At 44.2% G+C, this 144,179-nt stretch overlaps 1 protein-coding gene and 1 long non-coding RNA gene across 7 annotated transcripts in view; one reads left to right on the plus strand and one right to left on the minus strand.

Moving 5' to 3' along the window:
* The first annotated feature begins 2,390 nt into the window (after nt 1-2,390).
* LOC102020684 lies at nt 2,391-61,305 on the plus strand. 3 transcript variants are annotated; one of them, XR_001234038.1, is made up of 5 exons: nt 2,391-4,143; nt 4,303-4,428; nt 40,066-40,179; nt 40,950-41,020; nt 61,190-61,305. It is a non-coding gene; the product is annotated as an uncharacterized LOC102020684 (long non-coding RNA). The 3 variants fall into 3 exon arrangements; XR_001234039.1 differs by lacking the exon at nt 61,190-61,305 and adding an exon at nt 51,317-52,810; XR_001234040.1 differs by lacking the exon at nt 61,190-61,305 and adding an exon at nt 44,431-44,508.
* Nucleotides 61,306-93,308: 32,003 nt separating this feature from the next.
* Pde4b (phosphodiesterase 4B, cAMP-specific) overlaps nt 93,309-144,179 on the minus strand; it is a 441,907-nt gene continuing 391,036 nt past the window's right edge. For 3 of the 4 annotated variants that reach the window (XM_005385294.2, XM_005385295.2, XM_005385297.2), the window contains 10 exons: nt 133,342-133,454; nt 110,905-110,998; nt 105,510-105,688; nt 104,300-104,398; nt 104,000-104,164; nt 102,150-102,249; nt 99,980-100,134; nt 99,759-99,881; nt 98,914-99,096; nt 93,309-95,584 (listed from right to left, as the gene is read on the minus strand). In XM_005385294.2, coding sequence (XP_005385351.1) covers nt 95,219-95,584; nt 98,914-99,096; nt 99,759-99,881; nt 99,980-100,134; nt 102,150-102,249; nt 104,000-104,164; nt 104,300-104,398; nt 105,510-105,688; nt 110,905-110,998; nt 133,342-133,454 — 1,577 coding nt within the window. In that variant the 3' untranslated portion in view covers nt 93,309-95,218. Of the gene's footprint in view, nt 95,585-98,913; nt 99,097-99,758; nt 99,882-99,979; nt 100,135-102,149; nt 102,250-103,999; nt 104,165-104,299; nt 104,399-105,509; nt 105,689-110,904; nt 110,999-111,622; nt 112,028-133,341; nt 133,455-144,179 lie in introns of those variants that run through there. The other variant, XM_005385298.2, reaches the window with a different exon arrangement.

The following is a 144,179-nucleotide window of genomic DNA, read 5'->3' on the forward strand; positions in this document are numbered from 1 at the left end:
GACTGAGGACTGAGGACACTGGACACTTCTGTTTTTGTTCCTTTCATTTTAATTTCTATCTTGGAAGACAAGATCAAGCACATTGGACAGTGAGCACAACACACAGCATGTTTGTGTTACCAGATTTTCAAAAGATTAATTCAAAATGCAGTAGAATTCTCAATTAATCCAAATGCTAGGAGAACAGGATTTTCATTAATTGAGAATAAAATCTTGAGGCCACTTTCCATTCTTTTTTCTCCAATTTTCTGTTAAGATTTTTTATTAGTGCTTGTTAGTTATATAGACTAGGGAGCTTCAGTTTGGTGTGTTTGTACACCTGTACAACATACATTCACCGTTTCCTCCCTGTTACCTCCTAGTTCTACTTTTAGTTTTTTGAAGTGTCTCTGTGCTACTTTCTACAGTGTCTGTACTACTAACTTATCTTCCCACCAGCACTGTACAAGAGTACCTTTCCCTGCATCTTTGTCAGCATTTTTAAATTTTTGTCTGTTTGATGATAGCTGGTCTAACTGGGGTTAGATACTAATTGTGGTTCCCATTTGCATGTTTCTGATGATTACTTAAATTACTTTTCATGTACGTGTTGGCCACTTCTAGGTCTTCTGTGGAGAAAGTGCCTGTTTTGATTTTAAGCCCATTTTCACATTGGATTGTTTTGTGTTGTTTAATTTTCTGAATTCCTTCCATATTATGGGTATCAACCCCTTTCTGGGTGAATAGCTTGCAAATATCTTCTTCCACTCTGCAGGCTGTCTTTTAACTTTCTTCATTACTTCCTTTGCTGTGCAGAGCATCTCAGCTTGACACAACCGCATTTATTTTTACTGTTGTTCAAGTGTCTTGGGAATCTAAACATCACTTGTGCACTCATGACTTAAGGTGTCTGTCTTCCTTCTGGTTTTCTTGTAGTAACTTCAGAGTTTTGTGTTTACCCTTTTGGTCTTGAAACCCTTTGGGGTTGGTTTTTGTGTATATTGAGAGAGAGGAACCTACTTTTTTTCTGCATATGCATATTCAAGTTTGCCACACCACTTATTGAAGAGATTCTCTTTTCTTCAGAATTTGTTCTTGGAGTCTTCAAAGAATGTCATTTGGCTGTATGGACGCAGATCAATTTCTAGTTCCTCTATTTTGTTGCAGTCATCTCTGTTCTACTTTCTTGCCAGGGCCATTGTAATTAAAATGGATTTCTTTTTAGGTACTATAGCTGTTTTAATTACTAAAGATTTGTGGAACATTTTGAAGTTGGGTATTGAGATGCCAACATTTTACTTTTGCTTAGGATAACTAGCTGCTCTGGCCATTTTTTGTAGTCTTATATGAATTTTAGAATAGCTCTTTGTACTTTTGTGAAGAAAATCATTGGTATCTTAATAGGATTTGCATTGAATTTATAGACCACACAGTTACTTCAACTATATTGATTCTTCCAATACACGAATATGGAATATCGCCCGTATTTTTGTGTCTTCTCTAATTTCTTTCACCCAATATTTAAAATTTTTTACTGTAGAGATGTTTCACTTCCTTGGTCAAATTTATTCTGATATTTCATTTTTTTAGCTATTGTGAATAGGATTGATACTTTAATATCTTTTTCAGTAAGTTCATTATTGGTGTATAAAAATGCTGCATTATTATGTGTTAATTTTGCATTGTGCAGCTTTACTGAATTCACATATAAGTTGTAAGGATTCTTTGAGTACTTAGATTTTCTATGTATAAAGCTATGTCACCTCAAACTTAAGTAATGTAACTTTGTTTCCTATTCAGTTATCCTCTATTTCTTTCTCTTGCCTAATTGCTCTTGCTAAGATCCCAGTACTGCATTCTGTGATAGTGGTGAAAGTGAACATCTCAGTACCTCCCGCCCCCATACCCCAAGACTAGGGCAGCTACTGCCACCAGCAGTACCACAGGGACTCCCCTCTGGAGCCTGATGACACACCTTGGAAGCCAGTGCCCACTAGAAACTCAAGAAAGGACCTTCAACCATGGCAGTCTGGGCTACTGGGGTTTTTAGAGCCTGCTGTCCTCAGTCAGCAAAGAAGAACTCACACAGGGACTGTGCTTTGACCTCCCCATATCTAAACCCAATGCACTATCCATCAACATCCATCCCCCTCTAAATGAAAAATACTTTACTGCAAAAGCTACTTCAGAAGATTAGAAGACGCAAATGTTGCAGCAAATGTGCAGACATCACAGTATGGGCAAAAGAAATAACACACACATCCCCTGTGGATGTTTCTCTAGTGCCTGCGCTAGTAGAAATTTCTAGATGCAGGGTTACAAAGGCAGAAGGTCAGGTTCTGCTCCCCGAGACTCTCAGTGTAGTGTTATGAACTGTAGAATTATAAGAAATGACTGGACACAGCTTCCAAGTGATTATTTTAATCAGCATTGTTATCATTTAACTATGGATACTTTCCTTTTTAAAATACGGACGAGGTCAGGCTCTAAAAGGCTACTTCTCAGTCTATTTGCTCTTAGCTCTAAAGTGTTGGAAGGGCTTTCACACAGTTCCAACCAACTTGAAGTGTGATCTGTCCTCTCCAAGTTTTAAAACGAAGTTCAAATCTTTTGTCTTATGGTGATGTTCTCTTAGGTAACGTCGTTTCCCACGGAGCGAGTGTTGTCTACATTGAAAATCCACAGAGGTGTTAACCCCTTCCCTCCCTCCAGCCCACACTCCAGGTGGCCACAGGATGTCTGGCGTCCGTCTGCCTCTCCCTCACTTCCGGTCGTCCTGCAGAGTTGTCCTGCCTGAGCCACTGTGTGTGCAAGAGCTGCACGAACAAGTTCACCAACAGTGTTGCTCACCTCGCTGGGTCTTTAACCGACTTTGACCCTGCTCCCAGCTGAGCCCCCGGTGAGCAGGCTTCCACCATGCCTGCGGCTCATACACAGCCTCTTGTCTTGCTGAGGCATTGTACTTATCTGCAGTGTGCTTAATTTTTTCCTTCGGAATCTTTCCTTACCACACTGTAATTCACCGACTTACAATACTCATAATTTTCTCACTGCTCTGACCTGAAAATCGTCTCCCCCATCATTGTCCACACATACAACCAGTTTCCACTGCCACACACGGCCACAGTAACTAAGGAAATATGGAATAAATGCCGGGCGGCATGAAGGGTCTGCTTGAGGGCCTTGTGCAGGAATTTAAGGTGACTTCTGCTGGCACGGTTGAATTTTCCCCCCTCAGCACCTTCAACGGAGAAGCAGACGTGGAACTGTGCACACGTGGGTTGAACCAGGCAGACTGTTTTGCCTCCAGGTAAAATGAAGAGAGCGGTGGGTGAGGAATGGAATATGTGCAACTAAGCAGCTATAAATATCGACTGTGGAATTTTTAAACCGAGCCGGAAGCAGGAGTGGGCACCGAAGCAGGGAGCGTGGACGGGAGAAAGGGTCCGTTCATCGGAGCGAGACTGCCGGAGAAAATGCGCGGGGCCGGTGGAAGCGGGCCAGTGACGGTGCAGTGGATGGGGTTACGGCTGGGCCGCAGGTGACACTCTTGACGAGGTCTACAGTGTGACCGGGAGCAAGCAGGGCGAGGCAGGGTGGACGGCGCGGTCACTGGGGGAGCGACATTGTGACATGAGCAGCCAGGCTGTGACGCTTCACTTCATCTCCGAAGTCACCGAGAGCGCACTCGTAGGTGCGTCTGGAGCGTGTGAGAGCGAACGAGGAGCCGACACTGCCTGCACATGTGGGGTGGGGTGAGGCCCGGGGGCCAGAGGTAACCCCGTTCAGTTAGCCCAGCCAGTCCCCCTCCAAAGACCTCGGAATTGAGATAAAAAGCAGCACGCTTTGGTCCAGAGTCAGCAAAGCTCCAATACTCTGAATTAAATCAAGCTCCTCGGTAGTGCACGAGTCCAGGTTTCTCTCTTCTCTTGGAAAATGAAAGCCTCGTCCACACTGAGCTCAACCAGACGTGCAGGAATAACAAACTGGTGCTGAGTGGCGACTGTCCGGTTACACAGCTCACACTCCACGCCACGCCCCCCGGCCCCTCCTGCTCACGCCCCCTTCTCCAGCTGTCCTGACTGCTGGTGTGTTTCCATCCTGTGTTAAGACTGCGTTTTGTCAAAGGACTGTAAAGACTGCTAAAGCTATCCACAGGAGGGAGTAAGTCATGTACTTTCCTTGTGGAATCTTAGCTTTGCTCACATTTGCCCAAGACCCTAAGCTAAATATTTAGAAATAGAGAAATGTAAAGTTTCTTGGTTGAAAATCGAAACAAGTTTTGAGTATTTGCAACAGCGATGTTTTGTTTTCTCCTTGCAGCGAAGTTGGATAAGAAAAATATTTTCATCCCTTCTCTTCAGTCGGACTTCGGGCTCACTGAGGTTTTACAACTTAGATCGCTCCGCCAATTCACAGTCACACACACTGAGTGAACAACCCTGAATTGTAAGTTAGCTCAAGTTATGTTCTAAACATGTTCTCTGTTTTACAGAAGTAGAACAACAGATCAAAAAAGACCTTGAAGATAATATGTTTGTCGCGCTCTCTACTTATAATCAAACGGATGGGCAGGGAGATAAACAAACATAGGGTGGCGCAGATGTATCGCACGGCAGAACTTGAATTCAAATTCTTACCATTCCTGAGAGTATACTCCAAGAGCGTAATTACTTCAGTTTAGGGTCTTTGAAGATATTTTTATTGTGAAATATTTCGAGCACAGAAGCTTACAGAATTTAAACATTAATATCGGTACTCCTACTATGCTGCTCTGCTGAACTTTAATATGCATTTAGATTTGGGAAGAGGGTAGAGTTGAAGCCCTTTCCTCCATGTTCTCATTCCAAATTCTAATCACTTTTTTTTTTTTTTGGCTTCAGGGCTAATCCTCACTATAACTTCGGTGTTTTTCAGAAGCTCCTCTAAGAACTGCTTTAAAAGGAAATAAATTCTAAAGGCGATTTCATTTGTGTAGGTTTAAAAGGTTCACGTGTGAACCTTTCACGCTAAGAGCAGAATGCAAAGGGAGTCTATTTGCAGACCCAGTTACCTAAGGCAGGGAAGCCGAGGCACTCCGTGCGCCTCTCCGTGAAGCCTCGCTTTGAAATTGAGCGCTGAACCAAGCTCTGCGAGAGCCTTTGCCTTCTGGAATAAGAGTCACATCTTTCCTCTAAGGGTGAAGGTGGGAAGAGCTTCTACGTCCAGCTCTATGGGCCAGTAACACAGAGCCTCATAGTCCAAAGGATCCCATGAGTGGGTTAAAGTTCTGTTATTGCCGCCTTAAAATCTGGAAAATGTTTGAGTAAGGAGCCCGATATCTTTATTCTGCTCCGGGCCTCGCCGGTTATGTAGGTGGTACCCGTGGTCCCGATGCAAGCCCGTTGCATTTGGTACATTCTAGGGACACTGACTGCTAGGCCCATTTTGTCCCCAGGAGGGCGCTCTTCCACCTTTAATACTGAGTCCTCATCCTAGAGGCTGACTTCCTGCCTGCCTTCCAGTACATACAGCTGCTATAAAGCCGGGATGCTTAGGTAGGATGTCAAAGGCTGGCTGCTTCCCCGGGGAAATGGACCCGGAAGCACACACGGATAAGAAAGACAGGCTTTCGCTGAGCTCTTAAAAGCAGTGTTTCTTTTCTCAGCAAAGCACCTTCTGGCATAGGCGGCGTTATCCCCACTTACAAAGAAACAAGTTACAAAGGTCAAATAGCGCGGAAGAAGTATTGGAATTTGAGCCCAGTACTGTTGGTCTTCAGAGGCCAGAATGGAAGTTTTTGTTTTAACCTAAGGATAGCATTTCTAGAAGCAACCATGAAGACAGTTGTGCAAGCAGGACTTCTGAGAGGGTACGCTTTACATCACGCACTCCAATAGCCTAAGAAAGGTTTTCCAAGGTGGACCATGTACTTCCTGAATTCAACCTACTAACCAGAGTGCTGGGTTGCTATTCAGTGACAGTAAACGGCATCTCCAGTTTCACTGAGAGGCTAGAGTTCCAATATGTTGTCCCATTTTCTTCTCAAATTTTCTTATGCTTCTCAGGTTATGAGCTTTGATTGGGGGCTCTGAAAACATAGGCACCGAAATTGAGACATAAGTTTAACTTGGTATATTTCACCTGAAACAACCAAATTACAGTAACACATGGAGGGTACTTTAGGCCACATATGCCTCTAAGCTACCCATAAATAATGCCCAACTGTAAGGTGGAAAATTTAACTATTTACTGTTATTTTTATTAGTGGTCTTTTTTTTTTTTTTTTAAGATAGGGTCTTAATATGTAGCTCAGGATAGCTTTGAACTCACTGTGCAGTTCAGGCTGACCTTGAACTCAAGTGATTCTCCTGCCTTAGCCTTCTGAACGCTGGGATTGCAGACATGTGCCACCACACCCGGCTTATTTACTGTTATTTAAAAATGCATACCGCCCACAGCAGACACATTCACCTTCTGTGAGGTTTCACATTATTGCAGCGTTAGCTTGTCCTTTTATAAAAGGGGGCATTTTGAGCATTGCATTGAGTATGGTATTGTCCTGTAGGATTGAAAAAGATAATCCATATCAGATTAAAGAAGTTCCCTTTCTTTCCTAGTTTACAAAGGATTGTTTTCAGGAATTTTTTATTTTTATCGACTGTACTTCCCCCATTTTTTCAGTTTCCTGTGTTTTCTCCCTCTTTTTAAAACATATTGTATCCAACTAAATTAACTGGCTAAGACTTAAAATCTGGAATAGCTGGGATAAATGTAACATACATATTACATATTTGTTTTGCTCCATATTACTGGATTTGTATTGTTGAACTTTATTATATCTTTGTTGCCTATTCAATGAATTTTCATTGTGTTTTTATAATCCTCTTCTTTCTGTTTTCTTTGGGCTGATTCTCCTGTGTGCATTCTACCTTTTGAAGTTTAAACCTTGTTTTGTGTATTTTATACCTCCCTTCTTTTTCTTTTCATTTTTTTCTTTTTATTTTCTAATATTACCATTTTCGACATGCTTCCTTCAAAAATATTGCTCTGGCTGAACTGCACCTATTTGTGTGATTTATTTTTGCATGCAATTTTAAGTATTCTCTGCTTTGCATGATGGGTTTTTGATCCATGAGTTACATATATATGCTGAAATCAAGAACAAAAACGTGACTAAAATTACAACAATCCTGCCTAATGCAACCTGTGAAATTTCTTTAGCTTCTGGTTTTGTAATTATCTTTCATTTTGTCTAATTGTCTATTTAGCCTGCTTGCTGAGTTCTAATTTCGATCATTATATTTCTCATTCTAGAAGTTTTGCTTTCTTTTTCATATCTTCCAAGCCATATTTCATGTTCTCATTGATACTTTCAGAATATTACACATTCTTTTACAATATATTATCTGTTAATTTCAGCTGTGGGTCTTTTTCTTTTTCTTTTTCTTTTTTTTGGATCTAAGTCTGCAGCTTATTGTTTTTGCCCAATCTTGCTTCAGAAGATTTCTTGCTATGAGCTCATGTGGGAAATGTACCTGTGTCATTTTTGTGGACATTGGCTTTCATGTGACTTCCGCTCAGAAGGACCCCTGGGTGCTCCATCAGATCCCTGTCTCAGATACTCCCAGGGTGGGGCTGTAGTCAACTGAAGTGTGGAACTTGAAATTCAGACAAGATCGGGTGTGTTCAGCGTGGTATGGCGCAGGCTCAACTTGAAGCTTAGAGGCTCCGTAGAAATGTGAATTTTGCCCAACGCCCTGTGACCATGGAGCTGTGTTTGAGAGCTTCTGGGAGATTTATTTCCTTGACCTCCCCACTGGCAGCCAGTGCCCGAGGGCAAACACCCCAGTGTCTCCCTCCCAGAGGCACTTCCCCCAATTGTCGCTGAGGATGACCTCCCTCAGGGCCTAGGCTGGAAAAGCAGCTTCCAGACCAGCGTCCCACTTGCTCAGATTCCGGTAACGGTCCGGGCTTCCCCACGGGAACCATGAAGGCCGGAAGACGCCCCCTGGTGAAAACTGCCCCAGGGCTCCGATTATCTTGCTGCTTTCTCACTTTCTTCTCTTTTCTGGCCTTGCTGGGCTCTGACTCAAGTACATCCTGACGAAGTGTTTCTTAAGCCCTTTCCAGTGGTTTCCTCTGGACCACTCAACAGTTTGCCTGAAGTAGAAATCTAGGAGGAATCTCTAATAAGGCAAGTGATGACAGGGACATAAAATATATATTTTTTTAATTCAGACATTTAACATGCTAACAAGAAAGAAAGCTCAGTCTAACAAGTCGTGAAGGAAACAAAAAGCATTGTTCAGTGGAAGAATCAACTAGAGAAAAGGTTTGTCCTACTGGAGCAGTGGGCACACCTGGAATCCCAGCACTCTAGGAGGCTGAGACAAGAGGATTTCAAATTCAAGCAAGCCCAGCCTAGGCAATTTAGTGGGAACCTGTCTCAAAATTAAAAACTAAAGAAAAGAAGCCACAGCTGGACGTGGTGCTGCATGCCTGTAATCCCAGGACTAAGGAGGCTGAGGCAGGAAGATCTTTGTGAGTTTGAGACAAACCTGGGCTACTTTCTGATTGGTTTCTTGCCCCGCTGTAATTCCTGCTGAGTTGCTATGGCACCCAAGCCAGTATGGGGCTGCAGGTCATGTGGTATGGTGCTGAGTCACCATGGCATCCAGCTAATATGGCGCTGGCCACTAAAGGCCATGTGCTAAGCCCCACCCTTCTTCCACTGAGTCTAATTACAACTTCCTACTTCCCTTTTTGTAATATCTTGTTCCCTTTTCCCCGTGCTCCCACCCAATCCCGGTGTGCCATGTCAGGCAGTGCGCCTCCTAAACCCCGCCTCCAGCCTGGGGCTATTTAACCTAGGACCCCACGAGAGATCGGCAGAGGCCACGTTTTTCTCTTTCCTGTGGCCTTTCCGCGTCCACAACAAAGGCATTTTATTCTGTTTTACTTCTCTCTGCTCTGGAAAAACCTATCACTTTCAAATTTATTAACTTTTGCCACTTTATTCTCACAACTGATTCTATCTAGGCTCTGTGCTACAAAAAATGTATACATGCTTTCCCATGCCCACACTGTCTGGCATTTGGCAGTATCAGACTTTCTTACATTTGTGTGTGTGCAGCATGACTTGGATTTTCATTTTCCTGGGATCGGGATTTTCCTCCTCTGAAACTTGCCTACTCATATTTTGCTCTTTTAGACATTGGTTTTTTGTTATATTTGTAAAACAATTTATAATTGTTATTTGTATTTTGAGAACAATTCTAGGGTTGGTTATATATCTTGTAAATATTTGTTCTGCTATGCAGCGACACAAGTGTGTTCAGTGTTAATGCACTTGTGTTTTTTGTGTTTTCTACATGCCTGTGACTTTTGTGTCATGTTTAATGAAACTTTTCCTGCCCTGAGTACATAAAGATCCTTCCCAGTAATAGATTCTGCCAGTCTGAATGTATTCTCCTATGCTGTAGGTGCCGATCCAGTGGGCCCTGGTTTTTGTGTGTTATGTGAGGGAGGAGTTTCATTTCATTTCTCTGCATAATGTCACTTGTCCCTGAGCCTTTTACTGAGGCTTTTTCCAACATCTGCCGTTGCTGAGCTTCCTCAAACCCCAGCTCTGTTCTGCACTCACCACTCACCTCTGGTAGCCTGTCTTCTCTGCTGTGGTTGGATTAACATCCCCAAAGGCCCCTGTGTTCAAGGCTTGGTGCCCTGGGTGGCACTAGCGGGAGGGTGCCTCCAGTAGTGGCACCTTATGGGCATTCTAGGTCACCGGGAGTGTGCCATTCAGGGGTTGGGGGATCCTGGCTTCTTTCTGTCTTTTGCTTTCTAGGTTTTCTCTGTCATGTGTTCCCCAACATTGCTGTCAGAGACCCAAGGCGAGAGACCACCCAGTGATCAGTGGGAACCTCCCAAACTGGGGCCACATAAACCTTCACTCTTGGAAGTCAGTTAACTCATTTTCTTAGTGATAGCAATGGCATGCTGCCTGGCACAGTGTCTGTACCAAACCTCCTGCCTCAGTTAACACAAGTTGTAATCAAAGTAATGTCTTCCACAGCACCCTGTTTCATTTTGTTGTGGTTTTTGAAAATGGTCTTACCAGCCCATGGTCTTTTGTTCCTCTAAAAAATTCTAGAAAAGCCCTCCCAAATGCGTTGGATTGCTAGGGCTGCCATAACAAGTACACACCGAGTGGCTTAGGCAAGTCCAAATCAAGAGGTGGTAAGGGCCGGCTCCTTTGGAGGGCTGTGAGATAAGAATCTGTTCCAGGCCACCTTCTCTGCAGAGAGTCTCCCTGTCATCTCTCCATCCCTGACTGTGTCAAATGTCCCCTTCCTGTAAGGACACTGGTCGCAGGGGGTCAGGGCCCACCCGGGGTCAGGGCCCACCCTGCTGACCTCATCTTAATTCAATCACCTCTTTAAAGCCCCTGTCTCCAAATACATTTAATGTTAAAACCTTCATATATTATATGATTTTGAGGAATGGACAAAGCAACCAGTTACATCAAGTGACACAAAAATCTTGGTTGAGGCTTTACTTTTCTTTTTTTTTTTATTTATTTTATAGACTGATTGGGGGAAGAGGTGATATACCACAAACCTTCTAACTTGTGAGCATTTATTTAGTCTTCTTTAAAGTCTTTCAATAAAATGCTATTAATTTTTCATGAAAATCTTACATTTTTATTAGATTTATTTTTAGGTTTCTCAAATTTTATGTGGACATCAAGTACAGCACTTAAAAATGTGTATTTTTATTTATTTCTGGTCTTAAATTTGTGTGTTGCGTTGTTGTTGTGGTGGATTGACAACTGGTGGTCGACTTGTAGCACCCAGCTGAACTGAATCAGCGTGGTGCTGGTGTGGAGGGCCCACCTGAGGGCTGTGGCCAGCAGCGTAAAAAGAGAACTAGAGGGGAAGAGGTGGTGAAAGCTTATGGTGCTGGCTTTCCTGACGTGAACTCAGCTGTTCTCATCTTTGGAGGAGCTTAGGACCTCACTGTTGCTGAGGATGGCTGTGATACTTTTCAGGGAAGCTCTGTTTCTTTGAGCGTTGCTTCCTGGCTCCAGTGCAGATCCCTCAGCCTGCTGGCACAGATCCTTCATCCCGCTGGCACAGATGGTCTAGCTTCCACCACTGACCTTTGGGCTTTCCAGCGCAGATCTATGAAACAGACTTGTGTGAGACATTGTGGTGGGCTCTTGACCTCTAGTTGTACTCATGGGAGGCATTGTCATGGGCTCCAGGTCTTCAGGGGAACTCATGCAGCCCCCAGCTGGATTCTTTGGGTCTTTAGAGTGTGGACAGATCTCCTGCACTCTTTTGTATTTTACACTTCGGGTGACTACTATAAAATAATCCTATAAATTATGTGTCCTATATTATATCTTTTCCCTTGCAAGCCCTGACTACAACATATGCATATGAGCGTTTTTCTTTCCCCACCAAAATCTAAGCTACTTATTCTGTGAAACTGTAAAAAAAACTCACTGCAATTTCATGTTTTTGAGATAATGGCTCTGTTGTTGTCTCCTCTCTTCTGTGGTTTAAATTTAAAGTGCCTCTGTCAGTCTCTAAACCAAAAACACAGTTTTGTTGCTTCGATGTGCCAGGTACTTTTCTGTTCGTGAGCTATGTAAGTGTATATTCCTACCATAAATCATTTCTTTTATCAAAAGTATCTCTAGATAAAAAAACCTCAGTTTACAACACAGATGCTCCCTGGTCAGATGGCTGCCCTCCGTTCATGGCCCCCAGCATCACTCCTGCAGGTCTTTATGCAAATGAACACCCCATGAAGATCCACATTGTTCCACATGAGAGGCCTTGAAAGCTACTCCCAAGCAATCTAAGTCAGGAATGTGGGAGTGCTGGTATTGTTCTTGTAATAACACTCACTTCAGTGAGTGTTTAAGATACTCTAGGCATCATTTTGAGTATTTTGAATCTAGTATCTTTTTTAATTCCCACAGACTGTTCTATGAAAGATGTACTATTATTGTCTCCATTTCACAGACTGAGAAACTGTGGCCCAGAAAGACATTTCCTCAAGAAAGAAGTAAAGTTGTCTTTTTTGTTTTCTTTTTCTTCCAGTACCAGGAATCAAACTCACGACCTTGCGCTTGCCAGGCAGGTGCTGTGCCACTGAGATAAATCCCCAGCCCCAAAGTTGTTCTGATAAGTTAGAAATGCCTGGGGTTGCTTCTTTTAACCCATTATATAAGATGTGTGGTTTTATATTGGAAGGAACTGAAAAGTTGAACAAGATTGTGTTGCTCCTTCTGATGAATAGGGTGTTCTTAGGACTTGCTTAAAAGAATATTTTTTCGAAATAGTCTTGGGCTGCTATATTGCCAGTCCCTTGTTAGTTTTGGCAGGAGACAATACAAGCAGTTACTAGCCAAGCTAGTAACTCTAATGGAGATGAGCTCTCCATTAGAAAGAGAGAAATGCTCCCTAACCAATTGTAAAGACCACCACGTGGTCCCTCTCCTTTGCCCCAGGACTTGACTTCTTTCCAAGATGGTAGACTATGGAAATCATCCTTCCATTTATAGGAAATCCCACTGTCACACAGCAGCGTGTCTCTTTCAGAATGTGATTTTAGTAACTACTTTTATTTATGAAAGCATTTAGTTGACCACTCCCTCTAGCTTCCTAAAAATATTTTTGACATTAAAGAAAATTTTGGAATCTTAGATCTTCAGTTTTCTTCTTGATAGAAATCAATGCAATTATCTTAGTAGCACCAGATTATTTCTCAATTCTTTATGTAAATACCAGAAATTCAAAGTGAATTTGAAACATGAAAATATTTTTCCAAATTAACGACGAACATATTTGGCTAGCAAACCTCTTTGGTTAGCCATAAATGTTTCAAAAAATATTAAGCATTACAATTTTATTGACACTGAATTTTTTAATACAAAGAATAATGTCTTTTAAAATGTGAGTTTAAAATCGATGGATGTGATCAATTTTTCATGCCTGTATCTTGTAATCTGAGCAACTACTTTGAAGATAACAATAAGCAGTGTACTAACCATTGTTACCCTCCTTCTGCCTTGGTTTGAAATTTTGTGTCATAGTTTTTAGTGTTTTCTTCTCTTAAAAAAATCCATGGATAAATATTAATTTTTTATTTGAATGGGTCAAGGATCAGCATTAATTTTATCCCTCTTTTTTATATTTAAAAATGTCATTCTGAGGAAACTAAAGTGGATGGAAATGACATTGTGTTATAGCAATGGCCCTCAGTTCTTGTTTTTGGAATTCATTATCAGTTATGTGTCTACAAACTACAGAGTGATCAATTCTCAAACTTTGCTTACTAGTTAGCATTTTGCGTTATTTTCTTTAATTTCTGCAAACAAGGAATGCACGACTTCCCAAATTTGTAATAGAATGTATGACCCACTCATAATAGATACTCACTTTCACCACTAATATCTCAAATTATTTCCTTTTTGGTACCCCACAGGAGTTTAAAAGAGAAATTTCCCAAAGCAATTCAGAATAAATGTGCTATTTGCTTGGTTTTCATTTTGTTTCATTTTTGTTTTTTAAGTAGAGAAAAGACAATTGCCGAGGATTCTTTGACTACAGGTACATCTCAAGTACAGTGGTTTTGGCAAAAAGTTTAAATAGAAGTTGCATATTTGGAAATCAATTATTTTAAAACTACTCTTGCTTGGGTTCTCCTTGAGAATATTTTTATAATCCACAAATGTACACATCCCTGGAGACTATTGGTACATACAGCGAGGATTTTGAAATCAGGTAGTGGTGCGTCCAAATCTGAGCTTTAGAAAGACATCACTGGTTAGAAAGGAGAGAGATTGATAGGCATAGGGTGAAGTGGAAGCATTGACGGCTGAGGTTAAAGGTGTAAAACCAAAGCCACTGAGATAGAGCCACAGAGGACACAGGGACAAGGAAGTGATTTGCAAGTTTCCTGGAGGCAGCTCAGAACCACAGACTGGAACTGTTACCTCGTGATCTCCTTGATGGTAAACAGTCACTCAGTCGCTAGGCACTAGGTGGGAAGAACCACAGGAAATGACGGATGGGAGACAGCGTCATTCACTGCTGAACAACAGATACACTTTCTGAGAATGTGTCCTTAGGTGACTTTGTCATGAGAACATCATAGAACATCTTTCTATGAACTGAGAAAACTACAGTGTCACTAGGTGATACAATCTGAGCGACCACCATCATAGACCTAGATATCATTATGCCATGTGTGTGACTGTATACACATGAGCTTACCTTGAAAGTATGATTTTTTTAAAAAAGGAGATTTTTTTTTGTAATCTCAATTCAAAAAGAATATACTAAGAAATGATGAATCATTTCCTGGAGTTGTGTACGTTTTGGAAACAAGTAAATCAACTTCCAATCCTATAAACAAATTCTTTGTGGCAAAGTAGTCCAGACAACCTATTGGGAACCCACTCTGCCCAAACACTGTGTATCCTTTAAAAGTTATCTCACATCTGGTCTGATTTCTGAAACCTTCTCAAATGAAATCAGCCGATACCTATCTCTATTTTGTATTAATTTGTTTACAATTCATTTCCACCGCTCTGTAGTTGGTTGCACCTCTCGTATTGGTTGAAATGCTTGGGGAGAGAGGTAGTAACTTGTTATCACTTCTGTAACTTGATGTTAGCTTTACATTTACTTTTTCCTATCCCCTCCATGAGCGTCATACAAAACAGCCTCAATCGATGTTTGCCAACAGATTCAATGCTCTTGGTACCTTCTTTGTCTTCATGACCACTCAAAGAAGCTGTCTTCTTTTTCCCAAGTTCTCCTTTAAGTAGTAGCAACTACACTGCAATAATCATTGAATTATCCAGTAAACATGAAGAGAAATACAGGTAAAAGTTGGAGCCTATTGATTGTTATAAGACTCTTTTCTAAGGTTCATCCCATCAACACCACTAAAAACAGGGTGTGTACATCACCCAAAACTCTACTTTTTCACCATAAAACAAATGGAGATTTAAAAGCCCAAGGGTAAACAAAGACACAGGAAGCAAGCACCTACTTAACTGCTGCCATGCTAAGTGTGGTGGATGTGTATTATCCTATCATACCAGCAGTCTCTTGTGAAGATTGGGGTGCTGAAACACTTGAGCTTCAATCTCTGTTCTCAGCAATCCTGTCTTGATAGTTCTTCTGAATCCAGGCACTATGAAATCCTTGATGTCTGCAAGGAACTCAGATCTGGGAGACTCCCCTAAGCTTTTGTATGAGGATGTTGTTATGGGAAAGAATCACTAAATTCAAAGCAGCAGAACGAATACCTTGCCTCCCTGAACTATGGATCATTTAAACGATCAGTTACCAGATTATTTCCAGCAGCGTGGAACAGGAGATTCATCAAGAGCAGAACATCAAAAACCTCTGGCTAAAGTCTTGGGTGTAGCTGAGGCTTCATCCTGCAGCACAGAACAAGACGACTTTAGCACCAGGGGCTCACAGCCAGGGAAAACAGCTTCTCGAGTACAGACTCCACTAAGGATGGCAACGTGAGTTTGGTCCTGGGTCCAGAGAGAGGGCACATGTAGACAAGGAGACTTGACCTTAGGAACTGTGGCGGCTGGAAGGTTCATCTTCGGAATCTGGTTGGAGGCAGTCTTAGCCCAAGATCTATGCTGGTAGAGAAGCAAGGAGAAGAGAAAAGAACACACTGGACGTTCTTAGTGAAGCTGAAATTACATCTTCATTCTGTAACTGGTTTGAGGTTAGGCATTTAATCTCTCTGAACCTGAACATCTCTTTCTGCAAAATGGGATAAGGACACTGACCTTGTCTACATCACAGAACATCCCGGGGATCAAATTTATCACACCAATTCTTTCAGCAGATGTTTACCACCCTCCTGCTCTGTGGTAGGCACTCTGCTAGTGCTGCAGCTGTGCTGGTGGGTGCAGACCTGTTCTTGGTCACATGAAGCTTTAGTTTAACACAGAATGCTCAGCCTTAGCTCTACTGCCATTTTGCATTGGGCCTTGCTTCTTGAGGGAAGTGCAATCTTGCACCAGTGTCCCTGCCCACTAGATGCCACTAATAGCCCTGCACCCAGTCAGGAAATACAAAACTGTCTATAGACCACCAAGTTTCTCTTGTGAGGTTGTGGTGGTTATAGTCCCACCTAGCTGAGAACCTCTTGTCTAAGCAGGTGGCCTCTGAGAAACAAAAGCAGGTTTTCTCTCTTTTGTGTAGTGGGTGTGGCTTTGGGAACATCACCAAAAAAGGAAGCAGCTGTTGCTGTAGGTGGTTGAATGGAAAAGTGGAAGTAAGGAGGGGCCTGGTGTTACTGGAAAGATGCTGCCGGGGAACTTGCCCTGACTGTGGACTTCTTGACTCCCTGTAGAGGTCGTGCATTTCCATGGTGTTCAAGAAAATGAGTTGAAGATGCTGGCAGCTAGAGTCATCCAGATTTGACCGATTTGAGCTTTCTCTTTCTTCACCTTTATCTCTGCTTTATAGTAAGGACATACTATCTGCAGTTTGCAACATTTGGGGAGGTGAGATAGAGGCTAGGGCAGCACTGACTCGTCTGTGTCTTCTAAAAGGCTGTAAATATTTAAGTCAACCAAACTTACAGCCCCGAGCTTAAAATGACCATCAGCATGAAAAAGGCAAGTTATAAGTTTTAGAGACAGAATGATTCGTATTTTGCAATAGATTTATATACCTGTGCATACAAAGCATAAAAGATTATACTGAAACACACAATATAGCAATCAGTTATTTCTGGGCAGTTGTGTTACTCTTTGATGTTTAATATTTTTCTTTAACTTTTTAAAAATTCTATTTAAACCAGATTTTAAAAAAAATTTCCCTTTAGTAATCTTTAAAAAGCCACCAAATAACTGTTACAATTACTTTTAAAAATAAAGAAAAGTACACTTTAAGCTAAAAGCTATGGTGTTTATGTGTGAAATAAGGGTGTGGGCTTTTTTTTTTTTTTTTTCTGGTACCGGGAATCGAACTCACGACCTCATGCTTGCCAGGCAGGCGCTGTGCCACTGAGCTAAATCCCTAGCCCAGGTATAGGCTTTGATTTATGGACTTTTTCTTATCCATACAGTCACACCTCTGACTGACAATTCAGGGGACTCGCCAAAGCCTCTAGTGAGGTGATAACACTTTGCCTACCCATCACCTGACCTCCTCTTCTCATTGCTCTATAGAAAGGAAAAACAAGGTAGAAGCTACAGTGTGGTTGATGTTGGAACTATTTATCACATTTTCATGGTTCATTTCATTAACTGACTGTTTACATACCCCCTATTGTGACTCATTTAAATCTTTGATTGGAACAATTATTTACAATTGCAGGCGTTAAATGAATGCTTTTGTGATAGAAAATGTGATGGGGGTATTATTTCTTATCCCCCACAGAATTATAATTGGATAACTCTCATTACGGCTCACCTCTGTTTTATTACTCCCTGGTTCCCAATTTACCTTGCAATTACCTTTCTGTTTGTTTGTTTTTCCCTTAAAATCTTCAGCTACCATTGAGTAGGATATATTTTACAATATATATATATAGCTCTAAGAATAAAGTATGTTTCTCTGATCTATTTTATTTCTCTCTTTCAAATAATACAGAAAGCTAGTCATGAAAGGGAGGCAATTTTTATAATAGAGCGAGGTGAATGAAAAGTCTGATCTACGGGCTTAGTGTGGGATATGAACATCGTCACAGGAGAGCAAGCCTGGAACCTGGCCCAAATCTGACAGTGTCACATCCTTGGCACATAGAACAGAACACTGTGCTGTCTATGTTCATGTCTTTTTTCATAGACTGAGTCTTAATGGCTTTGACTATGAGTGCTGCAGCCCTGGCTTGTCTGCTGCTAGCAGAGTTCCTAGCAGCAAAATGATCTGAGCAGTTACGGGAGAACCGCAGACCTAGACCGTGGGTGTCAGAGAGCCGGTGTGCCTGTGAGGTCTCCTGGATGGCTCGCTGGACTCCCAGACCAGCCAGAGGCCCTTCCAGATGCTGTGACCCTGAAGCAAATCGTTAAATGATACCTACACCTGACAGAACTTGAGCATCTCATCCTGGATCCTGCTGTCTCGCTAGAGCCCAACAGAAGTGGATGCGTATACTGCACTTTTGTACACAGTTGTGATTATTTTCGGAGTGAAATGCAAAAACAACATAATCAGGTCAAAGGGTATTAATGTTTTTAACTTTTGTTATTGGTTGTGAAATTTTGGTCAGGTAGATCTGTAACATCCTTCTGTTAGTTTGCAAGGATTGTTTAAAGAATTGTTAAAGGATTGTTTCCCCAATCCTGTGTCAGTATTAAAATCTTGATAAATTGTTATCCAAAAGAGACATTCCCTAGTGTCTTTATTTTTATTGCATAAATGTTGAATGCTTATGCCTAGTAAGTGGGTATGCGTTTAGCCATTTTTCCCTTTAACATGTTTTATTCATGGGCTTGTAAAATATCATCTTGCATTTATGGTGCTATTACCTTAACACTTTTTTTATGCATATGTTGCCTGTATTTTTCTTCATCTGCTGTTGTGTCCTTTAGTTTTGATTATGGAATTACTTGTCACATTTGGAAGTTTAAATTTTTATATAGGCAAACTTAACAAAATGGATATGATGTCAGCTAAATTTTCTTTTAGGCATTATGTACCACCTTTTATGTTTTAAGGTCTCATCTATATTTTGGAAATTCTTTTGAGAGTCTGGACTGTTGAAAATTTGCATTTATTTTTCTGTTTTATTAAAAACGTTTGCTGGCTAAGTTGAGCGTGGCATTACCACTGTTCTCTCCCCTATGGCTGAGGCAGCCCCATGTGCTCACACAATTATTTGGAAAAAGCAAAATGAAACTATTCTTTATCACCAGGTTCCTTTCATCAGAGTGAAAACTCTTCCTTTAAGGTCCCAAAATCCAGAAGCATCTTCTCCCTACTCTCTTGCCAGGGTCCTTAACATCCCAGTGAATAAACCAGTCCTTGGTAGAAGTGATGGAGTGATCAAGATTCTAGGAAAACCAGAATTAATATTCCCTTTGGGCGTGTGGAGTGTGTTAATCAGCTTTCTGTCACTATGATGAAGATCATTAACTGAGATCATTAACTTGTAAGAGAAAAGGATCCTTTGGTTCAGAGTTTTAAAGCTTCCTGTCTATGAGCAGGTGGCACATTATTTTAGGTGGGGGAGCCAGAGAGCAATGACAGGAGCTCATGGTGGAGGGAATGCTCACTTCATGGGCAGGAAGCAAAAGAGGAAAAGGGAAGAAGCAGGGCTTCCAGCTCACCTTGAAAGGCACGCCCTACCTGACAGAAGGACCCCTCAGGAGACCCCACCTCCTAAAGGCTCCACCCCTTTCGGTAGTGCCCCTCCAGGTACTTAGCAAAATGCTACTGTAAAATCGAGGACTGCAGTGATGACTTTGACCCTAAAATTTTGCCTGTGCACTCCCATGAGAATCCTCTTGCAAACTATGTTCTCCAAACAACTTGGAAGGTCTGAATCATACACCCGAGTCACATATAATCTCTCCTTAGGTAGAATATAGCTCTAATGGCAACTACAAGAAAGCAGTTTAATTCATAAATGAGAAGCTCTACTTTGACTCTAAAGCATAAATTTATAACATAGTCCATATTTAAGACAAAATAGGAATTTAAAATATAAATTCACTGCAATACTTCATTATGGTCATTGTTTCCTACTTGCAGGGCTCTGATACAGGTCCCCCTCTGCTACAGTCTGGACACGGGGTGTTCCCCAAAGTCCATGTGTTAGTGTTAGTCCCCAAGGAGGTACTGTGGGGAGGGGGGCAGTGGACCTTCAGGCAGAGCGGCCTTGTGGAAGTCCTGAGGTAATTGGTGCACACCCTTCAAGGAGTTTGGGGCTCTGCATCCTTCTCCTTTCTCGTTTGCGTCCTGGCTACCAATGAGCGATGCGCTCTGCTGTGTCCTTCCCACCACTGCCATGGACACCCCCCCAGATGTGGCTCCACGTGGTCAAGGCCTTGTCAGCCCCTCTCAGGCTGGTGAGGAGGAGAAATGGAGTAAAACGAAAAGTGGTTCAGAAGGGTTGGTGTGAGGGTAAGGGGTGGAGAAATACGGAAGGAAGGGATTAAACAGTCCTACGCCGGATTTCAAATACAAACTTGCTCCTTATCACTGTAGACTATCAATCATTTTACTAGAATCTTGCCAAGGTTTCCATTCTATCATGAGGAAGCTATTGATTAATCTCTTAAAATATTCAGAATTTCATTTCAGACACCACTTCTATGGACTTCTTCCCAGAGATCTCTCATGAGATGCTCTCATTCTCTTTCCTGCCTTTTCCCAAGTTGTTTTCTTTCTGATTTATTCTTTTCCCTTTTCTATACCTGGGGTAGACAATATATTTTAAAATTGCAGATGTTTTCTTATGTGGACCTTATAGTTCATGTGACATGCAACTGTTAGTGTTACTACTCTCATCCTAAAGATGAAAGAACCGTGGTCCAAGAGATTAAGCAAATCCATCACGGTAACCTCGCAAGCAGGGGGCAAATCTGAGCTGGGACGCGGTCTGTGCGGCCCAAGGAGCTGAGGACCTGCCCTCCGCCCAGTGTGCTCTGCCTGCTGTGTGCTTCCCTTCTCTGCTGAGGGACACCCCAGCCAAACGTGGCTCCACCTGGTCATGCTGGGGAACCATGGAGCAAGGGTTCAGGGCTACACAGAGAGGCTTTTGCCCCATTCTTTCCCAAAATTTTATAAATGCCAACCGTGAGGTAGAAAGAGGCAAGGACATGGAATAACAGCTGCATGAGCTGTAGCTTCTGCCTTCACAGTGCTGCGCGTGGTCTCATTAGAGGTCAAGCAGCTTAACTGTGTTGTATCGAGTGTGCCATGAGAAGGGAGACAGCAAGAAGGATGAGCTTGCCACAGGGAATGGCTGGTACTTGATCTCCATCCTGAAAACACGTGGGACAAATGATGGCAGTTAGTTGGGCAGATCAGGAGAAGGAGGGCCAGACAGAGGACAAGAAAGCAAGGATGGCAATTGTTTACACCTAACTTACTAAGGGCCCTGGATACAGGACTAAGGAGTTTGGATTTTACCCTGGAGATAACAAGCAGTTCTTAGAGGCCTGAAAACTGCTGCCTTTCTGTAACTTACTGAGATTCCAGGCATCTGCAAAATCACAGCTCAACTGAAAAAGACTCACCTTGTTTGAAAAAGAAAAACTAAAACTGTTGGGTCTCACATGTGTTTCTTGACTGGTCTCTCCTAGTTAAATACCTCGTATATGGGGTAAATCCTGGCTGTTCCTCTCAACTCGGTACATTCATCTGAGAGATAAACTTGACTTTAGAATAGCCCTGACCCATCTGAGCTCTGGGTCCATCTCAGCCTTGGGCCGCTATGAGGTGTGGTTCTTCTTGCCCCTTGGGGCTCCCTGAGACTGTGACTTCTAACCTCAGTAGTAAACAGGTAAATGGAGGTAAGCAGCAAGGCCCAAAAAGGCCACTTCCATTAAAATAGGCCATCTGTGCTGGTCATTACAGTGCTTATGCTTGGAGCTAGAGAAGTGAGTTTTTAATCTTACTTTGGTCCTCACATTATTTGTGAAATATAACTACTAGTCTTACTGTAAAAGCAAAAACCTGAGACCCGAGGGAGCGTTATGGTTGAGAGCCAATTCATGATGAACCAAGGCCTCCTTCGCTTGTTCAGCTGCTGTGCATGCTACACAAGTCTTGAGAATCCTGAAGAATAAATGCCACAGTCTGAATTAACATTTATTAACATTATCTTTCTTTTCATTTTTTCACTGTGGTACAATTGTTAACAGGATCCAGAGAAAAAAGAAAATAAGAGGAAAGAAAGGAGATGCAATAGGATAATCATATCTAAGAGCTAAGGAGGGTGCCACAGAGCAGCACAGAGGCACATCCAGAACCTGAGACTGTGAGTCTGGTTCTTAGGAGAAGCTCACTGTCTCCTGATGGTTAATGACCCATCATTGAGACTCTATCACATGGAATAGTAATACCCCTCGTGACATCTAAGTTTGAGACACACTCTTCTGCGTTTCTCCAAAGTCAAGTATTTTATAAGCATTATTGTGGACAGCCCATCCAATCTTATTCATTCCAATTTGTAAAAGGAAAGAAAAAAACCATGAAACTCAGTAAGATTACAGGTTTGGGGCAAGGTCATTGTTGGGGAAGATTGTAGTGAAAGGAGGTGTGATTTAACTAAATTTCAATCTGTTTCTAATGGCCCCAGTTGAAGGGGTCAGGCCAGGGGGGTGATAGTGGCTCCATGAGTGTAACGGCCTCAGTGGAAGTTAGGGAAGAGGGAAGAGGTCCTCGCAGTGGGTGGGTCCTCATTGTCCTAAGCTGGGTCTCTCTTGGGTTCCATGAGCCAATTTGGCAATAATTTGCCTATTTTCTCTCAGCTTCTGTATTCTCAAGGGTGCCTCTGCCACTGGGCTTGAGATTAGTTTACAGGAGTGCTTCAGTCAGCTTTTTGTTATTATAACATAGACCTGAAATCAACAATTTATGAAGCGGAAAAGTTTATCTTGGCTCACAGTTCTGGAGGCTTTGGTCCACAACCCATTGACTGTCTGCTTTTGGGCCCATTGCAAGACAGTGGATCACACTGGGGGATGCAATTGAACAAACTCATCTCATGCCCAGAAGTGGGGAGAGGGCTGCATCCCACAGTGCTCCACAGGGACATCTAGCCAATAACCCAAAGTCCTCCCACTAGGTCCCACCTCTTGGCGGTGCTCCCAATAACACCACCCACCAGAACAGGCCTTTATTTGGGCCTTTGGGGGACATCTGAAACCCAAATGAGAGCAGAGGACACTAAGAGGAGATAAAATGCCCAAGGACAGAAGAAGCGCCTGCCTTCTGGTTTTCAACTCTTATTGTCAACATTGTCCCTGCAGGGCAATTGCCTGCAGCTTCCAGCTTCTGTGGCACTCTTACCAGCAGGCTCAGTGGAGGCCCCAGAACAGCTAAGAGCAGCTAGGATGGGCACATCCTCAGAAGTCAGAACTTCAAGTGCAGAGAGACCATTCACACCAAGTGGACATTCAAGAATGTGTGTTGACTAATTCTTTTTAAAAAATCACGCTCAGTGAACTTAACCTGCTTTCTGTTTCCTTAGCAGGAACCTGGCTGCCAGGGCTTTGGGGGATGTGTGTGGAGCCGTGTGCAGTGAGAGCTCTTGGTTCTCCGTCCCTGCTTATTCAGATGAGCTCTGTTGCTTGGTGTCTTGCATGCTACGTTATCTGTTTTACACAAGACCCCATCTGAGGAAAAGATTTGTGCTACCAAGACAGCTGGAGGTTCTTGATTTAGAGAGGGATGTGTCAGCTTTAAAGATTTACTTGAAAACTGGACTTTTACATATGAATCCTTGTTGCTTAAAAACTTGCGGGGCCAAACCCTGAGGGATAGGTTGCTCCTATGGACACACTGAGGGGAAGAGAAAGATATGGGACCTTGTGGTGACAAAGAGGATGCCATACATGGCAGAACAGGAGTCACACTCCCCATGACATAGGAGAGTGTGAGTCAGGTCCTCAGCCTCAGAAGAACTTCACTGTCAAGGAAGGAACTGTTGCGATCAGCAGGACAGAAGTAGAGGGACCTGTTAGTGACACTGCTGGGTTTAGCTGGGGCCACATTCACCTCCCCACTTCACACTCTGGTCTCTGCTCACCTGTCACCCCCACAGAGGGCGCATCTCTGACACACTACCTAGGACAGCACTACCCGTTAGTCTCTGGCCCGTGGAATATTGAGTGACCTCTCTGGTTACAAAATAATAAGTCACCACGATAAACTGTATTTTAATAAAGTAGCACAGACAGGCTTAGCTTGATTTAGAACTTCATTATGGGTTTCAGAGACTGATGCTCGTGGAGATTGAGCAGTCAGGTGATAAATATTAACTTGGGCGACCAGTGCGCCAGACTAGAGTTTCAGTTCTCTCTCTTCCTCTGGTCCTCTATGCAGGTGGATAATTCTTTTCATAGTTTTGAATATTCTAAAATATAGAAAATTGGACGACAGGATGTTCTATCCTCAAGAACATTACTTGCTTATAGCATGTATCAAACCCACTTAAATTGTTTTGATTAGAAATTACTTACCTGGGTTTCTTTGATTTCATTGAAATCTACCAGATGATTTATTTCTACATCACCTCAAATTTTTATAAAACACTTGTTAGACTAGACATTGTGTTTCTGAGTACTTTGTGTGTATTTCTCCCTTCCTTATCTGTGTGCATTGTAGAATAGCATTTGGTTATACTTGCTCCTGCCTCATAGGGGAGAGGAGGAACTGAGAGAGAAAAGCCTTCTGGCCAGGCTTGGACAGGGTGTGAGGGGGACCGGCCAGCAAGGTGCTGTCACAGAAAGGCAGTTGCATGGTCCAAAAGGAGAGGTAACCTTTGGGGGCAGACTGAGCTGAATCACCAGCTGATTCTTCTTTTGTCTCCAACCTTAAAAGCTGTGAGTTTTGTGCTCACTAAGAAAAGCATCTCTTTATTTATGTATTATACCTTTATGGGTAACTTTTAGTGCTCCACACAAAATGATAATCCTGGTAAGATGGGAAGAAGTAGTTGTCTTACTCCTACACCTGCTTACGTCATACTGCCCATTACGTTAACTTGGAAAGTCAGTGTTTGGAACAGATCGACCTGTTCTAAAATATCAGCCCCCCTAGCTTTACTAAGGCATAATTGCCAAATAAAAATTATACACATTCAAAGTGTACAGAGAGACGACTAAATCCACATGTGTTTAAATGGAGTAATGACTGCCCGCTAGGCGTCGGGCTGGGAGTTGAAGCGCCCTGGCACTAAGGGTATGGAGGAGGGTGTCGGCCAGATGTTGCCCAGTAACTGCCGATTATGCCATGTGGATAGTGCTATGGTGGTGCTGGTGGGACAGAGCCCCTTTCCAAGCCATCTGCTCCTCTGTGATGCTCTTTAATCTACTATACAGTGGAAGGCTGTAATTTTAGGAAAGTCAGATGAGAAGTATCTCCTCCTCCTCCTGCGGCAGGAGCCCTGATAAGCTCTACTTGACCTAGTCCATTGAGGCTGCTATAACAACATACCTTAGACGGTGTGCTTTTTTGGTTTTGCTCTTTGCTTGCAGTGTTGTGGGCTAGAGATTCTGAGGTCAAGGCGCATCTGGTGTTTGGTGAGTATTCTCTGTCATATCACAGGGGGTGTTTTTCAGCTGCATCATCACATGGTGCAAAGGGCAAACATGCTCCCTCCACCTCTGCTGTAAGGGCACCAGTCCCATCTGTGATGGTGCAAGCTTCCCAGTCTCATCCTCTCCAGAAGATGCTGCCTCTGAAGACCATCATCATCACTGTCGTCGTCATCATCATCTTGGTGTTAGGACTTCGGCGTCTGAATTTCAGAGGGGACACAGTCCTATCCTTTGGAAAATTTCACCCCTCTATACATGAGAATTAAATCTCATTCCTGTCTTATCTAACATCCTTGGCTGACTGTAGAAGGATTTCCTTGGTCCAGGATTTGATACCTTATAAATGAAAAAAGAAAAAAAGATCTGTGTTCTCATGCCATGAGTAAGGAAGACCGACGGAGTGAGAGATTTCTGCTTTTAAAAAGCTTCTATTTCAGTAAGACCCACACTGAGTCCATCACAAATTGCCTCAGGGAGAGTGCTCCTTGCCAATCTGAATATTATTATTTTCTTCTTGGATAACTTAAATTTTTTATGTTATGAGGCTACTTGTCTTATCACATTAACTTTTTACTTTATACAAAATAACAGTCCTGGCAGGATATTGTTTAGAAGCACTTGTTCTACTCTCAAATCTTATGCTAAGAGACCCATTATATTAACTTAACAAATCGTTTGGGCCAGATCACCCTGACCTGAGAGGTTTGGCTTCCCCCCTAGCTTTACTGAGGTATAATAGACAAATAAAATTCATGTACATTTTAAATGTCCCATGTGATGATGACATACGTATACACTGAGTAATGATTACCACAATCAGGCTACTAACAACACCTATCACCTTACATACTTACCTGTTCCGTGTGTTGGTGGGAACACACTCCAGACCCTACTCATCTTAGGAAAGGAAGTTTGAACTCTCTGACCAACACGCCCACTAAAAGCCTCTCCCAATCACATCATCTCTTCTAAGATAGATGGATAAAATTGTCTGCATGGAGAACTTCCGTTCACTCAACGAATCCCACTAACTTATGAAATGGGAATCTTACTTCACGTGGGAGCAGAAGTTATGGGGATTGCTAATGGGAAATGACAGCAAACAAAAAAAAAAAGGAAAATCTAAAGACCTTCTCAAAAAAGGATCCAGATGCCTCTTCAGGAGACACCCAGAGTCCGTTACTCAGGCCAACTTCAACCACATACAGGTTTGATTCTAGTGATTCATTTAGTTATTCAGCCATATGTATTGCAATATTATCTGTGGCATGGAATAGGATGGTAAAGGTAGAAAGTTTCTCACTTTGTTTGCAATCTACTGGTCTTTTTATTTGCTGTAAATATACAGAAAGGCAGTGCTCACTGGCTGTGACATGCAAAACAGGAAGTTTTCTTTTATCACACACTGCTTTTGCACTAACAATAAGAGCAACCTGTGTTCTTCAGCGTTGGCTGGAAGGTTCTCTACTTCTCCTTATCTTTCCTGATTATCAAGGATGTAGAATAACATGAGTCTTTAGCTTGTTGCTGATTCTCCACTGAGTGGAAGAGAAAAGCTCAACCAATGCCCTGGGAACCTGCGAAAACAAAAACACATTCTGCTTTTACTACCAGGCAAAGGAATAAAGGGAATTTTTTAGTGTATGATCCAGTCTTGCATTTGTGGTCCTGTTACTTTTATGTACCACTGAGGGTTCCTAGAAATAGCAGCAGATGAAGGCCAGCACATATCTCAGCACAGATGGCTGGCGGAAATCCCATGGGCGTGGCGTGGCTCTGCAGCAAACTCAACAGGAGCAACTCGGAGCCGAGTGGCTTGTGATTTCCTATAAAAGTCTGTAATGAGCTGCATTTGACTGCATGTTAATTGTGCTCCCTTTTAACTGGGTGCTTCTAAAGTGCTGTTAGCTAAGTTTTAGAGAGTTTCTTGAGTGTCCTTAAGCTTGTAGAGTGGTGCTCAGAAAATCTGTCTTTAGTGTGCTTGGATCCTGATGGCAAAATCTAAAGCTAGGCTGCATTTATTTAGATCTAATTTCAAGTTGAAAACAGGCTACAGCTGGAGAACTGTGTCCTGTTCTGGGGGCTGTGTTTCAACAGTAACATTGGGGATACAATGCGGAAGAAATGCCACTCAGACAGGAATCTAGAAGGAAAATGTTATTAGTAATAATTGAAAGAACATTGGATGTTTTCACCAAAGAAATGAAGACCCAGGATGGGGAAGGATGGGAGACCTTGAAAGAAGTGGTTAGCAAGAATTAGCCTACCTAAGTTTGCTCTGAAGGGCTACATAAGGAAGTTTCTGAAAGGCAAATTTTAGGGATCTAAAATTAGAAAGACATTAGAAAGAAAGCACAGAATTCTTCTGTTCTGAGCTTCCTTTCAAAATGGAAATCTGCCCAAGACTGAGATGTTCTGGATGAAGCCAGAGATGACACTCAGTGTAGACTGTAGAACAAAATTCTGTGGTTGAGGAATTAATCTGATTTAGGCACAAAAGGTTAAGATGCCATGGACTGGACACACCTGAGTTATAGACCAACTCCAGAATTTCTTGGCAATAAATTTGAGGAAAATATTTACTTTATCAGAACCTGAATCTTATCTTTAAAAAACCAGAAGTAATGTTTCCTCAATGTGTTTGTGATTAATAAATAAATGAAACCTAGGAATGGCTGTATAGTGCAGTGCTAGAGTACATGCCTAACACAAATAAAGGTCTGGGTTCCATTCTAAGACAACAAGTCAATCAATCAATAAAAAGTAAGATGTACATCAATGGGCACGTGTCTAGTTGCAGCTACTCAGGAGGCTGTAGCAGGGCCAGGCTGTATCCCCAGTCTGGTCCACTTACCAAGATTCTGTCTCAAAACAACACCACATAATATCCAGAACAAAAGAGCACTCCTGGATTCAATCTTTAGTACTTACAAAAAAAATTTAACACAAACAAGGACCTCTAGTATAGTCCTTTTCTGTTTTAAGAATCCCAAAATCTGAGAGTAATGAAGAGAAGATATGTAACAGTTATTGCTGATATCTTGTTCCGTGCTGATTATCTCTTTTTTTCTATGTGTTACTGCAAACATGCCATTCACTGGCTTAGAGTATCCTGCATTTAAAGCTGTGGCCAGGGATTCAGAAATCAATGTGAAGATCACTCAGATGATGCTCAATATTTCCTCTATTGAATTGTCAATGAGCTCAATTTAAGATCTATTTTGCTTTGTTTTCTGTTGGGATAATGCAAAAACACTGCCCTGTCTCCTGAGCTTTCATGTCTCATGTCCTGGCTTACTATGAAATGGCTCTACAGATTTGGAGAAGACGTTTGACCTCTGTGATCTCAGGTTCCTTATCACTGAAACAAGGACAGTAATTATATCCTTCAAAAACGTTCCTGTCTTTAAAAACATAACAGGATCTTACCCTATGGGCAGCTCAGTTGATATCTTTCCAGCAGAGAGAGTCGATAGCACCCTAGAGGATACAATTTGAATTCCAAAGAACTTTTTTTTTTTTAAGACAAAAAAAGTAGAGAGAAAGCAATGAAAAAGCATTCATTAGAAATGAATGCAGGGAGATGTAAATGGTACTAAAATCAAGGCTAGAAAAGTATTAAACTCAGGTTAATAAGAGTACTTGGCTAAACGTGAGTCAGGGATTCAGTAAAGAATGAACAAGAAGAGATGCAGAAGATGGCATGATAGCCTTGGGGAAGGGTCAAGAAAGCCTTCACAATCTCTTTATTGTGGAGGAAAGGGGCCTTCTAGATAGACCAGGAGACAGAGCAGGCAGCGCAGGCACCAGTGTGTGGGATCCATGTCCAGGAGCTTCAGGGCGGCATGAAGAAAACACACCAAGTGAGGAGATGGAAGTCAAGTGTGGCTCTGAGCTACAGTGTAGTACAGAGCAGTACCGGAAGCCTGAGCATATTGCCTTTGTTCTCCTCGTCTTCCCCAAAGTGCATTTCTGAGTGTATGAGTGTAGCCAAGAACTAACCAACCAACTTCCCGTTTTCCTCCACAAATATTCATTGGGCATCTGCCCTAGGGCAGACCTCACAACAGCTGTGGTGGAGGTTCCTGTCCTCGCTGTAGGCTGCAGGGCATCTCTTGTCTGCACAGCTGCGAGATTTAGGAAGCCCCGCCTAAGTGGAGTGTAATCATTCCCGTCTTTCCCAGAAGAAAGACTGCTGGTCACTCAGATTCAGATGAAGGTCCCATACCTTCCTACGTGTCTTCCACAGAAATCGCGGGTCAGCTCAAGGCTGTTTCACTCCAAACTCTTTCTCAGAGCTGCTGCTTTCAGAACTGCCACCTTTCCCTGTCCAGGGGGTAAAAGCTCAAATGAATAAGTCAGTAACTGAGCAAATGTCCCTCTGGGGATAAATTCAAATCTCCCTTTTTTCAGGTACCTGTAGTCATTATAAGAGATTTTCCCACAGTCCTCTTGGTTAGGAGGCAGAAAAGCCACCAGCCCCCTCCCTGCACAGGTACTAGCAGAGGAAGAGACAGTCTCCTTGGGGAACACTGTTCTGTATTTTCCCTATGATTCTTGTACCGGCTGGAGACTGCGTAGCTTTGGCGCCTCTCACTAAGCCCTCCAGGTGAACCACTAGGGCTTATGAGTTGTAATGCCTTGTTTCAAAGCTTTGGACCTTAGAAGCCAGCTTGATTTCTTACATTGTTTTGAAACTTCATGGTGCCCAGCAGCACTCCATACCTTTAGACATGGGAGTTTAGAATAGCAGAAGAAAATTTGGAGACTTTGACCCAACTCCTCTATTGTTTGGTAAGAGAACTGAGACATGAAGACATAGAAGGGATTGTCCAAGGTCACATATTTGTTATTGGATACCAGAATTATATCAGTTGAGGGAGCTTCAGTCAGGAGAAACAGGAAGCGCTTACTCTAAACTACGTTAGGCAATGAAAGAATGCATTGCATCAGGGCACAGGAAGTCCAGAGGTGGGGCCGTCTAGAAGCCAGGCATGAGCAAGAGCTCTGACTCCCTCATCCCACAGCCTCAGTGCTCTGCCCTTCTACCAGGTGCCAGCTTGGGCTCAGGCTTGCATGCTGCACTCTTCCAGCAAACCCAGTCGCTGTCACCATGGTGAAATAATTGCTGGATCTCGTCTAACTATGAAATAGGACCTTTCCTCCAGCCATGGAACAGACATTCTTCTTGGAGTTCTGCTTGGGCCAAATTGTTCATGTGCTTAATCTTGGACTAAGTCCCCTGGGAAGTGCTGTGTGCTGATATCTTACACCCCTGGGTCTCTGAACAAATCCCTGGCCAGCAGGTGGGATTACTGTGGCTGTCTTAGTTATTTGGATTCTTTTCTGGAGTGCAGATGGCTTCAGCTATTGTGACTCACGAATATGACTGTCAAAGCGGTGAGGTATGGATACCTAAACAAAACTGGAAAAATTGAGGAGGGAGTTATAAACAGCACACAGTAAGAAAGTAGCAAGCAATACCCAGTAGGGGCCCCAGGAACCCAGGGGCGTGCTATAGTCCCATGCTGTGCTGATTGACAAGGAGGGACAGAAATCCTTTCTGGAGCAATCTAGTGATTAAAAGGGAATCACACTGACAACAGATATTGTGTGATCCTTTCTGTGAGTAACACTTCTAAGACAGTCCGCACAGCCAGTCCGGATAGCGACCATGTTATTCTGGTGCCAAGATAATGCCATCTGTTTTGGCAGCACAGGTGGGCACAGTGGTACATTTTATCTAGTGATGTTGCCAGGGCAACAGCAAAGTAGGGTAAAGTGGCAGCACAGAAACTGACATTTTTTTACTGTGAAAAGTAATTTATACAGAAACAGAATGAGTTGTTAGAGAATATTGTAGGTTTCAAGGAGCAGGGTAGGCAGAGGTAAGGTAATTAATGCCAGCTGATGAAACTTTTGAACATTCTTACGTCAGTCACTATGATCAATACATCTTTGTGTGTCAGAGCTTTCTATGCTGGATCTCAGATACTTTAATTCCTCTTCCCTAAACCTTTGTAAGTTTCTTTTCAATAAAGCACAGGTCTGTGCAGAGCTGAATTTTTCCTCCTTGACTTTTTTCTTCCTATCAAATTCTACCCAGATTTTCTGCAGCTATTTAATGAAACCCTTTCCAGTACTGTTTGATACCTACTCTCTCCATTGTCTGCCATGGAGCAGGATGAAAGGAAGTCATCAGTTACTCCTGCTTAGGGGACCAATATTTCTTCACACCTTCACCACCTTTCTAAGTTTAGTTTCTCATATTTGCTTCTTTTGGCTAGGGATATATCCAAAAGTAATAATAGATCAAAAATGTAGTTTATCAAACAACATGAATCTCATTTAAGAAGTAATTTATCACTACTTGATCATTAGCTGAGATGTAACTGGTGAGCCTATTTCAGGTTTTCCATTAAGGACTATTTCATGTTCCCCATTCAGCTTTATAACCAGCAGAAGGGCCACCCAATCTTTTTGAGGTTCCATCATTAATTGCAAAAGAAACACAGAGACTCTCTCATTTATATGTTTATTCATAAAACAGAATTATTATAGCACAACCACTCTGAGCTGGCACTGTTTCTGATGCTGGGGACACATCAGAGCAAGAGTACTAATTTCAGGTGAAGAGAGAGGACCAGGAAATCTGTGTTTCAAAGGTTGGTGCTCTGATGAAACCTGCCTGGTGTTATTAGTATGGATTTGACCTGCACTCTCAGGTTGGAAGCTGCTCCCCACAAGCACATGGTACCTTCTCACCTTCAGATTCTTCTCTGGGCTTTCATGGCAATCTCTTAGCTCATATTCACAACCCTGTTCTCCAAAGCTTGTAACTGAAACAGGAAAAATAAATGCTCAATGAGTTGCATGGGTGTGAAATGACTTCTAATTGATTTTATCTTTTAAAAAAGTAACTTTCATTAAGTTCTAAATATTTTGCAGTGATTATGCATTAAATTCATACACACACAAAAAAAAAAAGAAACCAAGAAAAGAAAAGAGAAATTTCACAATTTTAAGAAGATACATCCAGAGAAATCAAGATTCCATCTGGGTTATAGAAAGCTGAAGATAAAATTTCTTTTACTTCACAATAGAAGATTCCATGAAATCTGCAAAACCCTCACTTTTCTTATTGGCCTGGACAAAGGGGGAATACACTGTTATGAGGAAAAATGCAAAATGCTGCCCAGCTCCTTATCCTCTAAAGAGCGAAAGGCTTAAATTGTTGCCCACTTTTCTAAGCGTAGGTGGAGATCCGTCCACCAATGGGATGGATAAAAAGTAGAAAAGTAGAAGACAATTTTCTAAAACTGGAGGAAGGTAGGGGATGGAACTGAGCTCAGACTATGTGCGGTCTCTTGCTCCAGGGGAGAAGAAAGATCACCGTGGAAACCCAACTCCCAGGCCCTTGGACACAGGGCCCAAGCGAGGCAGAGGCAGGGACAGCATGGAGCACTGAGGGACAGTATACTGCCGGGAGACAGGCAAGAGGGCTGGACAGACAACTTCTCTGTTCTGGGAATGCACAGCAAAGGCCTACAGCTCAGAAGTTGGGACTCACTGAAGAAAGGCATCAAGCAAAGCAGTGTCCTCCTCTCGCACGGTGACTATTAGAGTCATTAACTGTCAAGTTCTGAAGAGACAACAAACTGAGACCCAGCTGGAGGGCTGATCGTGTTCACTCCAACTCCAGCCTCAGTGACTCGAAGGAAAGAGGGCTAGTCCTATTTGTAGGCTCAAATACTATTTACCTTTGTCTCTACTGTTTAACATACTGCATCCAACAGAACACGCAAGAAAAAGATTTATTCTTCACTGTCAAGAGTCAAAACAATCATCAGAATCAGACTTGGAGGTACCAGCAAATATCAAAAAAGAGTTTAAATTAACTCTGATAAAAATGTTATTCTATGAGAAAATATGGTGGGCCATAGAATGAATATAGATCTATGGGAAGGGGCCAGGGATGTAGCTCAATGGCAAGCACAAGGTCCTGAGTTTGATTCCCATTTAAAAAAAAAAAAAAAAAAACAGACTATATATATGGAAATATTGTCTTTGAGGTTTAAAGATAAAGAAGAGGGCAGAGAGAAAGGCTTGAATAAAAATCATGATGCCAAACATGAAAAGTAACTGACATGAACTTATTAGAAGAGTTGATACAGCTAAGGAAAGAATAGTGAACTCAGAGAAAATACCCAAACCCAGACACAGAAAAGAGAGTAAAAGAAGGACTGAAAAATAGAACAGACAAAGAATGCAGGGACTATCGAATAAATCAATGATCTAACACTCATGTAGTTGGGATGCTAGAGGAAAGAGAGAATAAGGGAGAAATGTGTATTTGAGATGATAATAGTCAATATTTTTCCCATGACAATGAAATATGTTAAAAGATAGATCCAAGAACATCAGAAATCCCCAAGCATAAAGATTACAAACACACACACACACACACACACACACACACAGCACGTTCAAACTGCTGGAAATAAAATATAAATAGAAAATTATAAAGTACATCTGAGAAAATAAGACACATAAGGAGAAAAAAGTTACAACAGACTGCATGTTGTGGTCCATGCAAGCTAGTGGACACTGGAGTGTTATCATTTGAGTGCTTAATCAAAGACAAAAATGCAAGTCTAGAATCCTACACCCACTGAAAATTCATTTGAATGCTGAAGGAGGCATAAAAACATTTTAGACATGAAAGCTGGAAGAATTGCATTATACGATATGTTAAAGACAGCTCTTCTGACAGAAGAAATATGTCACTAGCGAGATACTTGGATGCCTGCCAAGAATGAAGATGAAAATAAAGATGAATATAAAAATCATCTTTCTTATTTTTTTAATCACTGTAAATAATTGGCCATGTAAAGTAAAAATAAAAATGCTATGTTCTGGCAGACAGAAAAGTAAAATGTCTGACAGGAATAGTTTCAACTATGGGAGGAAAGATTGGGAAAAGTATTCTAAAAGCTTTTTACACCACACTTGAAATAGTGTAATATTCCTTTAGGAAATGTGCTTTATTATGTTTGCATTTATTTTTATTTAAATTTATTATAGTCAACACATAAAATTTGCACATATTAAAGGGGTTCTATGAATATTTTGATACACGTGTTCATCATGCAGTGTTTACATCAGGTTAAACATAGCAAGCTTCTCCAATATTTATCATTTACTTACAGTGAAAACTTTCAGAATCCTTTCTTTTTAGCTTTTTGGGAACTGTATTTTGTTAATAATAACTATTACAAGTGTTGGAAAAACCACTAAAAAGAAATATTTTTTAGAAGTACATGGATAACAGGCCTGAAGTGGAGAAAAGATTGATGTAAATTTGGTGGACTCAGCAACTTCGTTGAAGATAACAGTATGTAATGTAATAACCATTGTTAATTCCTATCATTTTGTTTTGAGGTCATGCATCTTTTTTGTTGTTTTTGTGTTGTTTTGATTTTGTTTCCATTGTTTTGTTAGATAATTCAAAATGAACACAAAAAAAGAATCAGGCCAGTGGAACAAATAGGGAGCAATTAAAGCAATGATAAGCTGTTTCGTTTCACTTCGTCTTTGTTTTTTGAAACAGGGTCTGTCTATGTAATCCAGGCTGGCTTTGAACTTGTGATCCTTCTGCCTTAGCCTCTTGAGTGCTGGGATTACAGGCATGTGCTATTGTATTCAGCTTAAAAATGATGAGTTTTAATAAAAATATGTCAATAGACATAAATTGTCTGAACATGACATAGAAATAGACATCATCCAATTGGATAAACTACACAATCAACTATATGTTGTGTACATGGGGTCAGAGATTCATTTTAAAGACATATTAAAATTTAAAGGATGTAAAAAGATCCAAAATGAAAATGCTGATGAAAGAAAGCTGGAGGGGCTGTGCACCAGACAAAGTGGACTTTACCGGGCATACTGAGGGACATCACAGGACGAGAGGAGATGTCACCATCCTGTACATGTGTGATCCTAACGATGGAACTACAAGATACCCGAAGCAAAACCTAACAGGACTCAAAGTGGCTCTGAAAACCCACAATTGCTGCTGCAGGCTCCAATATGCTTTCTTGGTAAGTGTCAAATATCAGATATCAACAACAGCAGAGAAGATATGAACTATGCTATCAACAAAATTGACAAAACTGACACCAGCGTGACATCCCACCCACAACATAAGAATATAAGTCATTTCCAAGGGTGGTTGGAGACAGGTTTTCCTTGGGCCATAAAGCAAACAACAACTTTAAGTGGCCTGAAATAATGAAAACCAAATTCTCTCATGGTATTGATCTAAAAATTGATAGCAAAACATCTAGAAAGTCCTGGAAAAATATTGGAAACCACACACACAATTTTAATCAACCCATGGCTCAAAGAACAAGACAGTGCATGTGAGAAAATGTTTTAAAGTAAGTGAAAATAAAAACAAAATATATTTAAATGTGTGTATTGCAGCTAGTGCAGTACTTGAAGGGAAATTTATAGCATGAGATGACTACTTCGGGGAGGAAGGAAAGTTTCTGGTCAGTAGTGATCCAAGCTCCTGTTCTAAGGCACTAGAGGGAGAGAAGAACATATTAAATTCAAAACAAGAGGAAAAAATGAAGATCAGTACAAAAACAAATAAAATGCAAAAAAAATAGCAACAGAAAATCATGAAAACCAAAGCTTATTCTTGGAGATCAATAAAGCTGATAAGTCTGTAGTTAGGTAGATAAGAGAGGAAGACCACAAATTAGCAGCCTTGGCAATGATAGCAGTAGCATCACTACATTTTCTACCAAAATTAAAGGATAAGGAGGGTTACGTGAGCAGTGTGTTGTAGTAGACCTGGCTGGGTGTTTAAGGAAACACATGGCTGAATGTCCAAAGTGGCAGAATTAAGGGAATTTTGTGGATGATGGAGGGTCTCCTGACTGGATTATTGATTGCAATCTACAGCTGCACAAGTGTACGTGTTTGTCAAAACTCATAAGACCATACACTACAAAAGTTAATTTTATTTGATGTGAACTAATTAGTTTGTGTTGTTTTACAATTATCTTTGACGCATGTAATAGTTATATCTAATCTCTGTGCTTTTTGTCATCTTGGGTATAATTTATGCAGAAAAAAAATAATATTAGATGTCAAAACAATTATTTAAAATTTTTATCATAAAGATTGAAGAAGAATCTAGAGAAATGGTGATCATATACTATGAGATCTTGACCTGAAACTTGAAAGAATTTTATTGATTAAACTGGTGGAGATCATTTACATCTTTATATTTATGTTAGTTCACTACTGAGGATTGAATCCAGGTCCTCTGCACTGAGCTAAATCCCCAGCCCTTTTTAAAATATCTTAAAATTTTGAGACAGGGTCTTATTGAGTTGCCCAAGTTGGGCTGGAGCCTGTGATCTTTCTAGCTTGATCTCCCAGAGATCTCGGGTTACCAACACATACCATCATGCCCAATTTAAATATATTTTAAAAACAAACGAATGTAAGAAATTCAGATAACAACAAGAAAAAAATAAAACTCCAAACTCCTGGAGCGGCTAAGAAGTCCCAGCAACACCGCTGGAGTCTCTCCAGTTGGCTTGTTTTATGCAGCATAGGATGTAAGTAAGACAAAGCAGATGCGCCAGCAGTGCAGGCAGCTTGTCCTTCGTGTTCACGATTCTGGGATGTGTGCGTTAAGAGACAAGGCACAGAGGCCCCCAGGCAGTGACAGGAAGTGAGAGGCCAAAGCTGCAAGGAAAGCTCCTTTGAAGAGGTCCAATGAAGCAACGCTGAAACCAGATCACACTCAGAAAAGCACAGTTTATAACCTACTTTTAAGTTTTGCTCATTATAATCCTAATGATCAAATGAAGCATTTCCTTGTTGAGCAACCACCCCTCACTCCCTGGCAGGTCCTTAACTGCTTCATAAGCCATGTCTTTGCCTCTCTCTTTGGAGATTACTTCACAATACCTCCTCAGCATTTGTATTTCAACTTTCGGCATGTCCTTAGCACACTCTCAATCTCCTGCAATGTCTACGTAATCAGGGGAATTTTAATCCATTCGCTACAGGAAGATGTAAGGCCAGTGTCCTTCAGCCCACTCTAGTGCATGAAATAAAAAGCAGTACATCACTAAACTGAAAAAAAGTAATGAACAGGCCCACATTTGCAAACCATATTTTGTAATGATTTTGATAATTCCTTGATATATTCTTCTAGGAAATTGTCTACTAGATTAGGACAACTTGCAGCTAGCTGAAGAAATTCCCTTACTCAACACATTTACATTACAATGGTTCCAACCATGATTCCTCCAAACTAATGTCACGTCTCGGGGTATATGCCTAGAACAGGGAAGAGGTTTCAAGCCACATGCTTAGGTATATAGATATATTTATTTTCTTTCTCCTAGAACTAAATAGTTTCTTCTTTAAACTGCTATTTCATTAAGAAAGAGCCAGAATGTCACCAATTTCAAGTAACCCTGGTTATCTTAAAAAGGGTGATAAAAAATATAAGAAATGTTTAAATTTTTAAAAATTGTTATGATAAGAGACACACTGCCAAGAACAAAAAGTACATTTGAAGCTAGGGGGAGCACTTTTAGGGGGATTATTTTAAAAAATTTAAATACTCACTGTATTTATCAATCACACCTCATTGACTGTTTATAGCAACTTCTGTCAAATTTCAGTGGATCTTATCCACCTCATTTACTAGATCTGGTGCTGTGTGACTTCCGGCTCTTCCCAAAGTCACAGCGACCATAAAAGGAATCCATTTTGGATTGGTTCTGGACCTGGAGGCAGTCGCAACAGCACACTAAAGACGCTCAAGAGAGAGGACTTCAAAGCCGCTGCAGGAAGTGTGAGAATGATCGGAGGGGTGTGTTTGATGCGGGAGGAAAGCTTCTGAGGGGAATTCATGGCGATGTGTTCTCATGGAATCATTTTCTAAAAGATTAAAGTATTTACCATAGTTTTTCCTCACATCGAGAGGTTTTCTTAATTTGTTGTGGTTAAAATCATACAACTTTGCAGTTCTCACAGTGTTTTCCTCCTTGGATATGGTATCTAGGTTTTGGGGAGCACTAGGTGCTTTTGCCAATGGCATGCTGGGAGACTTGTCCTGGCCCCAGGAACCCCCAGCTCCTCTTTCTTCTGATGTCACATCCATGATCCTCTTGGCTGTACTAGAAACACCGTCTGCTCAGAGCTGCCTCAGGAGACAAAGGAGCTGCGAACCTGTCGGGGCTCATCAGCTGGGGAATCCTACACAGCACCTCCTCTCCATATCCTTGGGGGTGTGGGACCTACGGAGGTCCACGTGGCAAGCAATGCAAAGGCCCCTGGTACTCCCCAAATCCCAAATTTCTCTGAGTGTAGGATTATCCCCTGAGTATATGAGTGCTTACTGAAAGTTTACTACTGCCTGGCACTATTCTAAAAAGCTTAGCAACTCTTCATTGAGGGTAAGACGCATCCTTTGTAAGATGCACTCATTATTATTTTATGAGCCACTAAGGAAGAAAAAAACCACTGCCAATTAAATACGAACAATGCTTCCTCATCACTTTGAATTTTCACTTTGTTCTTTTGGAAAGGTGACCCTGTTTGGACGTAGTTTTTAAAGTCAGAGCTCACACTTGTTCCCACATAAAAGGAAAATGCAAGTAGAATAAATTATTTAAACCATTTCTGAAACTCCTTTACATTTTTAAAGGCTGTTTTGACACACTTGTCTCCAAGCCCAAGTTATTCCACAAAATAAGAGTGTCAGAGTCATCAAGAGATTCGTTATAGTATACTTGTTAGGTTCTCTAGGATTCTGGTTCCAGAAATTTCTCCTCAGTTTTGTGTAATCGAGCTTCCTGGATCTTACTACAGAGTGTCACAGAGAACATTTTCCCACTATCAGGATTTGTGGTTTATTTCCTGCCTTGATCCTGGCATGGTTTGTAGCGTGAAGTGGCTGCAGGTGTCCTGTCTCCCTACCTTGAAGGGTGATGGTTCTGGCTCAGGAAAAGTCGGTGACAGTATCATCAAGCAGGACTGCTGCATAGCCACCATGCTGAATTAAGCCCCCTGTTCATTGTGAGACATTCTTGATTTTGAGATGTTAAAGTGTGGGGAAAACTGGTCTCTGTGTTGGGCTCTTCAGTTGCTTTGGTGGTTGAGACAAGGTTGGTTTCCAAAGGTTTGTATGCTGGAGGTTTAGTCTTCAGTGGGGTAGGGAGGGGGCAGAGACTTCAGAAGACTTGGCCTCATGGGAAGCAATGAGGTTGCTTGAACCACTACCCTAGGCAGTGGGTTGTGTGCTTATGGAAGGAGTTAGTGCCCATGAAGGTGAGTTGCTACAGAAGGGCAAGCCTGGCCCCAGAACCACACTCTGGCTCCTCTCTTGCCATGCATTCTCTGCTTCTCCCATGTGATTCCACCCTGGCACCATTGGTAATGCTGTGACATAGCCAAAGGGGCTCACTAGGGCTGCCAAACGCCAATGCCATGCTCTTAGATCTCCATAATGTCCAGCCAAATAAGGTTCTTCTTTATTGAGTATCTTGCTTAGAAAGAGTTTGTTACAGCAACGGAAAAGATTAACAAATAGGTAAATCATTTAATCCTAGTAATATTATGAAACAATTGCAAATATTTCACTTTATGGAGAAGGAACCCAAAGCACAGAAAGTTCCAGAAACTCAGCCAACTTCATAGAGAATCATGATTCTTACTCAAGAAGTCCGACTGTAGAGTACTTCATCACATGTCTCCCTCCTCATCTCTTGTGATGTCTGTGTTAAAAGGTCACCTCCCCAGGAGGCCCTCACTGACCACCTGAACTAAGCGGCTCCTTGTTACCCTCTGTCTTCCCACCTTGTTTTCTCCATGGCACATACCACAAGAGGACATTATAAGAGGTAAGCGTTGGTTTGTTCATCATCAACCTTCCTGTCTAGATTGAAAACTCCATGGGAACAGAAGTCCCTGTTGTCATATCCAACCATCGACAATACTACTTCACATATATTAACAAGGCCTTCAGTCATTTGTTGAATAAATGGAAAGGGTATAAATGTTACCTATTAATATTAATACCACCTACCTGCCCACTGTATGCTTTACTGAGAGACAGATTTCATTTTAAAGTTCTGTTAAAATATTACAATGTGGATTCAAAATTATTTATCAATATATGTATGCTGTGAGCATCTTTCCCCCAAATAGCCAGCACACTCTATTTTGTTTCTATGCATCCTAGAGAAAGGAAGGGGTTGATAATTAGGCCCAGGACGTATACAGATGCTGTCGCTTATATATAGATGTCTCCCCAAAGTCTCATGAACTCATAAGTGGAGCTTTGGGAGTGGTTGGATCTAGAGTGTATGAATATGCATAATGAGTGTGTGGTTCGGTCCACTGATTGGATTAGCACAGTTCTGGATGTGGCTGAATGAGTTTACTGAAGACAGAAGACTCAGCCTGGGTGAGATTCGCCTCACCAAAAGGCTTGTAGCCTGAATGGAATAAAGAGAAAGGGAAACTTGCTCTCTGCTTCCTGCCTGCCAGGGACTGTTTCTCCTCTGAGATGCCCCTCTGCCATACCGCCCTGCCTTGGAGCCAGCTGACTAGGGACTGAAATCTCTACAAACTGTGAGCTAAAATAAACCTTGTCTCTTTTAACTTCTAGGTTGTGCATCATGTCCCAGCAACAAAGAAGCCTCTAATACAGCAGATATAAACTCCAGTGGAGATATACAGGTACTTCCTCTTATTTTCTGTGGTCATCATGATAATAGCACAGTTTCAAAAAAGCATTCCAGGGAATCAAGCCATTCAAATTGCATTCACATCTGGTTCTCTCTCTTTCTCTCTGAGTCCTTGCTCTGTAAATCTAAGAACCTGTTATTATTTTTCAGTTGTTTGTTCTGTCTAGCCTATTGCTGAGAGCACAACAAATGTCACAATATACTTTCTCTTATGGCCAAACTCAACAGGTCTTGTCTGGTCTTGTTATTTACTATCGATGTAGAACACTGTGTTTCTGGGAGATTGCTCTTTGTTAATATCGAAGCAAAGGGTCTCTTGTAGAAAATGTGGTATCGGACTAGCCACTTTCAGTAAAGGCAGAGCTTGTTCCTACGCACACTGCTTGCCTTCCTCACTGGAAACAATAGGCTGCATACATAGCTCAGTGGTAGAGTGCTTGCCTAGCGGGAGTTGGTCCTTGGATTTCATCACCTGTACCACAAAACAAATAGAAAAAAACCCCCAAGAAACCAAAGTGTGTCTTTGAATGTTCCTCTTTTACTTTGATACCAGAAAAAACTATGTCCACCCCTGCTGTCACCATAGTCCTGATTTGTCAACATCACTGGATTAAGAGATGCCTAGTTGATTAGGAAAGCACGCCCCTGGGTGTGTTTGGTGGGTCATGCAGGTTGACTTGGGAAAGTCTTAGCCTGTTCCTCTCTGCACTGTTTCCCTACTTCTTGACCACCACAAGCTAGGCAGATTTGTTCAGCCTTCTGCCCCCTATTCTCATTATAAATCTGGCTAAAATAGGCACCCCATTGTCACACTCTGAATGCTGGGCTATCTTGAAATTTTCTCCTCCAAATCAATTTGTCCACTGCCCTTAATCTTAGTGTCCTGAATAGTCTTAGGACTTGGGAAAAAAAGTAGACTTTTTCTTTTGCCAGTGTAACACGCTTGGTATCTCATCCAAATGGCAATGGGGGTCTTTGTTCTCAACCAAAACCTCTTGAGCCATGACTTCACTGTCTGCATGGCAGTCAGCATTGGGCTCTCCTGAACTCACAGCTTATCACCATGTGCCCTCGACGCTGGGCACAGGAATACAGGAATTAATATCTGCCTGGCTAGATCCAACTTTTTCTGTCTCCTTTTTTCTTTTGGAAGGGGAATAGTCACTTTCTGCCACTGTACTCTGGGAATGTGTTCCTCGTTTTTTATCTTAATAGCATCACAGCTAAGAGGTTGCCTTGCGTCTCAGAAAAGCCTTAGACTTAGACTTCCAAAAATGTGAGAACTGTTGAGACACTGGAAAAGGAGTGATATATTTCCAGTTGAACAGGAATAGTTTTATGATGTTAGCTGGCATCATGAACTTGCTATTGTCTTTTATTTGGAGATTAGGTATAGTTTAAGGAGATGTGTTAGGGTATGAAGTTGATGAAGTGTGGATTAGGGCCATTAATCCTAATTTGTCAGCTTCACCAGATTAAGATACATCTGGTAGATTAATAAAGCATTATCCTAAGTGTGTCTGGGTGGCCCAAGGAAGTAAAACCTTGGGTGATGTGTGATCCCTAATCTATGTATCTTTCACACTCCTCCCCTGCTGTTTCCTTTCACAACCCTTCCACTGTGATGCTTCTTCTTTGGAGCCAGCAGACCACGGACTGAATCTCCTGGAAGTGTGCGCTAAGTGAAACCTTTCCTCCTTTAAATTGTGGTTGCTGGATATTGTGTCCTAGTAGCAGGAAAGCTGATTAAGACAGACAGTGTGTACTAGACATGGGGTCCAGTAATGGGATCATTGTTATACATGTATTTGACAATGTGGTTTACAAGTTCTTGGAACTGGTTTGCAGGAGAAATTTGCTGATGCGGGTGGAGAAGCCATAGAATGCTGTACGCAGAGCCAGTTCTGTTTTAGTAACTGGCTTATTGCCTAATGCTCTCTGCTAAGGTTTTACTCCTTAAACTTTCATAAAATTATGTTTATTACATTTATGTGATTAATCATCTAATTATATTTTATTTGGAAAGTCCTGTGGAGTAACTAGTATGTCATTTTGCTAGAAGTTGAAATACAAATATTGCTTTGATAAGTTAAAGCAGTTGAGTCAGGCTAACTTTGTGTAGTATAAATCTCCAAGGATTTTTGTGCTCATTTTGCAGAAGGGTGTATGCCCTTGACTACCATGTGCAGTTCTTCAAAACCCCATTTCTTCGAGGAGAGAAATAAAGGCAGTTTGATGAAACGACTTGCCAATCTCAGTACAGCAATTGAAAAAATGATTAGAACCTATCAGTAGAAACTGAGGAACTCTTAGCTGTATCAAGTAGTTCATGACTTAGAAAAAATCCAAAGACAATGACAAAGTAAGAGTTCTCTAGCAGCAGACTGCTTGGCCACACAAGACATTGAGGACATCCGGAAAAGATGACTCTCCACCCTCATTTTAGGTGCAAACGATAATTTTATCTAACTCAAAGTTACATCTACGAAGTAGAATTATGAAAAATTGAAAGGGAAGAAAATGTACCAATTGATTAGATGTTTTTGAGTCTTGGACAACATGGGTTATCTTCTTGAAGACATGATAGGATGTCCACTTTCATTATAGTCTCTGTGTGTCTGTCTGTTTCTGTCTCTTTCTCTTTGCCTCCTCCTCTTTCTCTCATGCTGGGGAAGAAACCCAAGGCCTCACACAAGTTAGGCAAGCACTCTGCCACTGAGTCCGGGGAACCTGTCTTCAGAAGTATATGGAGATGACCCAAATCTAGGTGCTTCACTTTCTAACACTCAAGGAAGCTTCACTTCTAACACTCAAGTTAAACATTTGTCTAACCTTTCAGATGGATAACAACAGAGTCATTAGTACCTGGAGAGATTTTACCAAAGCCTCCACTTCCCCAGAAAGGCCCATGCCAGCATCCTGGATTTTAAGGGCTCTATTTTCTAGGCCCTGAGCTAGACCTTAGATTGCAGAATGAGAGGAACCTGTCTTACAAGGCTGCTGCGGAGGTCTGGTAGTGAAGATGGCAGACTAGAGATGCCTGTGTGGATAAAGGATGGAGGGAGATCTTGGTGAAATCAGATTTTATAATCAACATTTGCTATGCTGGCTGTGCCTGGTGTGAGTCCTGACCACCCAGGGGCTCTTGAATGATCACTGGGAGATTGAAAAAACAGTGAGGAAGACCGAACGGCCTCAGCATCAGTGACAGTATCACTTTGTGCCACTGGATGGTGCTAGAAAACCACTCACACTCATTTGAAACCAGAGGTCAGGTGTGGCGGCCCTCTGAGTGCAGCGTCCTCTCTACGCCCGCCCGCCTTCCCCAGCCCTCTCGGGCTGGGTGTCACACAGCCTTTCCTTTCTGAGAAAAGCTGAAAACGTTTCTCTTCCACTGTCAAGGGTGATGACTGTTCCAGCAACACTTCTACTCAAACTGGACCCACACTGAGGAATTCCTGCAGCTCTGAATCCGGAAGGCGGAGGTGTCTGTGGGGAGCAGGGTGGGTGCCGTTTGAGGGGAGGTGGCAGAGGAGGTTAGTGGAAAGAATGGGAACCGGGAGCTCCGACCTGCTCCCTTCTCACGTCCCCGTGTGACTTTCTTAGGTATGAAAGATCCAGTCTGCCCAGTGGTTTTCAAGTTGCTCTTGTTCCTTTAGACCCAAGAAACCCTCAGAAACACATCCAGCTGCCGAGCAAGGTGTGCATGCATGCATGTGCATGTGTGTGTGTGCATGTGGGCTTGTGAGTATGTGTGTGTTTGCCACTTCAAATGGGTGTGAGAGGAGCATGGGATTGGGACGGTCCCTTCCAACCCTTTCAGCCAGAACAGCACCATGTTGGAATGGGTTTGTGTGGTTTAGAAGAAAATTTGAAGCTCAGTTATCTCCAGGTCTCATCCAGCCCTCACCACCTGTGGCTCTAAATTCCTTGGTTTTGTGGGTGAATTCGTCACCCTGGCCTACTCATGTTCTTACTGAGAGGATGTGGGTTCTGGTCCAGCCCGAAAGCGGCACCCCATGGGCCTCTGCTTCCCATCCACACCCCCTCTTTCTCCTCCAGCTGCCATGTTCTTGCTGTCACTGTGAGCTCTGCCCCGTGGCCCAGACAAGTCACATCAAGTGAGAGGTATGTGGAGGAGAGCTGGACACTCACAGAGCTTGCATGGCAGTATGATTAATTGAAGAAGAACAGCTATGCACTTCTTGGAGTGAGCTGGAGGAAGAACATGAGCAGAGATTGAATGTCAAGGCCCCCAGCAGGAGAGCAGCAGCAGCCCAGGGCTGCACAGAGGCAGGGCAGGACCAAGACACACAGAGCAGGGCTGGGAGAAGACGACCTCGTGCTGGCCGGTCGCTGTGCTGTGAGCGCCTACTGTGCTCTGGCTCTGAGGCTACAGAGACAAACGTAGGGAGAGCTCAGGATACAGGAGGCAGAGGCGGGACTGGAGGGCTGCCAGGACACACTGAAGTGCTTTAAGAGCGGAAGGCGTAGGGCGCTAGGGCGACTCAGAGAAAAGGCGCCACACCTAGTGTTGCTGGGTCTGAGACTTCCTGGAGGAGCAAAGACCCAACTCACCCACAGTTGGCCAGAGACCACAGGCACAGCAGCGGTTAAGGGATTTCTGTCAGGTTTTTAAACTGAAGTTTGTAATCAGACTTTTTTAGTGTGCTGGAGTTGGAACCCAGTGTCCCGCCCAGGCACATACTGTACCACCGAGCAACGTCCCCGGCCCTCACCAGACGTCTTCCGTGTATCTGGTGGTCAGTTCCCTGCATGTGTGTAAGATCAGTGATCACTCTCCAGGCAGTTCTAAGTGTAGTACTGAACACGTTACACACCACTGCACCTTTAGTCTTCACAACAATCCTGTGAAGAGATTCTTTTTCCTTGGAAGTACGATTCACCAGTGTACCCGTCACACAGTAAGAACGATATAGGCACAGACTGAGCCCAGGTGGGCTTGATCAGTGTCTCCTCCGCCTTGGAATGTGAGGAGTTTGACATTGGAGATTATCTGTATCTAGATCCGTATGATACCCCAAGTAATAAAGCTACTTCAGAAAGTGTCCCCACAGATCTTATTGTAGGCAAGATGGAAGATCTTCCTGTCTGAAGCAACAGCAAAAGATGGAATACACGAAGCCATGTTCTGCAGGATTTGACATCAGTCGGGGAAGAACGGAGAGGCCAGAGAGGGGAGTTGAGTCCTTCGCTCGTTGGGCTGCCTCAAGACCCAGCTGTGGCACAGGGGAGGGAACAAAAGGAGCCCTGATGAGCATCCTGCTGATGAGCTTCTAACAGGACGCTGTGGAAATTGATAATGTGATCTAAAATTCAAAGGGGAATGCAAGTGACTCAGAGGAACTCAAGCAACTTTGAAAAGGAGGGGTGAAATTGGAAGAGTAGCACTACTTGATTTCAAGACTTATTTTAAAGTCACAGTAATTAAGACAGTGTTACACTGGCCTCAGGATGGGCAAAGAGCTCAGTGGATCAGAGCATGGGGTCCAGAAAAAGACTGCATGTATACAGCAACTGATTCTCTTGGGGATGGCACAAAAGAACATCTATGGACAAATGATGCTTTTTTGCTTATTGTGCTGGAACAGTTGAATATCCACAGCAAAGAAGAAATATATTAAAAAATATAAAGTTTCTTATATATATATATATAAGAATATATAAATAATATAATATATGAGGTATAATATATGAGTTTAAAAATTCAAGCCATGTAATTTTGAAAATATAAGAAGTGTCTGTGACTTTGGTGGTTAAGATTTATGTCTAGATGTGCTGCAAAGTCTTATGCACTCATAAGTGGGGCTTTCTGCAGGCGACTGGGTCATGGGGCTGTGCTACTTGTTTTAGTTACTTCTTTATTGCTGGAACACAATGCTGTACACCCACAAGTCAAAGGAGGAAAGGCTTATGGTTTGTTTTGGGTTACAGTTTGTAGAGGTTTCAATCCCTAGTTGGATGGCTCCAAGGCAGGGCAGTATCGCAGAGCAGCATCACAGAGGAGAAACAGTCCATGGCAGGGCAGGAAGCAGTGAAGCAGAAAGCCTCCTGGACTTGTATCCCATCCAGGCTACAAGCCTAGTGGCTGGTGCTATCCCACACTCAGGGTGCACCTTCCCATTATCCACACCCAAAACTCTGCTAAACCAATCAGTGGACTTATTGAGTGCAACATGCCCTTTAATCCCAGTATCAAACACTCTAGATCCAGGCACCTCCTAAAAGTCCCACCTATGAGCACATGAGACTTTGGGGGGACATCTAGATGCAAGCCATAGAAATGCTTATCAGTGGATTGGCCCATTGATGAGTTTATAGCTAAATGTGATGCTGGGAGGTGAAGCCTGGTTGGAGCAGTGGGTTCCTGGGATGTGATGTGGAAGGGTCTGTCTCCCTCCCTCTCCCCTTGATCTCTTTCTGTTTCCTGCTGTTCATCACTATTCCATGAGCTCTCTCTTCAGCCAGCCCTGTCTGCCATATTGCCCTGCCTTGGAGCCAACTGACTATGAACTGAACCTCTACAAACTGTGAGCCAGAATAAGCCTCTCTTCCTTTAATTTGTGGATGTCAGGCATTATGTTACAGCAATGAGAAACTCACTAGGGTATTGGGTGAGGCAAAGTCTTCTTAGGAAGGACATCAAAAGCATAATCCACAAAATAATAAAGATGGATAGCTTGAGTTGTGTCAAAATTTAAAAGTTGTGTTCTGTAGAAACTACTGTTAAAACAATGGAAAGATAATAGGTAAGCTAACAGGTGATATTTGCAAATAATTTATTTGATAAATGACTTGATTATACATATGTCTTGCATAGCTTAACAACCGAATATGTCCTGAGAAATGCATTCGTTGTTAGAGTATTTCCCTATTTTGAAACTATGTAGAGTGTACTAACACACAAATCTCTATGGTATATAGTCCTTTACTCTGGGGCTAATGGAATATACTGTCATATGCATGTCCATCACTGACCAAAAGACATCATTATATTATACATGTCTGCCTGTCTGTGTATGTATGTATCTTTCTATCTGTCTATTCATTTATCTATGTAGTTTATCAAAGAAGATATATTTATGGAAAAAAACTTGAAAAGATACTCAAAATCATTAACCATTAGGGAAATGCAAATTAAAATCACAGAGATCCCTACACACTTATTAGAATGGTTGAGAAAATGAAATGCTGACAAGGGTATTAAGCTTTAGCCACCAGAGTCTGGAGGCCGATCTCTAGACACCTCTCAGATTGCCTTCCTTTCTTCGTTATCACAACCAAAGTATCCCGACTAAACACCCACATATGTACTTGGTGAACCTAAGTACGGGGTAAATAGGATAAAAGGAGCCTGAGGATGTGGGCATCTGCCTTCCAGTCTGGAACTGCTGGACAATTAGGTATCCTAAGAGATTTGAGAGTTTTGAATTTCAGTGCACACTGAGCTTCCATTGGGTTTCAGACATAGACCAGGATTTGAGAATGATCCCTAAAACTGGAGACAGAAAGGGAAGCTTCACTATTGTGGGACAGATCAACAGAATATGTTTTCTTCCCCTAACTCTCAGCCCCCACTGTTAAAAATATTCACCATAAGTTGAAGCTTGGTACTGTAATCCAACTGTCTGTTAGAGAGAGAAAGGGAATTGAAAGAGTTGGTTTTGGCCTTTGAGAAACCACTGAATGTTGTCTGCCGGATGAGAATGACTTCAAAGTGTGAGGGAGAAAACCAAGTAGCATTTTCAAATAAACAGAACAATGAACTCAGCATTTCAAAAAGTAACATTAACAGGTCTCGTTGCTGATCAACAATTTAACACTACAATTCATAAGACCATAAAAATGAATGTTTGACTTCCTAAGCAGCTGCAGTTTTAGTCAGAGAAGCACACATTTGGGATTCAAATCATTAAGTTGAGAATGGGGAATTTTTATTGTTCTGGACTTAGTTCCTCTTCGGTCCTACTGCCCTTTGCCTCCCTCCTTGGTCAAAGCTGTCGGGTTGTCTTGACCTGGTGCCTCTGTTTCCTCCTCAGCAAAACAGAAACAAATATTATTTCACTTAAGAGCGTCAGACAGTCTAATTCATATTCTGTAAATGAATTAAAGACTTGGTTTCGCTAGCACCAATGTGCCATTGCCGGTCACATCGATGACCGTGATCTTCCAGGGGCTCTAAGCCCTACAGAGGATGTAAAGTATTTCCTGACTCCAACTGTAAAAACCAACTTCCTTGTTTCAATAGAAATGACACATTAACAATGAGTCAATACCATAGAAGCATGCATTTCCTAACACAGATACCTTTTTTAAAAATTTCCATGCTTTTTCTGTTTTTTAAAGCTGGAGGGAATTTAAGCAGCCTTTTAGGCATAACTGTTCCTTTACAGATAAGCAAAATAAAGTGATTTAAACTCACAAAGCCAAGGACCTACAAAATTGATCTTTCTTCTACCTGAAAGCAGATTTTAATCAAATTGTCCATGCCCCATGAAGTCCCTGGATAAGTGCAAGGACCCAGTGTTCCCTTAAACCTTCTCTTAGGGTTAGGTGGTGGGTGTGAATCTGTTATAAAAATTGGCTAAAGAATGGTCAAAGCCATATTGATAAAGGAGTATAATTGGCTGGACTGGGTTAGTCCCCAATCACTTGAAGCATCTTGAAGTGCAAAGAAAGAAAGAAAGAAAGAAAGAAAGAAAGAAAGAAAGAAAGAAAGAAAGAAAGAAAGAAAAAGAAAGAAAGAAGAGAGCCAGCCCACAAGCAAACACAACAGGGCTGGTGTGTCACAGAGAGAGAGAATGGGGACGGTGTGCTTGGTCTTGGAGGCAGAGCATTAGTGCCAAAAGACAAGGTGCCTTTGACTTTCAAGGACACTGTAGGGCAGGCAGAAGGAAGTGAGATGGCCAACTACGCCGGACAAGGGTTTGCCTGTTGGGAGACCGGTGCGAACCCAGCACTGGATCACAGTTCAGTATGGGGAGGTGGCTAAGGGCAAATGTTGCAAAATAACAAAAATCACAGCCCAGTGGAACAAAGATGCTATTTCCAGAACATGGAACTTTAAAACACATAACAGAAAGACGAACATACTGTCCGAGCTGTTGAGGGTGCAGCCATTGACCTTCCAAGTGCTGCTGAAATGCTCACCATCTCAGGCAAGTGTCCGTGGCCTGGTATCCAGCGGGCAGGAGGAAGATGAGGTAGGAGGTGAGAAGGGGCTGCTGCTGGCCGTGCCCTGACTGCTGGTTGTCCCCTCTGCGCTGCAGGAACACGTACAAGTCACGTTGGGACACTGGAAGAGAGGAGCCCCACGCCGAGGCGCTCCTGGGACTCCTGGCATCTGGGGAGTGAGAATTACCGCCACACGGCGTTTTCCTGCACATTGTAGGGTGCTCAGCAGCATTCCCGGCCCCCTTAGCAGGTGTCAGCAAGCAGCTCACCAAAGTCCCCAGACACTGTCAGCTGTGCCCCGTGAGGCAAATTCACCCACGGTGGAAACCACTGCCCTAAAGTACTAGGCCCAGCCACAGCCACATTCACATTTGTATACCTGTAGGACAAACAAGGCACAAAATACTTGGGAAACTCTCAAAGGTTAAATTTATGTAAAGGTTCCAAATGAAATCTCAAAATTGTATTTATTTTTTATTTTATGGAAAAACAGTAAAACAAAATTCATAACAAAATAATAGGAGAATAACAATAATACATTTAATATTGTTAACTTTAAAGTAATTATTCAGAGTACAAGATATGGGCATAAAAATTCCCCAATTGGCCTGGCCTGGTGGCCCACCCCTGTGATCCCAGCACTCGGGAGGCTGAGGCAGGAGGATCATTGGGAGTTCGAGGCCAGCCTGGGTTACAAAGTGAGCTCAAGGCCAGCCTGAACTGCATAGCAAGACCCTGTCTCCAAAAGACAAAAAAAATATTTTCCAATCAATATTAGCACAAACCTTCGTTTTCAAGGAGCTAAGAAATACTAATAGTATAACTGACTTGTTCTTTGTTCCCTTTTCCCTTCTGTCCTTCCCCCTTTCCCCTCATCTGAGACCCTTTTCCCTTCTGAACAATTTTTTTTTTTCCGGTACCGGGAATCAAACTCACTACCTTGCGCTTGTCAGGCAAGCACTGTGCCACTGAGCTAAATCCCCAGCCCCTCTTTGCTTTTCCTTCTGAACAATTTCTTCCCATTTCACAGTATCTATTATACATCTTAGACCTTATTTAACTTATTGCCGTTGACACGTCCTTTTCCTAACAGATACTGTGCTGAACCTGCCTACATCCAGTGATGACAGGGACATTCTAGTGATGGTCATTTCATGTTCCTGGTGGGTCAGTCAACAAGAACCTTCACCCAGAACATCACATCACTATGCACAACCATTCGAAGATTTGCATCTAAAGAACCTGCTTGTTTACCTTTTATTTTTTAAATACTGGAAATCAATGTTTAAGTTTCTATGAAAAAGCAAAGGCATTTCAAATTCAAACTTTAATATATTTTGTCTTTCAAAATGATTATCAGGGTCTAGTCTGGGTATTGCAAGTGCATTAGAAAGGCAGTTGCCCCAAAGCACCATGGAAACCACTGAATGGCCTCTCATCCGTCCTTCGGCTACAGAAAGACTGAAGCATCTGACCCACGCGAAGACAGAAATTCTAGGCTGACACCTATTGCTGGGAAGACCAGATGCCTGGCCATGTTTCTCCATAGCTCATCCTCTGGCTGTGTGTTGGGCTGAGCACCAAGCCCCTGGGCACTGGGCCAAACTCCCTCCTGGTGCTCAGACTGTGTCCAGGATGGCTGGTGGTAGCTTCCTCAGCTGGCTCCCTGGGTGTCCAGGCAGTTGGCTGGACTCAGAGGTTGTGGTGGCACAACGCATGGTGAATGTGGCCCATTGCACCCACTTCCACCTCTGAGGACTACAAGGGTGATCCTGGGACTCCTACACCACTCAGGCTCCCCTCTAAGAGGGCCCTAAGACTCATAGCACACTGGCGTCCATCAGTGGCATAATGCCGTGGCATGCCACATGGCATAAGAAGCTCTGCTGCAGCCAGCTCTGCCTTGTCCTGAGTATCTTGTGCCCTAGAAAGGGGTTTGGCTCACCTCAGGTCACACACTAAGTGAATGACAGAGCTGGGACCAGTGCCTAACTTTTCTGGCTCCAGGCGCCACACCCCTGTAGGCTTCACGTCTTGTCTTTATTTTCCCCGACTTCCTTCCTCCCATTGACGCATTGGCCTAGATTCGTCCTGCACACCACCTCCTGGTCAGAGACGCAGCTTGGGCGGCAGCAACCACAAGGAAGGCAATACACTTGGGCTGTGAAGAATACAACTTTAAAAATAGGTGGATTTTATTGCCGGGTGTTGGTGGAGAAAGTGGAACCTGGAAGAGAGAAGGGAATAATTTATGGCAGGAAGGAGACATGAGGCGGTATTTCTATGCCATCTACTCTCTTGGTTTGAGCTCTGTGCTGAGCACTATATACAGTGATCTTGAAAGCATGCTAGAGAGCAGAGCCTGCAAACATGGGAGACTTTGAATTCACAGGTTATTGGAAGTGTGAGGAGCATGCACGATTTCACATGCTAAGGCCCATGTAGTGGTTTCCAGATCCTAGTGTGTGTGACAATCTCACCGAGAGCTTGTTGAAGTTACTTATACAAGTCACTCTCAGCCAGTTGGTCTGAACGGAAGATCAGTGGGATTTGCATTCAGTAAGCACATGAGGATCACCTGGGTGATAAATTCTCTATACGACCTTCTAGATTGTGCTCCACAAGGTGGCTACTGCAAAAGACTGAGAAGAAAATAAATATTTTCAAGTAAAAAATTCCTGTCTCTAGAGAAAGTCTTCCTTCATGTGCTCATGTTGTAGCTATTTCCTAAAACCAAAACAAACAAACAAATAAACAAGTGAAATGATCCCTGTCCCTGTCCTCTGTGGTTTTTTCCATCACTTCTTTTAATCTGTTATGAAGCTGAGAGAAAGGTGTTGATTTTGTCCTTGAATGAATGCAGACCATTTATATAAAAACTCTGTTATGCATGGAGTAGCCACGTCACAGGCTTTCTTGGCCCTGGGAGACATTGATCCTTGCTGGGCACCCCAGGTCCAAAATACCAACTAAGGCTTCCCTTGGTTTGGGCCCCCTGACTGGACACGTTGTGCTGGATGTGCACCCTTTTCTCCCCAGAAAGGACAGGCAGAACATGGAAGACCAGGGTAGGGAGAGCATGCTGGTCACGGGGCTTTCTGAATTTTGGGTGTGGCAAAACTTGCCGGGCTCCTCACGAGCCACGGTGCAGCATGAGTCAGGACACGTGTGCTGAAGTCCTGGATGTGACCTGGGCTCACAAGTGCAGTCCTGTTTGGGTTAGACTTTTGCTTCTCAAGTTCCTTTAAAATAAATCTACTGTATGTTACGTTGTGTGTGTGTGTGTGCATGCATGTGTGCGTGTGTGTGTGTGTGTGTGCGCGCGTGAGATCATTTCACACATGTAGAAGGAGAAGATGATGGGTCCCTGACATCCACATCAAACACTGTGATGCATTTCCATGCCTACTTTCTTATTTGACTCACACAAAATTCTTTGTGAAGAAGGTGGAGGTGATGTGATTGTTCTTGTTTTGAGGAAATGGAGGTACAGAGATGTAACACGTTGTGTAACTTTGAACAAGTCATACTCATCTGAGCTTCTGAGTTTTTATTTTGTTTTGCTTTGGCTTGGTTTTATTTGTTTTGCTTTGTTTTTAACTTATAAAATAACTGTGCCAATCTCATGGTAACACTATGTCATAATTAACTTATCCAAAATAAGAAAGCTAGAAAAGGTTTTAACTGACATCTTTCTCCAAGTTCAATATATGGCCTTCTGAATAACGCTGCTTATCAAAGAGGGAGAAATTTAATTGGGGACCCACAAATCATGCCCTACCCAGGGTAATAAAATCACGAAATGCTCCCTGCACCGCCGTCCCTCAGAAGGGCCGGAGTAGTCAGCACGGATCAGCGCCTGCAGCAGTCATGGGTTAGGTGGTCCTGTCCAGGTCAGGCTGGTCAACGAGCCACATAGTTGGTGTGAGTCAGGATACGCTGAGAGACACTGGCCAGCAGCAGCAGCTCCCTATGGGAGTCTGAAGACAATCACATCTTAGCTAGGATACCTTGCCTCATTTTTTCCCACTTGACTGCTTTGAAAGTGAAAAGTCTTCTGCTTTCCTTGCTACATCCAGCTCTCAGAGATCAGCCTTGCACAGAGTAGTGGAATAAGTCAGCCTGTGGATCAGAAGCCCTCATACTCTTCCTAGAAAATCTATGTGACCTTGGGAGAGTCCTCAATCTCTTTGAACCCCAGTTTCCACATCTGTGAAACAAATACAGTTGATTAGATCACTTCTGGACAGGCCATCTCCACCTTTTAACAGGGCTTCACCATCACAAGGAGCCTGGTTAATCGTGTCCTGGTCCCAGCACTGCTGATCCAGGAGAGCACAGGGCTCTGGGTTGTTAGCAAGCGCCTAAACGGCTCTGCTGCAGGTGGTCTGCAGGTAGCGCTTCCAGAAGGGCAGAGTGTCCACCTGGCTTCAGCTGGTGAGTCACTGGGATCCACTGGTGATTCTGCCCCATTGTCTCCCATCACGGTGTGCTTATCTTCTTCCTAAAATCTCACCCAAACCAACCACAGGCTGTTCCTTGTCTGTAGGGTGAGTCACTCCTACCCATCTCCTTTCAAACATGCTCTCTTCCAGCTTTCTACCCATTGTCCACATTCCATTAAGGCTCAGTTTGCAAATTCACTTCCCTGTTGTTTCCGGGCCTGCTTTGCTCTTGTAACTCTAGTCTAGCACCACCAAGTGAACCTTTGCTCTTTCCCGCCTGTGAGTGAGCTGGTCTCCGTCTTCTCACTCATCCCTCGTGGCACCTGCGATGTTTCTTAGAGGCTGTGCATTTCTGTGTCCTCCATGAGGTTGCACATACAGTGGGCATCCGGTGTAGGTTTCCAGGCTTTTCTCACAGAAGGCCTGTACTGGTAAAAGCACACAACGTGTGTGCGCTTGGATGAGCTCATTAACTCCTCTGTTTGCAAAACAGAAGAATCAAAACAGGATACTCCTCATCCCGGGATGTTACAAAGAACAATTTGCAAAAGTGAATAATTGCTGACTAAGAGAATGAGCAAGTGCACCTGGCTGCTTGATTAAGAAGGCTTCCTTTAGGCTTTCTTCCCTCTGTGGAGGATTTCCTGACAGCCTCAGAAAGACTTGTTGTTCATAATATTTACAGAATGTCTCAAAGAATTGAGCAGTCTATTAAACATTTCATGTGCAGTGTTGTATCCAACATTCCTGAACATCCTATGGATTAGTCATTATTAATCTTACTTTATAGATGAGGAAGTTGATGCTTGTGAGATTAAGTAATTTAGCAAAATTCACCAGCTGCTGTGAGAGTTAGAACTGGCATCTAGGTGAATCCAGTTCCAAAGTCTGTGCACTGTCACGTGCTCAGCCTGCCTTGCTGTGTAGACAGACCACATCCCCAGGCCTTTGAGCTCCTGCTGCAGGCTGGGAGTCTGAGGAGACTGAATTCTTCGCAGGGAACTGCAGTGCCTTTTCAGCTGTGCGTCCTCCATGCCTGGATGTAGAAGGTGCTCAGTGAAAGTTGGATGAATGCAGACTGCAAGGGGAGTCGGGGAGATATAGGCTGGGTGACTGCAGATGTCCATGAGCATCGGCAACATCGAGGGAGAAGAGCAGGAGTGCTCTGGTTGCCCTTAGAAAGGCTGAGTGAACGAGAGTGCCTTGGAGGTGGCAATGACGCCTCACCCAGAGTGCCCTCCTCCACACCTGTGACCTGTACAAGCCCCTCACTAACCACGCAGGGCACACAGTGTAGGGCCCTAACCCCCTTACCAACCCACCTGCATGTCACCAGCCTGGTTATTCGTCGTGAACATGGGATCCACCTTCCCTTGTTTAAGGAGAAAGGAATTTGCTGAGGATTTTAGGGAGCTCACAGAATTTATAGGAGGGCTTTGGGGCCATTTGACCCAAAGTGACACCAAATCCCCCTTTGGATGAGGAGTTGACACTCTGCCACCTCCCCGCCAGATGCCTGCTATGGATGCTGCAGACCGAGGATGCTCAACCTGCTTTCCTCCTGATTAGGAAAACACATTGGTACAGCCAAGCTTTATATGTTGAGGAAGAGACCTCTGGCTTTGATGTGGCAGAGCAGAATTAAAATATAAGCCATTTGGAAGGTGGCTGTAATGATGCGGAGGAGAAGAACATGAAGTCAGTGTCTCATAACAGCAGCAGTGGGGAGTCACCGCACACCCACTCTCTGCTAAGCACACATCCCCCTTCCTTCCTCTCAACAGGTAACACCAGGCCCCCCACACACACAGGTGGGTCTGGGGAAGGTCACTGTCCTAAGGTCCTTAGAAGTCTCTGCTGCCTCCCGAACCTCCACCTCCACAGCACTCCCAATTGTGTTGCTATTACTATCTAGTGATGTCACTTTTGCAGAGCACCATTAGCATCTAAGTTTGTCCATCTGGTCTACCACCACGTTCCAGCCTTGGTGGCTTTTGTCCATTCAGTTACCAGGTACTCCGCTATCCCTGTGCATCAGGCTCCTTCAGCCGGGACTGGGCACTGCATTTGTCTTACATGCAGAGCATACCTCTGGGTGCTGAGGACACAGTGGGAACCAGTGGGCAAGGCCCCCAGCACCAAGTGTAAGTGGAGCTCACATTAACCCTGGGGGGAAACATCAACAAAAGCGTGTGGATTGTAACCCCCAGCGAGTGCTGGGAGGAGAAATAAAACAAAAGAGGGAGAGAGTGAATTACATCAGGGTGATCAAGAAAGCCTATTGGAGGAGACAGGGTGTGATGTACGAGAATGACGGATAGTCCCAATGGGGCTCCGGGATGACTGCAGTTTGGATCCAGGCTGTGCCCCAGAGGCTCACATATTAAAGGCTCGGCCCCTGGTAGCACTACTGAGACTTGGGGAGCACCAAAGAGGAACCGTAAAGGCAATTAGGTCATGGTGGTGGCGTGGAGGGAGACTGTGGGGCCCTGAACACTTTTGCTTCTTGGCCGCCACAAGCTGAACCATAAGGCTCTTTGCCTATGTGCTCCCACCACAATGGACCTCCTTGCCCTGGATGCAAGTGACCAGGGACTGGAGGCTCTGGAACCATAAGTCAGAAGAGACCTTTCCCCCTTGGAAGTTAATTGTCTCAGGTATTTTGTCACAGCAACACAAAGCTAACACAGGAACTCTACTTCAGGTACAGCGAACAGCAAGGGCAAAGGCCCCCAGGTAGGAGTGCAGTTGCCCCGTCCCAGGAACAAGAGGGCACATGGGTGAGAGTGCCATGGAAGAGAGATCATCTGGAAATGGGTTCAGAGGAATTGTCAGGGGCCTGGGTCACATACAGCCTTCAAGCCATGCCCTATTTAGGTTTTGTTCAATACAAGGGCAGTGTTGGAAAGTTTTAAGCTAGGCCCTCCATGATCTCATGTAGTTGCAATGAGATTGCTAAGACTCCTGGGTGGAGACTGGCCTGGGACTGAGACAAAATATGAAATATGGAAGTTGTACAGGAGGCTACATCAGCAGTAATGCTGGAGACTGAGAGCTGGGACTGAGACCATGACATAGGGAAGTGTCAGAAGTGCTGTGCTTGGGGTGCACCATGACAGCAGAGCAGATAGGTTTCCTGATGTACTCAGTGGGAGTGGGGACGATAAACTAAGTGACTGCATAAATGGAAATGCTATTTTCTCAGATGAGAGGTGGTCAAGAAAAGCTTTGGTAGAAGCACCCAAACTTCATGGCACACTAGCTATGGATGCCTGGAGGTGCTTGTTGGACCTCAGCGTGGACATGATTGGAGGCCCTGGAACAGGAGTTTGGATCTCAGGAGGGCAATCAGGGCCAGAAGCATAGTCTGGGGGCACGTGAGTGTACAGGTGTTTGTTCAAGTCTGGAGACCAGAGGGCATCTTCCTAGCTGGAACCCAGTGAACAGTTGAGTGAACTATGGAGTGAGTGTTTGGGGATAAAGATTGGGTGGAGACATGGTCTGACTGCAAGTCTAAAGTCAGGGAGGGTGCGCTACTCATCTGTTTTGACTTTTGGCAAAACTCTGTCCTTTCTCAACTTCAGGACAAGAAGTGGAAACAGTTTTACTGAGGGAAGTGGGATTGAACCAATGAGGAAAACATGCTGGAAAGGGTAGCGCGAATGAAGCAGGAACTAGAAGCAGGAGAGGCCGCCGGTGGTGGCAGAGGGATGGACAGACTGCACACGCAGCTGGCGGAGACACCTGGAGCCTCCACCCCTCTCTGCCACAGTGTGCGCTTCCCTTGGTTTTGTCAACCACGTTTTCTAGAATTACTCAGGAAGCACATGTTCCGTGGCCTCTTGGGAGACTCTTACTCCTATTTGTGTGAGCTATCTTTCTTGAGAAGTGTAAAACAAATTCCAAGAAATGTAAGACTCCCATGGCTTCCACTGGGCTTCTCAATGGTCAGTGCTGGAAAGGCCAGGGCCACACAGGTGACGGCTTTGCTTGAACCTCCTTCCAGCTCCGTCTTACGCTGTGGTAGTGTGTGTCTTTTTTGTTTATAGGTGTTTCTTGTTTGTTCCTCTTTGTCTTGAAATATCTCTAGCAGCTACCTGAACTCCTCCACGGAGTGAGGCAGGAAGCAAAGAAGAAATGCAGGATCTAAAAGAAACTTCATTCCAAATCATCTTGTCCCCCTGCCTGATAAGTTCACTCGTCAGATGTATGACTCAGCTTCTTATTGAGAAATGTCACCCAGGTGACGGTCCTTTAAAGACTGTGCCCCAGATTCTTCTTTCTTCTTTCTTCCAATGAGGTCTGTTCTCCCTCAGTCACCCTGGGAATAGGAGAGGGCTGAGCTTAACTACTGGTAGGAGGATAAAAAAGAGCCTCGAGTGCTGACAGCACATGCTTCACTACCTCTTGGTCAGATCTGAGTTGTTGCCGCTCCTGATGCGAAGCTGGTGAAGATGCTTGACCACTTTGGCTTGCAACAGGGGCTCCAGTTGCACTTCGTTGTGGGACACAGACAGCTCCAAGCATATCCGGAGCACAGGCATCTGGAATGCAGAGGTCACTACATTCCGGAAGCAAGAGCATAGTGTGGAGGCTTCGGCATTGACCATGAGAGAGGACGTCAGGGATACAACCCAGAAAAGGAAAAGAGGAAGTGGTAACCAAGTGCTCTCCTCAAGAGGAGGTGGCCCATTCCCTGCAGACTCCCTGAATTAGCAGGGGAGGAGCTGGAGGTGGCTGGGAATGCTGTAGCTGCTGCCAAGGAGACAGTCAGAAAGTACTGTTTTGTCGTGGAGTTATTGAGAACCAACGTGATCTGGCCCTGAGAAATGCCACTTAAGGACTGCTTTTTTAAAAATAGTTGAATCATTTAAAGCACAGAGAATGCTTGTTTAAATCTACTTCTGATAGTTTCCGGGAACACTGAATTTGCCCGGCAGCCCTGTGGAGGAACCCCATCACTGTCGGGAATGAGTGAGTCGTAGACAAGAGACAGGAGCTGCTTTTCCAGCCGCGGATCAACCATTCGAGAATATTTATTAGGAACTGATTCCAAGCTTTCATTGTGCTTGGGGCAGGTTTACTTAAAGAAAAAAAATGTGGTTGTCATGGAAACTGAAGACAACTCCAGTCCTCCCCGGATCTACAAGCCCTCTGGCCAAAGGACAGCCTCCAGACAAAGAGCCGTGGAGCTTCAGCACTATTCTAAGGCCAGATTTCTGGCTGTGGGTGTGACTGCCACCATCACATTCCGGTTCTGCCCTGTGCCGTGCAGTCAGGACCTTGCTGATGCAGAGGAAGATACGGGCTCCAGCAGGCGCCACCCCTCAAGGTCCACACACTGGCTTATCAGTGTGTGCAGACCCACCCCATCTTTCCATTTGTCCAAGGCTGGCTTAGTTGTCCATGGCAGAGACAGCAGGGGTGTAGGGCAGGAGATATCTGATATACCAGAATGAGCAGGGGAATTTGTTCTTACACATATTTCTCTGTGTGATTCATGCTAATGCTTTTAACAGAATCCCAAGGACAGATGGCATAGGCTAAGGACAATCAGCTCCACATGCCCTCTTCCCTCAAATTCCACCTCTACTGCTCAGAGGCAGCCCTCAGATACTGAGCAAATCCCTCAGTTGCCTCTGGTGCTGCATGGGGCTGTCAGTTGTATCACTGGGAGTTTCTGGGCGGTGCTATGAAGGGTCTTTCTTTTAATTTTTTCAAAAAGGAATTCATTCTACTTTTTACGTTCATAGAAAGAGGTTGGCCCCCAGTTCTGGTCTATTTGGCATTGCACTCAGCTTAGTGTCCTCAGATGTGGGCCTCGTGCTTGGCTGACTGAGGCTTAGTAAATGTTTAGCCATGGAGAAACGCAGAAGGTTGTCAGCTTTGCCTGGAATTTCTTTGATATTTGATTCCAGGAACTGAAAGTCAAGTCTGGGGGTCATCGGGTCCATGTCTCTACTCCTGGCCACACAGGGCAGCAGTTGGAGGAAGGACTGTTGCTTTGAGATCCGTGTGACCATGGATCACACAGCGGTCAATAGGGGATTGGGACAGAGCACGGCACGTCTGCCCTGCCTTCAGGCATGGTAGATTGCTGCTGTACAGGTGCCACGAGGGCCACCTCCTCTGAGCTGGCCGCACCGTCCCTGTCTTCTTGTTGGTTCAGGGGACAATGTCTCTAGAAGGCTTGCAATTAAAATAGGAGAAATATTTCGCAGGAATGGCAGCCTGCAGAGTCACACAAGCTCTTGGTGGGGACCATGGGTGGGTAAACTTCAAGGGAGAAGGAGGGAGAAGGGGAAAAGCAGACTTGGGCTCATTTCATCAGAAGTCTGACGTGATGGTGATGCCTCAGTAGGACTCAGATGAGCTGGGTCAACACAAGACCATGGGGGAGAAGCCAGCCCAGAAATTATGGCATGGGAATCTAGGAAAGCTGTGTCAGTCTCCATCACTGGGACTTATTTCTAAGGTAACTGAAAATTTCAGAATGCAGTGACCTTAATCTTTGGTTGTAGGTCCCAGGACCACTGTGAGAAGCAGTCAAAGAACATGGCTATCGTCACCCCACAGTTCCGGGTGAGGAAACTGAGGCCCAGACTGGTCAAGTGGCACTTTCAACCTCACTCACAGAACTGGGTAACCAAAAAGGGTTCTGGAGTTTACTTCCCCCAACTCCTCACTTAGTACGCGCTTTATGAAGTCCTGCTACCTCTCTGTGAGGGGCAGCAGAGAGGCTGTGGCAAGCTGGGCTTCTCCAGGAAGCTCCTATTCAGCCGCCACTGCTCACCCAGAAAAAACAAGCAAATTTCTGCAAAGTCTACACATTCCTAAAATGTTTGTTTGGATTTTGATGGGAATCTGGGGACTGGTTGGCCTGGGGATATTCTCCAGGGGCCAGGATCATCCTTGAAGAGCAGGAGACGTCCCATGTGAGTGGGAAGCCAGGCACTGGCCAGGGTGTCTGGGGTTAAATCTTTCCTAGCTAGCAGAACCCAAGGTCCTGGAGGCTCTAACTCCATCTCAACCTCGGCAGGCCTAAGGCCACACCCAGGGGATGCAAAGACCCCAGGCCGCCACACCCACGCCATCCCCCTCTTGGGTTGGCTCATCCCAAAGACAAAAGAGAAAATTGAGTTCAGTGCTCGTGATGGACAAGTGGGATACTCTTTGAGGCTTTTTCAAATCCTTATCTTTGTGAATAGTATTGCAGTCCAGGATCTCCTATACAGTAACATGAAAGCAATAAAACCTCTCCAGCAGGGCTCTTTCTGAGGATGAAATGAAACCACACAAAGCTTCCCAGAGAGGCAGGCATCAGATAGTTGATGAGGCTGTTTTATTTGCTAAATGACATGAGTGTCATGGTGCGGTCCAAATTTTTGCCTCAGTAAAACTAAAATCATGGCATGACACAACATAGGGAGGGTAGCTTGAAAATAACCAAATCATCAAGTGTAAAAGCCTTGCCTCCCAAGGTCTGCTGATGTCAAGCAGCGTGTTCAGTGTATCTTCCATAGTTTGAGGTCTTGCGCATCTGACGTTGTTTTGCACCTAAGAGATCGTCCGCAGTGATGGTGCCAGCTCATCCTATTCTCCTCTAAGAGGCCTAATTCTCCCTTCTACCAATTAATATCTGGGAGAACAGGCAACAGCTACTGGTTAGGTCTGCCCCTTCCCCCCTGTGCCTTCAGCTAGGCTACAGAAAGATGGCTGACTGCTGCTGGGACCAGAGATCAAAGCTGGGCTGTGTGCCAGGTTTGTGGCTAAGGTCATCTTGTTTTTATCTCCCAGGGGATTTGTGAGAGGCAAAAACGTCACTTGTTTGATTAGAGAATATCAATCTTAACAGCTGAGAGAATGAGTGAGATTGGTATCACACATACTCGAGGGAGTGATTGCTAGGCTGGTCCCAAACACACTGTGAGCGTCCTTGCGGGGAGCGGAACTCCAAGTTTCGCACTGGTGTGGTCTACGTGAGCCCTGCACTCCCACCATGATAGGTGATTGGCACTGATGTGACCAGCGAGGTCCTCCGGCCCTCTGAAGATAAGACAGAGGAAACAGTGACAGCCGGGGAGAGGGTGAAAAATTGCGTTCCCAAGATGGTCAGAAGGGATCACAGCACGGCTGGGGAATGTTGGGCTTTTTTCTTTTTTCTTTTTGCAGGAAAGCAGTGGCATTATCTCAGGACCATCTGGGGGCGGCAGGAATGAGGGGGAAAGGAGGTCGTGAGCGGTGGTCACGTAGCCTGGTCTCTCTGTTTGCGGACGCCCACAATCAAGCTGTTTCCTGACAGAAGAAGGTCAGCAAATAGCCTGCTCTCAGGAAAGAATAGCACTTCAAGGAACAGAGAAAGGCCCTGCAGGGGCTGCAGAGCTCTCCTTGAAGGAAAACTTGAGCCAGAACTTGGCGCTTCCTGCAACGTGGACAGTGTCTCTGGACTCAGAATGTAGGGCGCGCTTGATCTGTCCCTGTGATATTGACCTGGATTCGGGACTCTGATTCTCCAGGGTCCTGGGGCATCCATGATATCCCACATGATACCCCGCGGATATGTGGGCCCCAGTGAGGGGCCCACTGAACTTTCGTTCATTCCGCATGTATGACACAGAATGGTTAGATTCATCCCCCATTCTGAAATGGCAAGGTATGTCACACAAAATCCAGGTTTCTGGCTCCCCTTGCAGACGGGACGCAGTTCTGGGTCTGTGATCCCACACTGCATGCAGCATTTGGCTGGAGCTGAGTAGCTGCGGGCTGCAGAAGGAACTGCATTCAGCTCCTGAAACCTTGCGCATCCCTGCTGGCCCAGCAGCCTTTGCCCTTCGGCTCTGCCTAGGAGGCAGCAGCAATGTGGCAGCACTGAGAGCGCGTGGCCTGAGCAGAGCTCCGTGCGTGGCTCGGTGCTGGGCAGTGCTGGGCAGCACGTACACATCCAGTACTATTTGTTTAATAACAGAAGATGAATGAAAGAACTTTGTCAGAGCAAAGCAGATGTGCATGTGAATCCAGGCTGCGTGATCCTGGGTCAGTGATTGAATTACTTAAGCCTCTGTTTCCTTCACCCTTGAAGAAGGGGTAAAAAATCCTTCCCCATAAGGTAGTGGTGAGAACACATGCATCAGTCAACATGGTGCTGGCACGGAAGGCGCCCCCAGCATGTATTTGCTGAGTGCCCAAAAGGAAGAGTATTTCGTGATAGGGTGGTGATCCGTGTCGCCTCAGGGTGGATAAACCAGGCAAGCGAGGGCCTTGCGGTGGGCCAGAAAGAATCCCACAGAATGAGGAGGACGGCAGCCCTCTTGCAGTGAAAGATTGCTGGGCCGGAAATGGGACATCGTCACTTTCATTGCTGATGACGGAAACAGTAGTAGAGAGAAGGCCGCTGGGCACACTGTAGGGACAGAGGTGGGTCCTGAGCACAGGCTTTGGAAACAGACAGATGTTTTGTATGTGCCATGCACTGTGCTAGGCGGCCACACACTGTGCTAGGCGGCCAAGCACTCTGGAGACCTCAGTTTCCTCCCTTATGGAAGGAAGGTAATAACTTGTGCCCTGGGAGTTCCACATGATGAGTTAACGTCTGTCCCTGTAGCAGGTTGGACAGAATGGCTAGCACGCAGGAGGTGCTCTGCGAAGGGTGGACGCGTTGGTAGCAAAGGGAGCACACTGCCTTGAGGTCTGTAGTCCCGAGCTCTACTCCCTGTTCTGTCACTGTACTCTGTGGCCCCCACCCCCACTATCCTCGCCTAGGTCTCTGTGAGCTGCCCCACTTCCTCTTCTAAACGAGGCATTCTGTGTATCCCGGACCCAGCGTGCTGATGGCTGGTGGCCCAGGGCTCAGTCCCTCCCTGAGCACTGCTGTCTCTCTACCTAAGGTGCCTGCCTTGGCCCAAGTCACACACAACCTCTCCTCCCAGGCATGCCTGTGCAGAGGGACAAAGCAGGTTACACCAGGACACCCCAGAGGGCCACCCCAGCTTCGCAGCTCCCAGTGGGTTGGCTGAAGCCTCTGTTTCTTCCTAGTTCCAAGTCTCCCTCTGCCCAATCCTCTTCCCCTCTCCTTCACAGACATTGCCCCAGAGAGAGGTCTCTAACAGACTCGGGGGCCTGCCGCTCCAGCTCTGATCTTGGAGTAATTTCTCACTCAGTCACTCTGAGACTCAATAGATTCAGCTTGCTGGATGTGGATTGGATGAGAGGAAGATCCAGGATATTGGCCTGTGAAATCTTCAGGCTCTGTAATGGGGATCTTAACACAAAGTGATATCAAGGCAAGTATTTCCTGGAAGGAAGGATCCAAGGACTGAGGCAAGTGTCAGATGTCAGACCTCATGTCAAACAGCAGCTTGGAGCAGAGACCCAGGCAGCACAGCGCTGTAACATCTGTCCTTCAAGGGCCTTCTAGAAATGGAGTGTGGGGAGTCTTGTCTTGAGCCTGGAGCTCTGCCACCCACTGGAATCTCCCACCCAGCTTGGGGTGGCTTTAGCCAGGCCTGTCGGGGAGAACACCTTTGCCCACAGAGAGCCATGCAGGGTGCCCAGATGTTCTGTCAGACCCCTTTAGAAAGTGCAGCATGTGCTCAGTTCCTCCAGAGTGTGGGTCAAGGAGCCACAGCTGCAGCTGGTGTTTGCACATGCTGTCCCCTGGGACGGGACAGGCCGAGTCATGTGAGTCTTCTGTCTGGCTCAGAATCAAAGGTGCAGAGCCAGGAAGCTAAATTTGTCCTTCATGGGCTCTCATGAGAAGAGAAAAAGAACCCTGGGCTCCACCAGAAGAGCCCCGGATGTGGTGATGGCTTTTGGCCTGGGGAGAGGTGGCCCTTCTAGCAGGTGTGTGCCCAGTATGGCATCCAGACTGGGTCCTAGCCTTGCCCTTCAGGTCTGAGTGACTATCATTAGTAGAAAGAATGGTCCTTGGAGTCACAGATCCCAGTGGTTCCTCCCAGTGCCCCCTGCTGCCTGGGACATCTGGTTTACCAGGTGTCCTGTTTACCCCAGCAGACAGAGCCACAGAGTCGTTTTCAGTCATTATTGATGGCATTGTTACAACAGATCTTGGCATGTGCCACCTCACTTAATTCCATGCATAGGGTAGAAGATGCATGGGATGAGGTTGCTGCCAGACAAGGGGAAAGTGCAGAGGAGCAACGGGGTAGCCTGCAAAGCTGGCTCCTGAGTACTCTAGGGACCCAGCTGGGGATGGCTAGAAGTTACCAGGCCAGTCTAAGTGCACGGTAGAGCCAGAGCACACATCAGAGTGTTTCTGAGTTGAGCCTGCATCAAGAGTTTTGTGTTTTGCCATAAAACACCTTCATCTTCCTTCCTCTGTCTTTGGGCCAGGATCTCTCTACGCCAAAGAAGACAGAGGCCAACACTCAGGCCTTAACACCTTCCTGGGCACGGAGCTTGTCTCCTTCATCTTTTCGGCCACACATGGGGGAGGGAGCCACTCCCACCCCATGGCGGGCTCTGACTCGCTCAGGACAACTCCCCCTGCTCTTCAGAATCCTAAAGTCCTGGGGATTTCCCCCGTGATGCAGTCCCTCTGCAGAGCAAGCCAACAAGCTGGCACCTTCACTGTTTCCTTTGCTCTGGAAAGCCCCCTGAATGCAGGGATTGCTGCCCTCCTGCCCTTTTTCCTGCCTTCTTTCCTTTCCTTTTCTCTCCTCTCCTCTCCTCTCCTCTTCCTCTCTCTCTCCTCTTCCTGCCCTCCCTGTCCCTCCCTTCCTCCTTCCCTTCCTCCTCCTACTTTTTCCTCCCTCTGACTCCTAGCTTTCCCACCAACTAGGTGTATTTAAATGACTTATTCAATCACCCTGAGCCCCAGTTTCCCTCTCTAAAATATCTGCAGTGACTTCCAACAACATTCTCACCCTAAAATCAAAGTTAGCACAAACACCCCAGATAGTAAATAAAACCTGGGTCACTACATGTTTAGAAATCCACCCAAGACTTTGGTCCAAGCAAATGGTACAGGTTTACCATTTTGAAAACCAGATTTTTTTCTCTTTGGTCTTTCTGAGACAAGGTCTCCCTGTGCAGTTCAGGCTGGCCTTGAGCTCATTTTGTAGCCCAAGCTGGCCTCGAACTCACAACAATCCTCCTGCCTCAGCCTCCTGAGTACTGGGATTCCAGGTGTGCACCACCACACCTGGTTTTTTTCTTTTTTTTGAAAATGAAAACTGCTTATTTCCAGCCTTCTAGACTCTTACTACACACTCTTCAATGCTTATTTAAATAGGCTCCCCCGAATCCCAATGAGCTTCCACAGCCCTATATATTATAATTCACGTGTATTTGCTGGCTCCCTGGTGGGTAAAGAATCTTCATGCTCTTTTCTATTTTTTACCTGTTTCAGGTTAGATTCATTAGTCATTCATTCCATCTGTCCTCCAGTAAATGCTTGTGGAATGTTAACCCTGTGCCTGGCTGTCTGTCAGAAAAACAATGCTATGTCCTGTGCTGTGGGGTTCCTGGCTCTGTCTGAGGAAACCGCCCCAATCCTCCACGTCCCGACGCAGCCCCAGGCCTTCTTGAGGTGCACAGGAAACAGTGGGGCTCTGCCGGGAAAGGGGAGAGTGCTGGCTGCTCCGGTTCTTCTTCCTGCTCCCTGCAGGGTTTTCCATCTTGACAGATTGTGAGTGTGCTCTGCATCCTCTCCTGCGCGGAGAAAGTTGGTTATCACAGACATCATCGGGTGGGCTAGTGAGACAGATGAACTCCTAATGATAGGGCAAGAGAGACTCCATTTTTCTATTTTTCACTCCATAGTAAGAGAAGTCACTTGAAGTTCATTTTAGCTATAGTTCACCTCAGTCGCCTTGGCTAGTTATCAACTTAGAGAAGAGCAGAGTCATAAAATGGGAACAGAACAAACAGGACATATTGGGCTAAAAGTTAAACGGCAGTGGTCATTTGGAATTCAGTTGTCTGACCTTCTGAGAGAAGCAAACTTTGTGATAATTGTGTGACATTCTTGTAAGGTTCCCAAAAATGAGGTAATGGTTACTATGGAAACCTAAAATCTACCTAAACGGAACATGAGACGCAAATCAGGGCGGACATGTTCTCCTGGTTAGAGACTGTCCGCCAGCCAGCTCCAGTAAAGTTCTGTTCCTTCCTGCCTTGTTGGTTTTCTTATGAGTACCTTTCTCTATGGACTTGCTTGCAGTATCACTAGACCCCAAGCGGCAGAGTCATGACCCAAACCTGAGCTGTGGCCCTGCAGGTAGGCTGCAGCCTGCACCAGGCCTCCCTCATCCATGGATAATGGTGCCCACTCCTGGGATCCAGAGAGACCCAAGCGTCCTCCCTCATTATTCCTGTAGCCACTAGCTGTCATTCAGAGCTGGTCAGCAAGTTAGATTGCTGTCCCTTTGCATATAATGGCCCCTACTGTGTGCACCATAACCTAAACAGACTTACTGAAAGCCTTACAGCTTCTGATCTGAATACCTCTCCACCCCCGAGAACAAAGGCCAAATCCGTGTTCTCTCCTTTGATCCGCTCGCCCTGCCCCTGCTGCCCTTTCCAGCCTCCTCCTTAACGTGTTGCTGCCTCTGTCTCTGTGCTCTGGACACTGAGGCTCATTTGGCTGCTCACATCGTCCACACTCCTTCTCTCTAAGGCCCTTGCATGAGCTGTCCTCTCTGTGACTTCCTTTAGCTCCCTGCAAGCTGTCTCTGGAGCCCCCAGGTCAAGATTAGAACTCCATCTGCCCCTTTACATACTTAGGGCTGTGTTGAATGCTCTCCGTCATTGTGAACATGTGTTCATATTTCATCCATCCCATCATCCCCACGCTTACTTTCCTAGCCCCGGAACTGACGCACAGTAGAGACACAATAAGCAAACAAATAAACGCAGACCAGTGAGCTCGTGCCTGGAAGCACGAACAACCACCTGGCGTTGAGCGCTGGAAGCAGTGACTACAGCTCAATGCAGAGGCTCTGCTCAGGAAATCACACAACTGCCGAGGAAGGAGACACCCATCAGAGGCCGGGCTCCCCTTGATGTGGGCCCCTTGTCACAGGTCTCTGTGGCTGGGTGGCTGTGAGTCGGCCTTGAAGTGACGGACAGTGAGATGGACAGAAAGGAAGTGTTAATGCCAGGTTTGAGGCTCCAGCACCAAACTTCGGTAGTAGCTCAACATCAGTCGCCTACGTGGCTGTTTCTCAGTTTCCTCATCTGTGAAATGCCTCCTCCTAGGAGCGTTTCCCCATGGGGCTGAGTTTTGGATTTCTCTTCCTTCTTTGGGCTACTCTCCTGTCTGGTAAAGAGGTGGCGCACTTCTCAAATCAAGCCCTCTCGTTAATCGAGTCAGCCCATTGTTCAAAGCATTTCCCTCGTGTGAACCCATTTCAAACTCACAGGACCCTGTGCTGTGAAGCAACTCCTCGTCTCCCAGCCGTCTTCCATGCACAAGGAAACTGAGATTTACAGAGGTTGAGAGCCCTCCAGAGCTACACAGTGGAGTCCTTCATGGGGTCGGGATTTAATCCCAAACAGCCTGTTTTCAGAGGGGGGTGCCCGTCCACCACTACATAGTCCATCTCTCAGCTGCCCAAGGAGCCAGGAAACACAGTGGAGAGAGCAGATTTTCTCAGCTCTGGCTTGCAGGGTGACACTGGCCAACTGACGTTTTTCTTCTCCACAATGGAGGTAATGTGTCCTGCTTCCAGGATGAGAGCCAAGCGGGGTGACAGTCAAAGCCCTGCAGACACTGGGCTTGTGACGAACACGGCCCTTCCCTCTTCCCTCGTGCCAGCCTCAGCTCGCAAGACAATCGGGCAGAGGTGATTTCTCCTCCTTTCATAAAAGTGTCACCTTGGTGCTTTCTCACCGACAACCTGGGAAGGGTACAGAGAGCGTGGGCCTCTGGCCAGCTCGAAAACTTCTCCAACAAATACACTGACACTGAGACGGGCTGGAAACTCCCAGAGGGAAAGCAGCTCGGGCTCTGACCCAGCAAAGATTTCCCCTGAATTCTACAGAGTTTCAACACAGCCCAGGCTCTGAGGGTGCAAAGCCAGAGGTTCCGGAAGCAGAGTCACTGGGGGGAGAAGCCAGACTGAGGCTAAGTTTAGCCAAGTGGCTCTGGCCACACAGCCCACTCCTCTTCAGAACTGTCCTGAGTGTCCCCTGGGGCCACCAACCCGACAGCATTGTCCAGAGAGATGCTTCTCTAAAGAAACAACTCTGAGGTGGTCTTTGGATTCTCAGCATTGCCGTGTTCTGTAAAGGAAATGCATCTGCCTGAGTCCCCTGTCCAAGTGAGGACCCCGGTGTCTGAGCACCCTGAGCTTGCCCAGGGCCCTCCAGCCCTTGAAAGACCAACCACGAGGGTTCCTGTGTCCTGTGGGCATTGTGAAGACACAGCGCCTCAGCCAGGGCACAGCCTGGCACCCTCTGTCAGCGGGGGGCATAGATGTCAGGGTTGTATCACTCCAAGGCCTAGACCACTTGCCAAAGATTGCACAGCAAAGTCAATAAACAGAGCAGGGAAAAAGACCTCGTGTGCTCATTCATGTCAGGTGTCTTTTTACTTTGAGAAGCCGCCTCTCTGGTGTTCCTGAGCCTCAGTTTCCGGCTCTGCGCAGAAAGAGGCTAAGCCATGGCAGGGAGCATTGTGGGAGCTGCAGCTTGACGACCCCTCCCCCATTGCCATCTCTCTCTCCCCTGACGCTCTTCTCCCTCTCTGGGTCTCAGGGCCCCAAGGGCTTCCTGCAGCCCCCGAACTTCCCAGTAGGATCCGGGCCTCGGTGCGCTTTTCCCATCAGGGGCTCCTGTGTCCTCGTCTCAGAGGTGCTTGTATCCCACAGGGGTCCTGAGCCCAGGGTGTGCATCTGCTGACATTGCAGCCCAGGTCAGCCTGGCCAGTGGGAGAGGATGTGGGAGGGTGGAGCCGTGTTGCCATGGCAACAAGTGAGGAAGCTGGGGGCGCTTTGCTGGGCAAGGCTGGTCCTGGAAGCAAGAATTTGAGGGAACAGGGTTCTCCTTTGGCATCATCTTTGTTAGAGACCTTACCCAAAGAATGGAGCTCCTGACTCTCAACTTCTCCAGGAAGAAGGAAGGGGGAGATTCAAGAAAAGAGATTTAAAAAGTGACCACTCACTTAGCCCTTCACCTTTTTTAAAAAAATAAACATAATAGGTCTGGCTGTCCAGAAGATGAAAACTTTCAAAGTTAGTAATCATTCAAGGCAGGCACGGTGGCTCACTCTTGTAATTCCAGCATTGGAGGCTGAGACAGGAAGATGACAGCGAGTTCCAGGCCAGGCTAGGCAACAGAAAACAAAGTGTATCTCAGAAAACAAGGGATAACTGAGTATTCGCACCTTACGCTCTTCCCAAAAGCCCAAGAGAATGGCTCGGCCTGTTACTGTCCACTCTGTATGCATGAGGAAGCCAAGTCTGGGGCAGGCGAGGTGACTAGCCCGACGCTGCCTTCCGCGTCCCCTGCAGCCCCGCACCTCTGCATCCTCAAGTTGAGCTGGGCCGCACGGCTGGTCCCCGGCCTCCTTCCAGCACTTCTGCAGATTTCTCACCCAGCTGCAGCCCCGGCTGAGCAGACAGCCACTTCCTCTCTAGGTTTGCCTCAACCTCATCCTCTTCTTTCAAAACCATCTGAGCCAGGAGGGAGGACGCACAGCCAGGGCAGGAAGTGTGTGTGGCCCCAGAGCCCCTCGGGCAGCGAGTGGCCCACCCTGGCTTGGCTATTTGGCTGTGGCCTCGCAGAGCCTGCTTCCTGCTTCTGCTGGGCCCGGCTGTCCCCTCTCCATGGTTGGGGCACATGCCCTGCTCTGCCCACTGCCCCCCTCACTCACTGCCCAGCACTGCCCTTGACCCCAGGGGCTCCCACGGATAGCCTTCGAGCTGTGGCCCCAACCCTGGCTAACAGGGCCCCCTCCCACTGAGCACTGCCACCTCTCTGCGGGCCACACTGGTGCTCAGGGCTACTCGCCGTCTCCTGCCTGTCAATGACGAAGCTGTGCAAGTTCAGGGTTCCCATATGGCAAAGGTTTGTCTTTCCCCAGTGGAATGAGCTGCCACTGCCACCACCACCAACTGCCCTAAGTCCAGGAGGGAAGGGACCACCATGTGCACCTGGAAATCAAGGTGTCCATATCAGGGGTCCAGCTTGCTGATGCCCCCAGCTTCCTTTACCTCTAGGATAAGTGACCCCTTTCCGATCCTGGACAGAGGGCTCAGAACCTGCAGAAGGGTCGGCCAGGGGAGGCTGGTCTCGGGAAGCAGGATGAAGGCCTGGTCAGATGAGCCACTTTCTGGTCTGCAGGAGGCCAGCAGTGAAGTGGAAAATTGCCGTTGGTCTCGTGCCCGAGGAGCACCAGGCCAGCGGCCTCCTTTGAGAAGCTCCCCCGACACCCTCTGGAAGGGACTGGGTCCTGGGCATGGTGGTGGCAGCACTTGGCCCTTGTCAACTGTGGAGCTTCCTGAGGCTGGTTTAAGGGGGAAATGCGAGAGGCGGGTAAGGTTCTTCTTAACATTCTTCATCTGATGTTATTTCGGGGCTGCATTTTTAATTTACTCATTGTTATCACGTGTGCAGTCAGAATGACCGTGCTCCTTGTGCAGGGCTGGTGCCTGGACACAATGCGTCTTCATTCCGTTTTCATGCCTTCCCTCCCTCCGTCTCTCAGTCCCTTCCCATCTGGGACAGAGCTCTCTCGCTGCTCCCATGACGCATCTTTTATTTTGCTCCTAATTTATACTCGGGTGTCTCTTACAAGAGAAACCACGCGATAGCTATGCTGGTGTTTCTAATTTATTTCACTTAGCATTAAGTGTCCAACGAGCTGGTGGTCAAGCTTTTTACGAATATTTTTATTCCTTTTTTCTGACGATAAAGTAAATATATTCTCACCATAAAAAAAATCTAAAGCCTGAAAAAAAAGAGCCAATCAAAAGTTTATACTTAAGAAAAGCCAATATTAGCACATCAGTGTCAATCTTTCTTTCTTCTTATAATGTGTATTTGTATGCTTACGTGTGTCCATTTTCTTTTCCAAAAATTAATTCTTCAGTTCCTTTTCTGCTTTGAACTTTTAGATGAATTTTAAAATCAGGTTGTTAAATCCCCCAAAGCTATCACTGATCCTTTTTTTGAAATTACACTAATTTTACATGTGGATTTGAGGTGCATTTATATCACCACTTGCAGTCTTCCCACACAGGTGTCCAGTGTGTGTTACCGCTTAGGAAATTCTTCCTTTATGCCTTTTGGGAAGATCATTGACCTTTATTCTTAGACTTGCAGCTTATTTCCTCTTAAGTAGGCTCCTAGGTACTATAATGTACTTTTGCCCCACTCCTGTGAAATCTCTTACAATATTCTTTCTCAATGGCCGTATCAGACTTGGTTTCAGTGCTTCTCCCGGTCCCCACTTATTGCTCTGTCTCATTAATTTAGCTTCATGTGGTAGCGCACTAGTCACATATAGACAGCATTTCTTCTCTCTCTGCGCTGCTTGGAGGCAGGTGTTCTGCTTCACTCCTGTTCCTCAGCCCTGTCCACCCACCAGGGTCAGGTATTCACTCGTGCACATATCTAGTGTCTTTTGTTGGCCTCCAAGCACTGGGGCTCAGCAGCTCCCACCCCCTTGCCCCTTTTGGGTGCAGTGCAGGTTGGGTGTGGCACTAATAACTCTCTGGCAGCCTCTCAAGGCTCACTTGCAGGCTTCCTGGATTTGGTAGCACTGATTCCATTTTAATTAGCTTCTCAGGAGGTGTTTGCACGATTCGAGCGATAAGCCTGCGTAAGGGGGAGAATTCCAGCTCAGCGCCCCTCCGGGTCCTGAGCACAGCTCCCTGGAGCAGCATTCTGAGAAGGGTGACCTACATGACACCATGGAAGGTGGGGGCCTGGGCTGAGCCCACACTCTCCCTGAGCAAGAAACTTGGGCTGTTGCTGGAACTTAGGAAAAGCTGAACCGTATTGGGGACCAGAAAGAAAATAAGCAATAGTACTGCTTCTGTTTTTCAAATTTTTACATTTTATTTGCCATTGACTTTTTGCATTAATTTTGATTTTAAAAGTGCTGCATCCCACAACTCTCTTGATTACTGAATTTGAGGGAGTCCCCTTAAATTTTGCACCTAATACTGAGGGAATCGCTCTTCTCCCTGTGGTTCTGACCTTGTTGGACACATTGTGGGTTGAGCTGTGGCCCCCAAAATATATACCCAAGTGCTAGTCCCTAAGATCTGTGAAGGTAATCTTAATTTTTGGTGAACAGGTATGGATACCACGAAAACATAAAGACAAAAGCAGATGCGCAAATAGATGATATACCTGGGCCCCGCTATCCAGTACGATGCACCTAACAGCCAAACAGGAATGGAGACTTTAACCACACACAGATCTACACCATCCATATAATGTGGTGCCACAAAGATGCAGAGCTACGGGCTGAGGATTTAGCTCAGTGGCACAGTGCCTGCCTGGCAAGTGCAAGGTCGTGAGTTCCATTCCTGGTACCAGAAAAAAGCCAAAAAAAAAAAAAAAAAAGAATGCTGAACTGGTAAAACAACTTGGTTAAAGAAAGAAATGAGTGAAGAGCAGTGCCGTCTCGACCTCCCACCAACAGGTAGATGAGGAAAAGGCTTGGGGAAGATGGGGTGGGGCTGAGGTGCTAGGTTTGTACTTGTTTTCTTCAAGAAATATGAAAATACCCTCTTCCTGTTGCTTTGGAATGATTTTTAAAACATTGACACTGTTCTTTTCTCTTCTTTCCCTCAGTTATAAACATTATTGCGTGTTGGTAATTCAGAGTAGTGAAGCCTGTTTTGGTAAATCGATACCTACATTTTAGATGTTTTGGCCTCTTCGTATCCCACATCCACCTTCTCCTTCCCCTCCCCTCTGATTGACTCCCTGTTTCCAAAAGTCTACAGCCTCCTTTCCTGCAAACTCCTATTTATTTACTTGGTTTCCTATATAAGAGAAATCACACTGTAACTTTTCTGCATCTGGCTTATTTCATTTAACATGATGCTCTTTGGTTCTATTTCCTTTCCAATGACATGATTTCATTTTTCTTTATGGCTGCATAACATATACATATATATACACACACACACACACATATATATACACACACACATACACATATGTATTTAGGGCCACATTTTTATCCATTCATCTTTGGCAAGCATGAGGCTGTTTGTACAGCTAGTTATTGTGAATTGTGAAGCTCTAAACACAACACATGTGTCATTGTAGTATGGCTGACTTTAGTTCTTTTGGGAACATATCCACAAGTAGAATAGCTGGCTTCAATGGTTTTCTGTGCTGAGTTTTTGAGGACTCTCCACACTGATTTCCAAAGTAGTTATACTACTTTACAATCCCCCCAAGAGTGACTATTCTCAAGAGTGTAGGAGGGTTCCTTTCTTCCTGTACCCTGGCCAGCACTCATTCTATTTTTCTTTTCAGTAGTAGTAGACATTGTACATGTTTATGGTCATACCTATTCTGCCCGGGTGAAATAAAACCTCAGTGTAGCTCTGATTTGAATTTCTCTAATGGCTAAAAATGTTGAACATTTTCTCATACACTTATTGCCCATTTGACCTTCTTTCAAGAAGTGTCAACTTGGTTCATTTTCCCACTATTTGAGTATGTTATTTGTTCAGGTATTTAATTATTTGAGATCTTTATATAGTCTAGGTACCAATCCTCTATAAGAACAGTAGCTAGCAAAGTTTTCCTTTCATTCAGTGAGATGTTTCTCATTCCTGTTAATTGCTTCTTTACCGTGGAGGAGCTTTTTAATTTGATGTAGTTCTGCTCATTTGTTGATTCTTGGTATGCATTCCTATGTGGTATTATTCAGGAAGTCTTACAGCTTCAAGTGTTCCCCCTACATTGTCTTCCAGTAGCTTCAAAGTTTCTGGTCTTATATCTAGGCCATCAATTCATTTGGTTTTGATTTTTTTATTATTATTTTAAAGAGTAAAAGAAGGATAACGTAGTAATAGGGGGGCTTACCGAATTACAGACAAAGTCGTAGGAAATTATCAATGTTTGTTTTACATATTGTTATCTATAAGATAGTTTCTCAGGAAAACAAGTAGACAAATAATAGTGAGTTACAGACAAAAGTGGTAGGTTATTATCAATGGTTGTTATACTATACTTTGGTATCTTCAAAGTGGTTTCTAAAGAAAATAAATAGAGCTACACATGAGTGACCAACTGAATATTCATTGACTATTCTCAACAGTTGTTGTAGGAAACACATAGTAATAGACATATATCCATTTATGAAATAGCATAGGAACAATACAAACATTACAGAGTTATGGACAGATTAGTAGGAAAATATCAATGGCTGCTATAATACATGGTGGTACCTTCAAAGTGGTCTCTCAGGAAGACAGAGATATGCAAGAAAGACCTAACAAGTAGTTACAGCCTAAGGGTTGTGAAAAATAGCATAATACCGCCTCACCAGTGACTCCTTTCACTGAGGTGTGACGGCTGCAAGGAAGGCCAGAATTGAAAGGAATGACTGAGAGACTTGCACCTGTGTCTAGCAACAGGCTGTTTTCTTGTTCCTCTATAGTCATGATTACCTGGAGCTCCTCCATGGAGATGACAGTCTGGCCAGAGGAAGAAGGCAGAGTATGCCCTGGGCCCCCTCATTCCCGGTAGACTAACTGTAGGATGGGTCTGAATTCTGGGGCCTCCACTTCAGAGGGCAGACTGATCTCCAGTGGTCACCTTCGTATTCAGGGCATGGCCCAGGGGACTTCTTAGGGCAGTTCCTCTTGAGGTGGCCTGGCTTTTAACAGTGGTAGCAGATGAATGTAGTCATCAAGTTCTTCTTGGGACCCTAAGAATCAGACTTAGGGTCTGTTTCTCTTAGTGCTGCAGCAAAGCAGCTGCTTTTTCTTGGTCTCTTAGTTTTCTCTCCTTGGCCTCCTCCTCATCACAGCTATAGAATACTGAGGAGGCAATTCTTACTAACATCTCAAGTGAGCCATCTAGGGCAAAAGCCATTTTTTGTAGCTTTTTCTCTCCAGCCTCCCAGTGCAATGGGACCCCACAACCACTTAATGTCCTCTCCCCAGCCATCAGCACAGGCAGCAGAAATCTCGGTGCAGACCTCTCCAGAGCTCCACATGCTTCTCCACCGCAACCTATACTTTCAGGGAAAGAATGGCTTCAAGGGGGTCTCCCCAGGTATTGCGCAAGGTCCTCCTGGTTTCCAGCTTCCAAATGGCTCTTGTGACCCCAGTCAACTAGACCTCTGAGTCTTCAGGTGTAGTCTGTGTTCTCATATTCTCCAAGTCCTAGTTCAGCAGCTGCTCCTCCTCTGATTCTGGACCTTTCTGGTTTTCACTGGCAGGGGTAAGAGTGACCTGTTGTATGGCATGTATTCCCAGGGGTTTCTCCATGTTGGGATGATTCACTCATGTCCTCGGGCAGGCCTCCACGGCCAGTGCATGGAGGGCCAATTGTGTCATTGCTTCTCTGTGCCATGATAGTTCTTGACCGTGCAGTGGTGGCTGGCCTTCCAGGTGCCTGTGGTGCTAGGCGCCAGCCCAATGGCTGGCGCTCCCTGCCACGAAGCTTCCTGGGAGCCGGCTGCTTTTGCCTCCCAGGCACCTGCCCTGCTAGGGGCCAGCCCAAAGGCCAGCACTCTCAGCTGCGCTGTTTCCTGGGTGCTGGCTGCCCTCCTACCAGGCACCTGCATGGCTAAGGGTGAGCCCAAAAGCCGGATTTGCTTTTAGTACAGAATGAGAGACTGGGATCACATTTCAATCTTCTGCACATGGATATCCAGTTTCCCCAGCACCTTTTGTTGGAGGCTCTCTTTTTGTTTTTTTCCAGTATATATTTTTGGCCCCTTTGACAATGCCTTTATGTTAAGAAAGAGGTTTTGCACATGTGATTGTAGATTTTTAAGATTAGTTCACCCTGGATAATTAATGGGCCCTCAGTCCAATAACAAGTACTCTTGTAACAGGACAGGAAAAGCCATAGGCACACATGGGACAAGGCCCATGAAGACAGATGCAGAGATGGGGGCCATGCAGCTACAAGCAAGGCAATGCCTGAGGCCAGAAGTTGGAAGAAGCAGGAAGCATCTGAAGCATTTTCTTCTGCAGCATTCTGAGAATGCTGGGCCTACCAGCACCTTGATTTTGGACATCTGGCTTCAGGAACTCCAAGCAATTAAATTTCTGTTGTTGTAAATCATCATTGTTGGGGTCACTTGATACTGAATCTCAAGTCACCCAACACAGTTTCAAGGGCAAGTGTCTTGGTATGAGATCTGTGAGGTACACTGAGGAGAAATTTCTACCCTAAAGGCCAAACTAGGCAGCTGTAGGTGTTCAGTGGGTTAATTGCATGTGCATGTGTGTGTGTGTGTGTGTGTGTGTGTGTGTGTGTGTGTTGCACTGCTGGCACAGGGGCTGGCAAATGGAAAATGTTCAATCAATATTTGATAAATCAACAAAAATTTATGGCACACACGCACACACATAGGCAGGCACACACATGCGCATGCACACACACACACACACACACACACACACACACACACACTTCTATCACTGTCCAAGAACAGATGTGTATGATTTAAATCAAATATTCAAAGATCAAACTAAATTGGGACTAAAGTTCAACTACAGAATTTAAATCAGATTTTCTCAGGGCTCTAGCATATCCCTTTCTGCTCTTTAAACAGACCTAGCAAAACCTATTTGCTGTGATTTCTAGAACCATCTGCTTACCATCAGCATGTTTCCTCTACTGAGTTATAATGGAAAGTTCTACCTTGCCTTTCTCCCCATAAAGTAAGCTAAGTGAAACTCAGTGAAATCAATGACTGTCTCCTAAAATCTCTATTTCCCCAGCACTAGCTATATATGTGTTGGAAGAATAAATTAACCTACATTTTTTTGGAGACAGGATCTTGTTATATAGGCTGGCCTTGAACTCATTGTATGGCTCCGGCTGCCCTTGAAGTTAAGGTGTCTGGGGAGCTCCTGGAATCTTCTACCTGTGCAGTTCTCTCTTTCATGAAGCATTCTGTCCTTCCACTCAGCCAGTCATAGCTGGCTGTTGCTTGTTTTATCACTCTCTCTGTCATGGTTTAGAATCTCTCTCAAGGCAACAAACGGGGCAATTATAAGGCTTATCTCATATATTTCTTGTCACTCAGGAATCACTGTCCTTTGTTGACTAAAGTTTAATGATTTGCAAATCATCAGGTTTGATTCTTTTAGTTGCTTCAGGTAAAAGGTAAATCGAGTACCTGTTATTTCATACTGACTGGAAACGGAAGTCTGAGGCTGCCTTTTCGCGTTTCCTGTGTGCTGGCCCTGTGGGAAGAATTTGATTCAGCCTATATTCTGCAAAAGAAGGAAATCTGATGGCTACTGAATAGATCCTTGTTCTTCAAAGTGTTGTCTAGGTGCCAGCAGCGGCAACCCCAAGGAGCTTGCCAAAATGCAAGCTCTCAGATGTCTCCCAGACCTGCTGTGACAGTCACTGAACTTTGACAAGAACCTCAGGTGATCTGTAAACACATTCAAGTTTAAGAAGTGCCATATTGGCTAATTTTAAACTTTTTTTTCAATTCAAAGTCCTGTCCGGTAGGAGATTAGGGCATGACAAAGCAGAAGGACAAGTGGGCATGACCTGTCAATCACGGCGATCCAGGACATGCGCAGAAGAGCAGTTCCCCAAGCCCTGCACCCCCGAACCAATCAGAGAATTTGCTGTAATAACTCAAGCAGGTTTCTGATAGGACTGCCTAGACCTGACCTCATCCTGAGGAGTGGAGGCTGCAAAAGATGGCCATGCTGAGGCTCTGGCTCAGTGTGCTCGCACTTTCACGTGGGTCCGCTCTTATCTTGTGCAGTGCACTTCTTTTCCTCCTTTTAGCCTGCACTTGTTCTGCAGAACATGTTTCTTTTCCTGCGTTTAATAAATACAATACCTTGCTACCTTTGCACTTGTCTCCACCAGTTCTTTGTAGAGGATAGAAAGAACCTAGAAAACACCTCTAGAAAGTGCTGTGGATTGGGCAAAGGGGGTTCCTAGGAGAACAAGGCACATTGTGGCAAAGTCATAGTATGCTAAAGACTTAAGTGTCTAGCGGTGGGTTTGTCAAATAAGCTGTAAAAGATTAACAAAGGGAAAAATAAAATAACAAAGAGGGTGAAAAAAAAAGACAACTACATATTCCTATGATTACTTTTGTAATTATTTGGTTAATGTCTGTCTGGATAGTCTATGCATCTCTTCTTGTTTATCACCTTTGTATTCTACGGGTAGAGACAGTCCTTGGGAGGTATCAGACAAATAATAAATCATTTCCAATGGACTAAATGATCACGGGTATTAGACGACTGTCAGGGGTAGAAGTTATAGGTCTGGGGTGGAGAGTTTAGACACAGAGTTCTCTAAAGGGGCAGAAAAATTTACTCAGCAAATGGCTGAGAGCATCTAAGAAACATCAGTGTTCAAGAGAATTTAATAAAGGAGGGACCCAGAAATTTCTAAGCCTTCCTTATATTTGGGGAATGAACTAAAGGAACTGTAGCTCCATGTCATCACAAAGAGGAAGAGTTTGATGAGGAAATCATAGACAACTTTGGAAAAAGTGGCCTTGCAAGTTCCATATGGACTTAGCCCGATAGCTTGGGGCAGCAGCTTTGCAAATGGAAAGAGTCTCCCAAGGCCTGAAGGTCCTGCAGTTCCCAGCTTGAGTCTCTCCTTTCCGCTGCTCCGCTGGGATGACTGGAGGCCAATCTTCACTGCTTCCGGCCTTTAACAGTGAACTGGTAGGGGTAACTATAGCTGTGGCAGTGGCAGTGGAGGTGCTGATGGAGCTGGTGGTGCCTACCTTGCGTTTGTGGAGTCTGTGATGATCATGTGTGGTGATGTCTCTGAATGGAGACTGCAGAGCCGGGAAAGTGCCGAGTGGATGACCAGTATGCCCGGATGTTCATTAATGGCGCATGATGAAACACCGGAAACTGAGGCTGTGGGAAAGAGGGTTTAATTCCATCTACTTGCAAGTAGGCTGAAGTCAGAGTGATATCAGCAGGTGGCATAGAAGCAGGCTCAGGAATTTATGGGGTTTGGGAAAAGGGTTTATAGACTCAAGAAATCTGGGTGGAATGCTGGGGTCAAAGTCCCAAGGACAGTCAGTACAGCTGTGTGGACACTGGTGGGCATCTGGCACCCAGGGGACTGCAGGTCCAGTCCTAAATTTCTTTATGGCCACTGACTCTTGTTTGCTGAGAGCAACGTGGATTCCTGTTTGTACAGGGAAGCATGAAGGTCTTTCTCAGGTCAGGCCTGACACTGGGCTTTTGGAAGAAAATGAGAAAAACTTCGATGACAGCACAAGAATGGTCTCTCCAAAGATCAGGGTATAAAACAGCTGATATAAAAGTATGAAGAGGAGGAATAAATATTCCAAAATGAACACAAAAGACTGGGAGCAGAAGAAGGAGTCACATAGGCCACTTGGGGAACATGAATATGTGCAGAATCACTGCAAGCAAAGAAGTGAATCAACAAAGAAGTGACAATACACCAAGTGAAAAATTGCTGAGGACGATAACGAGGGCATTCAAAGCTCTGGTGAAAACCCAGGCAAACTGCACCGCCCTCTCCCCACCAAACACACACACACAGAGCACTATTTCAGCTTGGGCCAATAATGTAGAGGTAATAAAATTCAAGCCTGGTAACGTTACCGGTTAATGTGTCTTGCTGAAATTCTTTCCAGGCTCTTGCTGTCCTGAACAAAGAATTGGACCAGACATACGGAAAAGGTAGGAGGGAGGTACATTTATAGAAGGTGGAGAAGAAGTATGATCTGCAGAGTGAGAGCGGGCTGAGGAGCAGACTCTTGGTTGTGAGGAGAAGGGAAAGGAGTCTTTTGTATCTGGAACTGGCTCTCCCTCCTGCAAATAAGCCATTGATTGGGGGGTAGCTGTCCTATCAAAAGCTCACTTGGCCCTGGGCACCAGACTTAAACTGACCTATGGAAGACTTGCTTGGTTTTCTGCCAGATGTAAATAAGGGATTGAAAAGAGCGCTCTTCTGATTGGTTCCCCCTGCAGTACTCAGGAGGGGCAGAGTCATCCTGGATCCTGTATTCCACACACATGCCCTTGCGTCTCCATGGCTTTGACAGATTTGCCCAGTGGATGGATGGTGTCCTAGACCTAATCTCCTACCTCAGTAACTCTTACTTCTCTCTCAGCTTGCGTCTACCAGGGAGAGTGAAGTTCATGCTGAAGAGGGCAGAACACCTGATCTTTATAGTTTAAAGAGGAGAAAGCCACTCAAAGACCTAAAATCCAGACTGCATATCCGGTTTGAATCTCTCCCTTTGCACTTGCCCTAAAAAGAAAAAGTCTTCCTAAACAACCACTAGCATCTAAAGATTCACCATATCTTAAGCAAAACTACTCTTTTTGGGGAAAGAAGAATAGTTCCAAAATCTAGTTTGTTTTCTTCTGAGTCCAATCAAACTGTCTCATAAATTCTATTGGCCTGGGTGTTAGTGCTATTAAGAAGAAATTAATTTTCCTTTTATACACAAACTCCTTACATATTCTAAGATCGCTGCAGAGTAGTTTTTCACATGCACATGTTCAACATCCTCATTTTCCTTCAACAATGTGAGAGTGAGCCTCCTTAACATCCTCGGACTGTGCTTTAAATAGATTTTAACTGTGTCCTCTGCTTGGTTAAAACAAACTACTCGTGAGAAGAAGCCAGTGCCCTTTCCCTAGAAGAAAGTATGTCAGATTTCCTTCCAGTGAATCCCTAACCCCGCCCATGCTTGTGTCCAGCAGCGAAAGTGTCCCAGTGTCCCAGAAAAAGTGACATTTCTCCCTTCTAAGAGTGCTTTCTCCACTCTTACTGCAGTGATTCGATCTCTCTTCTGTTTTTTGTTCCCTTCTCTTAGCAGAATGCTCGCATTTTCATTATAACGTACTCAAGTGACTCGTAGAAGTTTCCCTTACCTGTCACCCTCTAGACATCACCATCTCTCTCTCTTCCTCTTCAAAGCTGAGCTTCTTATCTGTTGCTACCTTAATTTTTTTTTTTCTTTTCATTTTTGCCTCCCTTTTGCACTTTACTCACTGAAAATTAACTTCTGGGCCACGACTCCTCTGAAAACACCCCATGTTCGCCAGTGGTGTACATATTTCTAAATAAATATAGTAGATATTTTTCTTTTTTTTTAAAAAAAAAAAAAAAACACCTTCATTTCTCAGGAGGGTTAAATACTGTGGATCATTTCCATCTTCATTCTCTTCCTTTAGCTCTTTTGGACACCCAATTCTCTTGGTACAGATTCTCTTTTTGTGATTTCTCTTTCTCAGTCTCATTAACAGGCCTTCCATCTCTATTTGTTCATGAAATACCAGAGTATCTCAAAAGTTACCCTTTCTATCACTACACGCTCTCTCCCTGGGATAGCGCCTGACTTCAGGTACCTGTACATGGTCTGTATGATTAATTCCCAGCCTAGACTTTTTCGTTGAGTTCCAGACTGCCATATTTAATTGTCTGCTTTACATACACTGGGATGTCACTGAGACATCCCCTAATAATCATTCCTGAACTAGATCATGCCTCCCTGCCAACTAACTTCCCTAATGTTTCTTGTTTCAGAGAAAGCCTTTGACACCTCTCTAGTCACATAAGCCAAAACTCTTGATGTTTATTCTTGCATCTCCTCCTTACTAGCATAATCTATCACCAAGTTGTGTAACCACGGGATCTAAATAACCCACATGTACCCGCTTCTCGCCCCCACAGCCCTGGGCTGGTCTGAGATCCTGTGCTGTCTTGTCTGCACTTCTGCAATCATCCGTTAGCTCATCTCTGCATTTCTATCATTCTCTCAGGATTTGTTCCCCACTATAATTATGACTATATCACTGCCCTACTTAAAATTTGGGGTGGATTCCCATTGTATTTATTTATTTGGTGATGCTGGGGATCAAACTCAGGGCATTGTGCGTACGAGGCAAGAACTCTACCACTGAGCCACACCGTCAGCCTCCCACTGTGTTTAAAGAACAGCAATATGATAATAGCCCTGTGCGAATGGCCTGTATCACAGCACTACCACTTCTTATCACTCCACACCTCAAGTCACACCAAGCTATTTGAGGTCCTCCTTGGGGCTCCACTGCCTCTGACCGCAGAATTGTTTTTATACCCCTATAGTACTTCTGTCCCCCTTTCCTTACAACCTGGCCATGATGGTGTCTTTTAATAACTTTCTTATGAGTGTATTTTCATTCTTTGGAGACTTTGTGTATGTTCCTAATGATATATTCACTTTTTAAAAGTTTCATTAATATGAGGGATGATTGAAATATACAATGAATGTTTACATTTTAGAAATTATTAAAGTAAAAAACACATTGCCATAAACCCCCCTGACACATTCCTAGCTGCTTTGAACAGTTATCTCTCCATTTTTGTCACTTCTTGAAGCAGTTCTGGAGTCCCCTTTCATGAATGTCTCTAAGAGGTGTAATAAAAAAAATGGTGGCTCCTGCCACTGAGCGCCATCCAACAGAAAGGCAGGCTTGTAAAAACATTACAGTGTGTCCTCATCCACCTTATCCACTGGATCTGGCACTGTGGAGCTACTGGCTCCTCCTCCAAGTCAGAATGACCATGAAACGGAAATGTTTTGAATTTATTCAGGACATCATGGAAACGACACAGCAGAAATAAAGATACTCATGGAAGAGACTCGTAGAACTGGCTCACAAAGTGGCAAGAATGATAGGATAAGTGTGAAATGAAGGGGGAGTTCTCAGTATTTTGTCTTTAACTTTAATAAATTATTTTAAATTTTAAGCATTGATGACACTTTTTGATCACTGCAGCTGATTTAAGGACAGTAGGGACTTTCTCTGTTTGTGAACTTCTGAATCCCCAGTGTTTGGCAAAGCCCTAGGTTCATACCATATGTACAATAAATATTTTTGGAAAGAATATATATATACATGGATCTCAGAAACATTCTTATACTTTTCACCTGAAATTCAGGGCTTCCTGCCTCTTTCCTCCAGATCCATTTGGTCTGTTGACTGCTTCCCACTTGTGGGAAATGCTCCCTGATTGCCCGCCCCACCAGGAGAGTTACGTGCTGTCATACTCGTGTTCTTCGTGTGCTTCTACTTTACCACTTCTTGCAATGTTATTGAGTTTATTATTTGCACATCTATTTTTCTATATCCTCCAATACCCAAGGAGCAAGAATATATCTTCGAACCATGCCTGAAAGATGTTAGGGACTTGTTGGAACTCAGACAGTGAAGGCCACAGGAGATGCAGAAGCTAACTTCCTCTCTGATCTTCTCCTGTCCACTGTTCCTCACCTCTGATTCTCTCGTGAGGTAAGCCATAAAAACTAAATTCCTCTTCCCTAAGCCAGATTATAGAAACCACAACCCTTTGCTCCAAAGCTAGCAAAAGAAAAACCCACAGGAAAAATATCATTTTAACTGTTTTTCTACATTTTTGTATAACAATTTTCCACTAAAAACTTCTCTGGCCCACTTTGCTCTACTTTAGTTCACACACACACCCTCCCATTCCAGAAGAATCTGTATTATGAAGTTTTCCTATTGCTGGGACAAAATACCAACACCCAAAACTTAAAGGAAGAGAGGTTTATTTTGACTCACAGTTTCTAGTGAGTTTAGTATACATTTGGTTTGCTGCAAGGAAGAAAATGTATGGTGGACAACATCAGAAAACTGTTCAACCCATGGCAGCCAGAGAGAAAGGAGGAGTTGGGACATTAATACACCCTCTCAGGTCACATGATAGTCACCCATCTCTAGCTATGCTCTATGTCCTAACCACACACTCAGCTACTGAATGCATTACTGAACAAATACCCTGATGAGTATAGTACCCCAAGGACCTAATCACCTTCCAAACACATGAGACTTTTGAGGGACATTCCAGTTCTAAATGATGTCATGCAAAATGTATTTATTCCATCTCTGAGAGCCACCAAAGTCTTAGGAGTTCTAGTATTGCTGAAAAGTCCAAGACCAAACTCTCCTCTGAAACTCAAGGCAAGCTCTTATCTGTAATCCTCCGTAAAAACCTAAAAGTAAATTAAATACTTGCAAGATGAAATGGCATAGATTAGAATTCCCATTCCAAAAGGGAGGAGTAGGGGGATGAAAAGGAATAAGACAAAAACAAGATCAACATCCAGCAGGGTAAACAGTAAATCTTCAGCTCCATGTCTAGCAGCCAGAGCTGGCTGTGGTGAGACATGAGCTCCAAAGGGTTTGGGCAGCCCCATCCATATGGCCTTGCTAGTTGTAGCTCATGTGGATTCTCTCTTGAGTTGATGCTACGCACTTCATACAGCTTTCTTCAGCAGACATCCCACATCCCATCTCCAACTTCTTGGGATCTCCACTGCACTTTCAGCTTCACTCTCATCACCTCATTCATTGGTCTCTCCAGAGCATACTATCTGGTCTTGCAATCCTTCTTCTGACATCTGGATACAATCCTCCATGGCTTCACAACACTTGCATTCTGTGTGCCAAAAAAAAGGTAGCACCACATGATTGATAGCAAGATTTGTTTTCTGTCAGCTTAAACAGTAGTCTGGCCCCCTGGGATAATGGCCATAGTGGCCTCTGAGTGCCTGGATATTTGAGCTGAAATGAATACTGGAGAGCCAATTTCTTTTTTGAGTGGGGGACCTACAGGTACTGTTCTCAAATGAAAGGATAAACCTTTCAAGTATAAAACTTTTGGATTCTTGAGACTGTGATGAGTATGGCCTTGTTGATTCCTGATATATCTTCAATCCATCTTTCTTATTGCTCTGGTGCAAAATATGTGGCTTTTGAAAAATGCTAATCTTGTCAACAGCCACAATTTCCTTTGCTTCAACTTTACAAGTACTTCCTTTCTAGCCAAGCATCACATAATTTAACTCTGCTTTTCATTTCTGATTCTCACTATAAATCTTCCTGAGAGCAGCAGCAACTTTTACGCTATAGCCTGAACATTGGGCTGCCTTGAAATTTCTTCAGGTAAAGCAATTTTCCACCACCTTTAAATTCAGTCTCACACAGTCTTAGGGCATAGGCTACTTGTAGACAAGTTTATTTCCAAAATGAAACATGTGTGGCCTTTAGTCCAGTTTCCAGTAGAGTCTCCCTTCGCAAGTGAAACTTCTTGAGCTTGTCTTTTACTCTCTGCATTCATACTAGCATTCTGGTCTTCTGAGCTATAACCGAACCACCCATCTGGCTCTTTTTACAGCATTCTAAGACTTCTCTAGCCTCTGTGTCTAAACCTTTCAAAACACTTCCTACAAACAGATTCAGATGCTTCTAAAGCACACTGTCAGATACAGTCACAACAGTGACCTCACTTACCAGTTTTCTATGTTAGCCTTTCCATCACTGGGAGAGAGTACTCAACACCTGAAACTTAAAGGAGGAGAAGTTTGTTTTGACTCATAGTTTCCAGTGGGTTCAGCCCATGGCCAACTAGTTCCAAGACATAAACAGTACAATAAAAGGCATGGGTGAGGAAAGCTGCCCTTCCTATGATAACAAGGATGTAGAAAGAGAGAGAAAGGAAGCTCCAGGGATGAGAATACACCCTTGCAGTTCATGCCCCAGTGACAATCCTGCAACCATTCCCGTTCTCCTAATAGCACAGTCATCTACTGAATTTGTCACTGGACTAATCCACTAATGAGTGCCATGACTCAATCACCCTCAAGACGCATGAGACTTTTGGGAGACATTTTAGATCTAAACCATAACAGGGTCCCACACCACATTCAGAAGAATAAATGCTACCCAGAGAGATCAGGAAGAATCTGAACAGGTAGACCTTGCTGGGTTTTCTTTCTCAGTCTACCTCTATTAAATCATATCCTTTTCTGTTCAATCACATTTCTACAGTTGTCCATGCCTCATCAAACCTAAGCATAAAAAATGGACAGTCCACCCTGAATCTTTGGATCTTCAATCTGCAGGCTCTTGTGTCATGTAAACCTATCTTTTGTTCTAAGCATGTTGATTATGACCTTTTATGAGCGGCAGGAAAGAGCTCACCCCCTCTCCTGGTCCTACAGATATCAGTATTTATTTATTGATTTCTTCCATGGTAGGTGCTAACATAACGACAGGAATTAGTGGATTGGCTACAATGTCCTTCTTTATCACTGCCCAAGCATCTTATCTGAAACTGTGGAGTTGGTGTGAGAGGACAGTTTCCCTCAGTTAGAAGGAGGCAAGTCCTTATCTAACAGTGGGTAAGTACCATACTCTTCTGTTGGACTGGCCAAGTAAAGCAAAGAAGTGTTTAGATAGCATCTCTGTTCTTTATGTGGCTTCATGTCTGTAGGCACATGATTTCCTGAGATATCTAAAGGACTTTCCCATGCATTTTTGGCTTGTAATGGATGATATTTTAGAAATCAGAAAGAACACAAAATTGGTCATATTTCTAGGAATGTGTGATAGGCAAATATTATTTCCCTCTTCAGAAAGAAAGAGTCCAGCACTATAGATTGTGAAGCATAATATCAATTGTGTGAACAGATTATTAACATATGTTCATGAACCATCTGTGAGGGAAGTAGTTAGCATTAGTTTTCCAAAGACAGGTCATGATACCATAGTTAGTAGTTAGGATTAATAGGTTCTACCAAGGACAGAAATGTTGTTGGAAACATTTTTGCTTTGTGTGAGTTTTATAAAAAGATTCAAACACATTTTTCTTGATGTGAAGCATATCTAGGGTGCCCAAGAAGATGGTGTACATGGATGGATTTATGCTGGACTCCAGATGATAGAGCAATGACTGGGGGGTCAATGCTGATGCTCCATCCTTTTTTGTACCTAACAAGGTAAATTGAAATACAAAATACATCACTATCAAAGAGGTAGAACAAAAATGCTGGAGGGGAGGTAGTCAGTGAGTTACCAGAATGAGAATTCAAAACATTTTAGGTGAAAAATACTAACAACCAATGATATGAGTATTTTTCCATGTCCAAATTATCCCATGTAGGGGCTGGGGATTTAGCTCAGCGGCAAAGCACCTGCCTGGCAAGTGCAAGGTCGTGAGTTCGGTTCCTGGTACCGGAGAAAAACCAAAAAAAAAAACAACAAAAAAAACAAAAAACAAAAAACAAATTATCCCATGTAATTGTCATAGTGGATATCAATGTTACTAATAAGTCTCATTTTCTGCATGCTTGCCATGTGCCAGACTCTGCATAAGCAGTTTCCGTCTTTCTAAATAACCTTTGGCTGTAGACATCTTTTCTCCCTTTTTCAGAAAAGGAAACTGAAGACAAACAAGCAGCTTCTGGAGACGGAATTTACACATAAGTCAACCTGACATCCAGTACTCTGTTTCTGTTTACATAAAATGTTACGGGAAAGTATAATTCTGCTTTAAGATTCAAGACGGAGATCAGTGCTTCTGGGGAAGGTTTTGTTTGCGTGTAAGCAGCTTGTGCATCATCCAGGTGAGTCACTGCCATTCCCTGAAGGAATAGCATCTTGGAGTATGGACCACTGCTCAGGACAAAGGAAGGCAAGAGTCACACTGTGCCCCACAATGAACGCAGTGCAGTGCGTGGCTCTGAGACACTGATCGTATGACGGCATTGTCAGCTTAGGCAAGCCCTGGGTAATTGGAACTGTGTGGTCGTGGAAAAAGTTGCTGAAGAAACTGCAAGTTGTGATCACATAATATGACAAATGTTTCAATTTTTTTTTTTTTGGTTTTTCTCCGGTACCGGGAACTGAACTCACGACCTTGTGCTTGCCAGGCAAGTGCTTTGCCGCTGAGCTAAATCCCCAGCCCCCAAATGTTTCAATTTAAAAAGAATTAATTTTAGTGAAAGATACATTGCCACTAAAACACTCCCCACTTCAGTCAGACACACCTATCCCATCTTTTTGGCCACTCTATGGACCAGGTGTGGAAGTCCTCTTTCTGGAGTGTCTTTAGTTGTTTTCTCCAGTAAGTTTTTTTTTGTTTGTTTGTTTTGTTTTTTTGTTTTGTTTTGTTTTTCTCCGGTACCAGGAACCGAACTCACGACCTTGCGCTTGCCAGGCAAGCGCCTTTGCCGCTGAGCTAAATCCCCAGCCCCTTTAGTTGTTTGCTTGTAGCTGCCTCGGTGTTCTGAATCCACTCCCAAAGTTTACGCTGTACGATCATCTTGACTTTGGAGCAGAGTCAGAAACCCCGTGGCATTCCACGCTGTGAGGTGGATGAAGTCCATCCACAATGTTTCTGTTTGACAGGAATTGCCGTAAATGTTTTGAATGGATTCAGGACATCAAGCAGCCATGACAGCACAACTAAAGACACTGAGGAAAGAGGAGTCCCAGAACTGCTTCAGAAAGTGACAAGAATGATGGGAGAAGTGTGTTCAAAGCAGGAGTATTATAAGGGGGGTTGTTGACAATGTGTCTTTTACTGTAATAATGTTTTTTGTTTTTTTTTTTAATTCAAACATACATTGTATTTTTGGTCAGTCCTTGTAAAAAACAAGCTAACTCTAGCTGTGTGTTAATATTTGCTAATGCATACTACAGGCCAGATACTAGTCTCACTATTTCTCGGCATTAATATGTTTGGTTTTCATGATAATCTTAGGACATAAGTGGTATTATTGCTACCTGTATTTCACAGGAAGAGTAAACTGAAGTGAACAGAGATCATATGTCCCTTCCCAAGGTCACAGCCAGAATCTGTGAAAGTTTGGCTATTATTTTCAGTGGAAACAGGAAATTACAAGAGCAATTATACACATTATTAGGCTACCGACAGAAAAGAACAAACCAGTGAAGGTATTATAACAAAGTGCAATTTGATTCCCTCACAAACATCTAACAATTTACATTATTTCAAAAGGACACTGCTGAATGTTTTCAATCACGCATGTTTTCAGAGGGACTCTGTGGAGGATCACTTAGGCAGCTCTCCTTGAAAGAAGAGTGATTGTCTCCATTTTGGCTGAGCCTGACCCTACTTCCATGTATTGATGTGTACAGAGCTGGGTAGGACCTTTTCTTTATCTCTTCAACTGGCTTTAAGGAAGGCATATTGGTCTAGCCAAGGTGCTGATGGTGATCTTTGGAGATGGCAAACGTGTTTCCCCTGGACCCCCGTTGTTCCTAAGAGTGAGCTGGGATGAGGCAGGATGTGTGAGCCAATGCTCCATGCTCTCAGCTGGGAGGGAGCCTTGAGATAGAGGCTATAACTTCCTGGGGCTTCAGAGATTATACATCAGAATGGAAGCACCGACCCCAAAACATTAGATACTCTCTCAATTGTGTTATGCAGATTACTCTCTCTGCATATCCTTCTTTCTGCCTTTGCAGAGGTGATTTCAGGCCTCCTACCCAGCCCAGCTCACAGCACTCACCCACTTCCCATGGTTCTCACAGTCACTCATCCTCAGGCCACTCCCTTCTTCATGAATGAATAAAACCTGGGTTCAGCCTTGGGTCGAGGCCTTTGTTCCAGATGGCCATCATCGTGGCTGGACTGAGGACCCTCTGGCTCCCCGTAACTACAAATGTGTCTTAGAGCCTTCATTCTCACTATGGCTTGCGCTGGACATGGTAGATTTGAACTGACTCACTAGAATTCCAAGAACTTTTCATCGGATCACAAATATAAACTCCTGGGCTGCGATGAGGACTGGGAAGGGCTCTCTATAGGTCCTATAACATCTGAAGAGGACAGATAATATGTTTCCATGTTTTCTCCCAATTCCACAAGCCTATCAATGTCAACATAGCTGCCTCCTGGTAGATAGATCTGGTAGTATTTATCCTCCTGGAATCTCGAAATGTATGTACGAAAATCTGTGTTAACTGGAACTTGGTTTCAAGAACACTACATCAAAATGTGTTGCTGAATCATGCTTTTTCAAAGTCAGAGGGCAATTTTTCAAAGTTATTTAATATTCATGGGTCTCTCTACTCTTGAGTACATACATCCAGTCAACAAAGATTTACCCATCACCCACTGTACATTGTGCTATATTTGATACCCAGCTCTCTATAGTTTGCTCATTTAATGATGACAAATTTCCAATCAAAAGTTTAAGTGATTTTCTCACATTCGCAGGGCTTGGAAGAGACTAGGAAAAACCTGGAGCCCAGGCCTGTCAACCACGCTGTCTTCAGTCCCTTACTCTCTAGTCCTTTCCCAAGAAAGCCACGTAGGTGGACATATATCACAAACGATTTCTATAAAAAGGGTCTCTACCTGTCTTCTTGAGCCATCCCTCTGCAGACATCATGGGGCACACTTTCACTTAGAGCCAGCAAGGTGGTTGTTGGTGAGATATAAGAGTTAAAAAAGAACAAACGAAAATCATTGTTTTCATTCTTGGAGGGCTGTATCAAAGACCTCCAATCAGAAATCTGGGGAGGAGAATGGGACTAAAACATCAGTGTTTTTTTAAAAAAATACTAATTTTTCATTTGATTCTCATTTGCAGCAAAGGTTAAAGACCACTTTCAGTAGAAAACATCCCTGCAAATATTTATAAATACTTATAGCTGCAGTCCTGATGAAAGTGGTGCCTGTAGCTATGATAACCCACTCATTTTTATCAACCAGCAGGGCTCAGAGATGGTGAGATCCACAGATGGGGGGGTCTGGTCAGAAACCAGCACGGGAGAGAATTCTGGGAGTGTCACCTCTGTCACCAACAGGCAGCTTCTTCTGCAGCATTGGCTCACTGTCACTTGTCTTTACAGAGAAGGAGCAATTTCAACTCACTGAGTGGAATTCTGCTAACACAGGCCCTTGCTGGTGCACAGATCAATTCCCTGTGATTAATTTACTAAGAACCACCCACTAATCCTTGTTTGGAACCTTCTCCTCTCCCCCACAGACACACACAGACACACACAGACACACACACACACACACACACACACACTCAAGCACTTCTAAGGATAACATTTTTTTAAAAATTGCCAGTTTGAATATTTCAACAAAATATTTAGGTATTTTACTTATGATACTTAAACAGTTCTTTCTAGAAAGAAAAGCATAACCCTATAGTCAGCAACAGACCCTGCAAATCACTGAGAAGAATGGGGCCTCCTCAGTGCTGTGCGGACTGTGGTGTAGGAGGACGCTGTGGACCTCAGATTCTCCGTGTGTCAAATGCTTCAGCGGCTCCCTCACTGCCCTAGCACGCGATGATGCTGATTCATCTCCTAGGGGACCCAGCCAAGACGAAGATGCCTTCTCAAGGAGTTAGCCTCTTTGGACTCTTAATGAGGTACAAGAAAATGATCCAGGACGAACAAAATGGTTTTGTTTATTTTCCTGCATTATCTCCTCTCCTGGCACCATGGAGCAGCCTTCACTATTGCTAAGGAAAAAAAATGAAATGTTCCAAGCATCGGGACATTCTGGGCAGATTCTGAAACCTCATTTGTGATGTCGGCTGGGCACAGTGGTTGATTTTCTTTGTAGGGTGTAGCAGGGGAACAGAGAAAAAAAATCTTCATTAATATGCCAGAACTAAATGCAAAATAACTGGGCCTACAGTCTAATCTAATCATGCTTTCGTTTATTCACCTCATATAAAATCTCTTAAGAATGCATTTGAGCACAATATATAATAATAGTACTATAACATACATTGTGAGGAACTTTCGAAAACAAGAAAATGTCCACCTAGAACAATGCAGTGCTGATAGACATACAACCCATTGGTCATGCACGCCTGTGCCATTTCTTTAGCTATTGAGTCACAACGCTGAACCGAAGCATGAAACATATTTTACAAACTGAAACGACACCAGGAAGAGGCCTAGCAAGAGTTATCAGAAGAAGCTTCACATTTGCATAATTTACAACATCAGTTCACATTTTATTATAAAAATTCACATTGTTTTATTGTTTTCTTTCATAATGAATTGGAACATGACATTCCCGCAGTATAGCAGGCAGGAAGGAGGCTAGCTCTTCGGAAGTCAGTAGTTTGGGGGCACTCAGAAGAATCTTTTGTGAGCAAATGTAGTGTTGCTTTTGGAACTGAACCCACAATTAGAGTAGAACCCAGTTATAACTCAACTCATGTGTACACAGATTTGGATAAAACATGGCTAAAAACTGCATCCCTTTGCCCCCTACCCCTATCAAACTATACAAAAGTAAAAGCTCAGTATAAACCATTTTGTATCTAATGTGAGAATCCTGTTCGCAAAACTAGTTTGTAAAGGGTTGCAGCAACTCAGACAGGGAGAGGGCCGGCCCCGGGGGCACCCAACCCCTTCCCGTCCTGACTGCACAGGGAGGGGCCCCTTGTCTCTCCGAAGCACTGTCTGGGTTATATAATACACAATACAAAACATGACAAGAAAAGGTCGCAACTCTTAGGCAGAGTCTTCTACACAAATTTAACACCACCATTGGCAGGCAATGTTAGATATATAAATTAATAACTTACAAAACATTACAGTATATACATTAAGTAATAAATACACGGTTACGAACAGGAATGGAGGTGTTAGCATGAAAGGCAGTGCGAGCGAAAAAGAGGCAGATCAACCTGCAAACAGTGCTGGGAGGGGGAGAGGGACAGGTCGGGGTCCTGCAAAAGGGGGTTCTCAGGGGGTCAGGACAAAACGGGCAGGCTGCCATGTTAGCCTGAGGCTATACCACAACTGCCCCTTCCTGCCCCATAGTGTTTTTGACGTTTTTCTGTTGATATCACAAACAGTGAGACCTCAGAGGAAAAGTACTGTTTGAAGCAAGCAAACAGAGCCAAGCGGCCAGGGCCACCGTGGAGCCGGATGGACCGTGGGGGAAGGAAGTAGAATGTGGTTAGAAGCATGTGTCTGCTGTCTGTTTGCAAAAGTTAACTGTAGGAAAGCGAAAGATATTGCCCAAGAAAGAAGGAAGACTGTTTTCTTTCTTTTCTTTCTCTCCCCCCAGAAAGAGTCAAGAAAAAAGTGTGTATCAACTTTGAATGCTTATCTGTGTAGAAGTCGGTACTAAACTCTAGGTGTTCAACAAGCATTTTCAAGACATGAAAATGTTTTACAAAAAGGCACACAGGTCGGCAGACAAGGGGACAGTGAGCAGATTCATCAGTGAACGTGTGAGTCAGTGAGTTCAGTCACTAGTCGGGCAGGGCCCCGAAACTTAGTGCGGAGAAATCTCTCAGTTTTGTGTCTTCCGTGTTCAAGCTTTTGGTTGTGACTGGAACCGGCCTGGGCCACCACGTAAACCTCAGCTGTCTACCAAGCTGCAAGCCAGGCAGGTCAACCAGTCAACCGCGGGTTTCCTGAGCTGCTGTTTGCTCCTCGGCCTTGCGTTCTGGCCCCAAACTTCAGTGAGCGGAAAGGCCAGTGGCCTCTGTCCCATGCAGGCCTCGCCCCATGGTGGGCGGGTCCTACCCACAGCTGGCATGCTCCTCAAGGGTGGGATGTCCTTCCCTCCCGAGAGGGAGATTAGGTGTCAACTGGGGACTTGTCTTCTGTCGCAGGGTCTACATCGGTCTCGCCCAGCAGATCCCGGTTCTCTGGGTCGATCACACAAAGTGTCTTCGTGCTGCTGAAGTAGCTGTGGCCCTCGCCTTCCTTCTCAGGCCCCTCGGAGTCCTCCTCCTCCAGGGTCAGTTCGAACTGAAACTTTTCCACCAGGCCTGGGCAGTCCCGGCTCCTCTCCTCCAGCGGCGGGGAGGGGCTCTGGGGAATCATGCTCTGGTACCAGTTCCTGTTATCCTCTAGCGTGTCTAGAATGTCCTGAGCATCGGGCTGGACCAGGTCAGCCCAGGTCTCCCACAGTGGATGGACAATGTAGTCGATGAAGCCAACCTGGAGAAAAACAAGATTATATTCCTGTTATTGCAATGGGTTGATGAATGCCAAGCCAGTGATCGAAGTTTCAGAAATCAATAATAAGTGATTCGTTTATTTGCGCACTTACTATATTGCCGGTCCTGTACTGGATACAATGTATACAGTACATTTCTTAATCCTGCAAATTGAGTATTGCTTTCTGTGGGGAACTGAGTCTCGCTTAAGTTACATTTATTTTTATTTTTTATTTTGTTTTGTTTTTTGGTTTTCTCCGGTACCGGGAACCGAACTCACGACCTTGCACTTGCCAGGCAGGCGCTTTTGCCGCTGAGCTAAATCCCCAGCCCCTAAGTTACATTTATTGAATTATTTACTTTTTCTCCTTTCTTTCTTTCTTTCTTTCATTCTTTCTCTTTGCAGCACTGGAGTCTGACTCAAGGGCTTTTGCTCTGAGCTACATCTCCAGACCTTTTTCAATTACGTATTTTATTTTGAGACAAAGCCTTGCTAATCACCAGTTCCAGACCAGTCTGAAACTTTTGATCCTCCTGCCTCAGCCTCCCAGAGCAGGGTACTGGAGGTGTGAGCCCTGTGCCCAGCTGAGATGAAATTTCTCCTAGAGGACACATCACCAGTGAGTCCGATTCCAAAGCCTGTGTTCATCTTGCTGACAACACACTGCTTTTCCTTTTATGTGCGCTGGGTAAGAGGTCTGGGTGCTACGCCGGCCGGGAACGGCTTGGTCAGACTCGTATCCGTGAGTCATTCTCTGAACAAGGAAGCCCCAGGTCTGAAGTGCTCTGACTCAACCTTCTCTCCCTGATAACTGTAAACTGTGCTACTGCATCAAAGTGACAGGAGCTGGCCCGTCTACTCTGGAATCTCTCAAGTTCTGGGGGATGCTGCGGCCTGTAGAGGAGTTTGATAAAACACTTGAAGAGAATTCAAGCCCTAAACAAACAAATATCCCCTCTGTGGACAGGCGTGCTATTGTTTGGGACCCATCAGGCACGCAGTCATTTCCATCCGAAGAAAGGAGGAAAATAAAAACAATTAAGCAGTTCCTTTTGCTGCCGTTCCTGCGAATAAGCCCGAGGTGTAGGGCTTTGTGACCATGTAGATGCGGCTGTGTATCCTGGTGTGGCCTTGTGCTGACCCCCACACCGTCAGACAAACAGGAAACCCACGCCGGCGGGGGCAGGTAGACAGGGAACGGCACCACCCGAGGGAGGGAATGGAATTCCCCGGTCCAGGCCAGGTCTTGGGCTGGAGAGATACTGGGCCAGGCGGGACTCGGGGCAGATGGGGAAGGCTCCCCCAGGACACTAGACATTAGGGCTCCCTTCCCGCTCCACTGGAAAAAATTCTTTATGGTCATTTTGGTATTCAGCCAGTCATTTAATATTGTCAAATTGTGTTATAGTCAAACACTTTGGTCACATGTGACTTTTTCATATAAAAATACATACGCAAACGTGTGTGTGTGTGTGTGTGTGTGTGAGACAGAGAGACAGAGAGAGAGAGAGAGACAGAGAAAGAGAGAGAAGAGGCAGGGAGGAGAGGGGAAAAGAGGGGAGGGGAAGGCAGGGGAGGAGAGGAGAGCAAGAGAGAAGAGAGCAGAGAGACAGAGGGAGACTGAGATTGATCCCTCCACCCGCTGTCCTTTTTTAGCCCTAAAAAACAAGATTCACACTGAAGTTGGGGCATCTCTGATCTACACTGGTCATAAGAACTTGACTGGATGATTCAGATATTTTTTTGTGTGTCCACCCCCTCCTTTTCTCTCCTTTCTACTTCTTTATGTGTGCTCAATGGATTTGGGGGAGCTATTTTCAAGGTATTTTCTAGGGATCAGAAATAATCTCAAGGTAACGGAGAAAACTGAATAAGCTGAACACAGTGCAGTCATTTCCTTTCTCCATTTTGCTTCTGCTAAGAAATGCATCGGACTTTTTTGGAAGGGTAGCCTTGCTTACTTCCTAAGTAATGGTTGAGAGAGCCCTACAAATCCTAAGAGCACCTAGAACAGGGCTTTATCGGCAGAGAAATCAGAGACAGTCCAACAGAGTCCATCTGTGGGAAACCCCAGATTCGGCAATGCCGCGTGGGCCTCGGGCAGACTTGTCCATTGAGACGGAGAGGAGAGGGGAGGTCTTGGGGCGGAGGACAGCTGGGTAACAGCAGCTGTTGAGCTGGACCAAGAGGACGATTTCTTTCCTGGACCCTGGCCAAACACCTGTGTTCTCTACCCTTGCATGACTGCTTGGGGGCTCACGTAGGAGAACGTATGGGACAGCGTGTAGAAAACCACACTAAACACCGTGTAAACATGAAGCACCACTGTTACTGAGCAAAGACGTGCCGCTCTTCATTCAGACTGTAGTCCAGTTAAACCCCTATGGCTTTTGAGATGGCCCGGGTTGATTTAGTGCTAGCACACATTTTTATAGCATTTAGGCTTTAGATAAATTTCACGGATATGAAACTCAGATCTTTAAGCAGCAACAAAAATGAATTACAAGGGAACTATACATTGATAGTACAAATATACACAAATTTGGGGTTTGCAGGTATTTGAGAAACGATAAACTCTAAGGAAAAAACGCTCCCAAGTGTTTTGAGTTAGAGACTGTGGAAGTCTTCTGATGGCATGCAATCATAGCACGTGGCTTGGACTATCTGTTACCTAAAAAGTACCATTTCAGGGGCCGCTGACACCTGAGTACAGGTGATGATGCCTTCGAGGGGTACATAGCCAGCAGTTGTTGGTGTCTGGGGCTTTTCTGCAACCCAAACTCCCCAGAGCATTCTTTCTTGTCTTCAGAAGACACAGAATTTGGACACAATCAGCGCATGTCAGAATGTTCCCGAAGGCATAGAGGCCACCTTGGAAGGGGACAGGGACAGGGCTTTAAATACCTCTGGGGATGGTGGTAGCATGCCTGGTAGTGGACAGAGGGCCACAGTGGAATGCTGGGGACAAGGGTGAGGTGCTGAGCTCCTGGATGGACACGGAGCTAGGAAAAAGGGATGCAGGAGACGGAGAGGCTCAAATGCTATTGGCCGACTCTGCCGAGTGAGGGATGACTATCTGAACAGTGTGCAGACCCGCAGTCCAAACACGGGTGGCCTTCTGATGACAGCTTAATCCCCACCCAGTGACGCTGAGTGCAGTGGAGAAGGCAGATAAGTCAGGCCCATAACGCTTAGTGTGCTGCTGCTGCTTTATCAGTTCACGCATACATATGTGCTCTGTTAAAAGGAAGGAACTAGATAGAACACTCCAGTTCCACAGTCAGTAGCGCTCGTAAGAATGTTGATAAATCATACTTGGGACACAGTACCTGGGATTTTTCCACAGAAGCAGTGTGCTTATCACACATCGGGCTAATCTCCATTCCTCTCTCCCGCTCTTTGTCTCCCTGTTGGAAAAACTCCTCCATGATGCGGTCTGTCCACTGCCGATACAGTTCCAAGGACTTGGTGGGGTTGCTCAGGTCTGCACAATGTACCATGTTGCGAAGGACCTGTAATCATAAAGTTTTGGAAATCCTGTAAAGATCAAGCATAAACACTACCAGAGAACATCTCGTCCCTCTCGTACTTTAGTACAAAACTCAGGGACATTTTAGTTGCCATTTAATTATGACACACACATCCCACAGAGCAGAATTACAGTGGTTTGGAGAGGGCTAGCCATTTACCATTCAAAGGTCCCCTAGGGGTGTATGGACAGCCTTTGACTTTAAATACTGGAGGGAATATCAGAGGTTAAGCGCTGCTATCAATTCCCTTCCTCCCTTTGAAAAGAATGAAGGAATTACTAAAAGTAGCTGGCTTCAGATTTTCCATTTATGGAAGAAAAGACCAGGTGATGGCAATTTGTAGAACCGAAACAGGCTTTACAAACTTCAGGTCCGAGGGATTTATATTCAACCACAGTGCCAGGGGCCAACAGTCACGTATAATTAGATTTTGCAATTTGCTTTTAGAACTAAGAAATTCAACAAATAGTTATTTTTTTTCCTCATAAATTAGAGAACAACTTGAATTTCCATCTTCCTAAGTTTGTTCTTAAAACAAGCCCAAAGCTGTTGCAGCAGCCTAGGACATTCAACTCACTGAATTTCTGCTTTCTTAAAATGTCATTTGGTTTGGTGCTGTGTTAGACCGAAGATTCATTAAATACCTGAATGCGGTCGGTATAGTTGTCCAAGAGAAGAACACCCGAGCTCGCGACTTTCTTCGTTTCCACCATGGTTTTCAGGTCTGCCAGCAGGCTCATATGTTTGGACATATCAGTTGCTAACACCTTGGGAACAAACAAAAATGAAAGCGTTCTAGTATATCCAATCTATAAGAGAGAACCGCACAAATTGAGCATAGAAGGCAGCAAGGCTGATGTCTTACCATGTCGATGACCATCTTCCTGAGCGTCTGGCGCTGCTTCTTGGTGAGATTCTGGAAGATGTCACAGTGCTCTTCTTGCAGCAGCTTGAAGCCCACGGCAAGGTGATGGTTCTCCAGCACAGATTCATCATTGTACATCAAAGCGAGTTCGGAATCTAATAAATGAGAAGACATGATGATACAGCATAAAAGCTACAGCAAGACTCAAAATACGTAGCTAGAACTGTCCACCTCAAACACCGGCATTACCCCAGTGTGAAATCAAATATAGACCTGCACAAGAAGCACCAGCCATAGGGCACTGCCTCTGAGAGAAGCAGAAATAGTTTTCAAGCACAAAATAAAAATGCTTCGAGCAGATATTGGTACTTCCACTTTCTCTTTGGCTAAAAGAATATTGCTTCTTATGTTTTCAAGCACAAAATAAAAATGCTCCGAGCAGATATTGGTACTTCCACTTTCTCTTTGGCTAAAAGAATATTGCTTCTTACAGTCCTTTCTCTCCTCTTACCCCTCAGGTGAAGAAACTGACATTAGATAAAACCACCCCAAAGCAACTAAGTCATATTTTTATCTCAGCTTATAATTTCCTTTATGTCTTCGTACAATTTATGCTTCAGAAAAGAATGAAATGAAAATACAACTGAACTTTATCTTGTGCATTAGGATTTTCAAACCGTATTCACTTTTACACATGCTCCCTGATGTCCGTCAATGGTGAATTTACAATTTGCAAAGAAGATAACGTGTAAAATTTTGTTTTACTCAAATAACGCAGCTTTTTGAAACTTTCTATAAATGTGACAACTGGACATGAATAATTTTTTGACATCGAACTTCTTGTCTCCTGCCTCTTTACACCAGATATTGTGATATAGGCAGGTAACTACAGGTACCTAGATGTCTTCTGCTAGATAGTGCTCTGTGCTTGGAAATACAGTTATCAAATTCATGAAATCACATTTTCTCTTAATCAAGAATGATAGCCAAGTGATGATAATGTGCTCCTACCTACAGTGCTATCACTTACATACCATCACTTTAAGGGTGTGCTTGGAGTTACACCCCTCAGGAAGGGTGGCACACTCTCTGAAACTACCTGAGGATTCTATTCTGCTCCCCTGTGCAGTTTGTATAACCACAGTTGTGTAAGCAGGCTTCTACTGTCCACAGTAGAAAGATTACTTTCCTGGATGAAGCCAACTGGTCTACATATGGGTCCATTCATGGCAGCACATTAAGTCGGCTGATATAACCCTTGCAGACAAATAGCTGCCCAAAGTTTATGTTCTTTTGGTAGAAGAATGACATTTTTTACAACAATGTACTCTCAATTTAAATGACTTGTATTCTGATGATAAAGCACAAGGACTGACAACAAGGATTCTCTTATAGCAAGTACCTCAAATATCATTTTAATACAACTGTCAGCACTTGTCACTCATGAACATAACAGGATAGCCACTATTCTCAGAGGAAAAAGTACTTAGATTTTCAGCACATAGACAATGGGGAGTGAATTTTATTAGTATAAAAACTATACATTATGAGTTTGACAAACCTTTGAGTGTGGCTGGGGATCCTAAGGCCATACCGTCCCTGGGGGCCACTAGGTCACCTTCCTGGCTATGGGCCAGTCCATAATCAAACCCAGGCAGTTGGGAGTGAGTGTGTGGAACCTTCAGTGGCTTCAGCTCCTAAACTGGGGAAATCCTATGCCAGTGCACGCGGGGCCAACTTACTGATGTTTGAAGGTTCCCTTGCAAAGGTACAACACCTGCAGCTGCTTCTCCAGCAGAGAGAGACACTAGCACATCCCTATGCTGTGTGAGAGAGCCCTGCATAAACCCAAAGTCATTGGCCTGTTATCGCCAGCACTGGCTCCCTGCCTTTCTACATAATTCCAAATCTGTTATTTTTTCCTTTCCTGTCATATTTTCCAAACTTTGAATACTTCTACTTCTCACTGACCCTCTTCAAATTCTCCATGCAGTTCAAACCTTGTGTTGCCAGACTGGACACAGTATCCAGGAAAGGCCTGAAGTGTTTCAGTGGAAAGGGAGGATTACCTCATTATTACCCTTGTTATTATCCACAGTGAAAACATTAGGAGAAAAAAATGCAATGAATCATGCAATTATCCGCATGACTGTTCCGCTGGTGAACTCACTTGTGTTGATGAGGAACTGGTTGGAGACTCCAGGATGATCAACGTCATGGATGGCAGCTGCAAAGATGGCGGCCAAGATTTCCAGATCCGTGAAGACCGCCTGTGGAGCAAGAGGAGTCCGTTTAAGTCCACATCCAGTTGCCTTTCTAGCATTTCCTTATTGCTGGGGAGGGGCAGATGGTTTGTATAATAGCTCAGCAGGACAAGTTAATTAAACATGGATTCCATTCACCACCATGGAGTCTCTGATGTGAAAAGGATGATGTCCAGAGCTGGTTATTACGTCAAGCTGAGGTTTGGAAAGTCAGTAGCACAATGCACTTGGTGTGTGTGTATGTGTGTGTGTGTGTGTGTGAACACCTGGTGTTTGTTTCTTGGACCAGTGGTGTGGCAGCACAATGATTATGTAACACAAGTAAACACAAGTAAACACAAGTTAAAGGAGCTTGTCAGACTGGCTCTGCTCTGAGATATGCTAACCTTCATATTCTGGCTGAGCAATTGAGAGAAAAAAAATCTAAATTCCAGACTTGTAAAATAAGCTATCAATTACTTCCCGAAGCTAAATTCATAGCGTGGTCAGTTTTCATATAGGCATTCATTCAGCACATATCCATAACATGTTTGCTATGGGCAGGATTTGAAGACATTTCCCAGCTCTTTGATGCCCTGTCATGAAGGCTTCTGGCTACCACCTGGGCACAGAGATTTCAACCTAGTATTTATTAGTGACAGAGTGCAGCTCATTCTAGGGCAGAAATTTCTTTTCTAATCCTCTGGTCCTTCAAGTGCCAACTACCTCTTCCCGGAAGAACAGTCCTAATATATTAGCATATGTTACAGTCTCCTTTGTCTACAGGTTGAAGGCATTCATGGCCAATTTCTGGCCGCAGGATGGTGATCAATAACACCAGACAATGATAAGTAGTGTTGCCCCACTGTGTGGAATTCATAAAGAGTGCAAAACCAATACTGTCTCTGTCCTTCAGAAGATCAAGCATTAGCTCTTCTCATTTTCCCGGTTTCTCCTCGATTTCTCTTAGAAATCAGGGAGGCCAAATCACAGAACTGTGCACAGTTTATAATCAATCTTTCTTCATCTCCTGAACTGAGTTTATACAGGTGCCAGCCCCTTGCTGCAGTGGGCCAGCACACTTGGGAACTACCTGGCAACCAACGACCCGTGCCCAGTGGGAGCACGGCTGGGCACACTGCTGAGTACACTGGTCCGTAACAGAGCATCCGTCTGCAGCGGAAGGGGACACGGCCACCTCCTCTGATCTTCACTGTCTCCATGGCACACTATTGCTCTTTGCAACACTATTAATTCTTCTGCTGTAGATTTTCAGTTACTTTTTCTTTAACCTAGAATATCCACCTGCCAAATTCCAAAGAGAACCAGCCTGTGGCTGCCTATTCCTAGCAGGAACAATGCAAAGAATTTTCTGGGATATGCCCGTGAGACCGCTCCCGGGGCCTGGGATGGTGTCAGCGAAGTCACAAAGTCCACGCATGTTGCGGATGCACCAGATACCAGGCGCCAGACACTCAGCAAGACACTTGTGTTCCTTATTAGGAATACAGTGAGAAATAAAGCACGGATGCTGCTAATTAATAATTAAGTAATTTGTCAATTGGAAGAGCTATAAAGGAAAAGTTATCCAGCTATCAGAAAGCAAAGCAAGTAGCTGTATCACCCATTTTCATAAATAACAGAACTGATGAGTACTACATGTAGTAAATAACAAACTAAATATCTGGGGACACGCAGTGACGTTATATATTGTAAACCACATAGTAGCTTTAAACGAGGACGGACAGGCAGGGAGAAATAGATTGTGACTACTCACATCCAGTGCTGGCGTGGAGAGGAGAACGTGGGTGGACTGGGCGACGTCGGCGGCATGCAGGCTGTTGTGGTACGCCACGTCAGAGTGGTAGTGGTCTTCCAAGGTCATCATGTAGGTCACAAATGTGTCAGATGAGATTTTAAATGTCTTTAGGAGGTCTCTTTCCTGAGTAGTAAAATGGATTAGGATACGAATAAGTGGGCGTTCAAAAGTGGACGAAAGCAAAATCACAGACATAGTCCGGGATGGAGAGAAAGAACTGTCCGTTGGGGTTCCCAAGCTCGGTCCGCAGAGACTCACCTGGAATATGGCATACATGATGCACGTCAGGGGCCGATTGTGTGAGTATCCTGCCACATTGAAGATGTTAAGCCCCCATTTGTTCAGGTCTTCTAGCTCCTGGGGTCAAAAGTAGAGGAATTCAGGCATAAGGATAGTTTTCACATTCACTTTTAAAACTTTTATGTCTTGGACACTGGTTGCCTAAGTCATCACAATATCTATTTAGATGTTTTCCTTGTATGAAAATCTGGAAGCGGAATGGCCTAGAAGGTGGGATACCCTCTTCATGATAACTACAAGTTTCTACACACTTCCTTCTGGTTGGAAGAGGGAAAGCAGGTATCTATTTATAAATGGAGTTGCTGACCTATATTTACCAGGCATCAGCGCCAGCCAGCTTTGCTTTCGAAGGCGGCATAAATGAATAGGGAGCACGACGGGTCCATTTCCCTGCCGCTCCCTGCCCATCAGTGACAGCTAGAAAGCAGGGTCAGAGAAAGTCCTCTTCCCTTTGGTTAGAGCACTGAAGCCAGGTTGGAGAGGCTCGGCTGTCTCCCTGTGCAGAAGTGAAGCCTGATTTCATGCGAAAGGTTGCAAAGAATGCCAGTCACGGATTATATCCTAAGGCCCTGGGCTACAGTCAGACCTGGAAGAAAACTCACTCAGGCCTGTGTTGTGGGATTACTTTAAGATTATCTGATCGGAGGTGTAATTTAACAACTGCCTAGAGGCTCAGCCCCTGGCTTAATCAACCTTGCTCTAAGGGCAGCTTTCAGAAGGCCTCCCCGAAGGTTCTTGCATCAGTGCAAACTCCTCTCTCCTCTGACCGGGCTGTGAGAGCCTCAGAAGGCACCATGTGCAGCCTCTTCAAGGACCCAGAAGGTGGCTCTCTGCCTTCCTCCACTACTGGGCTTCGGGCTCAGGAGACGGTGGTGCTGCCGTCTCTTCGTGTCTCCTCCAGCCCTCCCAACCACTGCAGATCTTCCCACTGGCCCTTGGCAGACAGTCCCCCAAATGTCCCCTGGGATAAATCAGAGCTGCCAACTAAGGACATGAAAGGGTCTTTTGGTAAGGAAGAAGGATCTTCAACTAGGAGCTCCAGCAATGGACAAAGAGGCTCTGACAGGTCCTTTGTTATAAAATGTAACGACAAAGCAAAGGGTCCCTGCTGCTGTTCTGTGGCTGGGAGGTGTCCCACTCCGAGCACACAACCCCAGCTCCCACGCACCTTGGCCAGGTGATCTTCATTTTCTGTGTTGACTCCGAAGCGGGAGATGCTCGTGTTGTTTAAGCTTGAGCTGTGCATCAGTTTCTTCACCCCACTTATCTGCGTCATCAGCTGCTGCTTCTTCTTCTTCTCCCTGTCTTTCTGGGTGGGGGAGGGGATCTCCACATCATTCTGCTTGTCTGCAACAGACAAAAGGGTGCACTTTTCAGCACGGATGTGTAGATGAGAGCACATGCAATATTCTAGACAACGCTCCCACGTGCAGTGAGTTTTTGATCTTATAGAAGACTTGCGGTATGCTCTTTCTGGACCTCCAGGCCAATGCTATAGAGTGGGCAGGAAAGGTATGTTTTATTGCTCATGTGATTGCTAATTACACGGAGGTCTGAAAGAGCTAAGCAACTTGTGTAAGAGGTGGCAAAGTGAAGACCCAAGCCCGATATTCTCTTCTCAGTAGAACTTAGAAGAGCTGTTATGTTCAAGATGCAACAGGAACACTTATACGTAATGTTTTTACTGAAGTGAGTAATCTATATGCTTGTGTAACAAGAAATATTCATCAGCCAGCTAACCCCAGGTTAACAGCAATAAGCTTCATGTTTTGCTCTTTTTATTATGTTTTCCACTATTTTTTTTAATTTTAAAAATTTGGATGACTTTAACTGGGTTAAGTTTAAGTAGGAATGATAAATGGTTTACATGCTCTTCAGATGAGTACCCTGAAACCTTGGTTTATTAGCATTTGAGGTTAAGAGAAAGATTATATTTTCAGTTTTACTTTATGCTTTATGTCTATCAATTCCCCGTTTGAACAATAAGGCCTCTCCTTTATAATAGGAATTATTTCTACTAACATATTTATGCTCATTAAATATTTATAGTCATTTCACTTCATATTTTTTAAAAATTTGCTACAAGGTCGCCACAAGGCTAGCAGTAGTGAAAGTGTCTTTCTGCTAGTAGCAGCTCTTTCTTTTACATGGCGCTGTGAAAAATACCAGCAATCACCTATCCTGTATCACTTCCCAGGAAGACGGATTATCCTGAGAACTTCTGAGACAAAATGCATTCACTTTTTCAGGCCTGGGGATGCTGGTGAACACACGGAGGTGATAACAGACTCCGTTGCTCCACCACGACTTCGCTGGCCTGAATGTCACCCTGTGGCAGCAGAGCTGAGGTGGCTTTCAAAAGCAGCCACATCCATCTCTGCTTGTTACAGTGCCGATCAGTCCAGAGACAACCTCTCCACTAGAAAATGCTGGGATAGAGACGATTAGACTCTTGTGGACGATGCCATAGTCACACGCTGTCCCCGGGGTCTTCTGCCTCCTGTGAATATTCATCCCCGAGAGATCACCCCAGCTTCCTGTACACCTTGTCACCTGGCTCGTGGGCTAGAGCAGGGTTATTCTGCATCCCTTGCAGCCCCGGATGGCTTTTCCATGCTCATCAGCCTCTAGACTGTGACTTTTGAGCGGGGAGGAATCTTAATCATCTCAATTAGTTTAGAGGTTTCCAACCTGGTCCTGCACCAGAAGTACCCAGGAAACTTCCATCTGCAGACTTACGGGCCCTACCCACCCTGTCCTCCTGAGCCGGAAATTTTGCCAAGATTCCCTTGTGATTTGGGTGATGAGAGCCGGGGCTAGGAACCAGTGATAATTCCATTCTCTCATTTTTCAGATGGAGTCGGCAACGTGCCCAACCTCAAAGGACAATGTATTGAACAAATATTTATTTCACAGTTACTTCGCTCCGGGCACAGCGATTTACCAGCACAGAACCTGGGCCCTGTGGTTTCCGTGAAAAGTCTCTCTCCTGCCATGTAATCTCTGGCATAGAAACTATATACTGTATCATTCTTGAAGCTACTTCTCGAGCACTTCCCTCCTAATAATTACTACAGTTTGCTCAAATGAAAGGGCACAAGAGCCCCTGCCTTTCCCGATCAGCACGGTTCACGTCTGGCTAAAGAGGCTGTTAGACGCCCCTGCACCTCTTCGGGGAGAATCATCTTGCCAGGGGCTCCCAGCCTCCCCAGGGAGTGAGGGAGCTGAGCCACGGAGGCAGGGACAGGGTTTCCCTGTGCAGGCTGGTAGGCTTCCTTGTTCTGAATTTCCTCTGTTCCATGCTTAGCCAGCGCATGTGGAAGCGGCCTGAGACAGGCTGTCACAAGGGCTCCTCAGCAAATTTACACTTAGAGAATCGTCAGAGTGCAGGGGGAAGTAGCGGGCCAGAATAAAGCACGCCAGCACAGACAGCAACAATCCCGTCTCAGGCACGCCCTGGTCCCGGCATTACTTAGAGCGCTTTCCTTGCTAGGTCCCAGCATCACGTCATCCTGAAAATTCCTAAACCCTTTTCCTCACATCTTGACAATCCTAAGTTCTAGTTTTTCAAATGCTTTTTTTTTCTGTCTGTAAAAATATTAGCTCAATTGCAATCTAAAATGTGAAAATCTTTTTTTAAAATGTTCTTTCCATCTACGTCCCTTTTTATTACCCTAATATTACATACTTTGATTTCCATTCACCCCAGCAATCTGGAAGCCATTGTCTGATTCACAACATCTGTCAAGGACCGGGATCAGTCAGTGGTGTATTGCCTTCTTTTGCACCTATCCAACTGCACACTATCTTTCTAGGTGGAACAACACAAGTTTCACAGATCCCCAGATTAAGGGATTTCCTTTCTCCCTGGGTGACACCCTTTAACCTGCAGTGACTTACTGAGTACTGCTTTTCAGATTAAACGGTAAGGTCAGCATCTCCACGTAAACTGCTCACTGGATGATTGCCATGCTCTGACCAAAGCCTTCCAGACTACTAAAAACTGTGGATCAACATCTTGTGTTTTAGGCTCAATGCTCTTGATACCTAAAGACCTGTTTCCTACCCAACCCCCAAATAATGTGCATGTTACTTAAATGCCTCTAAATCTGATTATCTTCTATATGTCCTGAACCCCTCATAGGAGTGGCAGGGTATCTAAGTTCAGAAATCAAGAAGGCTAAATCCTAGTTGTGGCTCAGAAATGCATTAGCCAAGTGACCTTGGTCAATTAATTTATTCTCCGAGTCCTCAATTTTCTTTCTTCTAAAGGAGAAATTTGTACCAACAGGACAGCACAGTCCTTCTGAGATCTGACAGTTTGTGTAGAAGCCTTGATAGTCCTTCAAGAGACTCAGCCACTCACAAGATAGAACTTAGAGTTCCAACTCCTGCCATTTGGAAGCAGCTTTATTTGTATGTTTATTAATTTGTTTATTAACATTGTCAAATTGCAAGCCCATGGCTCACCACAGAGGGTCCAGGTTGTCAAGTATGTCTTGGTGAAACTAAAAACTCAATCCATATCAGAATTTTGGAATCCAAACACAAATGCACCATGAGTTGCTTCATCTGTAAAATGGGAGGACTATTACATAGTTTTTTTCTGTATTTGCCTAAGAACTTAAAAAATTCTAATCTGCCTGGGTCGTCTGAACGATAAGGTTTACCACACGTGTGCACGTGCGTACATACACACAAGCACATACTACCCTCCAAATGCTAAGAGTTCACAAGAACTGGGATTCTAACAGCTCTAGATAATCTAATCTTCAGAGTAATAATAAGAAGCCAAACAATTGGTTTTCTTGAAGATATGTGCCTAAGTAGCAAACAGAATACTTGAGGGTAGACATCTGTCTGTCCCTGTGATAGGAAGTGTTCAGATTGACAGCTTATCTCTATTATCTTATCCGCCTTCCTCCTTGATAGCCAGTGCTGATAACAAAGATTAATTAGAACATGAAAGTATCCTTGTTGTCCTGGGTGAGTGGGTATTGGAAGAGACTGCAAGTAAGAGGTCCTGATTGCTTAAGGAAAGGCTTAGAGACTTCCAGTCTCTTCTGCAGAGACAGAAAAGCTCCAGTATTTTAAAAGGCAACGTTTATTAAAACAAAATGATTTCTTGCACTCACTGACTTTATTCTTCTCTACTGTAGTCAATAGCCTACACGTGTTCCTAACACAGCCCCCAGCTTATGAAATGCTCCCTGGAAGATGCCCGTGTTCAAACGGGCGAAGGGGGAAGTACGGAGAAGAAAAGGAGCAGTGCGGGATGTCTTCTGTCCCATTGGACGCTAGCCACTTCTGGGATATGGGATGCATAAAAAATTCCTCTTCTTTGTTCTCTGACAAAGGCTGTTGCAACTGCAGCTGGGGAAAAGCAAGTTGCGGCGCTCACACACAGAGCTGGTTAGGAAAGCACCTGATAATCACAGTCAGAGCCCACGAGCAGCCCAGGAACGTGGTGAGCTTTGTGCTAGGCTGCTCAGAGAGAACGCTGATTGATCTGCTGATAGCAGGAACTGCTTTGGTGTTGGAGAAACAGAATTGATTTTTAAGAATAAAACCAGAAGAGGTGTGTACTTCCACAGCGTCAAGGCAGACGCCATTGATTTAATGATATGGGCCTATGCCAAGAAGTGAGGGCGTGAGTCTCAGCTGAAGGATGGGTCATTTCCTTGGAAAATGGAATTTTATAAACAAGCATAATTTAGCGGTCCACAGAATCGGAATCTAAATGCTGCTCATCCACACTGAAGTACAGAGTTGTGGGATCTGTAGATCTTATTACATTGCAGTATCCAACTTGGTCCATTCTACAACTGAATTGCCTTTAAACCTGAGATCGGAAATCCCTAACAGTCACACAAGATTCGTGATAGTGACCGAGGAGGCTTCATGCAAACCTTTTTGTCAGGGTCCTGTGTTAATTATTAGCAATGTAAGAACAGAAGATACCAAAGGGCTATGTTGGGAGGACAAAGGTTTTGCTTAGTGAAGACCCAACCTTTTAAAGATGTGGAAATTCTCCCCTTCCTTCACTATTTGTCTTTAAGAAAAATAATTTGGCAAAGCAATCGTCTAATTACTTCCAAAGCTCATTCTCATGGACTCACTACAGTTACTGTTCCTTACAGAATATCCTAGAGGAAACCTGTTTCCCAAAGTCTGGTTATTGGAAGAGTGAAAGACTCAGTCACAGGAGCTAAGGCAGCCTAGCTAGTAGCGCTTTGGTGGTTGGCCCTGCCCCACTCCTTTGGAGGTCTTGGCAGAGAAGGAAGTGGGTGGGTAAATCACAGATACCTGTGGTCATACAAATACAATGAGCCTGTAATAACCTTCCGCCCTGAATAGGTTTTAAAATTCTTTTTTAAAAAGGAAACATCATCTTCCTGCTTACTTTTCCTTTTAAAGATTACCTTTAGTTCTTATTTTAAACAGATATGGGTTTCTATGACCTAAACCCATTCCAAACTGACATGGGATTCCTTTCACGGGTCAAAGAATTTCACTTTGAAAAACTCAGCCATGCGACAGGTTTTGACCAGTTCATGTCTTACCTAAGAAAGTATTTGAAATGTATTCTGACACCTGGTTCCCAGACCGGCTCATCTCTGAAAGGTGTGTCAGCTCCCGGTTCAGCATTCTTTTGAACTGTTTATGAAAAAAAAAAAAAATGCATTAGCTGTCTTTAAAAACAGAGAAAATGATCACTTTCAATGTTTCCAACTTTACTTTCTAGGAATCAGGAGACCAGACCAGCACATAGCATCAAATAAAAATGATTATCGATTCTACAGAACATAACACCCCTTAATTTGATGTTATTTCAACACCACTTTAGGAAACATTTTCTTAAGATGTCTTAGAATTGACACCTGATTTCTTCTGAAGATTCAAAGACAGGGTAAGGAATTTAAAGATCGTTCTACTTGAAAAATGTAACTATTTTAAAAAATGCATTTATTGAGATGACTTTAAAATTTAATTTGAGTTGGTAAGCTTTTCAGTGAGAGGTGAAGAAGTGAAAAGTTAAAGGAAAAAATGAAAGAAAAGAAAATCACCCTTTAAAAAACAGAGTTGCAGGAGAACAGGATGGAAACACCTCCCAGTATATTCAGACACAATGTAATACAACATGCCCTCGTTCAGAATAGGAACCCCAACGAGCTAGAGGAACCCACTAATCAAGTCATCATCATCCACATCCTCTGCTTCACAGAAAAGATGCTCGCATGCTATCCATCAAAGACACAGAGCGCAATCAAACGGACCCACCTTGATGTAGCCCCAAGATACAGATAACAAATAGTTTGCCTCAGGCATTTTGGATGCTCTTTTTGTCACAGTCCACAAATTCCTCTGAAAGAAATCGCTTTGGAGAGAGCAATCCCGAAATGATCAGGAATGCCCTGCAGAAGCAGTGGTGAAATAACCAAAATTTAGAAAAGATAAAGCCTCCATCATTGATGGCATTTCCTAATGGAAACAAAGCCCATCTTCCCACTCTCTTCTTGCAAGAAGCCTGTGCTCCCGCCTCTTTCCCGGCAGAGGAGAAGAGTGAGATCAGGTTGTGCGAGGAGGAGCTGCGCGCCTGTCCAAATGCATTCAGCTGCCCTCAGCTCTCATCAATTATGAGCGGTCCGAGCGGCCGGAGGGGCTTCCTCCCCAGCTCCATCCTGCTTGGCCACCTCTGCACACAGCAGCACTTCTGCTTCCAGCAGGGGAAACTCAGCCATCTTTTAAAAAGGAGAAGATTGAAATGGAGGAAGCCCCATGAATATTTAAGGGAATTTGAAGTCCTGCCCTCCCGCATTGCTGCGGGGTGCTCCTTAACCCTCTCTCTCCCTGCAGGTCTGTTCGCTGCAGATGCACCAACAGCCCAGCAGCTCCGGTGCTTTCAGAGTGAGGGTGCCTTGGATTTACTCCCCTTTTGAGCATTTTTTAAAAAGTGGCAGAGGTTAGTTAGCACTGAAACTGTTTTCGGGCGAGGCTGCAAGTGTCTTTTTATTTTAGCTATAGCTTTTTTGGAGGGTTCTTTGCCCACCAACAGGGGACAGGCCCTTTTCGCCTTCTTTTACAATGAAACAGACATGGGGGAGACTAACAGGTTTCATAAAGTTGTTCACTGGCAGTGTGCAACTTGCTGCACTCCATCAGTTCATTAATATGCATATTGGACTGCACTGGACAAATGGGTCAAACTCATTTAACCTTTCAACCTAGGATTTAATGTGGGTTAAGGAACACAAGCTGTCAATCACTGAATGAATGGTATTATGCTGTTATGGGTGGCTATGTCGATTTGGTATTTTAGGGTTACATCTTCTTATTCATGTTGGAAATATTTAGGAGTCAAATCCATTTTTATTTCATTTTTACAACCTAGGGTAACCTTTCCTGCATGCAGCCCCTGCTGCCTTTTCTCCTCACCAGCACTTCTGCACAGGCAAGAAACCATCTGTGAATGCCCCCTGCAGTGGGGTTCCCTGCTTGGCCCCCTCTCCTCCGTCCCCTCTGCACCTCAGCCCCGCCTCCCGGATTCCTTTACAGCCCCTACAGGGAAGAGCACTGAGCCAGAGTAACCGCAACAGCCTTCATGGGGGATTGCCCAGGCGTCCCCTTCCCACGGGCATCCTGCACCCAGCCAGACCTGGGCTGTCCACTTCCCAGAGACCCGGTCTTTCCAGGAGATGGCAATGCAAACCAGCATGGCTACCTGCAGGCGCCCTGTCTCATGCACGGTCCTCGCGAAAGCCCAGTTGCCCTTTTTCTGGGGAACCTTGCTTGCATACATGGATGTTTTCGCATGAGACAATGTGTTTGTAACCACAACCAGGCATCTCTATGTCAATCGTGTCAGCCAATGTACATTACTTATTGAGAACTTCTGTCTCACTGAGCGTTTTGCATAAATCTCATGTTAATAATTTCTTTTACAATTCAAGTGCTCTATTCCAACTACCTCTCCTCTCCACTTCCACTGAAAACTTAGGAGCAGAAAGATAGGTTTATATGCTCTGATTGACCTGCTGAATTTTAGCAAAGAAGCAAGCTTCTCTTAGACCACTGAAAAATATCTTATAGAAAGTATAGGGATAGATGATTTGTCCCATAATTTTTCTCTGCACTAGTCTGAACCAAAGGTAACACTCAAACAATTTCTTTCTTGTTTGGTTTCTTTCAGTATTGCTGAAATACTTAGGGGTATTTTGGATTCACTTTTGTAGTAGTTCAATAATGACATTTTATCATGTATTCAAAAAATATTTATTAAATACCTAAAATGGGCAGGCCAAGCAGTGAAGACACAGCAATTAAAGAATGAATGAGCCTTTAAAAACTCTTTGCATGCACTAAAACGACTGTCATTCTTGCCGAAACAAACATGTTAGGGCGCATGGGATAACTACAAGAGTTAACAGTCCGCAGAGGGTGGGGACAGTTCTATTAGCCATACTGGCATCTAAACTGAGAAGGTAGGGATAGGTGGAAATTGAAGCACTCTAGAAGAAGCAGTAATTTCCTTTTTCTTTTCGTTCTACAGGTTCCTATTGCAGGAGGACCCTCTGGGAGATGGTGCCAACCAGTCCCAACGTGGGAGCAGAGGGGTGACTCTCAGCCCTAAGGACTGAAAGCAAACCACTCCCCGTTCCTCTCTCCTTCTGAATCAAGAATGCAGAAGGCGTCCGTGTGCTCATGTAAGTAGTTAACCGATGAACATCGTCTTCCTTTTCCCATGCTTAAACAAATTCTTACGAGACTTTTGCCAAAGGCATGGCATTGCCATCAGAAAACAAAGTCATCTTCAGGCAACCCCAGGACATGCAGCATGAACAAGTACGCAAACAGAGGTCACTCAGGGTCAGCAACCAACCCAGCCTTTTCAATGTTGCTTAGCAACAACTCTTGGTTTTCCTCCTGTTTGTAACCGCACTGACTAAGGCAATCATTGCTCTCATCAAAAAACACTTATGAGGGGCCCACTTATGTTGGGCTCTGTGCAAAGTAAGAGGGGGCAGACATAGCCTTCAAGGGCCAGACAGGGAGTGTCTTTACATTCTAAGTGAGGTAGCATCCCATTAGTAAGAGGAGGGCTGGCCTGGGGGGGCAGACACATCAAAGGGTGGAACACACGGGACATACGTTTGAGGTTAAGGCTGAGGAGCCAGCTGGGAAGCTCAGCAGCACTGGCAGCATCTGAGTCCCATCTGGGGTCTTTAGTGGAGAGCCAGAGGCAGCCCTGCCGCCATGGACCAGCCACAACTTTCATTCTCATTTCTCACCAAGGGTCTTGTGAGCTCACTTCACCTCTCCTATGTGAAATGAAGAGGATGCGTGATCGTAGGGTCTCAGCCTCTCAGCCCTAACCTTTCATGATTCTACGATAAACTTTGTGTCGGCTTCCTACAGTTTGGGCACATTACTTACCAGCAGCCACTACTTCCCCCCAAATACAACTGCCTCTGTACTACTGAGAAAAAGAGCAAAATGTAAGAAGTGCTTCAGTCAGTAGGAATAAGTCACCAGCAAAGGAAGAGAGGATTTATCATGTTTCAGGACTTGATAGTCTCAGACTCGTGGAGTCTCCTTGTCTATTTATGCAGTTAAGGGTTTAATCCAGATAGGAATGTAAACTGGGTCCTGATGAAACTGTGTCCCAAGGAGTTATGAGATTGGAAGAGAATGGACACTATTTACTTCATCAGATGCACTAGAGAAATGCACAAACAAGAGCTTACTATTTCGAAGATAAATGGGTCTCCAATGTCTGATGTACACAGATCCTACTTTTCTTTAAGAATCTGTCTTCACAAGAAAACCCTGTTAGAGCTTACCTAGAAATAATGTCCCCAGAGGAAATGGCCAAAGCTCCTTTTCAACACAGACAAGCAGAGTTTGTGAATGAACCCTTATGACACAAATCTTGCAATGCCTCTCTAAGCTCCCCATGCTAGATTTGCAAATACTGTTTTAAAAAGGGCAGTTTTTGCAAAAAGAAGAAGGTGTCATTTTCCATGGAAATGACTGAGTGCTGTTTACCTGTAGTATATCTTTTCTATAAAATCATCTGCAATTTTTAAAACAGGTTTCCTTTACAAGTCAGAAATGATGGACTGTGTACGGTGGCTAGCAGCAGCTGAAAATTAGTTGCACTTGTATGACCATCTTGTTCTATGGCTCTGTGTTTTTCTTTAGTTTCAACGCTGTCTACGGAAATTAGTGTCTCCTGAGCTGATTTCTCTGAGGTGATAAAATGTTATCATTTGTCTATGCTTCTCTGCAGAGGACTAGTTATAGGCTGTACAAAGATCCACAGACAAGCCGGACATATCCTGATAATGAGAGCTTACACTGATCTCCCAGAGGGAATACTGCAATGATCTGAATCATTAAAAATCTGAAATTTGGTGTTTTTATATTTAACATCAAATACACAAAAGCGCTGCCCTTAAGACTAGTCTAGGTTTGTTAGGGGTGAGTCCTAAGTGATCAAATATAACCTATCAAAGATGAGGTAAAGCAGCAGGCAATGTCTTCTCAATGATAACCTCTTCATGAAGTCAGTGGGAGAAAATTGTAAGGACGGAAAAAAAAAAGGTGCCAAAGAGAGGAAGACAGCCCCATAGTGACTCTTGTGGGTGGCCGTCTACGTAGGAGCCCAGCTGTGAGACAGGCGCCTTATTGTGTGGGATCTTCCTGTTTTTGCAGTATGAAACAACTGCCGAAGTCATTAAAGTCACAATGACTTTATTAGGGACTAACTTTTGACTCACATTTTATACTTTGTTAGTCATAACTTTGTAAGAATTCCCGGGCAGCAGGAAAGCAAAGGGGTTGAAAATTACTCCCAAAATCACAAAATGCTGGTAGCGGCAGAAAGAAGTTGATACTGGTGGCGTAGGCCGTGAGACATGATTACAAGCAGAGCTTGTCTGTTTTCACTCTGCAGCTAACTGAATGTGTAATCTTGAGTGGGATGAATTACTTTCTTGGCACTCAATTTCTTTAGCTACAAGTTTGGTTTCTTTAGTTGTCAGATGGCTAATTTCTAAGGTCTCCTTTGATTAAAAAAATATTGCATCTTCCATGGGAAGATATGAAGTCCAGGGAAATGAACTTTAACTCATAAGAGCCTGCACTTTCTTTTGCAAATTTGATTTAAAATATGAAAGACCTGGGTAAAGCCATAGTGAGCTTAGCAAGACCCAGCCTCAAAATAAGAAATAAATAAATAAAAGCAGGGGAATGTAGCTCAGTGGTAGAGTATCCCTGGGTTTGACCCCCAGTACCACAATGAAAACAAAAACTAAAAGAGAAAATGGAACATAAAGCTTTCTCTAAAAGCTTTAACAAAACTCACAATTCCCAACAGGTCAGGTTACCTGGTACTGTGTATCTCATCTCTTCCTTCCTTTTCGTCTTCCCTGTAAGGTAAAGAAGGAATAATGGCCTTGCCATTGCTTACTAACACGGACTCCACCAGAGCCTACTGGTCCAAGAGGGGCTACCCTGGCAATCAAGTTCTGCTGAGGGCACCAGGGAACACGGATGGGCAACACCCACGGCCCGCATGCCAGCCCAGAAAGAAACTCTTCCAAATACGTCCGCACTGAGAGGCTGCTCCTCTCAGCAGCCCAGTGAGGCAGTGACCACAATAAACCAATATTTAATGAAAAACAACATGAGCGTCTCCACCATCATCTGCAGTAAACCACTGGCCTTCATGGCAAGGCAAAACTGGAATGAGTTCTATTTACCGAATGGAAGACAAGTATTTTTGCAAGGGCAGTATGTAAAGTCAAGTTAGAACAGATCTTCAGGGTTTTGGTTCAGAGAACTGAAACATAAGGTGAAGATAACTGTCTATAGCTTGAGATTAGGTCCTTACCAGCCCTCAGAACCTTTAGGTATTCCTTCCTCTCTAACCCCTTTGGTGCCCATTTTTCTTAGAACTTCTGAAATCATTTCAAAGGGAGACATAACACATATTAGCAGAGTTTTCTTCAGCAATGGAGTTTTTTTAAGCAATTCCCATAAGAATGTTGGCAGCAAATTCTCACAACCGCATGTTCCCTGAACTCTGGAAGTTGCGGCAGTGAAAAAATTGAATGAGCAAATGACACCTAACACTTAATGCCTAAAGCCTGATATATTTGCTGCATTTTACACTTTATAAATTATATATAATATTTATTACATATTTTATAAGTTATATGCTATGTATCATGTGTTATATTTAGTATATATTCTATATACTTTACAATATATAACATCATAACATATATATCATGAAATATATAGAACATCTACATAAATAGGGTTGTCAGATTTAGTAAATGAAAAATTAGGACACCCGGTTAGATTCAAAATTCAAATTAATTTTTTTTCATTATTCAGGATTGAACCTAGGGTTTTCACATTGAGCTACATCCACAGCCTATTTTTTATACTTTTATCATGAGACAGGGACTCACAAAGTTGTTAAATTGTCCAAGCTGGACTGAAACTTGTGATCCTCCTGCCTCAGCCTCTCATACTGCTGGGATTGCAGGGTTCTGTCACCACGCCCAACAAAAATTTTTTTTAAGTATACATATGTTACAGATACTATGCATCCAACTATCCCATGAAGAGATTCAAAGGTCTACACTCATCAGAATGTGTCAAGCTTAGAGGCATTACATAGTATTTTTAGATAATTAAAAATTTTCAAACTTATTTCAACAAAGGCTTTTCCTTCTGAGAAACTCAAGATTGACATCAATTCCTGGCACCTGACGAGATGATTTTGTTTTCTTTGCTATTCCCCTTTAAGTTGTATGTTAACAGAAAGTACAAAAAATGGTATTTTGGCAGATTTAAGTGCTGGCATGATAAATATAGGAGGGGGTCCATAATTGATGGTCAATGTCATTGTAGCAGCTGAGAAAAAGCAAATAATCAAGGAACGTCATTAATTGCTCATCTGTTTTCCCATTCGTGCCTCCCCGGTGTTTTCCATGAAGATGCAATGGCTAATGTTCACTGCAGGCTTCAGAGTGAGTACTGTGGCTGCAGGATACGCATGCTATTCCAGGGTAGATGGCCAAGGGCTTTCTGGAACTTTTCACCCCCTAATTGGATCTGACCCATGCATCTCCAGTCTGGCGTCCTCTCCCGACTAGGAGAAAACAAAGCCTGTGCTTCAGAACCTTCGCATCTGCTTTGAAGTCAATTACACGGGCAGGAAAACTTCACCCAAATGCACTTGCTTTATTTTTCATAGCCTATAAATATTGATCATGATTCTTTGTAAGAACTGATTTCCACTTTCAGTCTATAGCATCTCTTGAGAAAATCCTGCTTTATAAAAATTCCCGGTATTTTTTCACTTACAAAAGCCCACCATAGCTTGTATTTGAGATTACTCCACTACTCCACACCCTTAAGGGGAACATGTGGCCTGTAGGGTGTTTCATATTAATTGCATTGATTTGCATAGTGTTCAATATTAAGTATATTGACTTTAGCTGATGACTTTCACATACTTCTTAAGATACAGAGACAATCTCTCGGGGCTTGGATGACCCACTGCAGCGGCAATTTCCAAGGTCAAATCTGAGGCCTTTCACAAACATAAATGCAAGTGATCAGCTATACCTATTTGTCCTTTCCTTTTCTGAAAACACTATCTTCTCTGCTTTGGTATTTTGGTAACCTCCATGCTAGATGTATATACATGCAATTTGAGCAGAATCTGCCACAGGTCGAAGGTTTGAACGGATTTGTAAATCATAAAGGATGAAAACAGCAATCTCAAATAATTTCATTCTGTGAACAAAGATAGTGAAATTTGTTCTATAGTTTGGTTTTCCTTCTATAGGCCCGTAATTAAGAGGAGATAAATGCACGTGTTGAACAGCTCTGTACTCCATGAGCTGCAGGTTTCATGAGGTCCAGGGCAGCCACAGAGGCAATATCTGGTCTGCTGCAGAGGACAGGGCGTGCTCATTAGGTTGGTCTTAATGGGGCCGACCACACATCACAAAACCACGACACAGACAAACTGAGCCTCAATCCACCTGAGTCTGCTCTTAGCCCAAGAAACTGCTCGAGTCATGCAGCTCTCGGAGACTGCTTCCACCCTTACAATGGGAAAATTAGAAATTATATACATAGGGTTGGTCAGGTGTTCGAGACCTTGTGGGTGCTCTTTACTTCACAGGATTTGGCCTGGAAGTGAGATTTTGTCTCTGAATTTTAAAAGACTCTGAGCTCATGCATGGTACCTTTCTCACCTTGGATTTGCTTGTGGGTGGAGGTTCCGGTTGGTTCTTTGGCACTTAAACTCTTTTCGTGTTGACAGTAGCTTATATAATTAACTAGAGAATTCCCACAATACGCTACTGCAGGTGTGATGCAGGTCCGTGTCACAGATTATGTGACACATGAGTTACTCACAGGAATGCAGGCTTGATGGTTGACATTTAGATTATTCACCCGTCTAAGGAGTGTAAACCAGAATGGCCAGAAAGATAGATGAAACACGTCAAGTGAAAACCCTGACTTGAAAGGGCCTTACATTATTGGAGCCGTGGGAACTCTCTATTCTTACTTCCTTGGCTTAGCCAATTATTTCAGATCAGGAGATGTTAGGGCTCTTTAGATATTGGCCAAGGCCATGAATAACCACAGATCGCCTGGCACAAGGAGAACGGCACCAAGTAAGTGCTTTGGTCAGATTTGCATAGTGGGGATTAATCCTGGAACAGGTGTGGGCTCATGGAGGGTAAGGGGTGCACCCCCAGGAAGCTAGCAGTGGAGGACACAAACACACACTGCCTTCCACTTCGCCAACATGCGTCTCCCACTCTTTGGAGGACACTGGAGGAATTGCGGTGAACAAGGCAGGGGTGTTCTCATCCAATCTAAAATTTAAAAAGCTGGAGTGGGGTGTGGCAAGCACCTCTGTGTATAGAGTCTCACACCACAACAGGAAAGGGGATGCCTGGGCTCTGCTGGGTTTTTTTTACTCCCTCCTAACCTATTCGGTGCTAGACAAACTAGATTGTTTCTGAACCTCATGCAGTGTTTACACAAGTATTTATTTAATTGCCTACCATGTACCTAGAGCTAATCGCAAGGCCGAGGGTACAATGTGAACATGGTAGACACAGTCTAAAGTCCCCCACAACTTCATTTTCCCCCACAACTATATATTCGAACAGAAGCCAAGCTTTGCAACTGAAAACAAAATCCATAAACTGTTACACCAGCAAACTGCTGAGATGAGTCACTAGAGGCGATCCCCCCGAAAAGATAACATCTACACTGAAAAAAATGAGGAGTCTGAGCTGACATCTAGCTTCCAAATTCTATGATTACATGTTTTGTGAACAGCCTGTACAAGGATACAGCAAATTACCCTGTAAATTTCCCTTTAGTTTTAATTTTTAAATCATTGAACTTTGAGACAAAGAGAGGCGCATTCGACTCTAAGCCTCAAGATTTACCGAAGGATTTCATAAAATTTTTTTTTTCTTTTTCTTTTGGTGGTAGTGGGGATTGAGTGCTGGGGCTTTGCACTGAGGTGTTTATGTTGTATGTTATATTTTGAGACATGCTAAGTGGCCAAATTGCCTGGGCTGGGTTTGGATTTGCCGTCCTCCTGCCTCAGCCTTCTGGGGTGCTGGGATTCCAGGCATGCACCAGCCCAGCCGGTGCAGTTCTCTGTCTTGAATTTTGCATCTGAAAATGGGCTCTAACAAGACTTGCTCGTGGTGAGTACTCCTGGGAACACAAGTGAAAGCCCACGGATGCAGAAAGGGTTCTTCAGGTGCGTCTCACTGTTCTCAGGGTTCTCCCCATGCTATGCTGGACCTGGCCACAAGGGAACAACAAGAAGCTGCACATGTATGGGACAAATGGCTATTTAGCGCTGCACCTTGTCCTACAGGGAGCTTTGAGAGCAAATGAGTTTAAGTGAAGAAATCAGCCTTCAAATCAGCATTTCCTTGAAACCAAGGTTGCTTCAGGCAGATTTGGAGTTTTCTGGGAAATGTAGTCTGGATCATGTGATTAGATTTGAAAGGTGGTGATTGAAACAGAAAAAAAATCTTCCCTGAATATCTACTTATCAAAAAGAGCTTATATTTTACTCATTTAAACCCAACACATTCACCTTACTTTAAAAAAAAAAAAAACAGAGACTTTATTCTTGCCAGTGGTGTATATTTTTATTTTTGGCAAAGTTTATTTTTTAGCAAAGTGCTTAACTGAGGGTTCTAAGAAGTCTTTTCTTGAAAAATCAGCATATATAGTATATAACCAGTCTAGTTCGTGACTTTTAATATGTTACATGTATATAACATATTAGACAATAACCGTAGGATTTTCAACATACCAAAGAGGAATATTAGTGCAATAGGACTTTTAACTAATTCCAATAAAAATAAATTCCCTTGAGTTTAAGTGACAGTGACTTCTAAATTTACAGTCATACAAGTAAATCTAGAGATGTCCTCAAGGAAGCACCCAGGTAATATGTAAGAAAGATGCAAATCAGCTCAATGCAACTGGATCCTGAGTGTTAAAACACAGCAGGGAAAATTCAGTGGCAGCTCAGCCTGTCAAAAACAAAATAATGGAGTGGCTGGGCCAAGGGCAACATGCCCACTGCATCAGTAAACACAGATGTATCTAAATCATCTGACTCAGTCACAGAGGGAGCAGCGGCAGCAATCACAGGGGCAGGTGGGAGAGGCTGGAGGCAGAGGGGACCTGCACCCTTTCCAGCTGGATAAATGGGTGGCATCAGGCCAGTTCGTTCCACTGTGGCCTAGGAGTGGAATGGTCAGAGTTGGAGTCCATCTCATTAGTGCCCTGTCTGGATGTCTCCAACTCCTCCTCATCAGAAGGAACTTGTACCTCACTGTTTGATAGGCTAAGGTGTTACAAAATTTGAAACTTTTTGGAAATACTGAAAGAGTCTTCATCCTTAGCATTGTGTTGTGCTGATCCGTGGGGCTATCCCCATTGCCCATCCGAGCAATGGTTGGAAGCAGGATAATCTACCAAACATGTCTCTATCAGCAAACTTGCTAAATGGCCCAATTAGAATTGCACAACTTTCTAAAATAAAACAAATCAAAAATCAATTGTCATTAACAGACAAAAGCTTTACCTTGGTGTTCGTGTCCTTCCTTACAATGAGATGGAAACTGAGCCAAGCCTCCTTGACACTTATAGCCCTGATACTATCGAAGTCTCAAACATTCTGAGACATGAGTTCAATTCTTGAGAGCTTGCACTCAAGAGCAGACAAAATGAATATCACAGATAACTAAAATGTTAGCTGTGATGTCGATCGATAACGTGGGTAAGAGGATGGGCGGTGAGAATCTGATGAACACTACAGAGGAAGAGATTTCAGAAAAGCAAGCGAAGAAAGATTGCATACAAAAAGGCAGTGCATAGATTGGGCCTGATTGTGTGCGGGGGCCCGGGGGAAGTTTTCTAGGCACTGAAATTACAAAAGTGATGTAAAGACCTCTATTTCTTCATCCTCAAGTGATGATAAAACTCTTACTGAGTTTTAAACATTTGTTTTCTGTGGATTTTCTGACACTGGGGTAGAGAGGAGGTTGAAAGTCCCCTCTGTGATCAGTAGGAACTACTACAATTTTAGGCTATGTGCTTTTCATTGTTTCTCTTCCTCTCACACTGAAATCGTTATTCTGGCTGTTACATGTTTTTCTTTTTTTCTTTTTTTTTTTTTTTTTTGGTTTTTCCTCTGGTACTGGGAACCAAACTCACGACCTTGCGCATGCCAGGCAGGTGCTTTTGCCACTGAGCTAAATCCCCAGCCCCTGTTACACGTTTTTCTTTTCCCAAGTGGAATCTCCTTTTAAATATTTTAGCTTTTTAAACTCAAGTCTCATGTGTCTTATTCCAATAGCCAAACACCAAGGTTGCTTATTCAAAAACTAGGACTTTTCTTCTCATTCCAAGCCTATAGGCTGAGAAATTTTTCTGGCTTTGTCCTATTTCACAATATAAATAGTGACTAGAAATGAGGTGTCAGAATGTCAAGGATCTTTCAGGCATGAAATAGTTTCCTTTAAAAAGCATTCACCAACACAATCAATTCTCTCCAAGTCATTTTCTCTTTATGATTTTTCTGCATCTTCTCATTTTAAACAATTAGATTAATGGATCACTATTTATATTTTACAGCAAAATATTGATAGTACCTACCTAGCAGAGATCTAAATTCTAAACAAACACTACAACTCATCTTAAGTTGCCTAAATACAGCAAAGTATGTCTCTACAGACCACAAATGAGATTTACTTGTTTTAAAATCCTTACAAGGCATGAACTGCATTGATATGGTTTCTCAGCAGGTAGCTGCCAACACTACTGAATCTAACTCCTCTAGGGTGATGTGACTCCAGCATCAGGAAATCAGTTGTGTTGTGAGAACTTCACATAGAGCCTTTGGGCAGAAACAATGTAGAGTCTAGGTGAGGGTCAAACTGAGATGCCCGTCTCGATTTTGCAGTTTTCAAGCCATAGCTCTGATACATGGTAGAAAGAATTCAAAGGCTGGGTACTTTTACATCAGTAGGTAATAATCTCCCATCTCATCTTTAGATTCAGAGAGAGGAAAGGAGAAATAGAAACAAGGTAAGGGCAGTTACTCAAACAACAGGACATTTTTACTACTAAATCTCTGGCAGTGGGACCAGTGAGAAAGCAAATAGGGAATGGAGAGCTTTACAAATGTTCATAACCTTTCACTCAGCAATGCCATTTGTGAGGGAATCTCACCTAATTTAAGAAAATAACCAGCAATAGTATAAAGTGATAATGACAAAACACTGGAAACATGTAAATGGGTAAGTTATGAAGAGCAAATTTTTCATGGCTAATGTCACATAGACATTAGATATCAGTAATGGAAATTAATATGAAGAGAAAGTGTTTTTGACTGAGAACATGGAAAAAAGTTATTATAGGGCATCATTTTAATGAATGCTAAACATATTAATCTCAGTTGCTTTGTAAGTTAAGATTTTTTTCTAATAGTTTATAATTTTTTTTTTAAATTCAGAAACTAAAATAATAAAAAGTGAAGAAAATCAAGGAGAGCCATGGGCATTTAAAATAACTCATTTCAACTATTTCCTTGCATATTTTGATCAATAAATTTTAAGTAAAACTGTTCTCTCTACTTGAAATCATTAAGACATGGATAGCTTTGACTCAAGAAAGGTAAATGGAGAATTAGAAGCTTGAAAATCAACCGACTCTAACAAGCAACTGGACCATGGCTTTCTTAAACATAACTGGCCTTTTGCTGAAGATGGAATTATAATCAGACCTGGATCTTAGAGCCATAATCCCACGAATTATCCTGCTGACTCTGGAGAAGTCATGCCATAGTACAGCTGCTTTTCAGTGAGATGGTGCTTCCCATTTTACAAAGTTCTTTGGAGTGCATTAAATATTTAATCCCCACTTTTTATTAATGAGAAAACCCATACTCAGTTTTCTTATCCATAACATGACTTCTAATGGATAATACTTAAGGCTTCCTGAGTTTAGCATTCTAAGATTTTGCAGCTATGAAAAATGTACAACCATTAACTAGAAAAAATACTTATTTTTTGTTTGATTTACTGAATTTCACCATCCTCAGTGACCAAAATATTAATAGTTGCCAAATTAACATTCCACCTTATCTTGTCTGATCTAACAATTTCTCGCCTTATTGTTTCATTTCTTAAACAAACACTTATCATTTATTTTTTTCAGATGTCAGGAGGCAATATTTCTTAGCCTAAGTCTGCAGCTTTTGAGTTGATTTAATCATTTTTACTTCCTGGTATCTGCACTCCAATTAGTTTTATAATTCTTTAAAGTTGTAGTACCATGCAGAATACTTTGGAAAAAGAAAGTTGGAAATGTGACCAAGGTTTTTCACAATCCATTTAAAAGTTACTTATATTTTGAATATTTTTAATTATTTTTGAAAAGCCAAAGTAACTGTGCTATAAACACGAATTTATTTTAATACATTTTGCTAAACTTCAGTCTCTGAGGGCTTCAGATGTCAAATGCAGTCCATGTTAAGACCGCAGGTGCTTAGGGGAAGGGAAAATTCTGTGACTGATGAACAGAAGGGCTGGATTATAGCTTTAAAATCGACTCCACAAAGAGGAAAAGATTATCAGGCACTCCCCAAAACAGAGACAAAAGAAACAGCAGTTTTACTGTCTTCTTCATTGCAAAATAACTTAACAGTCCTTTCTTTGTGGAAGCACTTGGTCACTTTAAAGTAAATCAAACAAAGGAAGCTACAGTGAAATACCCAAGAGACTAAGCAGATTGCCACAGTTGAGGGAAACATCACGTACAAGTGGGCAAGTCGTGGGGGCTGGCATGGCCCTGAGAGGGCTCCTGGAAGGGTGCACAGGGGGCACATCAGTGACAGGGATGCTGCCTGCGAGAGCGTGGCACCTCTTGACCGTGCCAGGGGTTGTCCTGGGATCCTCCTTGTAGCACACCCTGGCTTCTGGACAGCAGAGCCTTTCTGCTTGCTGAGCCCACTGTTTCTCAGAAGTGAAATTCTTCAGAAGAATTATGTAAAACCCCTGGCTTTTCTTTCAAAGACAAGATCTCCTTCCCTGAATTCTGAGCATTTGGCCATTTCTTTCAATGGCACAGAACTTGGTGGGCTTTTAGATTCCTATAGATTGTAAAACATGCCCCTTCCCCCGCGAAAAAAGACAAGAAGGAAGTGTAAACAAAATGGAAACCAACGTTTGTTCCATTGATGTACTGCAATTCTATCTTTCAATACTAGTGCTTTAGATTTCTATTTGACAATCTGAGCATAATATCTGATTGTTTTTCCCATGTGGAGAGTGAGGCTCCCCTTAAAATGGCTTATTTATGAGATTTTGAGAACATGATGTTCCCTTATCTGCTCTCCAGAATTACAGCAACCAACAGTAACAACCCTCACTTAATCCAGGTTTGCCTTTTAGAGATTAGTCCACTTAGGAATTTTTGAGTGAATTACCAGACAGAATGGGCCAAATGCTCAGAATTCAGGGAAGGAGATCTTTCCATATGCCAATGTGGAAATCTTTGAGTCAAACGAAGTTGATTAGAAATCCAGTTTATTTCAAAGCACAAAATACCTTCCAAACTCTTTAATTTGCTAAATGGTGATAAGACTAGAAGTTGGAATGCTGAACTGCAATCAATAATCAACTCTGTTTTGTCATAAAAAGAGTAATTACAATAATGACAAAGAATAAACAATTTAATCTCTTTAATCCCAGGAGACAATGAACAAGGAAAACAGGTTACTTCAAGGAATTTTCCCTCTATATTATTGCTACTGAAGTGTAAGTTTTCATTTTATACTCAAATTACATGCCCTGATGAAGTTGCCCTGGACAGTAAAATGATCACAAAAAAATTTTTCTTAAATAAGAAAGCTCTTTCTCTTTTCTTTACTATATTGAGCAAAGAAAAAAAACGGAATTTGAGAATGGGCTAAGAGTTTTTCTAAATAGAACTCTACTATGTTAATAATCATATGAAAGAATTTAAATAGATCTTGAATTCAGTATACTGATCCACAAGAAGGTGATGTTTTTGATATTGTTATTTACATTTCTATGAGTGCTTTACAATAAATCTCCTTGGCAAAGATCACTCTTCCTTCTTATCTATGTTAGTACATTGTGTTTTCCAGCCAAGACCAGCCAGCCTACAACCCAGAAATATGGTAGAGATGGGTTAGAATTTTGAACAGGATTGAACCAGTGATGGCCAGAATTGGAAGAATACACTCTTCCATCAACCACTACAAAGCTTTCTTAGAAAATTATTAATTACATCTAAATGTTTGTCTAAATTTTTCTGTTTTGTTGGAATCATTGATGGTTAGTCAGATGACTTTGGGTATGAATGCTGACTCTCTGTCTCTGTCTCTTTGACTCTGTCTGTCTCTCTCAGTCTCTCAGTCTCTCTCTCTGCCCCTCTCTGTACATCCCTCATGTACGTTGCTAGGAAAGCATTGAACTATACTCCTTCTCTTATTTCCTTACCTTGAGTAAGTTATTTCTATTCTCTAAGCTTCTTTTCACCTGTCTGTAAACCAGGGAGAACAATAATACCTATTTTAAAGGGCTGTTGTGAACATTAACGAGGGAATCTAGGCAAAGAGCTTAGCACAAGGCCTGCGCAGAGTCTACACCTGTCCCGGTAGTTTGGTTGTTTACAATTATTATTCTATCAATAAATGCAAGACCCGAAGGAGCCCATGGAGATAATCTCCTCCAACAACCTTGATAAGCAAACCTACACAATCTAATGATTTAATTATCCTTACTAACACTGGCAAATAAAGGCATGGCTGGAACTCTAACCCGGGCTCATTTCCACATATATATTTTGCTTTACCTTGCTGCCCCCATACATGAATGGACACAAATCTGAGCAGTGAAGGGACAGAAGTTGGACCCAAAAGTGTGTGAATGCTCACCTGGCCATCAGAACTGACTTTCATTCTCTTCTGCCCGCTCATTCAAGGTCACCTCGCTCAGGCGTGAGGCTGTACATGTAAGCCTACGTACACAGACACAGACGAAGCTATCTCCTCAACTCCCTTCTGGAATCGCAGCCCAGAAGGGCAGACTAAAGTTAGGGCAAGTGAGCATCTTGGATATGGCAGCCCAGGGGGGCCTTGCTCATGCACCACAGCCTCTCTCTTCTATCCCCACTGGCAGGTGCCTTTGGTGGAAGCCAGCATGGACCTTCCGCCACCGCCTGTGCCTGAGCTCCTCCCGCACACTCTCCCCACCCCAAGTTACCACCTCCTGCCTATTCCTTGGCCTGAGGATGGTCCTTTCTACAGCATATTTAAGGGATGAGGTCTACACAGGCCCTGCAAGTAGGTTTAAAGTCATTTGGGCAAAGAATATGGGAGTCTAGCAGTTGCGTAGCGGGGCCTAGAAGAGTGTGCGGGAACGCCCCTTGGCCTGACGGGCTCACCTCCTGGGCTAGCAGGCAGGTGGAGGAAAATGAGGCTAAGGCTCTCTAAAACACAGAATTCAGAAAAGGGACTGTTCTTGTGCGAAGGGTGCTGAGGACAGCACTGCCCTAGTCATTATCATTGAAATTTAGACCAGTGTGGCATTAATCCCTTTCAACTGTTGGTCACCTGCCTTTCATCAGCCGATGATAGGGTGCCAAGGTAAATCTATTGGCCAGAAGCTCTGTTTCCCGTAGGTTCTGCTGGATCCAACATATCCCATAGCTTTTGATTGTTGTGTTATATACAGAACAACTCTCCCCACCCTGGGACATCTACCCATCCCGACCGCTGCTGTCCCGTGTCTGGCAGCCTGGCTTTCAGGTGGCTCCAGGCTGAGCTGGTGGGACTATGGGACTTTCTTCTGTGCCAACCAAGAGCACAGGCAAGGAGCTCCCTCTGTGCCAGGTGTTCAGCGCTCCTCAAACACTGGAGAACAAAACCTGCACAGCCAGGAGAACTAACTTCCCCAGCGAAGGCACCTGGGGCTGATTTCAGCAGGCCTTAGGGAAGACCAGCCTCCTCTCCCTGGCTTGTAGGTTTCCTTAGCAAATGTTTACAGAAGGGCTAAGTCCTGAGGCTTCACCCTTAAGAAAATGGTAAAAAGAGCACATTCACTGTCACCAAGCAGGCGCAGATCATCACCCTGGACATAAAATCGTCCTAGGGCACAGCTGGAGGGAAAGGAAAGTTCAGAGGAGGGCATTTGGGGGAAGTTAGGCCAGGCACGAGTGACCTAGCACAGCTTCTTATGGACTATCACAGTAGGTGCTTCTTTGGACAAACCTTCAACATGCAGAGTACTCGTGACAATTTTTTCATCCAAAACCCCCAGGAGGGGAGCTGTGCTTCTGCATAAAGGAGGCAGAAACACTCCCCTTCCCTGTCAGCCCCACCCACGCCGCCCCGGAGCTGTCCCGGGCCAGCCTCGCTCAGCTGCCTTTGCTGCGGCCATGTGCGTTCTGGCTGCCTCTGTCAGGAAGGGGACAGGAAATTCTATTCACCCTCACAGCAGCTGCGCCATTCCTCCTATCCTCCTCCAGTGACGTCGGTCGGCTTTGGCGACAGGAGGTCAGGCACAGAGCGGCAGCGGAGGTCAGAGGGATAGGTCACTGTTTCTGCGCCGCCGGCCAGGGGCCCTGCTGAGACTGTTTGCCTTCTTCCTTTCTATACCGTTTCTCTTTCCGTTCCTCTTTTTTATACTGCAGAGCCAAAGCATCCTGTTTTCAAAACATCGGACTATTTTGCCACAGAGCAATTCATGCTCCGGTGCCCTTTGCTGAAGTTAAGACAGGTCTTCTAATTCAGGAGGTGATGAAAGTTGATACACAGAAATTAACGAGCGAATATTAGGTGGGATCTGCCGTTAAGTAGAACCCTCTAACAGGTCCAGCCCAAGTCGGGCAGCTGGCAGAAGGCTCACAGACATCCCTTTCACGGTGCAAACAATGTCATTGTCTCGTAAAACTCTGCCTGACCTTGCTCCTCTTCTTGTCACATTCTGGAGAAAATGATCTGTAGCACGAATCCACCTGCCTGCAACTGTCTCTCAAGTTTTGCAATTCTGTTTGGCCTGGGCCCAGCACTGAGGGGTCAAGAAGAGTTGGGCCAAAGGAGAAGCCTACATTTTTGTAAGTCACAGAAACAGTTCTGCAACTCCCTGGGCCCTGAAGTACACTTGGGAAAGGCAATTACAATCTTTGAAGCCAGGCATTGTGGCACACGCCTCTAATCCCAGCACTCTGGGAGGCTGACACCGGACGGCTGCCGTAAGTTCAAGGCCAGCTTGGGCTATACAGTGAGACCCTGTCTTGGAAAAAATTACCATCTTTGAGCTACTCTATCTCCTTCTGACTACAAAAGAGTTAAGGGAAACAATCCCATAAATAAAAAATAAGGTAAAACACAGCCCTACCCAGACGAAGTGAACAGGAAAGAGCACTTCTTTTTCCTCCACCAGACCCAAAACAACTTCCTATCATCTGCATGTAGACTGGCACAGGTGACCTGTGCACACCATACCCCAGTGTGCGACGCTGGCTCCCCCCTCGACACTCTGAAGGCTCCTGTTAGAAGCAAAACTCAGCGGTCACTTAGCAGAAACAGGAGTAAGGACATAGAGATCTGGTGTGATTTTGTATTGTATTGTTTTCGCAAAACTTGTAGATGCTGTCAATAAGTGACTGAACTTACACTACTCTTTAAGTACCTTGCGAAGCACTGTAAGTTCATTATTTCCGTCCACACAGCACCCGGCGGGGTGGGTACTGCTCTTCTCCCTGTGTTATGAGTCTCACAGCACTTAAGTAGTTAAGTCAAGTGACCCACGTCAAAGGTACAGCCCTACTTAGAGCCCTCATTCTCTACTGCAAGCTCAGACCCTCCGTATTCTCCCTCGGTAAAACTCTTCACACTGCTTTCCAGCTCTGTAACTTACTTGCTGAGAGGATGACTTTTCAGATGGCAACTTGGGCGGAGCCTCCGACCATTTAGACAGCATTTAAAATGGCATGTGGATTATTCTTATCACAGGTCATGCTGTCACCCCCAAAATAGATTAAATTTTTTTTTTTGGTAACAATAAAAACATTCTCTATCACATTAGATCACACGAGCCATAGTTTACATTAGGCTTAAACTCTACCCAAAGCAATTATGGGAAAAGTTCAGATGAAAAGCAGAGAGGGAAGTAGAAAAAGAGCTCTCTTTTTGTGCATTGCAATTGACTTCAGCTGTTAGGTGGGCGCACCCCCATCATTGCTTTGCCCTGCAAAGGGTGAGCTCTACGCAACTTTCATTGCTTCGTGCCCATCGCTCCATCAAGGAGAAGCAGGAGCCCAAGGGACTGGAGAATCTCACAGGGACCCACGAGGTGCCAGGTGTCACAGCCTGCTCAGCTGTGACGCTGAGCATGAAACGATTTCAAATAAGACCACATCCCACGTCAGCATCTCGGGCACAGATGTGGTCAGAGTGCCACAACACCTCAACACTTAACGTGAAAAAGGATTTGCAACTTGTATTTTCTCTGGAAATGTTCTCTACCTCCTCCTGCAGGTGGTTGTCTGCTTTAGCTTGGTGACACCATTGGCTCACCACGTCTGCAGTAGAAAAACCTACTGAAAAATGACCTCCAAATATTGGATCTATGTGTTGCCTAGGTATTAGTGTCAGATCCTAGAGCCCAGAATACCTGCTAATGCTCCCTAGGAGGCCAAGCAAGTGTGAAAGTCCTTCTGCACGGAGTCCCAGTGTGATTTGGAGAAGTTACGCAGTTCAAGCCCCCTCATGGGGAAGCAGTTAGTTGAGTTTTACACCAGCCTGGAAAGTCCCTGAAGTTAGCCCTCAGCTGAGCGTTTCAGTGAAATCAGTGAATGATATTTAAACTTCTGTGTACCATTTCATATTTCCACCCACTAACTTGCGCTATGAGCTAAAATTTCACTAAGGGTCTTATTTTTGCCCATTCATTCATCAATAAACAAAGAGCTCCAGAGTGGAAAGATTCCCGCTACCCAGAGCACCACCTTCCAGAATCTTCTCAGGATGCTGTGCTTCCTCTGTCCAGACCCCTTGAACAGGGGCCACTGAGCCTGGATCCAGAGCTGACACTTTGAACCCAGGGGAGGAGGAGAGACTCGGGTTCCCCGGGGCCCTCGGGCTGGTCAGGGCTTTCATCCAGATGTGCTACGAACCCTTCCCTGGCCTCAGAGATCTAAGACAATCACACAGTGCTTCCTGCTGGAATGACCAGGGAGCCTGAAAATGTGCTCTTGGGAGAGTCTAGAGCAGTGATGGTGAATGCCCAAACTGCAACCCCAACCCTACTTCTCTATCACCAAGTGCCAACCCTGCAATTAAACCTGAATACTGAGGTTTTAGTTTAGAAAAAACAACTCGTACATTAACATCTTTTGTCTTAAAAGAAAAATAAATAACACACACGCCATAAGTTCGTCACCATCGGTAGAAGGTCAAGCCCTTTGTCAAATTATGTCTGCATATATATATATATGAAACTCCATAACTCTTACTACTATATATATATATATATATATATATATATATATATATATATATATTTCCTCCAAGGAAAAAGTACAAACAAGAAACAACAATAGACAACAACTCTCACTACATAACTTGCATAAATTAGAACTCCTAGCCTAGGTGTTAATTAAACAAATGATATGATAGATAATTAAAGCTCTGCAAGAATAAGTTTTGTCTGGATATTGCAAATAAAGCCCTTTTCTTGCAGTATGGGTGGAACTTGATTCCAATTTGAAAATCAGCAAACTTCAGAAAGAATAACTTTCTGTCTCTGGCAAGCATATTGTTTCTTTTTTATCTTAGGTCATGCCAACATCACAAAAGGAACAGTAGAAAATCCCCAAAGGTCCTCCTTCTCAGAAGGAGGAATTTATCAGACTTAAAGGCAAATCATGTTTTTCCTCATTGATATAAGCAGGTCAAATTATTTCCTTGTTTAAAATACATATGTACCGTAACACCTCATGGCAGTGTGACATGTTACACATTCTACCCCATCCAGATCTTAAGTTTTCCGGCAACTATAAAAAGAAACATTTAAAAAGAACCCATTATTTTCTTTGGTGGAGTGGTCGGGAGCTTTATAGAACTCTATCAGTTTCAACGTATGTGAACTTCATCAACTAAGGTAAGTTTGGTTTTAGCCATTAAAGCTTACTGAGGGTTTTAAACGGTGGCTGCAGCACCAAGACCCAAGCCAGTGTGGAATAGTCGTGTGAGACACAGCCACAAACACTCTCACAGCGGCTGGGGCCGCCCGGCCCAGGCTGCTGCACACAGGACCAGGACGGGACCAGGACCGGGACCGGGTCTCCCCTTCTGGGACGACGCGGAGACTGTCGCTTACCTTGTTGGAGGCCATCTCGCTGACAGAGCGGTAGGTCTGGATAGTCTCTAGCTGGTCCAAGCACCAGTCCAGCTCCTCCAGCGTTTCCATTGCTAACTTTTGATAAGGTTCTTCTGCAAACAAACACACGGGCATGTAGTCAGGCTGCAGCGGCTGCAGGCTGTCCATAACAGAGTCCACGCTGCCGCCGCCGATCCCAGCGCTACTGAAGGTGCCCCCTTGCTCCTTCATTATTTACTCGCGGCTCCTTCCTTCCAACTCGCTCCACCAGGAGGACAAATCACCGCGGTGCTCTGCCCGGAGGAGGACGGCCGGCCCGGCCAAGTCCACACTCCCCGCCTGGATGAGGTGTCAGTAAACTACCGAGAAACTTCCTGAGGAAGAAGGCGGGGACCAGCTCGCTAGGCTCATCTGCATAAATGTGCCCTACAACTAAGGGCAGAGGCAGCCGCGTTTTCTCTCTGCCTGAGTCATCCTGGGGCTCTTTAAGGTGTGTGATGTCATTTCTGAGTGTTCGCACCCGAGAGGAGAAGTGAGCACAGCTTCTCCTCGCCGTGCTTTTCTCCTAAATGAAGCCGGTGGTGGGAGTCGGGGAAACCGGCGATCGTTACGTTAAACACTAGCTCATTCATTCCCGCCGGGACGCCTTGGAATAACTTTGGATTCAGCAAAGCCGGGCCCGCAGGAGTCGGGACTGCAGGCTGTTCTTTCCTCTCCTCCAAATCTCTCTTTAATTAGAGGCAAATGAGGTCTCCCTGATAAGACTTCAGTCTAGGAGAAACTGTCTGGGCTTCTAGGTGAACACGTTTGTTGGCCCGGGAGTCTCCCAGCTCTTGTTATACTAAACAAAGCGAAAACCTCCCTTCTCTGCAGGGCCCGGATCACAGGGAAATTCTGAACCAGACTTTCAGGTGGAGCCACACGGGAACGCCGAAGACCTGTGTTTGGTCAGAGCTGGGGGTTCTGACAGGGCCCTCAACAAGCTGCCTCTGGAAATATTCTAAGGACACCCGACAAAAAATACTATTTTCAAGATCCTATTTTCGCTGGACAATTCAGACTCTTTTGGACTTATCCACAACATGCCATTGCATATTCAACAGTCTGTGGGTCTAAAGAAATACTTCAAGTTATTGACTTAAGAAACCTATGTTAATAAACACTGAATTAATTTTATAATGCTAGATGAATTAATGGAGTGGCAGACAGTTATATAAAGCAGCCAGACTCTCACACATAGTTGGCTGTTTGTCAAGGGGAGCAACACCCTTTAATTCGACCAAGCTGTCTGGAATGCAAGCGTACAATAAGCACTAATGACAAATTTAAAAAAAAAATCTCGTACAGAGTTCTAATATAACATTGCTGCCAGATTTAGAACACATTGTTATACGGTTATGCAAAAATCCTAGCAGGATCATATAACTTTTTATTATTGTATGAATTTTTTATGAGCATGTGGTCTTCAGATAGAAGCATGCTTCCCAATGAGTGGAACCCCTATTTCAGAGAATTGCTGCTCTGTTTGATCCTCAATATGTGGGACACTTCCTGATAAACAAGGGTTAACACTCAATATCCTGTATGTCATATTTGAAAACCCACAAAACCGCAAGAGGTAAATTCCTCCGTTCTTTTTTCACACTCCTCAAAAATGTGCAGACAAGAATTGGGGTGTTTTTAATAAAACTCTTTTCAAGCCAGACTTGCACACCTCCCTCTGTTTTCTTCTTCACTCCTGCAATTCTACCTCAAGACAGAGATTCCCCTCTCTCCCTAGTGTATCTGCTTCCTGGGTTTCTTTCCAGAAGAGACTTTCTGCCAAGGAAGCTTTTCCTGAAGGGACAGAGCCCTTCCATCCTTACTCCCTGCCCTCCTGGGAGAGAAAGTCTAACCACTCCCCTGGTGCCTCTACTTTACAACCTGTTGTTCTTTGAGGCCAGGGTCAGACATTCACCCCGACAGCAAAGAGTAAATAGTTTGCTCAGAGCTCTGGGAATCAGCAGATAGGCTAAACGACTGCAGGATGATAAGGCACGTTTCTTCTTAAGAAGAGGAAGAAGGAGATCTTATTTCCACTCCACCTGCACGTAGGAAATACAGTAATTATATAAGCAGAAGCGCGCAGAAAAAACAAAAGGACACTTCGAAGCTGTAATGATTAGGTATGGGTGCCACAGCCCACCCATTGTCCCTCTCAGGACAAGCAGGCAGCCGACTTCCTCCTAGCCTGGGTCCAGTCTGAGATGTGGGTGTCTGGCTGATTGAAGCGATAGTGCCTTGACCCATCACCTGCTTTTTTCAGGCCAACAACAATATTTTTTAAGCAAAAGTTATTCCATTTTGAAGTTACGTTCAACTCATCACTTCCCACATTCTTAATCTACAGCCAGGATTTTCCTCCCAGCGCATGTAGTGTGGTCACTAAAGCAGGGGGCACAGCGGGCACTGATACAAATGGGATAAGCATGGCGTGGGTCACCTGCCACTCCTTCCTGCTACCCAAGAAAAGCACCCGCGTGGCTCAGGGGAAACCTGCACATTGTGGCTTCACTTCTGGTATTGTTCCCCAGCAGACACCCAGGAAATCCTTGGACCAGCCAGTGCGCCTGCCCGAGCATCCCTGGCAAAATGGGTCGCACGCACCAGCTTTGGGGCAAGTCAGAAAGACTTTCTTTTCTTACACTCACTATGTGATCCTGGACCTCAGTCTCCCACGTATGTAAATTAAAAATAAAAACATTTGTCTCATGAGGTTATGAAGGGGGTAAAGTACATCAAGCACCTAGTGAACTTGCCAGTCCTTAGACAGCCGGTGCACAGGAGGGGTTAGTAACGGCACTCAGAAGCTCCATGGCCTGACGCAGTGGACAGAGGCGAGCGTGACATCCAGCCGGAAGGAAGGCTGCAGAACGGCACCTTCACCAGGGGATTTTACCATCGGCATCTGCAGCATCATCTGCTCCTTGCTCAGACAGCAAGAAAAAGTGTGCTGCTCTTAGAAGCTTCTAGAGTTCGAAGATTTTTTTCGCCTCTCTCTTGCATTCTCTCTCTCTGCCATGATATGTTTTTCTAAACTTCTTATTTCAAAATATTTTTAGATGACAGAAAAGTTGTGAGGATAACACAGAGTATCACATGCTCCACCTCCTGGTTTCACTAGGGTGAACGTCTTACATTATTCTGGTACATTTGTCACATGAACTAGTGGTTGGGTGAGTTTAGTTCATTTCCTATTCCTTCTGGCATAGGGACACCATGGGGAAAGAAAAGCCCCTCCTAGATGACCAAGAGACCCACATCTTATGACTTAGGGTGCACACATAGCTCAAAAGCTGCGGGGTCTCCCTTCCTGCCAGGGCCAGACTGATGTGCTCTACTACGGGCAGGGTTGACTCCCGGGAAGTAGAGTCGGGCGTTCCGTCTTCCCATGGCTGCAATGTAGTACTCCACCTCAGTCAGCCCTAGAGGGGTCCTTACATGGACCCCAAGAGTCCTACCACTTCTTCACTGGGTCATGCTGGGATCAGAGGTGATCCTAGGTACACTTCCTCCAAGACAAGGTCTCTGTCTATCACAGTGTGGCCAGCCCAGGCCAGGGGCAGCTCCTACCACATGCTGCTTAGATCCATCAGGCAGATGTGCTGAAGTCAAAACCTCCTTGTACCTGCATGCTGGCCCCCGCTGTGGTGCAGGGAAGTGGTGGTCATGGGTGGGGCAGAGGGAAGGAGGTGGGGTGATTCTTGGGGTGCTGGGGGATCAGAGGGAGAACACAGCTGTGACCCTAAGTTTGAAGATATAGCTCAGTGCTCTAGCGCTTGCCTAGCATACCCAGGAGCCTGGCTTTGATCCCCAGCACCACAAAAAAGAAAAGGTCAAATCGGTCAACCAATCAATCAATAAATAAATACAATAACCCTCCAAACTGTGAGACCCTGCCCGGGAGAGACAGAGAGGTGGCAAACAATGGAAGAGGGAACGAGGCAAGGCTCCAAGCTTTGCACACCAATTGTGCTGTCCTGGTAGACTCCACCTATCAAATAAAACAAATTCTGACTTTCAGCACAGCAAACCCGGAGCCCTGTGAGCACAGAGTCTCCGCTCCTGAGGTTCTCGGTTCAAAGGAGCAACGCTTCACAGCGCAGCAGCAAGTCTCATGCGAGTCCGGGCGGGCAATGCGACCAGGATGGTCATGCAGTCAATCCTACTTTGCAAGGTTTTCCGGGAGAAGGAGTAGGGAGAAGCAACTCCCTTCCCTTCCTTAACGTTTTCCCTCTTTCCCTCCACCAAAGGAGTCAAAGGAAAACTTTCTTCTCCAGTAGGTCTGGTAAGGATTGCAACTGACCCTGAGAAACAGGAAGAGCAAACAGATGAATAATTGCAATGAATATTAATCTGGTGGCACTGCTTGAAGACATCAAAGAGCTTCTCACAGGAGTTCCAAACACCCTGCTCACGAATCCTTGCGACATCTCTGGGTGACAGATGTGGAAGAGGTGTGACTGTCTGTAGTTCACCGTGAGGCACAAGCTCGGAAGTCAGAGGTTAAATTACTAAAGCAAATAGTCCCCTCTAGCTTCCTGGCAAGACTATATCTTGATCTACGAAATAGAGGGCTTAGTACAGCACTGTAAATCACACACATTCCTGAAAATGCTGCATTAAAGCTACGCTGTATCCTTTAGCCTGTCTTTTCTATTTAAAATTGCACAACTGCTTCTCTAAATGTTGTCAGTGCCCTAGTCTCCTCTTCTCTTTTCTGATACATCTAACAAAGCCTGCGCAGACACCTGCGCAATGTTTTCGCAGAAGCCTTGCTGCGGTGCTCAGCCTGCCCCAGGCTTCTGTGGGTGACCTCAAGCAGATTCAATTCTCTGCGACTAAATTTCCTTCTCTCTAAAATGAGGGAAGGAAAAATACCCTACTCTCGTGGGGAAGGCAGGTAGGAGAACACACACAAAAAGCAGGCAGTAAATCTTTGTGATATACCATTGCAAATCTCTTCTTTGTCATTGCAGATGGGATAGAGGCGCACTGTAGAAGTTAGGTAGTCACAGAGAAGCAAATCTTCAACAAGTCTCACATTTTTACCAAGTAGAGCTTCCCCACTGTTAAGTCCTCTGTGCACATGGCTTGGTGTGTGTGTGTGTATGCATGTACACACATATGTGTACAATAGAAATAGACTCACAATCACAAAGAACAAACTGTTTCTTTTTTCTGTTTAAATAATTTTTCAGGTCATCTCATATTTTGGTTTATAGTCCAATTTCCCTGGCCTTTCCATGGCAACCCTATAGCTCTGTGTGTGTGTGTGTGTGTGTGTGTGTGTGTGTGTCCAGAGGAGAACGACAACAGGAGAGGGTAATCAGAAATCTCTGCTGGTCACAGACAGTTATCTGTTCATAGTTAGAAAGCATAGACCAGGTCCTGGCAGGAGTGGGGTCCAGGGCCGAGCTGGTAACCCAGGCAGTTGTCTCTGTATCCTGTCTACCAGTGTGTGACCCAGTTTCCCCACTGATCTGGAAAAGTAGAGACAGAGGCCCTTTACTTCATATCATTTAACTCTGAAATTGTACATCTCTTCATTCTTAATGCAGACAAGGAAACAGGCAGGGAGAGCTGCGTGCTCTGTCCCCAGATACACACAACTGGGAAGAGAAAGTGTCGCTATACACACAATGCGTGCATTTCCTCCAAACCGCATCCAAATGTAGTTTTCCTATAGCCCTGCAAGTATCAGAAACGCATCTGTCAAATCTCTCCCCACTTTCGACTCAAAGCGCATAAAAGATGCAAATTGGTTTTTGCTCATGGGCCTCAGAGAGTTGGAGTTTTTCCTATTAGAGATGGTAGTGACTATTTACAAGGTTATACATATGGTTAAGTGAATCAGAATTATTGATGTTTGTGACAATGGGGGTGAATCTCCTAAACATAAGGGTGAAGAAAAAGAAACCACCTCCTAAAACATACATTTAAAAAGTATGGTTCAATTTATACACAGTTCAAAAGAGGTTAAAACTAATCCACAATATTAGAAGTCAAGACAGCGGCTGTCTTGTGGGTGGGTGACCAGGAGGGGCTTGAAGGGCTTTCTGTGGGGCTGGCAATGATCCACCCACTGGTCTCGATGCTGCTTAAGTGAGTGTGTCCATTTTCCCAAAAGTCACCGACTTCTGCACTTGTCACTGGGGCACTGTCTGTCTTTCTGGTTTTCTGTGCAGGTTTTCAATACAGTACCCTCCAAGAAAAGCTTAATTTATAAAAATAAGAGCAGGATTTCTTAGCATGCATTTCCTCTCCTTTGGCTGAGCTGTGGCAATGGGTGTCTGTAACAGATTTCTGAGTGAGTGTCACACTACTGATCCATAACCAAAAAAGAGGTTGGTTTCAATATGACACAGACCAGCACGCTCTTACGAACGGCAAAGGAAGTGAGGTATACTGGCATCTGATGAGTTTTAGCAATCCTGGCTCTGTCACGCGCTAGCAGCGTGACCCTGCAGAGGACAAGCAGCCCACCGTGCTACCACTCCTTCACCCACGAGACAGGAAGACAGGTTCAACGTGCTGTGAGGATTAGTTGAATTATCCTGTACTAAGCATCTGACACATTCAGGAAGTTTTTCCTCTCTTTTCACCTCCTTTCTCTCTTGTCCTAAATCATTTTCTGGAGGGTAGATTTACACATTTGATAGCTAAATCAGTGAAGCTTTGCTGTAACCCCAGGCACAAGAGTGTGTATGAGGTTGGCCGTGAACTTCTGCCCACTGTACGGCTTAGCAGAACCGTCTCCTTCGTGCTCCTCTTAGGTTAGAGTTTGCTGGTTTCCTCCAAATCCCTAACAGGCACACCAGTGCACCGGTACATCAGACATGGAGAGATGTCCAGGAAGCTTTTCATCTATTCATTCATTCATTACAAGAAAGCACACTGAACGTCTACTGCTGGCTGGGGTGCTGGGCTACGGCATGGAGGAAGTGGCCTAAGAAGTGGTACTATGACCACACCAAATGGGTGTATTAGAAAGCCCTAGCCCACTCTCCAAAGGGTGAGTCCATGGAGTTAGTTCCTTCCCCACTCTTCTGATCCTTGGATGTGAGATGTACGGATTCACAGATGCGTTGCACTCCACATAGGACTCCAGCCTTAGGCACAGCTTTCAGCTCACAGATGTCCTTCGTGTTTCCCAATGGGCCCTCGGTGTCTTAGCGCACTTACGTCTTTCTTAGATTCCTTTCCATAATGCAATGAATACTTGTTTAAATGTAAAATAGTTCCGTACATGAAGAGATCAGCCTCTCCTTATTCAATGCTCTGAGCCTGAGAATACTGGCCTGTTTACCTGATGGTCTCGGTTCTGACCTTTCTAAGCAGTAGTACTTTTGTCATAAGTTATGCTGAAACCTATATATTTTCTTTCAGTGAATGTTTCGTCAATGAAATACACTTGTGTTAGAGTGCACCATTTCAGAGAGGCCTGTTGTCCTAACCTGAAGTAACACATGCTTAGAGCAAATCACAGGAACTGCAGAATACTTATCAACCCTGCAGTGCAGTTCTTCTGAAGGAAATGTCTGTGAGCCCTGCATGGCCTTTATTTCAGCAGGACTTTGTTCATGTGTCTTTATGAATATGCAGCTTCACAACTGCAGATGACAGAGAGTTCGCTCTGGGTGGATTCGCTGAAGGACAGGTTCATAGCCCTCAAGGGAAGCAACAGGGAAAAGTAGGTCATTTCCATGGTCTTCGGCAAACTCCTCTAAGACTAGAAAAAAGGACTCCAATCATAACTAGCTTTTGTGTATATAATTTGACAGCTTGCCAGGCACTTTCACTTGCAGATCTCATTTTTTTCTTGAAAAAATAAATCCCACGAGATAGAAATTCGGATGATGATGACACACATTTTCCATTATGCGTGTGAGAAAACTGAGGCGTGGGCCTGTGTAACGATGCGCTCGTTCAGACTCCACAGATGAGAGGAGGAAGGCGGGGGCAGGGTGAAACGGAGGAGAAGGCAGACCAGGAGGGAAGGTGGGAAGGGGAGACAGACTCTAAATTCTGTGATTCTAAATTCTGCGTTCCTGGGTGGTTCAGCCGCGGGGCCAATTGTACCAGAGGTCTGAGCTGCTCCTTCTTTCACGGAGATGCACTCAGAGGAAGAACAGCTGGGTTCTTGCGTGTCTCCCTTTTGCCCTAATTCCCATTCTTTCAATGACTTTGCCCTTCTCAAAAAATGCTCTTCTGGCAGACTCATGCTGCGGTGCTTACTCCCTAATCAGAATCTGAACTCACTCGTTAAAAACAGGGACCTCCAGCCCGAAAGAGGAACGCCTGAGGAGCTTAAGTACCGCCTGCACCAGCGTTGAAGGTCAGTGACACAAGAAAGGGAGCAAGATGGCGGCAATCTGCATTCTGCTTACCTATCTGACAAATTAAGCATTTACAAGAAATATCTGTCAAGAGTACAGAGTAATAGTTACATACATGATCTTGGAATTGGACTGTGAAGGTTTGTTTGTATTCTAGCACCAACACTTGTTCTTATCTAAGCTTGGAGAAATTTTCATTTCTTCTCTTCCATCCTCCCTTCCTTCCTCCCTCCCTCCCTTCCTTCCTTCCTTCTTTCCTTCCTTCCTTCCTCCATCCTTTCTCCTTCTTCTTCCTCTTCCTGTTCTCCTTTTCCTCCTCCTCCTCCTCTTTCTCTGTGTCTCTGTCTCTGTCTCTCTCTGTCTCTCTGTCTGTCTGTCTGTCTGTCTCTCTCTGTGATGCTGGGGAATAAACCCAGGGCCTTTGAAGTGATTTACATCTCCATTCCTTCTGATTTCTATTTGAGACAGGATCTTACTAAGTTCCTAAATTGCTAAGGCAGGACTTAAACTTGCAATTTTCCTGCCTCAGCCTCCCAGAGTGCAGGGATTACAGGTGTGGGCTACCACATCTGGCTTGCAGAAGTTTATTACGCTGTCTACATCTGTTTTCTTGACCAAATAATGAGAATAATAACTGTACCCATCTGTATGTTAAATCTTAACTGGTGAGGTGTTAGTATTAAGAGTTGGGGATGTTAGGAAGAGAGCAAACCACAAAGGTGGGGCGCTCATGAATGCACTAGCAACCCTAGAACAGGATGGGAAAGACCTCCTGTAGCTAGGTCCTTGTGCCTTCCTGTCCCTACCTCCCTTAGAGGATACAACCTATATCTTCTAAGGATGCCTCAACAAGGGCCACCTTGAAGCAGACAGGGCAGCGTTCATCAGACCCTGAACCTGCAGGCACCTTCACCTTGTGCTTCTGGCCTCCCGAACTGTGAGAAATACATTTCTGTCCTTTGTGAACTGCCCAGGCTCAGACACTTTGTTCTAGACACTGGGATGGACTCAGAAACTTGTTTTGTAAATTGCCACAGGGAGACGAGGGAGGTCAGAACTGTGAAGCAGAGGTGGGGATGGAGAGAGGTCGCTGGATTTGAGGCATTCATGAGTTGAAACTATTTGGCCTCAGGGTAGTGGTTTAGTCGATGACCACATTCACAGGCACCTCAGCTTTTCAGGCCCAGCAGTGAGATTTTTATCTGTGTATTTTGAGTTCATTCAGCTCATACAAGCCCAACTTACAAGAATCTGGTAATGGACTAGAGGCCAATGTATTAGCAGAGAGAGAGAGAGAGAGAGAGAGAGAGAGAGAGAGAGGGAGGGAGAGAGAGAGAGATCAGTTATTTACACAAAAGACACTCCTGTCTTCTGGTCACCGCATGCTCCTCTCAATTAGAGATCAAATTATAATTACAGGATTGCTCTGTGAGCGAAACGTCAGAGCGGAGCAGTTAGTTGGATGGTGTAAATGGGCCCTTTCCTCTAGGCTGACGTTCTCAGCTGTGGGACAGAGACTGCGGTTGTCTCTGCTCACTTCTTCCAGTCTGCTGAAGTGGCTTCCCCAGTTTTGTTCACGGGCTAAATCTTGCTCATCTTTGGACACTGCAGCCTACGGTTATCTCCTACACACTGCCTTCAGAATATCCTGAGGGAAGATGCACGCCCATCCTCTAAGCTCTCATGGCACCATGTTTCCACATAATCGTATTTTATTGCAAAGGTTTCCCTCCCTTCTTAGATGTCCTCCTTGAGAGCAGGGATCAAATCTTTATGGCTGGTCTTTGATACAGAACAACATCTATTCCTTAGCAGTAGCTCAAAAAAATACATATGGACCCCTGACTTGCTCAACATATCAAAAGATGGGCTATCCATTAACAAAAGGAGAGGGGCTTGTTGAAGACATGATGTCAAAAATTCCTTTTCTTTGTCCTTGTTTATAGGTCTGCAAATAAGCCACTTTCGTCTGCTGATTTTGTCAATAAGCGTTGTGTGTCCTTTGCATTCCTGGTTAGATTTCCAGACTAGCTAGCTTTCACATAGGGAACATTCTCCCTTTTGGTGGGACTTCTACAAAGTCACCTATGGATTTTATTATTTAACTCTCACTGAGTAGCTGTATTTCAGAAAGTTCTTGCAGGTTTTTATGCACTTAGTATTACTGGCATGCCAAGTGGGCTTTTCAGCTGTTGTAAGGAAGATACAAGCAGAGTTCAGAGTTGGTGGAGGTAGAGTTTAAGAAAATGAGGGCGGGAAGACCGGGAGAGATGTAGAGGTCAGATGAGAAATGGGCGGAATTTTGAGCCATGGAAGAATGAGGAAAGCAATGGATCACGTTGAGAATGGCACGAAGTGAGAACTCTGTCTCGGCGATCAATCCTGTTTGGTTAGAACATTTGTTGTGGGTAGAGTGGGAGAAACTCTCAAAAGTAACACAGTTGGAGAACTTTTTATGCT

This window comes from Chinchilla lanigera, unplaced genomic scaffold, assembly GCF_000276665.1.
Source record: "Chinchilla lanigera isolate Chin_1 unplaced genomic scaffold, ChiLan1.0 scaffold00022, whole genome shotgun sequence".
NCBI lineage: Eukaryota > Metazoa > Chordata > Mammalia > Rodentia > Chinchillidae > Chinchilla > Chinchilla lanigera.